Genomic DNA, 123,813 nt, shown 5'->3' with positions numbered 1-123,813 from the left:
GATTGGAATTGCCTACTCATTAAGGATTTGATAGAACTCATCTGTATAGCTCTCTGGGTCTGTATTTGTGAATGAGGTGGTAAGTTTTTTCAATATATGGTCAATTTATTTGAGGTCATTGGAGTCCATTTGGGTATTCTGTTTTTAGAGTCAGTCTTGGTAAGTTGTACTTTTGTGGAGTTTACTCATTTTGCTTGTTTTCAAATTTACTGATATACAATTATTCAGAATAACTGTCATAACTTTAAGAAAACCTCTGTCATTCTATGGTTATATATGGTTTCATTTCCAATATGACATACTTGCTTCTTTTCTTTTTATCCAGTTTGTTAGAGGGTTGGCTTTTGTTCAACTTTTCAACAAACCAGCTTTTGATTTCCTCAATCTTCTCTCTTGTTTGTTTCTATTTCATTAATTTCTGTTTGTCTTTATTTTTCTTTCATCAACTTTCTCCAGGTTTGATCTGCTGATGCTTTAAAGCTTTTGAGTTGGATGTTCAGCTTGTTGACATGTTGGCCACTTCAGCTATAGCTTGAGACTCCAGGCTCACACACTCAACCACCTACTCCAACACCTCTACTTTCACATTGTTAGAGTTGGGGCGCCTTAAGCCTAATATGACCCAAAGAGACTTCTGAACCTGTATTTTCTCCCATCTTGATGAAAGCTATTCACTCAGGTGCTCCAGACCAAAACTGAAGCATCATCCTTGTTTCTTCTCTTTCTCTATACTCTACATCCAGTCCTTTCTGCTCAATCTCAAAATATATCTTGAATCTCAAATCACTACTGCTACCTCTCTAGTTAAAGCCACCATCCTTTCTCTCTCCTAAACTGTTCCCAGGGTCTCCTGATGGGCATCTTGTATCTAGTTTTGTCCGGCCATGGCCAGTTCTCCACTCTCCAACTAAAACACAGATCTGATGATGTCAGCTTCTGACTCAATCAAATCAAGGGCTTCTCATCTCAGAATAAACTCCCAGTTCTCATGGCACTCTCCAACCAAATCAGTCCCCATATTCCCAATGTGCCAGGTTAGGCCTTTGAACTTGACTGGAATGTTCTTTCCCCAATATCCATTTGGGGTAATAAAATGAAGGCAAAAGCTAGTGGATATCCAAAAAGCACTCCTTTCACCCTCTATCAATCTCAAAGCCCTTATGTCTATGTAGAGTTATACCTTATTTTAATGCTTAGTATGAATTTTCCCCCCACAAAAATGTGTGACTTCGCTGTCTTGTTCAGTATCGTGCATTCAGAGTAGGGAACAGTGCCTGGCATAAAGAAGATATTAAATAGATAAATGGGGGGAAGGGGGCGGGGGGGGGCAAATCAGAATCCAAAGGTTCCTTGTTAAGAATAAAACTAGCACAAACATTGGATGAATTGGTTGATGATTGGTATCAGGGTAAGGTCGCCTTAACAAACACTCCTGCTCTAAATATCCCATTGGCTACAACTTTCCTCATACTTTAAAATATTTTTCTGAAATAGTTGCTGGATGTCAGCTCCAAGTCACTTCTTCGAAGAAGATGAACAGCTGGATCTCGCTCCCAAATTACGTTTTCCAGGCAGAGCTAAGCACTGTTTCCACTGCCCCCTCTACACACCTCCATCAAAACATCTGATCCAACAATGACAGGTCTCACGCGGGCTTGAAATGCACCCTCTTCCCACGCCAGAGTTCCGCGAAGGCTAGGACCGTGATTTGTTGTCAGTTTATTCCCGGCCCCTAAGAGAGTGTGGCACCTGGCAGGCTAAAGTGAAATAATGCAATGGTTAGGCCTCTTAAACCGTGTCCCTAGGCTTGGAACAACGCCGGGCTGTAGGGCAGGCAACTTTGCTGATTTACTGAAGATCATTTTAAGAAAATATCAGCGCACTAAAATACTTATTGCAACATACTCAGTGCGTTTTGTGGACAAAGTCAACCGCTCTGTACGGAAACGCAAACAGGCGTCCCGAGCCTAGGCCCTCCTTTGCCCCAGCATCCGCAAGGGCCCATTAATCCATAGCATTTAAATTCCGCCTACTAAACCAGCCCCTCCGCGCCCAAGCCGCCACTTTTCCCCAAATGACGGCTGAAGGCAACCAATCAGCATTTGGGCAGGGATCCGCCCACTTTTCCCTTGCCGAAACGGACAAGAATTCCCGCCAATTGAGGGTGTCGCCGCCGAGGCCCCGCCCCAGACTGGCCACCCCAACCAATACTGGGCAGGCTTGCGGCGGTGCCGGAGGCGGGGCGTGAGCACGCAGGTGCAGCAGCGCGCAGGCCGGCCGGGAGGGCGGGGCGCGACGTCGTCCGTGCGGGGTCCCGGCGTCGGCGGCGCGCGCGCTCCCTCCTCTCGGAGAGAGGGCTGTGGTAAAAGCCGTCCGGAAAATGGCCGCCGCCGCTGCCGCCGCGCCGAGCGGAGGAGGAGGAGGAGGCGAGGAGGAGAGACTGTGAGTGGGACCGCCGCGGCCGCGGGCGGGGACCCTTGCCGGGGGGCGGGGGGTAGGGGCGGGACGTGGCGCGGGAGGGGCCCGAGGGGTCGGGCGACACGGCTGGCGGATGGCGTCCCTCCTCTCTACCCTCCCCCTCCCGCTGCCGCCGGTGGCGGCTCTCTTCTCGGCCCATCACCCGTGCTCGCGGGTGACCGTCCTCGTCGCGGTCTCCCCGGAGCCACCTTCGCCTGGCGCCCCCCTTTCTCCGCCCTCTGCGTGCATCCCGGCCCCCGGCGCCGCGGGCGCCCCTGTCGCCCGGGCTTTGCCTGTCGGGGCTACGCGCGCTCTTGCCCTTCTTGGGGCTTCGGGCCACGGCGCCGTCGCGTGCCCGCGGCCCCGGCCTCTCCCTGGATCGCGCTCTCCCCTCTCCCTCCCTCGCGCGCCCCCTCTCCCGTTACTCGCCCCCCCCACCGGCGCGCGTGCGCAGTCCACCTCCCGTCGGGAGAGTGCGCCACAAGGGCTCCTGAGCTCTCACCCCCATCTCCAAGCTTTGCCTCCCCCTCCTTCTCGCCCATTCTATGACTTTCTGCCCCCACTGCGAGCGAATCGGTCCACCAGCTCCTTTCCCCATCTAACAGGAATAAGTAGGTGGGAGATTATTGTCCACCCACAAAAAGGACTAGACATTGTGTTCCTGGATCTCACAACTCATCATAAAGAGGTGGTTATAGTTCTCATCAAGAACCGTGGGTAGGGGACTGTGCGTCCGGCAGCATCTAAGGCTTTTTGGTGAGAGCGTGCCCCAGGGTACTCAGAGGTTCTTTTGGGGTGCTGTGGCTTCAGAATATGAACGCCCTCCCATCTCCCCCCCCCTTCGCCGGCGATCTTCCAGTTACATAAGTGGAGTGGGACATAGTATGCAACGGGTTCTGACGCCTTGGAGTGCTCAGGATCACCAGTACCAGATGGGGCAGGTTCATTGCATTGCTGTGACTCCTGTCGATTGTCTCTGAAAGTTTATTCTCTTTTTAATTTGGTTATGACTGAATCACCCAAACTGAAACTCGGTGACTTTGATGTGGCAGTGGCAATATTTTCTGTGGTTTTGTACTGAAGACTTAAGGTCGTTGTGAAGAGCCTAAAAAGAGTGCTGTCACAGGGCAGACCCTTTATGGCATTGCTAAATATGGACGGACCCCCAGGGGAAAGACTTGCTGGGAATATCTCTATAGCGGTTGCTTCTTTTGTGAATGTGTTCGCGTATGGGTTGGTCACAGCAGAAATGGGCTCCACCACAAAATTGATATTCCTGACTCATGGTCAGGCAGATGTGTGCTTCTGGTTGTTTTTCCAGGAACACGAATGGGCTCTGCCAAGCCATCCGCAGGTTGTCTCCAGTGTTGAGTATCACTACCCCAAACTGTGAGATGACAGGATCAAATTCAGAGGGCGGTTGGTGATCATGGAACCAAACCTACTGTTGTATGATGTTAAGTGGCTTAGATGTTGTACGACTCTCAAAAGTTTTAGGTGTTTTGTTTTACTATAAAAATGAAGCATTTTTCTAGCCTGCATAGTAAAATTGTACTAATAGGCAGTTATTACTCTAGGGGAGAATTTTGGGGTTTTGTGGCTGGAATTTTCATCTCAATCTCAGCAATTTCAGTTAATAACAAGATTAAGCTGACCTTTTGGGTCTTTTGAAATATGCTAGTCCCTATAAAAAGACAGTGTCTGGATTTTTTGGTTCTTTTGGGAATTTCCACCAGAGATTTAGGGAAATAGGCTTATATGTGGGCTATTCAGGGTTTCTACTGTAAATCCCAGTCAGAAAGCCTAGGAAACACTTGCTTTTATTTTCTTACCTCGATATGTCAACCTTAAAAAGCACAATCTAGTAGAAGTTCAGTTGATTATAATAAGTTGCTTTAGATCACCCATTCGTGGTATGTCAGCTAGGCAGCTGATTACTGGGGTGCATTCACTTCCACACAGACACACAATCCTCACTTGACAGTGACTCTGAGATTAGTAAACCTGAGTCTAGAACATGACAACTTAAAGTCTCTGATTTGTTTTCATAGTTGGCAATGTGTTTGCCTCCTCAGGTACCCCTCCAATTACCTGTTTGTTATAAACCTCTAGCCCTTTGAACAGTGCAGGCAGCTTCCAGAATTTAGTTTCTCTGTAAAGTGCCTGGTAGCATCTGAAGTCAGCCTATCTTACAGCTTGAAAAAGCCATGTACAACTTTCTTGCTAGTACTGGCCTATCACACCTTCTGTTTCTTCTTATTAAAATTTTGCCTTGAATGCTTTAAACCTAGAGTATCAGGTCTTACAAGAAAACATCATGCAGTTAGTTAGCTCTTTTTTGCTGTTTGAATCCTGAGGTAGGTGTAGGGCATGACACACAAAACAGTGTGTTTGGAGGGTTATGGTATAGTTTTGCATTCTGTGTTTACATGTTTGTAATCTCCAGCCAGAGTGGTTTTCCCTGCCTGCCCTACCTCTGTGAGACCTAATCTAGACAGGCTGGGAGGCAAACTGTGAAGTTTGAAAGAAAAACGGACTGAATGAGTCCAATACAACCTTGCCCACACTGAACACACCTTTCTCCACATGGAGATGGAACAAGAGTATCTTTAACCTAGAATAAAGAACAGCAGAGGTAAATTTGTTAGATTCTTGCTGGAGCCAGATTTCCTCCTCTCATGTACCTGCCAGGACTATTTGCAAGATAATTGATGTATTCTAGAACCCATAATCTTTTATAAAGGTGACTATCAGTGGAAATGTTTTAATTGACTAAGAACAGTTTGTCACCAGGCTTCCTGAGTTATCTCTGGGGAGGAAAGAATCATAGAAAATGTTTGATATTTGTAGTAACCAGTGTTTTAAGTACAGGATGGTGAAGTGCAGTCCTTGATTGGTGAGGTCCAGAGAGTGTGGCGGGACAGCTGCTTGTTTTCCCTGCCTTCTGTTGTGGTGACATTTGTGCAGAGCAGTCTCATGTGGCTGGCAGACACAGTCTTTTTTTGTTGGATAGAGAGCATTATTACCACTCCAGCGGGACAACTTTGTCTGCATTTCTTCCATACAAGTCTTTTTTAGTCACATTGCTGTTGTCTTACCAAACTGCTGTGCCTTTATATCATTTTGGATAGGACCAGTGTAAATGGGTTCCTCCTCCTTAGATGTGCTCTTCTGCTTTCCCTGGTTCTCTTTTGCCTTTCTCTTCCCAGGAACCTTTTCCTTTTGAAAGCTTGATTTGCACGTCATTGCTTAAATACTTGGTTCCACCACTTTGATGGTAGGTATATATTGTGTGGGGTAACTGAGTGGGAGCAGGAATTTGGGGGCAGGCAGTCTTACCCATTCCCATATCAAGTGGAGGAGGGTGGTATGCCCATTCCTTTAGAGAATAAAGCCTTGGCCTGTTTAACTTACTTAAGGCACACTCTGTTAGGTCTGCTGGTGTGTGGTGTGCTCACCACAGTGCATAGTTACTGCAGATGTCTGGACTCTACTGGTCCTGAAACTGACAGGACCAAGCCTGGGTGTACTTGTCTTCACTGCCAAAGAACTGGGGGTGGGGGGAGAGAGAGAAAGAGAAAGAGAGAGTGTGAGTGACTGTGTGTGTGTGTGTGTGTGTGTGTGTGTGTGCATGCGCGCGCTCACACACACTTGCTTTATTAGCTTTTCACCTAACTGGACTCATTTTCTGGCTTTTTAATTAAAGATCTCAAACTTTCAAAGCTGGAAGGAACCTTTGTCCAGCTCCCTCAGTTTACAAGTAAAACAACTTGTGGTCTAGAGAAGTTGTGACTTTTCCAGGGCCTCCTAACCAGGATACTGGTTTGATTTTTATTATACAGATAACTGAGAAATTTTGTTAACTTCTGGGATTTCAAAACATTCTAAGACTTGACTTTTTGTTTAAAGGAATTTTGTGAATTATGAAACTTTGTTGTACCTCAAAAGATAATTTTAGGTACCAGCCAAGTAGTTATTAACCAGCCAACCAGCCCAGCCATAAGACTTGGTTGGTGTTGCCCTTCTCTGGATTCAATTGCATGAGTGATTGTGCAAGTGGTTTCTAAATTGTATATGCTTACCTTTTGTTTTTAGTCTAAAGATAAAAGTGCTACTTTTGGGCCAGCAGGGTATCAGAGGTTAGCCTATATGGGGCAGTTTAGGTTTTAACAAGGAGATGATGATTGTCCTAAATAACAAAAGTCCTTATTGAACAAGTGTTCAAAAGCAGAAGAGAAACTATCAAACTACTAACTCAGTTTGTTGGACATCAGAGATTTACTGATCTGAGAGGCTTAAAAGTGATTGCTCTGAAATAGACTTGCATATTTTAGATGATGACTTTGGATCTCCTGGGGTGCTTGATTTCCCTTGGTACTTTTTTCCTCTCAGGGTTAAAGCCCCTTCATATGATGATACAGCAGCTCTTTGTAACTTAAGCTGCTTGGAAAAAAAGGGAAAACTTTGCTTCTGGATTTTGGGTGTTCTTTTTGGGATGATATTTTGGTGTTGCATGTTCTCTTGAACACATATTCTTTACCCCAAGTATTTCTGTGTAATGTGGTAGAAGAAATACTTGCCAGAAATCACCTCTCCTGATATTTTTAGTGTAAAAGTGTCCCCCAAGGTTTACAAGATCTGCAATATTGTTGATTCTAACAAGCATGGATCTTTCCTTCATTTTAGCACTGTGCATTATGTGCCAGTAATTTGCAGTTTATCCTTTGTTTCTAGCTAGGTGAGCCGGGAAATTTAGTACTTTGTCTATGTGTTTATCTTCAGAATGTCCCAAATAGCCCTGGGAAAAACGTCATGCAGCTCAATGGGGACTTTCAACTTACGATTTTCTTTGTTTTAGGCTCCATAAAAATACAGACTCACCAGTTCCTGCTTTGATGTGACATGTGACTCCCCAGAATACACCTTGCTTCTGTAGACCAGCTCCAACAGGATTCCATGGTAGCTGGGATGTTAGGGCTCAGGTAAGTAACCTTCCTTTTTTTTTTTTTAGTATATGTCCTGGTTTGGCCATCTGTTTTTAAAAAAAAAAAAGGAAAAAAAAGATATACAACTCTTGGATAGTATAAAAGTACCCCAAAGATTAAAGACATAACTGTGCCAAACTGTGCCATATAATAAAAAAAAGTCACTTCCCTGAGCCCTGAAAGGTCAGTTTGGGTAGAGTTACTTGGCAACTACAGCGTGATCTGGGGGCGGGAGTCAGATTAGAGCCGGAACTGGTGATCTGCAACTTCAGTTCACCTTGAAGCAGGTCATCTGAGCTGAGAGCACTTGTCCTGAGCTCTTCACCTGTGCTGCTGCTGTTGCCTAGCGGTCTTCAGCATGCTTCTCTGTTTGCTTTGGTTTTGGGTAAATGTCTTACTGGTCAATGTTAGTGAGTTGTGGTAATGCATTTTCAGACATGGGAACTGGTGTATGGTTCCATAGAAGGACGCCCTCCTAAAAGCTGTCACAGAACAGCAGAGCCCATGGCTAGTAGCATGTGCTTCCTGCACTTTTCCCTTGGAAACTAAGGAAAACACCCAGACACACATCTGGCTCTTGGGACTCTAGAGTAGGATGAGTGCTTTTTGAAAGAAAGGCTGGGACCAAGACACGTGTTTTATCAGCTGCACTTTGGACTACTTTGGTACCATTGTGTGGATTGTAGTTTTGTAGAAATTAGTTGTTCCTTAATTTCTCAACTATCGGACTCAACATCTCAAGCTTTTTCTTTTTTGATCAGTGGTCACTCCACATTTGATATTTTGACACCTGGATTTCAAAAATTCTATGTGGTAAAACAGAATGTTTCAATTGAATTTTTCCATTTCTTTGCCTACAAAAAATGAGTTTTCACATATGCTGCATTATGATTCCAGCTGAGACCCCAAGTAGCACTTTGTTGTGTTTCTCTAGTGATTTCTGACATGTTGGTATAAAAGCTGTTGTAGATATCCATTACAAATAGCCATTTAGGTATTATATGAGGGGTTTGGGTGGTGGAGAACAGTGGGTATGGAAGGAAGTAAAGAGCATCATTCTGCCTCCAAGTCCCAAATTTGGTTCCACTCCTGATCTATAATTCAAATTGTCATTCCCCTTTACTGCTGCAGGGTGTGTTTTGGACCTGGCTGACAGGATTTTCTTTGTAATCCACGTATTTATGCTGGTGGGAGTTGTATGGCTAGTACTTTGTGCATTGTCTAATAAATTGTGTGGACTAAATGTAAATATGGGCAGTGAATGGGCTTCTTCTGGTAGATGTTAGGCCTGGGGTGTGGTTTGTTTTTAACAGTCTTTTTCTCTGGTTTAAGAATGGATTTATAAAAGGCAGTGGTGACATATAAGTTTCTCCTAAGAAATGTAGAAAGGAAGAGATTTTTTAAAAAATATCTCTGATTCATTATGAATGAGAAAGACACGGCCATTTGAACTCAAAGGATAGAACTTGTCCTTGTTAGACAAAAAGTTTATATCTTATTATTTTCCTTTTTAAAGAAAGTATAAACTAATACATGCTATTATACAAAAAGCAAACCATCTAAAAGTTTATCAAGTAAAAAAAAAAAAAAAAGAAGTGCTCTCTTACTCGGCTCGTACTTCCCAGAGTAACCACTGTTAATAGCTTAATGTAGATCCTTCTTAATCTTCTAAGATTATACAAGTATGCATTTTTTGTATTTTTAGCAAATGGGATGGTATTATTACATACTTCACCTTATATATTTATCTCTGCCTCATTTCTTTTAAATATCAGTGTATTCTGGTGCCACCTTACAGTCATCCATTTCATTGTCCCTCTATTAGTTTTCCTAGCAGTTTGCTATTAAAAAATACTGTGATTGAACTTCCTCTTAAGTCACTCATTTTGAATAATGACTGCTAAGACTTGGAGTTGCTGGTGGGTACTGCCACATCACCTTCCCAATTGGCTATCTCAGCTCCCAAGGCAGTCTGAGAAAGTGCTATTTAAAAAATATTCTCCCAGAATTGGCTATCTATCTTTTAAATTAGTGCTCCTTGGATTATTACTGAGGCTGAACCTCAGTAATCATTGGCCATTCGTATCTGGTCTTTGTGAATTGCTTGTTCATATTCTGTTTTCATTATTCTATCAGGATATGTCTTTTTAAATTGATATGTAAGGATTTTTTATAGTCACTCTTAGGGTATTAATGATGTTAACTGTCAGCATGCAGATATTTTTCCTACTTTATCATGTGTCTTGATTCTGCTTTTCTTTCTGATGTACAAAATTTCTGTTTGATTTTTTTTTCTCTTATGCTCAGAAGTTCCTTTCCTACCCTAAGAACAGGTCAATATTAACTTGTATTTTCTTTCTTCCTAAAAAAAAAAAAGAAGAAGAAAAGAAAAGAAATAATGTTGTACTGGGCACAGTTCTGTCTATGATCCCAGTGGCTCAGGAGGCTGAAGCAGGAGGGTTGCAAGTTCAAAGCCAGCCTCAACAATTTAGCAAGGGCCTAAGCAATTTAGTGAGACTCTATCTCAAAATAAAAGGGCTGGGGATGTGACTCAGTAGGTAAGGCCCTCTACATTCAATCCCTGGTGCCAAAATGGTGATGATGATGATGATGATGATGATGGTGTAGTAGTACTGTATTCACACATACATATTTAATACATACAAAAGAATCATATAGGTATATTGTGCTGTGTTTGTCCCATTTTTTTAAAAAAATACATTTTTGTATTTAACTTTGGAATGAGATGTTGTCTAGAGCCTATTTAACCAGTTTTGTCTTAACCATTGGGTGTAACAGTCATTCACTCTTCACTTTTTTTAATCTTATTTTTTTGGTGGGGTTCTTTTTTTTTTTTTTTTTCTTTTTTGGAACTAGATATCAAACCCAGGACTTTGCAAATGCAAGGCAAGCACTTTGCTGCTGAACCCGACTTTGCTTTTTCAAATGTTGGCTTCTTTAGGTGAACAAAGTATCTCTTAAGCTTTGTTCTATTTTCTCTATATAATTGCTTTTTTTCTTTTTGAATTCCTTTCTTTGTGAGGCTTGAAGGCAGGCTTGTCAGGAGACAATGGGTCATTCGCCCACAAATTTTTGAGGTACCTGCTTCAAGCCAGGGGCATTACTAAACCTTGGATGTGGCACCTTCTTCTTGACTAGGGGCAGGTGTACACTGCTTGTTCCAAAGATTCAATATAATAGTAGATATTCACAAAAGTATATTTTCAATACACTGGGAAGAATCCACAGATGTGTGTGTGTGTGTGTGTGTGTGTGTGTGTGTGTGTGTGAAATTCTGACAAGTTAGAGCATAAAGGTAGGCTGTGACATAAGTGGTTTGTTTTCCAACTTGTGTAATTGCAGACTGATTTTTTGCTTAGAATGATGATGATGATGGTAACTTTTCTATTGGTAAAATATCTCCCTGCTACCCTGTTTCCAAACATTCATTCTCTTCATGGAGGCAGCCACCGTTACCATTTTCTTTAAAAATTGTGTGTGGGCTGGGGATATCTCAGTGGAAGAATATGTGCTTAGTATTTGTGAGGCCCTTCGTTCAATCCCCAGCACCAAAAACATGTGTGTATATGAATGTGTGTGTGTATGCACACATGTATTTAAATGTTTTGGTACTGGGGATTGAACTCGGGGGCACTCAACCACTGAGCCCCATCCCCAGCCATATTTTGTATTTTATTTAGAGATAGGGTCTCACTGAGTTGCTTAGCGCCTCACCATTGCTGAGGCTGGCTTTGAACCCGCAATCCTCCTGTCTCAGCCTCCCAAGCCACTGAGATTACAGGTGTGTGCCACTGCACCCAGCTGTATTTAATTTTTTAATATTTATTTTTTAATTGTATTGGACACAATACCTTTGTTTTATTTATTTTATTTTTATATGATGCTGAGGATCAAACCCAGGGCCTCACACATGCTAGACATGCGCTCTACCGCTGAGCCACAACCCCAGCCCTGTATTTAATTTTTATTGAGGTAATATATATGTATATAATTTCCATGTAATCATTTTAAGTGTTCATTTCAGCTGCATTAAGTGCATTCACATTGTTGTACAACCATCATCACTATCATCCCCAGAACTTTACTTTTCTTATAAAATTAAAATCCCATACCCATTAAATACTAACTCTTAATTTCTCCTCTCTTCCCCCAACCCTCTGGCAACTTCTTTTTTGTGTCTCTATAAATTTAATGATTCTAGGTAACTTACATTATTGTAAGTTTTTACATATGTGTTTGTTGATTATGTGCTTATGCACATAAACAAGGATGTGTGGGAATGCACTCTTATGCAAACTATAAAATATTGTATGTATTTGCAAATTTTGCTCTTTTTTGCTAGTGTATCTTGGAGATTGTTTGGAGTCAATTCATATAGAGCCATGTCATTCTTTTTAACTTTAGGGTTTGAATAGTTTATTATATGGGTTGTATTATAATTTATTTAACCAGTTTTCTATTGATGGGTATTTGTGTTTCTAAATTTTAAAATTTCATTAATGCTGTAGTGAACCATCTTACATATACCATTTTGCTCACAGGCAAGTGTATCTATAAGAGAACTTGCTAAAACTGTTAGGGAAAGTGGAACTTGCTGAGTCAAAGGGTATATGCATTTTAAACTTTAATAAATACTGCTAGGGCTGGGGATGTGGCTCAAGCAGTAGCGCGCTTGCCTGGCATGTTTGCGGCCCGGGTTCGATCCTCAGCACCACATACAAACAAAGATGTTGTGTCTGCCGAAAACTAGAAAATAAATATTAAAAAATTCTCTCTCTCTCTCTAACTCACTCTCTAAATAAATAAATAAATACTGTTAAACCAAGGGTAGCCTTTTAATTGCAGACTTTAAAAAAAATCTTAATTTTTTAGTTGTAGTTGGACACAATACCTTTATTTTACTTATTTATTTTTATGTGGTGCTGAGGATCAAACCCAGGGCCTCACATGTGCTAGGTGAGCGCTCTACTGCTGAGCCACAACCCCGGCCTTAATTGTAGACTTTTAATAAAAAACTGCTTATAAGAAGATAAACATACAAATTTATGACTATAGTGTTATTTGTAGAGATTAGAGAGCTGATAATTAGGCTTAGGAAGAAGTGGTTTTCAGTAGTTAGCACTAGAAAACCAAACTTTGGAAGTTTCTTTTTCATCAAATGTGACCTTGTATGAGCAGGGGATTTGAGGCAAGACTTTTTTTTTCACTTGACAAGAGAAATTTCAGCTAGATGTTTGTGAATCTTGAAGAAAATGGAGCATTTTTATGTTGGGGCCATTCTAAGTTGTAGCTCTGTGTGACTCCAGATTCCTTCAGCTGCTGGGCTTCTTCCTCCTTCCTATCACAGTTTGTATAAAGAGTATCCTAAAAGTATTCAGGGCCAGATCACTGTTGCTTCATTTCTCTATAACTGATGTCTTTTTCTTTTTGTGGTGCGGGGGGTTGAACCCAGGGTTGCATAACCACTGAGCCACATCCCCAGCCCTTTTTTATACTTTATATTTAGAGACAAGGTCTCACCAAGTTGCTTAGGGCCTCACTAAGTTGCTGATGCTGACTTTGAACTTGCAGTCTTCCTGCCTCAGCCTCCCAAGCTACTGGGATTACAGGCAAGCACCACCACACCCAGCAACTGTTGTACTCTTTATATTAGCAATCCTGTACTAGTTGTCAGCTACTGTGCTAGCTCCTGGGGACTATCTCTAACCCAGAAATCTGGCCTAATGGGAGGGAGGTACAGACAAGCAAATGGTCTGTACAGTGGGCCAACCTCTGTGATGAAGGCCAGTGCTACTGAGAAAGCACATTAACATTAGAAGGGATCTCACCTAGACTTGGGGAATGGGGCCAGGGAAGAGACTTCGTTGAAAAAATGAGACCTGAGACCAAACAATAAGAAACTGTCAGCTAGATCCAGGAGAAAGCATTAGTGGGGAGAGAAGTTTTGTAGAAAGATCAACTTATATAGAGGCTCACACAGGAGAGTATCTGTGGAGCTGGATTAAAGTAGTTCAGAATGTGGAGGTGAGGTAGGAGCAGCAAGCTGGGCCATGTAGAGAGGAGCATTTGTGTTTTTAGAGAGTAGTCCACAAATGTTCAGGCACTGATATACTAGGTATGCCAAGTAGGCTTCACTTTCCTTCCACACTAGATCACACTCTGAGACGTTCCCTTTGCCCCAGAAGGCAGTGACACACTCTGCCCAAATATCCTGTTCGCTTTCCATCCTGCACTCTTCTAGAAGCCATCTGCCCTTAGCAAACTTCTGTCACCTTCCCACCTTATCCATTGGACACCCATTGGACACTCCAGGTATCTTCACAGAACCTTCCATCCTTCCACTTCTGCTCCAGGAGGATGGGGCTTCCCCTTCTCCAACACAGTTTGTTCTCTAATGCTTGATAGTGTCAGGCTGTGAGGAGAATAGGAGTCATCTGTGGTACTAAATGCATTGCTTAGTTTCCCTGATTTTTTTTTTTTGGTAATATTGGAGATTGAACCCAGTGAGAGTGGGGCTCTACCATTGAGCCACATCCCTGGCCCTTTTTATTTTCCATTTTGAGACAGGGTTTCACCAAGTTGCCTAGGCTGACCTCAAACCGGTCATCCTCCTGCCTCAGCCTCCTGGCAGCTAACAAGCATACATCACCACACTGGCCTTTTTCCCCCCCTGTAGTGCTGGGGATTGGACCCAGGGCCTTGAATATTCTAGGCAAGTACTGTACTGTGAGGTATGCCCTGAGTCCTTCTCAATTTTATTGTTTTTAAAAAGATTTTCATGGTAAAGGAACTGTGTGTGAGCAAGCTTACTCCTGTCTTGTCATGGACCAGATCTACCCTGATGAACTACTGTGGACAGCACCTCTGGAGCCTTCTCCCTGTTCCTCTGTGCTGCCTGGTCTTCCACCCTCCCTAGATCATTCCAAGGTCCTCCCCAGCCTCTATGCTCTGCTCATGTAGCTATTGATCTTCTTTCCACCCAGACTTAGGAAATGTTAGCAGTTTGCTATATTCATGTCAGCTTTCTTTTATGGAATTCAAAAATGACAACTCCAGCTAAATTGCATCCCATGGTTGCACTCACTGCCCTGCCTCCCTAAGTAGCTCATCCCCTAAAGGTGATTGGGATACTCTCCATGCAAGGTTTGTGTTGTACATGACAATATAGACTATTATTATAGAGTATTTCTCAAATTTACAGGATGATATTCTGTATGAAACATTCTGCAACTCTTTTCTTCTGATATTTGGCTTTTGAGACTAGTTGTGTTGCCCTGCGCAGAATTTGTTCCTTCATCTAACATGTCTCCTTGTGCTATGGAAACATTTTTACAACAGAAGCCCCATCCAGAGCCCCAAGGGAGAAGGGAGAAGGGAATTGTAGAGAAACAAGGAATGGCATTGGTTTATGTTTATGTTTATATCCTTTGGTCCTGTTAACCAAGAAGAACATATTTTATTTCTATGTTTGTGAAAGATTTCCACACACACACACACAAAAGGTGTTTATTTCTAGACTGATAGGGCAGAGCAAAGGTTTTATTTTTAGTTTTGAATAAAAGCAAAGCATGCATCTGAGATATGTCCATTTCCCTTGTCTTTATCTCCTTTGCAACATTCTACATTGCTGCTAAAACATGAACACTTTCCAGCATGAGCTTACTTTCTACGTGTGAATTGTTTTTGGAAAACATTAAAACATTTTGGTTTCTCTGGGGCTTCTAGTGGTACATAACTTTTTTCCTTGAAATCAAATTTCATTTATTAAAAAGAAATACATACAAATATACTAATGTTCTTTATTTGCCTAGTCAGCAGAGGTTGCTCAGCTGTGTTCAATTCTTGATAATCCTAACTTCTCATTAATTTGTACTAACGAAGTAGATGTCTTTTATATATAAATAAATTTAACATACCAAACTACTAGGGGAAAAAATATGTTGCTTAAGGTATGTAAGTTTGATATTACTTTTATAAAGTGTATTTAAAATTTTTCTACATAATTAGTAACTTATTTGTAAAAAACAAATTTCTGTGTTTCTGGTATTCGTGTTTTTGTAAACAGCAGAAAGTATTAATCCATATTAAGTACTAATTTGCTCTAATATTTTCAGCTGTTTTTGAAATTAGACTTGGCAATAAAATAGACAAATGTCTGCAGTTGTGACAGTTTGTCTTTTTGTTCTGTTTAACTCCAGGATAAATAATTGCAGTGATTTTTTTTTCTAGGTTTGGAAGATCTTGGTAATGATTAAAATAACTATGGAAAGTTGAAAGTATTTTTTAAGGTGGTATTACTATTTTTAAAAATGTTAATGTAGCTTGTAAGCAACTGTGTAAAATTTCTTAGTCATTCTTCCAGGTTAAGACAAATAAACAGAAACAATATTTATTTATTTATGTACTGAGGAGTGAACCCAGGGATGCTCTACATCTGAGTTACATCCTAGTCTTTTTAATTTTATTTTTGAGACAGGGTCTCACTGAATTTCTGAGGGTCTTGCTAAGTTGCTGAGACTGACCTCAAACTTGTCATTCTCCTGCCTCTGCCTCCTGGGTCACTGGGATTACAGGTGTGCACCACCGTGCCCACAAGCTCTTTATTTTTATTATACAAGTGAAACATTATTGTAGGAAACAAAGTGCATGTAGGCACAAAAACAAAAAAAGATCATAATCATTGATGATTATGCCCTACAATGAAAACTCTTTAAAGTTTATGTCTTTTAGGGCTGGGGAAGTAACACAGTGGTAGAGGGCACACCTAGTATGTGGGAGGTCCTGGGTTTGATTGATTCCCAGCAATGCAAAAATAATTATTTCTAGACCAAGGGTTTTGATTCTGGGAGTTTCAAATTCAGGGTTTGTGACCTTTGTTGGAAAAAAGACTCCATTTTTATTTTCACTGACAGTTATAGGCAACAAACCATGGTAGCATTAGGACTACCTATGGGCTGGGGATGTAGCTCAGTGGTAGAACATATGCTTAGCATGTACAAGGCCCAGGGTTTAATCCCCAGCATCAAGAAGAAAAAAAAAAAGGACATGTGACTGTCACCAATAGAGATCAAAGGTGCTTTTATATTATAGTTGTTACAGATATTTTGAAATAGCATATGTTGTCATTACTATTTCAAACTTTAACCCTAATAGCTACCCTAGATCTGGTTATTTAATAGTTTACTAAAGAAGCATATATTCTACCATTAATTCTTTTTTTTTTTTTAAATTTGAGACCGGGTGTTGCTAAGTTGTCCAAACTGGCCTTCACGTACAATCTTACCTCAACCTCTGAGTAGCTTGGATTAACAGGCATGCGCCACCACACCCAGCTGTAGCATTCTTAATTAATCATTAATCAGTTTCTAATCATTTTATTTTATGCATTTTAAAACTTTTTCTGAGGCAGGATCCAAAAGGCAAAAGAGTTCATGACAGAAAAAGTTTAAGAACACTTGTTCTGTACATTGTACTGTGCAATTACGAAACATCACTCAACTAGTGAGTTGCATGGGGGAAAGCACAGTTACAATAAAAGGAGACAAAGTGGCATGTAAAGTTTAGTTCATCTTAATTATACCCAACATTTATGAACACATATAGTGTTTTGCAAAGTATAACACAACTAAAACTGTATAAAAGACTACTTACTAGCACATAAATTGCTTGATGATTAATAGCCCCAAATTTATCCTTGGTGTTGGTATTTTAAATATTCTTCTGGTTTTCCTTATCTACCTGTGTACATGCACTTACCATTTTAGGTGAGTGGGATCATATAATATGTTCTCTGTAACTTTAATTCTTTCCTCAAGATTATGTTGTAGATATTTCTGCATGCTAGTAAAAATGTATTTCTGTAATAATTTTATCCCTAAACTGAAGATAACTTAATTGCATGCATAACATGAATTTGGTAGTTAAGTTTTCCAGGAAATACAGAAAGAGGAAAAGTAAAAGTCAATAAATCTGCCATCTATAGATAGATAATGTCTGGATAAAGTTTTTACACCATCATTTTTAATCACCACATTGTATGATTGTGCCTAAAGGGCATTTCTATTGTTTCTGCAATCATTGCTGAATGATATATGTCTGTGAGCCTATGGTTCCAATTCTGTTTACACCCAGACCTCTCTCTTGAGCTCCACATTTGATGGCCCCTTCAGCATCCACTGGAGTTGCTCACAGCCATCTTAAATTTAGTAAGTCCCAGACAGAGTTCTTGATTTTCCCCCCTTCAAACTTATTCCTCCTCTCTTCTCCATTTTAGTAAATAGCATCAACATCCTCCCAGTTACTTGATCCAAAATTCTAAGAGTCATACTTAATTCTGCTCTTTTCCTTCCTCATCCTTTAATCCAGTAACAAGTCCTGTGAGACCATCCTCTTCTCACCTTTTCTATTGCCAGGACTTCATTCAGTCCAAGCCACAAGCCACAAGCCACAAGTCACCTCTCAGATACAGCAGGACTTTGGATGATTTTGAACAGCTTCCTCACTGACATCCTTATGAGACATTACATGTTTCATAAATCTGTTTGTTATACTAATTCTAAATGATGGACTTGTTACACATATAGTATCTTTTTCATATGGCCAATAGAATTCAATTAGGTGCTGCTGAGTTCCATGCTAGCTCCATTTTGAAGGATATGCAGTACATGAAACTATCATATATTCATTCATTTCACAAGGGATTGAGGTATCTATAGTTACCCCAGGCATTGTCTTAGGCAAGGGATGGGGTGATTTAGACAGATTTGGTACCTTTCCTCCTGGAACTTGAGTTTGGTAGCAGAGAAAAACTTTATATAATTACACAGTATTTAAGTGCTTGGAAGGATAAGTTTGTGGCCAGAGCTCACTGTGATCCTGTATAATGGGGAACAGCTCATCCTTAGGAGGATTGAGGAAATCTCTAAAGTGGCAATGCCAAAGCTGGGAACCAAGGGTTGAGCAGAAATGAGAAAGATGCAGAGTGGAGGATGGCTTTTCATGTGGAAAAGAACATGTTAATTACTTGAAGTTAAATAGGATGGTTTAATTTATAGTACCTTGCCACATTGACATCATATTCTCATTATTCTGTAACTTTGGGTGGTGTTTCTTGTTCTATCAGCTTTAGTTCATAGGTCAATACCTCTCAGTGTAAGGTGAGGATGTTAATGACCCAACTTTCCCTGTGACTTTCCTTCCCCAACTTCTACCTTCTAAAAGCTATACTGCACCATATCCATTTTAAAATTTTTAACATTTGTGTTTTGCTCTGCAGCCACAGCCAAAGTTAATTCTGAAGTTAAAAATAAGTCACCATCATTTACATTATCACAGGTATGTGAATATTGTTCATGACAAGGCCAAGTAATGAATGCTAGGATTGCCTTTCCTTCTTTATAGGTCTGGACCACTCAGAGGAGAACGACCAATCAAGGTCAAATGGATTCTCTTTTCTTAGACCCATCCTTGCCAGGATTTAATCTGCTTCATATTCGAACCTTGGCTTTCTTACATAGCTTTTTTGTTTTTCCCACCATTTCTTTTTTCTTTTTTTTTTTTAAGAGAGAGAGAATCTTTTAATTTTTTTTTTTTTTTTTTTTTTTTTTTTTTTTTTTAGTTCTCGGCAGACACAACATCTTTCTTTGTATGTGGTGCTGAGGATCGAACCCAGGCAGCACGCATGCCAGACAAGCGCGCTACCGCTTGAGCCACATCCCCAGCCCCTTCACACCATTTCTGATTGTTGTCTCCTTACTTTAATATTCTTTGATCTTGTTGTAAAATCCTCTTAGTCATGCTGTTTATTTCCTATGATTCTGCTCCCCACCAAAGGCATTCCTCTCAGAATTCTCTGTTCTCTTCCTACAGTCTGAAGTATTTGCTCTTTAGGGTTGCACACACCTGCCTCCTGGATCTTACCTTCATTGTACTCTCAGGTTGTAGCCCCTGTGTCCCAGAACCTATATCATTTTATTTGATTTACTCCCTTGTTTTCTGGCATACATTCTTAAATAACTTATTAAGATAGGATGCTTGAGGAGTAAACTGTAGTAGACACTTTTGTAATTTATCCCATATCCATTCCCTGTTTACCCATTCCTAATGGATCCCTGATATTATTCACCTTTGCCTTATTCCCAACTTCATAAAGCACTCCTGAAGTCATTATATTGAATTCCCTTGAGAGTAATTATTCATCAAGGCTGGACATATAATCTAAATTGGTCCATTCAGACTAAAGGGAAGAGCTTCAATGGAACATTTAGGAAGGACCTTTCTCATTTTCTCACTGGAACAAATAACATGCTGCTGGTAGTTAGTTCTTCATAACCTCAGACTGAGGGACCAACTTTGAAGAAAATGTTTACTTGCTAAGGATGGTGGAGCAGAGAGTCAACAGGAAGAACCTGAGTATTGCTCCCATTGTTTAGCTACTGATTGTGCTGAGGCTGGCCTATCTCTAAACTAGCAGTTTTGTGAGAGAGTAAAATTTCTTTTTTTTTTTTTTTTTTTTAAACATAAATGCTAGATCAAGGTACATTTTAAGGTTTTTTTTTTTTTTTTAAGAGAGAGTGAAAGAGGAGAGAGAGAGAGAGAATTTTTTAATATTTATTATTTTTTAGTTCTCGGCGGACACAACATCTTTGTTGGTATGTGGTGCTGAGGATCGAACCCGGGCCGCACGCATGCCAGGCGAGCGCGCTACCGCTTGAGCCACATCCCCAGCCCCCAAGAGAGTAAAATTTCTTATTGTATAAGCCAGTTTGAGTCAGCTTTTCTGTTACTTGCAGCCAAAAACCTCATAGTAGATAGGTCTTCTGAGTCATTTCATATCAAAAATACAATACGTTTATTTATTTATTTGTATGTGGGTGCTGAGAATTGAGCCCCTTACACTTGATGGGTTGAGTATAGAATTCCAAGACAAAAATCATCCCCTTCTATCTTTGGAAACATTTTCCCTTTTTTCTTTCTAGCATACACAGATATGAATAAAACAAATGCTTGATGCCACTCTGATTATGGTTCTTTTGTAGATGGGCCTTCATTTCCCTTTACTTCCCTAATTTTTTTTTTTTTTTTTTTTTTGGCAGTACTGGGGATTGAACCCAGGGGGATCTAACACTGAACTGCATCCCCAGTCCTTTTGTTATATTTTATTTTGAGGCAGGATCTCACTAAATTGCCCAGGCTGGCATTGAACTTGGAATCCTCCTGCCTGAACCTCCCAAGTTGCTGGGATTACAGGAGTACCCATCATATGCTGCTTCTCTTTTTCTTTGGTGCCCTGTAATTTCATGAGGGTATATCTAGAATTGTCTTTTTCATTCATCATTGTGGGGTCATTCAATGAGAACACTTTGTCTATTTTCAGCTTTTTTTAATATTTATTTTTTAGTTGTAGGTGGACACAATACGTTTATTTTATTTGTTTATATGTGGTGCTGAGAATTGAACCCAGGGCCTCACACGTGCACGGCGAGCGCTCTACCTCTGAGCCACAACCCCAGCCCTATTTTCAGCTTTTTTTTTTAAACTCCATTCTTTCATTTTAAATTTTGGACCATATATATTTATCTTCTGTCTCAATCATCATGTCATATTTTCCTTTGTTTCTTTGCTCAGAATTTTGGGTGATCTCTTTATCTTCTGTCCCTCTATAAAATTCTTTTTTTTTAAGAGAGAGTGAGAGAGGAGAGAGAGAGAGAGAGAGAGAGAGAGAGAGAGAATTTTTTTAATATATTTTTTTTAGTTCTTGGCGGACACAACATCTTTGTTGGTATGTGGTGCTGAGGATCGAACCCGGGCCGCACACATCCCAGGCGAGCGCGCTACTGCTTGAGCCACATTCTCAGCCCTATAAAATTCTTTATTTCAGACAAGCTAGTTTTCTAACTTACTCTGAAGTCTGTATGCCTGCTATGTAGATTTGACAGTTAACATTCGCATATTTGTCTGGTCTGTATAGATAGGTATGTTTTTATCAGACACCCACTCCAAATTCAAATTCCCCCCAAATGTCTCTCATAGCCATTTTTTGGGAGGTACTACTACAAAGCAATGTGGTTTATGTATTGCTTTGAGTATGCCTCCTTTGTGTCTTTTACCAAGAACAACCTTCCCACCTCACTTGTGGAATTGACTTTTTAAAAATTTATTCTTTATATATATATATATATATATATATATATATATGACAGTAGAGTGTATTTTGACATATCATGCATACATGGAGTATAACTTATTCTAATTTGGATCCCATTCTTTATATATATATATATATAGAGAGAGAGAGAGAGAGAGAGAGACAGTAGAGTGTATTTTGACATATCATGCATACACGGAGTATAACTTATTCTAATTTGGTTGTACATGATGTGGAGTTTCACTGTGATGTATTTATATATGAACATAGGGAAGTTATGTCCAATGCATTCTACTGTCTTTCCTACCCCCACTCCCCCTCCCTTCCCTTCATTCCTCTTTGTCTAATCCAATGAACTTTTATTCTTCACTCCCCGTTATTGTGTGTTAGCATCCACATATCAGAGAGAGCATTCAGCCTTTGGTTGTTTGGGACTGGTTTATTTCACTTAGCATGATAATCTCAAGTTCCACCCATTTACTGGCAAATGGCATAATTTCATTCTTCTTTATGGATGAGTAATATTACATTGTGTATATTCACCACATTTTATTTATCCATTTATCTGTTGAAGGGCACAGGTTGGTTTCACATCTTTGCTGTTGTGAATTGAGCTACTATAACATTGATATGGCTGTGTCACCTTATTATGCTGATTTTAAGTCCTTTTGGTATATACCAAGGAGTGGGATAACTGGGTCAAATGGTGGTTTCATTCCAAGTTTTCTGAGGAATCTCCATACTGCTTTCCAGAGTGGTTGCACCAATTTGAAATCCCACCAGCAGTGTATGAATGAACCCTTTTCCCTACATCTTCACCAATATTTATTGTTATTTGTGTTCTTTATAATTGCCATTCTGACTAGAGTGTGATGGAATCTCAGTGTAATTTTAATTTGCATTTCTCTAATTTCTAGAGATGTTCTTCTGTAAAGATGTTCAGTTCCTTTGCCTATTTATTGATTGGGTTATTTATTTTTGTGGTGCTAAGTTTTTTGAGTTCTTTGTATATCCTGGGGATTAATGCTCTATCGGAGATACAGGTAGCAAAGATTTTCTCCCATTCTGTAGGCTCTCTCTTTAGGCTCTTGATTGTTTGCTTTGAAGAAGCTTTTTAGTTTAACACCATCCCATTTATTGATTCTTGATTTTATTTCTTGCACTTCAGGAGTCTTGTTGAAGAAGTCAGTTCCTAAGCCTACATGATGGAGTGTTTGGCCTACATTTTGTTCTAATAAGCACAAGGTCTCTCTGGTCTAATGCCTAGGTCCTTGGTCCACTTTGAGTTGAGTTTTGTACAGGGTGAGAGAAAGGGGTCTAATTTCATTTTTCTGCATATGGATTTTTAGTTTTCTACCACCATTTGTTGAAGAGGCTATCTTTTCTCCAATGTATATTTACGGTGCCTTTGTCTAGTGTGAGATAACTGTATTTATGTAGGTTTGTCTCTATGTCTTCTATTCTATTGGTGTTCATTTCTGTTTTGGTGCCATATTTGTTACTATTGCTCTGTAGTATAATTTAAGGTCTGGTATAGTGATGCCACCTGCTTCACTCTTCCTCCTAAGGATTGCTTGAGCTATTCTGGGTCTTTTATTTTTCCAGATGAATTTCATGATTGCTTTTTCTATTTCTATGAGGAATGTCAATGGGATTTTGATTGGAATTGCATTAAATCTGTATAGTGCTTTTGGTAGTATGGCCATTTTGACTATTCTGCCTATTCAAGAGCAAGGTAGATCTTTCCATCTTCTAAGGTCTTCTTCGAATTCATTAGTGTTCTGTAGTTTGGAATTGACTTTTTTGAAACAGTTGGCCCAGTTGTCCTTTAGAAGGCCCATATTATAAATGGGGTTAGATGTCTCTCATGATGTAATTTAAATCATTTATTCCTTATGTTAATTGTGAATGAGAAGTCAGGCCCACAGGCTTGTTTAGGTTAAACATTTTGGCCCAGACCCAGAATATTGCACAGGCAGCACTGTTGTACTTCATCCTGTATCAGATCAGGAGGGACCTGATGGCTGGTTATCCTGTGGTTCATGATGCTGTGTTTTACCAGTTGGTTAAAAAGAAGGTGACTGCCAAATCTTTCCATTCTAAGTGTTGATTTTTCCTGTTGTAATTGGTAAATCTGTGATGTGATAGTTTGGCTGTCTACAAATATGCTATTGCCCAACAACTATTTCACTTAATGATTTTAGCATTCATTAATAATCCCTGCCTGAATCCATTATTTCATTAGAGGTTTTCTTTTCTCTTTTTTAATAAAGGGAAGTGTTTTATTTATTTATTTAGTAACTGGGGATTGAACCTTGGGGTGCTTTACCACTGAGCTCCATCCCTATCCCTTTTTATTTTTTTTAATTTTGAGACAGGGTGTCACTAAGTTGTTTAAATTGCCAAAACTGTCTTCAAATTTTCGATCACCCTATCTCAGCCTCCTGAGTCACTGGGATTATAGGTATGTAGCTTTTTCTAGTTCTGTCATTTCTCTATTGGCATTCTTATGTAAAGACTTTCCGCAGTTGGGCCTAATGGCACATGCCTATATTCCCAGCTACTTGAGAGACTAAGGCAGGATGGCAAGTTCAAGGCCAGCCTGTGCAATTTAGCAACACCCTGCATCAAAATGAAAAATTGAAAAAGAGCTGAGGATGTAGCTCAGTGGTAGATTACTTGCCTAGCATGTGCAACTACTCAGTTCAACCTCCAATAACACAAAAAGATAAAAATTAAAAATTTTATTATCAAGTAAGGAAGAACTGTATTTTTTCCCTACAAAGAGTATAGATGTTTAATCTTTGCCTTTAATTTCTAAGTTAATTACTAGATTTTAGAATGCATTAAGTGTAAAAATCACCTCAAAAGGTAACAGAATATTGTTCTTATGTTTTTTCTCTCAAGTTAGTGTTGACTTATGGAGTTTTGGTTATGAAATATTTTAGAATTCAGATACATTCATTCTTTTGTGATCAAGTTATTTCAAACTTGGTCAGTAAGAGTCCCTTCATGATGCTACTGGTGTTTTCTTAGCATATTCTCATTGAGCCTTCTTGGCACAAAATATTCTATCCCAATGTGTGTGCTTCCTTTGCCAGAACTGATTCCAAAGAACTCTGATTCCCTTTAGTGGGAAATAGTATTTATAACCCAAGATATGGATTCTTATGGGGTGGCATCACTTCTAGGACCTCTTAGTGGACAGAGCTAGAAAATATTTTAAACTTTTTAAGAGTCACAAATACATGGCGATATTTTCAAAGACAATTTAACATTACTGGGTTCTTTAACTTTTATCTTTACATTCTTGATTGGAGGGGTACTAGGGATTGAACTCGGGGGCACTCGACCACTGAGCCCCATCCCCAGCCCTATTTTGTATTTTATTTAGAGACAGGGTCTCACTGAGTAGCTTAGTGCCTTGCAGTTGTTGAGGCTGGCTTTGAATTTGCGATCCTCATGCCTCAGCCTCCCAAAGCCACTGGGATTACAGGGGTGCACCACTGTGCCCAAAACATATTTTTTTTTAAAAACATATCTTTTCTTACACTAAAAATGTTGATTCCTAATACTATTAACATGGTTACTTATTTGCTTTATTTTGTAATGATTATAAAATAAACCAAAATTATAACAATATTGAGAGTAAAAATGTTGAAGTTTAAGATTGCTGTCACTAGGGAATAGCTTATTAAGGATGTAAAATCAAGAGTACTAGGTCCAAAAGTCACTGGAAGATTTGCTTTTTTGGTAGTGATGAGGTAACTCATTTTGGATTATCCCTTTGACAGGCAGTTTAAAACTCTGGATAAAAATTTTAAAAAACCAGCAACTTAAAGGCATTAGAAAGTGATTAAAGGCACACAAAAAGTAGGATAAAGTTTATAGTTGGAAGAAGGGAACTGCATTGGGCAAATTTCCTTATTGTGATTTTTTTACCAGACACATGTCCAGTCAGTGCTGCAAGGAGGATAAGACTTAGAAATCTTCAGTTTTAGGGTTGAGAAATCAGAGAGTAGATTTCGGAACAACTACAGCAAGCTAGAAATTGAGGTGGGGTAGAATCCTGGAAAGCATTATCTGACACTGGCAAAGGGCCCAAGTTCTTCATATAGACTCTGTTGAATTCCAGCTAAGGCAAAAGAATTGAATAGAGATTTCAACTGCTGCCTACCATAAGGAAGACAGTTTGGAGTTTGAGTTCACCCAAATTAACTGGTAAGATAAAAAATCAGGATAGGCACAGTAGCATACACCTGTAATCCCTGCCACTTGGAAGGCTGAGACAGGAGGATCATGAATTCAAAGCCAACCTCAGCATAAGTGAGGCACTAAGCCACTCAGTGAGACCCTCTCTCTAAATAAAATACAAAATAGGGCTGGGGTTGAGGCTCACTGGTCAAGTGCCCCTGAGTTCAATCCCTGTACCCCGCCCCCCCAAAGAAAGATAAAAATTAATAAAACTTCATTGAATCCAAAGTCTGACATTGTAGTACTCACAATATCTAGCCATTCGAAGAAATAGGAAAATGTGACCAGAGCAGGGGTTAGCAATTTTTGTTTCATAACCAGTAACTATTTTAGGTTTTGTGGGCCATAATGGTCTCTGTTGCAACTACAAAACTCTGCTGTTGTAGTGCAAAAGCTACCATAGACAATATGTAAGGGAAATTATGGCTGTATTCAAAATTAAACTTTATTAACAAAACATGCAGATTTGCCCTGTGGGCCATACTTTGACCACCTCTGTTCAAAAGAAGAGATAATCAATGGGAGACCTACCCAAGGTGACCTGGATGTTTTAATCAACAGAGAAGGATTTTAAAGTAGCTGTTAGTAGGAAGTAAAAGAAAATGTGCTTTTAATGAAAGAAGAAATTATTAGTCCTAAATCTGTTCACATCAGTAATTACATTAAGCATAAACAGAATAAACATTTCAGTTAAGAGGCATAGATTGTAGACTAGAAAGCAAAACTGAGCTATGTGTTGTCTATAAGATAGGTGTTTTAATATTAACTGCATTACTATGTAGAAAAATAATAGGATGAGAAAAGATACACCATGTAAATAGCTAGCATGGGAAAGCTAGAGAGGCAATACTAATATGGGAAAAATGCAGACTTCATGACAAAGGATTTTGCCAGAGAAGAACACATTTTGTAACAATGAAATGGTAAGTTCTTTAGAAAGATTTAATAGTCAGAAATGTATATGTGCCTAATTATAAAGCTGGAAATACATGAAGAAAAAATGGGCAAAATTGAAGAGGGAAATAAATCCATAATCATATTTCTTAGCAATTGTAATACCCTTCTCAGTAATTGATAGAACTGGACCAATAAATCAATAAGGACATAAAAGATCAGAACATTACCAGACACCTTTGACATAGTATGCATATGTAGAATAATATACTCAGTATCTACAGAATACACATCCTTTCCAAGGGTAAGTGGTATTGTTCAACAATATATTATTTGCTAGACCATAAAAAAAGTCTTGGTAAATTTCAGAAGTTTGAAATTCTACAGATTATGTTCTCTGGTAAAAATGAAATAGAATTAGAAATCAGAACAATATGGACGAGCATGGTGGTCCACGCCTGTAATCCCAGTGGCTCGGGAGGCTAAGGCAGGAGGATTGGGTCCAAAGCCAGCTTCAGCAATTTAGCAAGACCCTAAGCAACTCAGTGAGACCCTGTCTCTAAATAAAAAATAAAAAGGGCTTGGGTGTGGCTCAATGGTTAAGCGCCCCTGGGTTCAATCTCCAGTACTAAAAAAAGAAATAACAATATGGTGTAGAAAAAGCCCCAAATATTTAAAAATTAGGGCTGGGGATGTAGCTAGGTGATAGAGTGCTTGCCTAGCAAGCACAAGGCCCTGGGTTCCATCCTGAGCACCACAAAAAACAGTGACTTGGTGAAACAAACAAATAAATAAATGTAAATTTTTAAATTAACACATTTCTAAATAACCTAGGAGTCAAAGAAGAAATTACAAGAAAAAATAGATGATTTTAAAAGGATTATTAATTATAATGAAAACTATAAGATTTGTAGGGTTACATCTAAAGTATTGCTTGGAGGGAAATCTGTAGCTTTAGGTGCATTTGTTAGAAAAGAATTATAAAATGATCTTAAGGTTCTGCCTTAACAAGCTAGGAAAAGAAGAATAAAGTAAACCCAAAGCAGGTAGAGGAAAGGAAGGAAGTGATAAAGGTAAGAGCAGAAATCAGTGAGTTAGAAAATTTTAAAAAGGCAAAAATTGATTGTTTGACTGTCTCCACAATTTCCTAGCTAACTAATTAAGGTAGAAAGAGAAGCACATAAGTTACCAATTTTAAGCATAAAAGAGGATATTACTAAAGACCTTAAGATGTTTTAAAACAATCATAAGGGAATATTATAAACAACTGAAGTTGACAACTTGTATGAAATGAACAAATTCCTTGAAAAATAGGTCTTACTAAGACTTGCTCAAACTTAACCTGAAAAATAAAAATATTAGCACTTTACCTAGTAGAGATTTAGTACATAATCTTCCCACAAAGAAAACTCAAAGAGGCCCAGATTATTTCACTGGTAAATTAACATCACTCACATAACATAAACTTTTAGAAAATAGAGGGTGACGGGCTGAGGTTGTAGCTCAGTAGTAGGGTAAAAAAAAAGGTTGCTAATAATATACAGCTTGTTTAAGATGGGAAGATTTCTTGAGCCCACACATTCAAGACCAGCCAGGACAGTATAGTGATATCCTGTCTCAAAAACAAAACACAAAAATCAACAACAACATCAAAAAAAAAAAAAAACCCTCTCAGGAATAAATGTGAATTTCTTCATCTTGTAAAATGCATGTATGAAAGATAAAGATAGATCATAGTTAATAGTGAAATACTGAGGCTATTACCCCTAAAATGAGGAAAAAGGCAAAGATGTCCACTTTACCCTTCTATTCAACATTGTAATGGAGTTTCTAACCAATATCATAAGGCAAGAAGAAGGTGTAAGAGGCATTAGTATTGAAAGGAGATTTTAAAAAGAAAGTAAATAAAGCTTTCTATTTGCAGGCAATATAGAGAATGAAAGTGACTCTATTAAGGGCTATTAAAAAAGAAAGAACCTATTAGAACTAAAAAAAAAGAATTCAGCCAGGTTTCAGGGTATAAGCTAGTATACAAAAACTAATTGGAAGTGAGGCTTGGTGGTACATGCCTGTAATCTCAGTGGCTCAAGAGACTGAGGCAGGAGGATCACAAGTTCAAAGCCAGCCTCAGCAACTTAGTGAGACCCTGTCTCAAAACAAAAAGGGCTGGGCATGTAGCTCAGTGGTAAAGCACCCCTGGGTTCAATCCCCAGTACCAAACAAACAAAAAACTCTGGAAAAAAAAACTTTTGCAAATGACTTAAAAAATTGGTAATGATAAGATGGATGATACCTGTGTACAGTGAAGCACACAAAAGTTTTTTGTTTTACTATTTTAATAAAACATAAACCAATGCATGAGTGCTGGTGCTAAAATTCTAAATCAGAGAACTGGAAAACTGCTGCTGTGTGCCTTAATTTTAATGATCAGGGTTTTTTCCCCCTTTTATCTTTCCTTTAGAAAACCTTAGCAAAGACTAACCTTAGAAACTTAGGTAAAACACAAGCCAAGGCAGTATGTACTGGAGAAGACATGCAATATTTTTAAATAAAAATTTTGTTGTGATGAGGACCAGAGAAATAGGGGTGGGGTGGAGAGAGAGATGGGATTGCAAAGGGTGTTTTCTCAAGTGGCTGTAAAAGCATGTTTGCATCCCTTTGGGAAAGGACCCCCAGAGAAGGCAGCACAAGGAGGAAGAAATGGGGAAGCAGAGAAGCAGAGGCCTGGCATGGAGAGGGGAGGTGGCATCCAGAGTGGCCTTAGAGGAGGGTGCTCTTGGGGTAGACACTTCTTTTTGTTAAAGACAGGTCTCAGGAGTCTACTGAGAATTAGAGCTTGAGTAGAAGTTGGTGAGATTGAGGGGCATCCAGAACAAAGAACCCCATACTGAGTGGTTTATCTCCAACAGCAGTGTATTCTCCCATAGTAGTGGGGGCCAGCAGTCTGAAATCAAGATGCTGCAGGGCCCACTCCCTCTTAAGGTGCTAGCAGGGGATCCTTTCTTGCCTCTTTCAGCTTCTGGTGGTTGCCTGATGACAGTCCTAGATTTTTGTTGGCTTATGGCCACATCACCAGGTCTGCTTTATCACGTTGCCTTCTCCTGCTGTCTTTGTCAACTTCTCTGGACATCTGTCACTGCATTAGGACCCACCCTAAATCCAAAATGATGTCATCTCAGCATACTTCAGTTAATTAGATCAGCAAAGACCTTTCTTCCAAGTAAGGTCCTGTTCACCATCTGGGGCTTAATATGTGAGCATACCTTTTGGGGGCCACCATTGAAGCCACTTCAAAGGCTGTCTGACTCTACAACAGAAGGGCCCAAGGACCAGAGGCTCCATAGGACCATTGTTTCACTGTACCCCAGGTTGTAAGCACATGAGACAGTGGCAGTCAGTCTGACTCCATATAGCATGGTAGACCTAATGAAATACTTGTCATAAATAGTCTTCACAGTAACACCCATTTAGCTTCTGGTTTTCAGTTGGTGATATTGGGCTCTTTTCTGGTTGCCATATTTCAACAACTGTAAAGAGGATAACTCTTGCTATTCACTGGAAAGTTTGTGTAGTTAAAAATCAGACATTACTATCATATGTACATACATGATTACATGACCAATGTAATTCTACATTGTGTACAACCAGAAGAATGAGAAATTATATTCTGTGTAAGTATAGTATGTTAAAATACATTCTACTATCATGTATAACTAATTAGAACAATTAAAAAATCAAGTATTCACTTCAGTCCACTCATACTTCTCTCTCTGTCCCTTGTTCTATGGCTAGACATGGAAACAAAACTTTAAAAAGTGAAAGTGCTTATAATTACACTTTTTTAGACCTTTATTTTATTTATTTTTATGTGGTGCTGAGGATCAATCCCAGTGCCTCACACTTGTGAAACAAGTGTCTACCACTGAGCCACAACCCCAACCCTTTATTTTTTATTTTGAGATAAGATCTTGCTAATGGGCCTCAGCCTCCTGAGCCACTGGGATTACAGGCGTGTGCCACCACGCCTGGCCAACAATTACACTCTTAAAGTCAACTTTTAAAGATGTATATGTTCTGAAGACTAGCCACTTCTCTCTTTTTTAAATTTTTTTTTTTAGTTGTAGATGGACTCAATACCTTTATTTTGTTTGTTTGTTTATTTATTTATTTATTTATTTATTTAAAGAGAGAGAGATAGAGGAGAGAGAAAGAGAGAAATTTTAATATTTATTTTTTATTTTTTTCGGCAGACACAACATCCTTGTCTGTATGTGGTGTTGAGGATCGAACCCGGGCCGCACGCATGCCAGGCGAGCGCGCTACCGCTTGAGCCACATCCCCAGCCCCTGTTTATTTATTTTTTATGTGTGGCCAGGATTGAACCCACTGCCTCATACATACTTGGCAAGCGCTCTACCACTGAGCCACAACCCCAACCCCTAGCCACTTATTTTTACTTTCTCAAAGTCAGAAAACATTCCCAGTGTCTAGTGCTGGTGCCAAAAATTTATCCTTAATAATTTCACCTATTTTGTCATCTGCAAAAGCCAAGATCCTCCTATATTTCTAGCTCACTACCTCTAGTACTCAGCTCAATATTCCTTCTCAAATGCACTTAGAATGCATTTTTTATTCCATTTTTTCCTCTGGTCTTTCCTTCCATATATCCTTACCCATCTCCTTCCCAGCCCCAACCCTGGTAAAATTCAGTCATCTAACAGCCCAGGTTTACTCCACACAAAACTGAATATGCACCCCCCCCCCCATTTTAATATAGTATAGATGAACCTCATGCTGCATGGTCTTTGCCTACCCCCATTCAGCTGTAACACCTCCTTGCAGCTGATAGCCAGGTTCTTAGTTCCCAGAGAGCAGGGAAGCAATTGGAATAGAATGTCAACAGACCAGCATCAGGCCCCCTCACTCTGCCTCCCTCCTGCCCTCAGGGATTCCCTTCACCTCCCTTCGGAGGCTTGTCTCCAGGCTTCTCCTATGTTCCTCTGAATCAGAGGTTCTCCTCCCAATTCCCTAGAAGCCTTCTCCTACTTCTCCAACCTTGACAAAAGCTGTTCCTGACCCCACCATCCTTCTAACTTCACTGTATTCCTTTACCAGCAAGACTCGTGTCTTCTCCATACACCTGTCCTAAACCCTTTGCTACCATGGCTCATCTAGGCTGCTCTGTGATGTCTCTAGTGATGACCTTTGTGTTGTTAAAACCAGTCAAGTTGTGGGGCCTACCCTGATAAACCTGTTCTTTCAAACCATAGTTTGTATTTTTTTTTTAACAATATGTGACTGAGTGTGCTTAGGTAAACACTCACCCTCACTGGACAGAAGCTCTATAGGGCAGGATTGTCCTCTTGATTCACTACATAGCACAACACCTAGAACAGAGCCTGGTGCCCTCCTCAGTCTTTCTCGTCTTCACACATGATGTTGGAGGACCTTGTGGTCACACCTCTCTTCATTTTCACTCTCCAAAGTGATGTTGTCCAGACTTGGTTCCCCTCCCATTTGTAAACCACTGGCTGATCAGATCACCTGAACTCCAACTCACCCCCACCCCCTGCCAGTAAAGGCAACTCCATTCTCTTGATCCTCAGGCTAGAAACCTTGTGCTAGTTATCCATCCAATTTATCCACAAATCCTCTTCATCCTACCTACAAGATACATACAGAATCTAATGAGTTCTCCCTACTTCCACTGCTCCATCCTGGTCCAAGCATCCTGCCTCCCTCATTCTGTACTTGCTCCCTGAGTCTTTGTTTAGTCCTGCAATATGTGGGCCAGACTGGGGGGTGCTCTTCTCTTTAGAGCCCTCCAATGGGTTCCCTCTCATTCACAGTCCCAGCCCAAGTCTTTGCAGTGATCTCCAAGACCCAATGTGATTGCCACTCCCCTGTCACTCATCCAGCTCCTGGGCCACACTGACTTCCTTGCTCCTTTTTGGCACACCCCTACCCCAGGTGTTAACTTCTCTGCATTCTGTCTCAGGTGTTGCTCAGCTCCCTTTGTGATCTCCTTCATGCCTACTCAAGTGTCATGTTCCCAGTGTGGCCATCCCTGGATACACCCTCTGTAAATTAAACAATATTGTTTTGTGTTAAAGGCTGTCAGATGCCTTTGCAGTCTGTGGCTTCATATTTATGTAACAACATTTGTGTTTTGCCAACAGATGTACTACTTAAAGTACCCATGAGAATGGCTTCTGTGGTTTTCCCTTTCACTGGATGGAACCTTAGGAACTGATTATTGAGCAGAGGCTGACACTACCCCCAGCTCTCCAGCCCTAGAGAGTTAGCCACTCCTACTCTGGGCCCTGTCCCACCCCTGCTAGCATCTGGTGCAGCCCCTTCTGGCACATAGCTCTTCCCTAGTGGGTTATGAACTTCTTGAGGACAGAAACATAGGTGACTCCCCTGGACCTTCCCTGTGTAGGATGTCACCTGGTTCATCAAGGTACCCAGTAGCTGATAATTGAGTCCCTCCTGAATCTCCAAGAGAATAGGAAGGAGCAGGGTTTTTGGCTCATTCTTATGGAACCTGGCTTTTGTATGTAAGTATGCCTGTCACCTGTGCCTGGTATCCAGGTTCATTCAGGAGGCTTCTTCTGCTCCTTTCACTGCTGGGTAGCTGTGTGTTTTTTTGTTTGTTTGTTTTGTTTTGTTTTGCTTTGTTTGGTACTGGGGATTGAACTCAGGGGCACTCGACCCCTGAGCCACATCCTCAGCCCTGTTTTGTATTTTATTTAGAGACAGGGTCTCCCTCAGTTGCTTAGCACCTCGATTTTGCTGAGGCTGGCTTTAAACTCAAGATCCTCCTGCCTCAGCCTCCCAAGCCACTGGGATTACAGGTGTGTGCCACTGTACGCAGTGTTGCTGTTGTTTGATAGAACATTTTCTGTGCTCTGGATAATTGAATTTTCTTGGCCTCAACAATTCCAACAATGTTTTGTTTTTGTTCTGGTCAGGTTGGGAAGGACGGGAGTCTAGTGTTGTAGTAGGTGGTATGTTGTGAGATTACTTTTTAAAGTTTTTTTTTATATTTTGCAATGAAGCAAGTTTTCTTTGAATAAATAGTGGGAGTTTATCACATAGGAGGAGTATGTGTTATACTAAGTACATTCTGAATTATCTGGGTTTATTTATGTCTCTGGAATTCACTTACAAATAATTCAAAGGCTTTTTTTTTTTTGCTAACAAAGAGAAAGAGTGAGCCTCAACTTATTTTGTCTCATTCAGTGGCTTGATTTATAATGATTTGTGATAACTTGGTGTAGTGAATAAACTTCACATGTCTACCATGCGGCCTGCGCAGTGGTTTCATTAGTGAGGTTCTAGGCATAAAGTTAGTTAGAAGAGATCGAAATAAAACACACAGACTCAGTTACCTTATTTCTATTGCTAGGTCCGAGACGGCTCCCCTCTCTGGTTCGCTCCTCTAGCCGCCCAGCAGGGCAGCAAGGATTACTCAGGGCTAGCAGGAGAGAGAGAGAGTGAACACGCCGGGGAGTAGCCTTTTATTGGGGAACAAGAGATTCAGGGGAGAATTCCATCCAATGAAGGTTGAGGGGGGGGGCTGCACTCCAAGGTCAGGGTCAGTGATTGGGCCCCCGGGGTCAGTGGTCAGGCACAGCCCCACACGGATGGGCTCTCTCATCAGGAAAGGGTCGGGAAAGCTTCGGCAGAGCCAAAGCGCCTCAGGCCCTTAACGGGAGTCACCCAATCACGTGTCAGAATGGCTCCCCACATATCGCCCCTTTTTTTTCTTAACAATGAGGCAGCGGTTCACTCTCTGGAGTTTCTGGATCCTTGATTGGAAGACTCGCCATCCTATGATTACAACACAAAAGAGAATTAACAGCAAGGAGAATAATCCAATAATGTACCAAGCGGAGTGTTTAAGAATATTTCCAGGGTTGAATCCATTTAACTCCTTCAATATTTGGTTAGCCAAAGAAGAAGGATCTGAAAAATCAGCTCTATTATTTTGAATGTCTTGGATATGGTGACGAAGTTCCAGAATATCCAAGCTATTATTACTATTTTGCCAAATACCTAATAAATGGTTTTTAACCTTCTCCCAATCCCAGAGAGAAGCATTGTACTTGGCAGCTGTAACACATACATACTTATAATTAACATGGCATTTAAGCCTTTCTTTAAATTTTAAGGCTGAAAGTTCATTACCTATGTCTATAACAGTTGCCTCTAAGGCGTTTAATTTAGTTTCAATCCTCTCATCAATATTTACTTGATTACGCAGAGCCTTGGAAGTATTTTGAGCTAAATTATTAAGAAATTTTGCATCCTGAATATTCTGAGACAACGTCAGAGACGCAGAGACAGTTGAGGCAATGAAAAAGACCAGCGCTAACACACCAACAATTATGACTCCAATAGCACGTTTAGGTCTTGTTAGCTGGGCATGAATTTGCTGCAAGACTTGTAAACCAGCATCAGCATACCATGGCTCTGAAATATTAGCAGGTAATAAAACGAAAGAGGGCTGATGAAGTATCAACACTCCTTTTCCTCCATTATACCTAGTAATACAATTGGTTAGGTTACATTTGTTACATGTGACAATATATCTGTCATCTATCCATTTAACTTTTACATTTCCAATAATTAAAACATAAGGAGATTGGACACAAGCTCTTAAGCCATAGCAAGATCCCTCTTTACAGTTCTTGCCAACAAATTTTGGTAAAGGTTTATCTGTAAAATGTAAATATTCTGAGGCAGCAATTAAATGCCAAATATCTTTTTGAACACCTCCTTCACTATAAGTCAAAATATTACTAACAAATCCTGCAGGTGTCATAGCAGAATTTCTTCGTAATTGTCTCTTATCAATTTTTGGAGACCAGTCTAAAATATACCCACTAGCTTTAGACACCTTATGTTGTACAGGAAAGGCATTTACACAATCCATCCATTTAGGAAAGGTGCCGATTTCAATTATAGAACTATTTGGACAGTGGGGTATCGGTGGAGGTTTTGCAGAAATGACTGGCTTGTTATGGGAAAGTCCCATCTTAATTACTGATCTAGTATTAGGTTGTAAGTCCCCATAAATAGAATTATTTGTCAGTCTAGGTCTACCAATCGCTGTCTTTTCTTCGAATGATACTTTCAGACAGCCAGCATGTTTATCATGTGACCAACACAAAGGTAATTGGGCACTGTAGCCAGAATAATTAAATCTAGTCACATGATTGGGAGTAATATGAGTATCTGTAAATCCTCCCATCATGAATGAGTCATTAGTAAATACTGGAATAGATTCTCCAGTCCACACAGCTGGGTGTACCAGGGGTGGATCTGGGAAATATGTCCAATAAGTGTCTACTTGATTCCCTTTTACCTGACAGCCCAGTAGGGCAATTACTGTTGCTACCATCAAGACTGGGGTCCTGTTCTTTCCTAGGCGTCGAAGTATTTGGGAAGCCTGGGTTGTCAATTTCTTTACATCTTTCCATGAAATCAGCTTCTCGGCTGGTTCAATCTGGTTTTTCTTCATCCTTTTCCGATATCTCCTCCTTCTGGGTAGTGGCTCCTCCGGGTCGATCCTCAGTCGCTTGAGTCTGGGTTCTATCTCTTCCATGTCTGATAGCACGTTCAGGCACCCAAATAGGACGGAAAGAGCCTTCTGGGAAGATGCAAGCATGGCCTTTTCCCCACATTATTACCGGGTCCGGACCCTTCCACTGACCAGTCTGTAAATCTTTCCACAGAACTCTGCCTAAGGGGCCTGTTACTGAGGGAGACATTTGCCTCTCAGCAGCAGTGTGACCTTCTGTGTCACAGTTTAAAAAAATTTAAAACAAACAAGGCATGATTAAGGCTATTTTGGGAAGTCACTATCCTATTCCCCCCTTTTAATTTTTGTAATTGAAGCTTAATAGATAAATGAGCTCGTTCCACAATGGCTTGACCTTGGGGGTTATAAGGAATTCCTGTTTTATGATTAATTTTAAACTCTTGGCAAAATTGTTGAAAAGCAGAGCTTACATAAGCTGGAGCATTATCTGTTTTAATCTGCATAGGACACCCTAAAACGGAAAAAGCTGCTAAGCAATGAGAAATTACATGTTGAGTATTTTCCTTAGTACGTGCTGTGGCAAAAATAAATCTAGAATAAGTGTCCACTATGACATGCACATAACATTGCTTACCAAATTGAGGAATATGAGTTACATCCATTTGCCATATTTGATTTGGTTTTCATCCACGGGGATTTACCCCTGATGGCAGAGATGGAGTGTGAATAACACACTTAGGGCATTGGCTTACAATCTGACGAGCTTGTTCTCTAGTAATATTAAATTTTTTACGTAAGCTAGAAGCATTTTGATGATGCAAGGAATGAGAAGCTAGTGCACAGTCATACAAAGACATCTGTTGACAAAAAGCTACTAACTTATCAATTTTGTCATTACCTGAAACTAGAGGTCCAGGAAGATTAGTATGGACACGTATGTGTCCTATGAAACATGGGTACTTTCGCATTAGCACTGTCTTTTGTAAATTATGAAATAATTCAAATAACTCCTGGGATGAAGTATACCCAATAACTGAGGTTTCAATATTTTTGGTAACTCCGACTGCATGTAAGCTGTCAGAATAGATATTAATAGGCTCATTTGAAAAGTAATCTAAGGCACAAATCAGAGCTTGAAGCTCTGCTCTTTGGGCAGAAGTATAAGAAGTTTGTATTACCTCTGTGTGAACACGGCTGAAAAAACCTGCCTTACTGGAGTTGGAACCATCCGTGAACACCGATAAAGCTTCCTCTATTGGATAAGCTCGTACAATTTTTGGAAAAATAAGTGACGTTAATGATGCAAATTGTACAGTCTTATCACGAGGATAATGGCTATCTATCTGTCCGGGAAAATCAGCAAAAGCTCTCTGCCATGAGCTAGAAGTTTGAAAAAGCCAATTAGTCTGTTGAACAGAAAATGGAATAATTATGATATCAGGCTCAGATCCAATTAATTGTAAAATCCTAGTTCTACCTTTAATTACTAATTGAGCTATAGAATCATGAAAAGGAATTAATGTTTTTTTTTGAGGAGAGTGGGATAAATAAATCCACTCAATAATTCCTAATCTTTGCCATATGGCTCCTGTTGGGGTATGCTCAGTTGGAAATATTAATAAATACATTATTTCTTTAGGATCTATTCTAGTAAGCTGTGCATTTTTAATTGCAATTTCAACTTTTCTTAAGGCTGTTTTAGCTTCCAAGGTTAGCTGACGTGGAGAGGTTGGAGAAGGATTTCCTTGTAATATCTGAAATAAAGGACTTAACTCAGAAGTAGTTAGTTTTAAGGATGGCCTCAGCCAATTAATATCTCCTAATAGTTTTTGAAAATCATTAAGGGTATGTAACTCCTTGACTCTTATCTGAAGATTTTGAGGACGGATTGTACGTCCTTGAATTATCTGAACTAGATATTGAAAAGGAGATACCTTTTGAATTTTTTGAGGAGCTATACATAAACCCATTGTTGTAAGTGAAGTCTCTAACTGAGTAAAAATTTCTGAAAGTACCTCTGGATTAGCATGAACCAATAATATATCATCCATAAAATGAATAATATATGCATCAGGAAAGCTATTTCTTATGGGATCTATCGCCTGATCAACGTATTTTTGGCACAGTGTAGGACTATTACGCATTCCCTGGGGAGTACCTTCCAGCAATATCTTTTAACAGGTTCCTTAAAATTAATTGCTGGGACAGTGAAAGCAAATCTTTCACAATCTTCAGGATGTAACCTTATAGAGAAAAAACAGTCTTTTAAATCTATTGCCATCAAGCTATAATCTAAAGGAATGGCTGTGGGGGAGGGAAGTCCTGGCTGTAATGATCCCATAGGCTGAATTGCATGATTTATTGCCCTTAAATCCTGTAGTAATCTCCAATTTCCTGACTTTTTTTTTAATAACAAAAATAGGTGTGTTCCAAGGACTAAGCGTTGGTTCAATATGACCAGCCTGAAGTTGTTCCTCAACTAATCTATGAATTATTTTAAGCTTTTCCCCTGAGATGGGCCACTGAGAAATCCATATGGGCTCCCCTGTGAGCCACGTGATTTTTTTAGCTGTCTTAGGGATCGGGGAAGTACTCAGGGCCCCTAGTAAAAATTTTGGCTTGGAGCATTTACTAATCTTTGACGTGGAGACTGGCTTGTAAACAGATACTCTTCCGGAAGGGTCTCCTTATCATCTCCAGGAAAATACCTCTGATTAACTTCCTCAACTGACCTTATAGAGTTTGGGGTAACTAATAACAATCCCATTTTGGCTAAAATATCTCTTCCCCTTAGGTTAGCTGGTAAAGACTCTAATACATAAGGCTTAAATACTCCACTGTTCCCATCGGAATCTTCCCAACGGAGATAGTTGGCACTTTGAGCAGGCTGTGAAACCTGTCCTATTCCCTCTAGGTTAGCTGGTGCTACATGCAAAGGCCAGTTCCTAGGCCAAAATCTACTGGACAATACCGAGATATCAGCCCCTGTGTCTATTATTCCTAGGAAATTTTTATTATTAATTCTAAGTTTTAATAAAGGGCGTTCTTGCTGTACTAACTGTGACCAGTATACTCTGTCCGGCGGTTTAGAAACTGAATCTACTGGCAGGTGCCTTTCTGAGACACAAGGCAATAATATTAATTGAGCAAAAGTATCCTTTGGGGTGAGCTTTAGGGCATAATTGGATTTTACAGTAACATATAACTGTCCTTTAAATTTTGAATCTATCACACCAGGTATTACCTCAATGGCTCCCTTTAAATTATTACGTCCCAAAATTAAACCTACAGTATTATCAGGAAGCAGCCCGAAAATCCCAGTAGGAATTTGTTCTGGCCCCGTTTCAGGATTTAATTCAACTGTCTTTGAAGGTCCTAAGAAAACTGTCTGTGATCTCTGTCCCTGTCCCGGTAAAAATCACGGACTGTCCTCGTCAGCGCCAGTGACGTCACACTCTGCGACCTCCCTTGAAATTCCCCATATTGTTGCTCGGCTCCCGCTAGGAGGAAATGATGGCGGCGAGAAGGTGGGCTGATCCGCGCCATCTGAATCCTCCGCATGGGGCTGCGAGTTTAAGTTCACATTTCTAACCTTTGGCTTGGCCCCTAGTGCCTTTGTTTTTAAATGGCTTAAGGGAAAGGGAATTAACTTAGCCTCAGGCTGATTTTCCATTTGAATAGACTTAACAGCTCTTTGAATGCCTTTTAAAAGGTCTTCAGGGGGCCTCGAACTGTGGCCCATATATTCAAAAAGACAAACTTCTAGAGCCGTCCAAGTTTTCTGAATATTTTCTATGCCTCCAGGTAGTTCATTAGAAAGACAGACTCTCTGTAACTTTCTTCCTAATTTCTCCCAAGTAAGTAAATTTGGAGACTCTTGGTTGCAAAACCAAGGACAATATTCACCTACAATCTTTAAAAATTGTAATAACTGAGTTTTCTTTATCTGTTTTCCTTTCTGATTAATTATACTGTCTAAAATAGTCAGATACATTTCCTTATCCGTAGAAGTTGAATTTCCCATTTTAAGTAATTTAACGTCTCTTTCCTTCAATATCTCCAGGTACTTTTGTGACTCAAATTGTCACCTCTTCCTTTATCTTTATTTTTTCCTTATCTTTATTTTTTTTCCTTATCTTTATAGCACGCTCCCACTCAATCTAACTAATCTAGAATGCCCCCCTCATGGGCGCCAATTATACCACGCGGCCTGCACAATGGTTTCATTAATGAGGTTTTAGGCATAAAGTTAGTTAGAAGAGATTGAAATAAAACACACAGACTCAGTTACCTTATTTCTATTGCTAGGTCCGAGACGGCTCCCCTCTCTGGTTCGCTCTTCTAGCCGCCCAGCGGGCAGCAAGGATTACTCAGGGCTAGCAGGAGAGAGAGAGTGAACACGCCGGGGAGTAGCTTTTTATTGGGGAACAAGAGATTCAGGGGAGAATTCCATCCAATGAAGGTTGAGGGGGGGCTGAACTCCAAGGTCAGGGTCAGTGATTGGGTCCCCGGGGTCAGTGGTCAGGCACAGCCCCACACAGATGGGCTCTCTCATCAGGAAAGCAGGAAAGGGTCGGGAAAGCTTCGACAGAGCCAGAGCGCCTCAGGCCCTTAACGGGAGTCACCCAATTACGTGTCAGAATGGCTTCCCACACACATGTAGTAGGTATATCAGGTACATTTAGTTGTTGTTGGCTTCTGACCATTTTAACTGTTATGTGTTCAAAGAATCCTACACTTTGCTTATCCTGAGTAAAAGACAGGTGGACCCTAGCTTCTGCTTAGCCTAACATCAAGGTCAGGAGCTTGGGTTGTACTTTTCGCTCATGTGCCTTGAGATCTGGAGGTAGGCTGTTGATGGTCCCTCAGTGTATGACTTCTGTCCTCAAGGTTCCAACCTCATGGTTGCAAAGATGCAATTGCAGCTGTAGTAATCTTATCCACCTTCCTGGGTAGGAAGAAGGAAAACAGGAGGTGCAAAAATGCACATGATGGCTCAACCTGGATACCCACTTAGTAAATTACATTACCATTTTACATCCATCATCTTGGCTAAGGAACAAACAGCCCCAGCCGCTCAGTGACTACAACAGCAATATTTTTCTCATTTATGGACATTGGTCAGCTGCATGATAGGGCACAAATCTGTCCTCCCAGCCTATCATTCTAGGATCTAGGAGAGAAAAGCAGCTGCCAGGGACAGTCTCTTCATAGGCAGAGGTCAGGTGTCCAAGAGAAGTGAACAGATACACAGAGCCTTTTCTTTCCTGTCAATGAAAGGCAGACACGTGAACAAGCCCAGAGCCAGTGGGTGGGAGGTGTGGTCTGCCCACAGTCAGCAGGCATGAAAAAAAATGATGAGCAGGCATTGTAGTCTGTTGCCATGTCATTGGCCAGACTGTAGTTCCATGGTCTGCTGGGAAGCTGGTACATATCTTGCCTTAGTTGAGTACAGGGTCCTGTTAATAAGAAAGACGGAGAAAATAGATGTATGTAGGGGTATGGGTGCTGGCATTACCTGCCATTGTTGGTGGGTATTTCCCTCTCTTACACCCTGAAACCTGGGAAGTGGCAGTACCATGGAGGCTTGGCTTAGCCCAATCTGCCTTTGGGGAATTTGACTCTTAAGGAGCAGTAAGCAGTTAATTGTGGTAGTGGCCCCTGAATCAGGAAGCCAGCACTAGTGGCTAATGTCTAGTGGTGATGTGGCAGTGGTGTCCAAGATAGGTGTCCCAACCAGATGGTCCTTTTAAAATAATCTTGGTGGTGTTTTCAGTTGTGCAGTCTCTCTGTTCCTCCCACTTTTCTGAGCCTTCTTCCCTAATCTTCTCTCCATTACCAGATCTGCTACCCAAGATCTCCTTTGTAATTAAGTTGGCCAGAGTTCGTTCTGTTGCTTGCAACCCAGTATGCAGGGTACAAACATACCTTGATGAATTTACTTCTAGTGTAGTAAATGACCTGAAGCTTTTTAGTTCTTGTAGCCTTGGAATTAAATCCCATGTCTGTCACCTGACTGGTGACTTAAACAGTCAAGTCATATTCCCTCCTTGAGCCTCAGGGTTACTCTCAATTAAATGCTGCTTTTCCATGTTGCTGAGACTTCAGTGAGATTGTATGTGAAGTGATGGTTGTCAAAGTATTAGGAAATAGCTTGGGAAATTTTTTTTGATTGACTGTCATTTAGATAATGGGGTAGTGATTTAGGAGTACTGATGGGCATGTCAAGGAGCCCTTCTGGAAAGGGAATGAGGAAGAGCAGGGGTAAGTCTGAAATATTTGGATTGGAAACAAAAGTTTGGTTGCAGATTGCCATCCTGTGAATCATCCTGGGTTTAATATCTCTGGGCAGTGGGCATGATTATATTGGGCTATTCAGCGTCATTTATTGCTAGTACATGTAGACAAATTTTAAATTTCCTCTTCAATCTAGAGTTGAGTGCAACCATTCTCACTACCAACTTACCAATAGTAACTACTGAAAACTGAAACAAATGATATGAATAGGATATTCATAAAAGAAGAAAAACAGGTGGCCCACAGAGATAGGAAAAGAATTCTGCCTCAATCAACTGAAAACAAAAGGGTGTCTTTTTTTCACTTACCAAATTTGTTGAAGATTAAAAAGAAAAGATCCAGTATCCGCAGATGATAGGTCTGTTCCTGCTCCATAGCTCAGAAGCATTTTGCCTGCCTGGTGCTGCATTAGACCAGCCCTCCAGGGTGCGCCAGGTAAGGACTTTCCCTGGATAGGGGCACATTCAGATTCACTGTGGTGGTTGTACATGGATCACAGTTCAGTAAAAACAGATTCAAGAGTGATGCTTTATCTGAGTGTCCCTGCTGCCTTATTTTCCCAGCTACCCAGGCCCCTCTATAGGGAACAGCTGCTTTTGTTGTCTTTTCTGTGTTTTTTGAAGTACTGGCACATCAAACTGTATTTTTATATTCTCTGCACCTGCCTGGGTCAGTGTGGTGGGAAGTTTTTTTTTCCTAGGAATTTGCCCTTTTTGTCTGAGACACTAAATTGACTAGCATAAAAGTTACTCATGTTGTCTTTTATTAAGCCTTTGCAATATCTGTATTTATATCTCTTTTTTCACCCCTACTGCATTTACTTATACCTTTACCTTTTTTGTGTGTCTTCGTAGAAATATGCCAATTTTATTAGTCTTTAAAAAGTGAACTTGTAGACATTATTGTCCTATATTACTATGTTTTAGTTCATTAAGTTCTTTTATTTTTTTTCTACCTTCTTGGAGTACAGTCTCTCTTTTTCTGACTTCTTAGGTTGTAAATTTAGCTAACTGATTTTCAATCTTGTTTTCAAATATAAGCATTTAGGCTGACCCTCTGGACCTATCTCAGTTGCACCTAGCAAGTTCTGAGGTGTAATATTGTCACCTCAAAAAATTTTAAAATTGCTTTTATGATTATCTGTCCCATAAATTATTTAGAAGTGTTTCTTAGATTTCCAAGTGCATGGCTTTAGGGTTCTTTTTCCTAGTTAAATTGTTTTTAAAAAATCAAGTTGTGGATAAAGAGTGCTGTGTTCAGAGAACTTGGCGTGTGTGAGACCACTCTTTGCATTTGGTTGAGAAGTGCTTTGTGACCTTCTGCACTACCAGTGGACAGAATGTGCCACCACCAGACATGGATGCAGGATTCTACATGTGTTCATTACCTCAGTATTGGTCACTGTGTTGTAGAAGTATTTTCTTACTGTCATTTTGTCTACTTGATTTATCACTTGCTGGGAATGTTAAAATCTACTGTGGTGGTGGCACATAAGTTTCTTCACAGATCTTTGTGAATTTTTGTTTTATTATTTATTTTGAAGCCACTTTTTCAATTTTAAAAAGTTTTATCTTCCCGGTGAATTGAACCCTTTCGCATTATAAAGTGACTCTCTTTATAGTTAATGATACTTTTGCCTTGAATTTTACTTAGTCTGATAGAAATGGCGCTATATCACCTGTGTAGCATAGCGTTTCTTTTGCTCCTTTCTGTGTCTTTGTCTTGAAAATGGCAAATAGACAATTTTCTTTTTAAAATCTGTTTTGTTTTGTCCTTTAGCATCTATTTGATTACCGATACATTTAGGTTAATTTATATCATTTTGTGCATTCTATTTTTGGATGTTTTCATGTTTTTTCTGTCCTTGCCACATTTGAACTTTTAAAAAATATGGAAAAATACATATCACCTAAAATTTACCATCTTACCCATTTTTAAGTGTGCAGTTCAGTAACATTGAATACATTCAGATTGTTGTATTGTCATCTATTGGACTGATTGGTATGACAGTCCTACACTCTGCTCTTTATTTTTTCTTTCAGCATTAAAACATAAACATCACCATTTTGTGGAGTGAATATTTGGGGTGGTATTGAGGACTAAGCCTTTATCACTGAGCTATACCTCTAACCCTTCTTAGTTTTTGAGACAGGGTCTCACTAAGTTGTTGAGGCTGGCTTCAAACTTATGATCCTCCTACTTCAGCCTCCCTAAGTTGCTGGGATTATAGGTGTGCGCCACTACATCTGGTGCTGGAATGAATATTTGTGTCCCTGAAAATTCATATGTTGAAGTTCTAACTCCCCATATGATATATTTGGAGATGGGGCATTTGGGAGGTGAATTGGTTATATGAGGCCTGAGGGTGGAAACTTCATGATGGCATTAATATTCTTATAAAAAGGCACCAGAGGGCTGGGGTTGTGGATCCTTGGTAGAATGCTTGCCTAGCACGTGTGAGGCACTGGGTTTGATCTTCTGCACCACATAAAAATAAATAAATAAAACAAAGTTATTCTGTCCATCTACAAATTAAAAAAATAAAATAAAAACACACCAGAGAACTTGCTCTCATTCTCTCTCTCCTGCTATTTGAGGACTCAGTGAGAAGCCACCATTTGTAAGCAGGGAAGAGAGCCCTCATCAGGAATTGAACGTGCCAGCACCTTGATCTTGGATTTCTAACCTCCAGAATTGTGATAAAAAAATTTCTACTGATTAAGCCACCCAGTCTGTGCTGTTTTGTTATGGCAGCCTGAGAAGAGCAAGACTCCCATGTTTATGAAAAACTGGAAACATCCTTTTAAAGTCTACCTAATGTTCCATCATATCCTGTAGTATGCTTCTCATTGTGGTCTTCTAATGGGTCCTTTTTCCCTATCTCTGAATACAACCACATCTTATTTGAGCTGAGCTTTCCGAAAAAGTGGCTTCTTTTCTTTATTTGTTCTTTTTGATTATATATGACAGCACAATTCATTTTATACAAGTATAGAGTATAGTGGATATATCTACTTCTAATTAGAGTTCCATTCTTATGGATATGCATGGTGGTGGGATTCACTATGTTGTTTTCATATATGTACATAAATAATTATGTCCAATTCATAATTATGTCCACTGTCTTTCCTTTACTTATTCCCCCTTCCTTCTTCCATTCCCCATTGTCTAATCCAATGAACTTATATTCTTCCCCTCAACATCCCCCCCCTTTATTGTAGGTTAGCTTTCACATATTAGAACATTCAGCCTTTGGGTTTTGGGGGGGATAGGCTTATTTCACTTAACATGATAGTCTCCAGATCTATCCATTTACTGAAAAATATTGTAATTTCATTCTTCTTTATGGCTGCGTAGTATTACATTGTATATATAGTACCACATTTTATTTATCCATCTATTGAAGGCACAGGTTGGTTTCATATCTTTGCTGTTGTGAATTGAGCTGCTATAAACATTGATGTGGCTGTGTCACCTTATTCTGATTTTTTTATACCTTTATTTTTATGTGGTGCTGAGGATCAAACCCAGTGCCTCGCATGTGCTAGGGATCAAACCCAGTGCCTCGCACGTGCTAGACAAGCACTCTGCCTCTGTGTCACAACCCAAGCCCCTTATTATGCTGATTTTTAAGTCCTTTTGGTATATACCAAGGAGTGGGATAGCTAGGTCAAATGGTGGTTTCTTTTCTTTTCTTTCTTTTTTTTTTTTTTTAACAGATTGCAGGATCACATTGGTTATACAGCCACGTATATACATACAACAATACTAGTATCTGTTCTATTCTGCTGCCCTTCCTATCCCCTCTCCCCTCCCCTCCCATCACCTCTCTCTACCCAATCTACTGTGACACATTTCTCTCTCTCTCTTTTTTCTTCCCCCTCCCACCATCATATATGTATTTTGTATATCGATGAGGGTCTCCTTCCATCTTCCGTGCAATTCCCCTTCTCCCTCCCATTCCCTCCCACCTCTCTTCTCTGTTTAGTGGTAATCTTCTTCTCATGCTCTTCTTCCCTACTCTGTTTTGAGTCACCCCCCTTATATCAGAGAAGACATTCGGCATTTGTTTTTTAGGGATTGGCTAACTTCACTTAGCATAATCTGCTCTAATGCCATCCATTTCCCTGCAAATGCCATGATCTTGTTATTTTTTAGTGCTGAGTAATATTCCATTGTGTATAAATGCCACATTTTTTTACCCATTCATCTATTGAAGGGCATCTAGGTTGGTTCCACAGTCTAGCTATTGTGAATTGTGCTGTTATGAACATTGATGTAGCTGTGTCCCTGTAGAATGCTCTTTTTAGGTCTTTTGGGTATAGTCCGAGAAGGGGAATAGCTGGGTCAAATGGTGGTTCCATTCCCAGCTTTCCAAGGAATCTCCATACTGCTTTCCAGAGTGGTTGCACCAGTTTGCAATCCTACCAGCAATGTATGAGTGAACTTCCCCCCCCAACATCTTCACCAACACTTATTGTTACTGTATTCTTGATAATTGCCATTCTGACTTGAGTGATGGAATCTCAGTGTAATTTTAATTTGCATTTCTCTAATTTTTAGAGATGTTCTTCTGTGAAGTACCTGTTCAGTTCCTTTGTCCATTTATTGATATGGGTTATTTATTTTTCTGGTGTTAAGTTTTTTGAGTTCTTTGTATATCCTGGAGATTAATGCTCTATCAGAGGTAAAGGTGGCAAAGATTTTTCTCCCATTCTGTAGGCTCTCTCTTTAGGCTCTTGATTGTTTCCTTTGCTGTGAAGAAGGTTTTTAGTTAGATGCCATCCCATTTATTATTTTACCCCTTGCACTTTAGGAGTCATGTTAAGAAAGACAATTTCTTTTTTAAAAATATTTTTAAATTATAGATGGACAAAATACCTTTATTTATTTATTTATGTGGTGCTGAGTTTTAAACCTAGTGCCCCACACGTGCTAGGCAAGTGCTCTACCACTGAGCCACAACCCCAGCCCCAGAATTTCCTTTTCTAAGCTAATATGTTGGAATGTTGGGCTTACCTTTTCTTCTAGTAGATGCAGGATTTCTGGTCTAATTCCTAGGTCCTTGATCCACTTTGAGTTGAGTTTTCTGCAAGGTAAGAGATAGAGGTTCAATTTCATTCTATTACATTTGGATTTCCAGTTTTCCCAGCACCATTTGTTGAAGATGCTATGTTTTCTCCAACATGTGTTATTGGCAGCCTTTCTCTAGTATGAGGTAACTGTATTTCTGTGGGTTTGTCTTTCCTGCCCAGTCTCCATTTCCCATCTTAGCCAAACTCTTCCAGAGTTCTCTGTTCTCTACCCCTTTCCTCCCCTCCCTAGTCCACTCCATGGAAGCTTTCTCTGTTCCATTGGTCTTCTTGCCTTTTTTGGTGCCAATACCATGCTGGTTTTCTTACAATAGCTCTATAGAATAATTTTATGTCTGATAGCATGATGCCTTCTGGAACTTCACTTTTCTCGCAAAGGATTGCTTCGACTATTCTGGGCCTATTGTTTTTCCAATGAATTTCATGAGTGCCTTTTCTGTTTCCATGACATACTTACCAACACTCTTCACATGTGAACATACCAGATTTAAACATTTATCTTAGTAGCCTCTTATGCATGAAAATGCTAGTGTCCTTCTTGTAGCTCCTCACTAGCAAAAACACTTCACTGGAATTTAAACCAGGTTGTACTCTTTGGCCCTTATCCTTATTGTCCCCTCTTCTGGACAGTGGGCTCTGATCTTCCCTCCAAAGAGTTCCAGGCAACATTGAAGTTTCCTATTGCAGCATTTCCCTTCCCTTGTCACCTATGGTTTGGTGATTGCTATATTTCTTGCTGGGTGGATGAGATTTGTGGGCCTATCAGGGTCGTGGAAGGAAGGTGTTAGCAACAAGGGTTGTGGCTCTTTACTTTGCCCAAGAGCCCAAACTTTTCAGTGGGACATTTTTTTTTTGCATTCCCAAATGCAAGAAAAAAAGTACACGTAAATTTAGAGGGAGTGCATTAAACACTAGAACCGAAAACTGAATTCAACTAGGTTCAGCCATAGAATTTTTGTGTTACCAAACAGTCTCAAACATGTCCACACATAGGTTCCTGTATGTAGTGTGTCTCAATTTTATTCCTTTTCTTGGGAGCAAAGAAGTCAAAGTAGATAGATACCTGCTGAAAATGATCTTATATGAAAGTAGGTATTATTAAAGAATGATTGTCTTGTTTTTAGCTCCAAGGAATTTCTGGTCTTTTAGAAAGTGGTCCCAATGAAGCAGCCAGGCTTCTTTTGGTCCCCTGCCTGGGGAGTGGGCCAGGCTCCTGCCTTAAGTCTCTTTTGGTAGTCCACAGGCAAGTTGGGTTTCACCTGACATCTCATTAGGTGGCGACAGAGAGCACTAAAAGGAAATGCGGAGAAAATAAACTTTGTTTTGCTTTATGGTAGAAAAAGGCTCATGGGGTTTATGTGCATCTTGTTCAGATTTTACTGTGCAAGGCATTTGAAAGGTTTTTGTCTTCTTTTCTCCTTCCCATTCTTCTCAACCCACTGCCTGCCCCTACTACTGCCACACCACCTCCAAAATAAGCTGGTTAGATCACAAGACCAAATAGCCAAATGTCATATGCTCTGGTCTTTATTATAGTCACCTAAGACAGACACTTGAGAGTCCCCTGCACTGCCCACATCCAGAGAGCTGCCAACCTGCACCCACTGCTCCCTACTCTCTCACTGCTCCCTTATTCACCCCTTCTACCACTTTCCTGAACTAAGCGTTCATTTCTTTCTAGGACTCCTACAACTTCACAAGCTTCCCTAATAATCGCTAGAGTAAAATACTATCCTCTTGTTTAAACCCAAATGGTAACCCTGCCTTCAAGTGACATCAAGGCCCTTAATGTGACCCTGGGTTTTCTTTCCAGCCTCTTGACCACTCCCTATCTGGATTAGGTCTCCACCTCTCAGTGCCCACACCCCATACCAAATCCTCCACAGCTCTTCTGAGAACAGCTCATTGATTTGTCTCATGTCCCATGTCCCTCACTGGCAGGAGAATGAACTGTGACTCTCAGCTGTCCAAGTCCATGGACTCTCTGTTAAGAGTTCAACCTATTGACATTGTTGCACAGAAGATGGGAGGAGAACCTCATTGTTATATAGAATACATATGATGTTGTAATGAGTAAAAGTAATGTCACATTAGATTGGATAGAGAGAAAGGGTGGGAGAGGAGGGGAGGAGTAGGGAGGATAGGAAGGGCAGCAGAATAGAATAGACAATATGATTGGTGTATGTACATTCCATGTATGTATTATATATCAAAATGCATTCTACTGTCATGTATGACTAAAAATAAATAAATAAATAAAAATTTTAAAAAAGAGTTCAACCTATTGAGGATTTGGAGCCAGACCCACAACCTTTGTTCCTCTGCCCCAGTCCCTTCTATCCTATGGGTAACTGTAGTGTGCCATTAGCCCTCCTAGTGTCTAGTTCCCCATCTCCTTCACCACCTCCACTCCAGTGACCTCAGCCACCCACTTTCATAGTCATCATTGGAAATCTGCCACCCCTAGAGCCAAGCTCAGACAGCTCTGCCTGTGACAAGGACTTCCCTTCTTGCCAGCTTGTGGTGTTGACCACCATTCCGTGTTCCCTGGGACTTCGTCAGTCTTCTCTCTCATGAATCATGTCACCATATGAACGTGTTTTAGAATTTCCTTTTTGAACTAAGCACTCCCTGATTCAGCTCACACCCTCCCCAGCTCCTGCCCAGTCTCCATTTCCCATTTTAGCAAAACTCTGGAGTTCTCTGTTCTTTTTCCCCTCCCCAGCCCACTCCATGAAAGCTTTCTCCCCTGTGTCCCATGAAATGGGATCACCATTTCCCGGTGAACCTCCATGTTACTGTGACCAGTGGCATGTCCTCTTCTTTCTTGCCATCGTTTTCACTCCTTCTCAAAATCCTTTTCTCATGTCTCTTCTAGGATCTCGCCCTCCTCAGATGTTGTGTACACTAGCTATCTCACTTTGCACCTTTGGCACCTTTTCTTGTTTGGGAGGATTCTCACAGCTTATGAATTTGATGGAAATCCAAATGACCTCTGAATGTAATTTCTGAAAATACCAGGTGCTTGTTTACCTACTCTTCCTTTTCATTCACAGCAGCAGTTGATAAACTACATCCTAAATACATCCCTTGGGCCAACTCCAGCCCACTGCTTGTTTTGCAAATTAAGTTGATTGAAACCCAGCCCCACCCTTTCCTTCCTGCATTGCCTGTGGCTGTCTCCTGCTATATTTCCTGTACTCCACCAGTCACCCTCACCTTCTGAAAGAAGCAGGAGAGTAGGAGACCTCTCAGCCCTGAGGCTGCACAAAAGGATGAGCTCCTAGGCCTGCAGTACCCACAATGCTATTGGCCAATGCTGTCCCCATGCAGGATGGTAGAGACAGTACTGGCTGTCCCAGTCCTGCTTGGCAGCAGGATTTGGAGTAATGTTCCTAGCCAACTAAACTTGAATGTATTCCTCAAACCCTCTAGTGATCCTCTGACTGCTCAGTAGTCTTTTTTAACCCTAATATTTTTGTTGTGATAAAATACATGTAAGATAAAATTTAATGCATTTAGCAGGCATCCTCCAGCCGCCTGTCCCTTAGGGCTGACCTCAACTGCAGGAGCCGCCTCCTCACCCAAGGCCACCCTTTTTCCAGGACAGTGCCCTGGAGACAGTAAGGTGGGAGCTCCCGTGGAACATTATTACACTTTTGACTTCTTCCCATCTCCTTTTATGAGTGTCAGTCCCTGATAAACATCTTGAATCCCAAACTGTGATACACTGTTGGTTTCTGCAGACCCACCTTGTAGCATCCTTGCATCCTCCTGCCCACACCCCACTCTATATCTTCCCATTGTTAGAATAGGCTTTTGGAAAATGTTTGTCTAATTGGGTCACACCCTGAGAAAGACCCTCTTAGAATAAAACCCAAGCCTTTTGTTTGGAAACAGGCTGATTTCATGGTTTAACGCCTCACTGTCACCAGCTCAAAATTCTCAAAGTTTTGAATGAAAGACCCCATGTTTTCATTTTGCACCAGGCCCCCCAAATGATGTGCCTGGGCCTGTTTCTGTTACCGCTGTTGACCGGTGACGAGTCCTTGCTTCCCCGATGTTGAAGAATAACACCAAAGAAGCACGCCGAGGCAAGGTCAGAGTAGAAATTAGAAGTTTATTAAAGGACAGCAGAAAAGACTTCTCCCGGAGGAAGAAGGGGACCCAAGAGGTGGAATCCGTGGAAGTGCGGTTGTTTCCCCTTCTTATAGTTTTGGGGATGGAATGTAGGTGGGAAGGGTTAGGACACTGGTGGGCAGGAAGGACTTTTGGATGGGCTTATCACTTCTCTGGGATGGGCTATCTCCAAATCTGTTGGGGGCTGTTTCTTTGAGGTGGACTTTGGCCTAGGGCCTTTTTAGGACTTCATTAACATTCCATGAGTTGTCCTGTGTTTTCCCTGAGTCATTCCCAGCATGGCCTCCATTTTAGATTTTACTCGGTATTAGACCCGATTTACCTAACTACACTGACTACCTAACTTTAAATCTGGCTTCATTTCAACAGCCAAATATAACCTGGTCCTGACCTGCCTCTGCAAACTCCAGCCTGCTACTCTGGCTTCTCCTGGAACATGCCAAATTACTCTTGGACAGGGCCTTGGCTCTGGCACCTACCTGTCTCTGACCTGACCTCTGACCACTCCTCATCCCACCATCCCTGCTCTGAGCTGCCTTGGAACTTTAGACATCATTCTTGGCCCTCTGGTGTTTCCTCGTTGGAACATACTTGCTTATTCCTGCCAGGGTGCCTGGAGAATTCTGTTTATCCTTGAAATTGTGTTGTGAGACTGAAGTCTGTCTTGCTGTGGAGCATTCTTTGTCTGATTTCCCTGGGCACCAGATGTGTTCCTTCAAAATGAAGATGCTTCATCTTTGTGTCAGATCAATTCTTTTACAGTACATCCTTCATGGCACCTTCTGCCCCATTACTTGAGTTCTCTACTTTAGGGACGCAAATTATCCTTATGTTGGATTGTATTGGTCTCTTCCAGTGTTGTATTAGCTTAGCACTAATTGCATAGCTTTTGTCTTTTCATCTGCATGCACTGTTTGTCTGATTTGATTTTAGGCTATATGTATTTCATTTCTAGCTGGTTTTCATTGTATTCACCATAAAGTTTTGGTCGGCAGTTTATTTTTCTAGGTTGGGGATGTCTTTTATTCTGTCTTATCATTTCATCTGTGAACTCTTACTGAGAACATGTTGTGTTACAAACTTGTGAGGAATTTCCTCCCTTTCTTGCAGTATATTCTGTTCTTGGTAGGACACTGGGCCTGTCTCGCACTCTTGTGCTCTCTCTCTCCTTTTTTTGGCCATAATGTGAGCAGAGTTACTGTGTCACTTATTTCATCTTGGCTCCAGCTTGGTTGCTTCTGTGCAGTCATTCTGTTTACTTTGAGGTGGGGGAATTCTTGGTCCTCTCTTCCTAATCATTTGGCACCCTCTTTATTTCTCCCTCTGAGCTATCTTGTGCAGGCTTGTTATCTTGTATTCCACAAGAATTTACATGCTGTGGGGAGCTGCCAGCTGCAGCTGGATAGATAGTTTTCAGCCATAGCTAAAGAACTTTGTCAGGTCCTTTATACTTACTCACTCTAGTTGCATAAGCGATGTGTATACCTTTCTCTTAGGGAAAGGGACACCTCAGGCTCCAGGTGGTTCCCTAAACCTGGATGTACCTCAGAACAGTCATTTCTCACGGAGTTGACCTGGCTTGCTGACTGCTTAGATGTTTCTCCTGTGTCTCCCAGCAGGAGTTTCTATAGTTCCTGACCCTAAAAGGAGAAAGGGAAGAAGTCCCATTCATTTGCTTCCTACACCTCACTGGCTGAGAATTCTCAGGATGTTGTCCATTCTGCAGCATGGTTTCTAGGAATAGAGGCAGCAGGCAGGAGTTCTATGCTGCTCCTGCTTTGTCCTCTGAAGTCTTTCCCTAGGCTGCATTCAGTCATGTCCCTTTCCTTTGATGAATTCTTCCCTTCACACTTGCATTCCCTGCCTTTATTTATTTCTCATTATACTAGAGACTGGGAGACAGCAATTGTGTAAGGAAGTTTGAATCCAACTGTCAGATCTAGGAGGGATTCCCCTCTGTTTTGTTCATGTATGTGCACAACCTCTCTGCGCCCCTGTCCCTGGTTAGCCTGTCACTAGCCTTTCCACCTAGGGCACATTAGGCTCTCTTAGGTCCTTCCATTTCCCACCAGCAAACTGCACTTCAGCCAGGCTGACTCACAAGTCTGGTTTTTCTGATGTTGAAGATTTTCTAGGACTCTCTTGGGGAGTTCTACCCACATACATCCCAGTGGGTTCCTGCTTTGTGTGTATGCTTAATTGTGTGTGGTAAAATTGGGTGATCACTGCTCGTCTCACATTGATCCCAGCTGCACCACATCCTGCAGTAATTTCTCAAAGGTTCTCAGACCCTAGCAGTCCTCATCTTCTTGCCAGCACTCATAAATACTCTCCATCCATTCCATTTCCTTGGTCATTTTAAGTACTGTTAAACTGCAGTAAACATGAGGTCTCAGATGTCATTTTCAGGAGAAGACAAAATAGTCAGACATGCAGACGTGGAGTAACCTACATTAGTGAGAAGACATATAAGGAAAATAATAGTATTACTCCAGAGTAGTTACAGGATGTATAGACCAAGTGAGCTGGCCTTATGCAGATTTTTCTCTTAAGCTTTATTTTCAATTGACACATATAATTAGAACGTGGAGGCAAAGGACCAATAAAAAGTAATAGAGAAGTTGTTAGAGAATGGAACGTTAATCTTAAAAGAGAAGAGGGGCTGGGGTTGTGGCTCAGTGGTAGAGCACTTGCCTAGTATGTGTGAGGCACTGGGTTCAATCCTCAGCACCACAAACAATAAATAAAGGTTTTATGTTAATGTATAACTAAAAATATATATATATTTTTTTTTAAAGAGAGAGTGAGAGAGGAGACAGAGGGGAGAGAGAGAGAGAGAGAGAGAATTTTTTTTTTAATATTTATTTTTTAGTTCTCGGCGGACACAACATCTTTGTTGGTATGTGGTGCTGAGGATCGAACCCGGGCCGCACGCATGCCAGGCGGGCGCGCCACCGCCTGAGCCACATCCCCAGCCCTAAAAATATATTTTTTAAAAAAAGAGAACAGGCTTTCCATAGGAAGAAATGAACAACAAAAACCTCCACATTAAGTGATGGGTCTTACTTTTCCTCCCTTCTTTTTCTCATTTGATCACTTTCATGTGGACAGTTGGTGATGAAACCACCCTACCTAGGTTGCAGTTGTGGCTCCACAATTTTACCAGGTTTACAACCTAGACCCCATCCTTCCTCCACTCCCAACAGGTCACATCATAGCCATTGTGTCCCTGTTCTGGAGTGCTTCCCTGGCTTAAGGAATCTCCCCTAGCTCACAGTATCTCTCCTTTTACAACATTCATCAAGGTTGCTATTATTTCATTAGTGACTGCCTCAGTACACCAGAAAAAAGAGCAGAACAGATGCTTCATCCAGGTTGAGAGAGTCTTGAGGCTGTGTCATCCCTGACCTGAGCAGGGCGCAGGTACAGTATATAGAAGGCACTTGAGGAATGTTGGCTAATGAGTGAGCTCAGTGAAATGAAACAACCCTGACCTACTCCCAGCATTCTTGCTTTGATGGCTTATTTAAAGCTTGCTGCTAAGCATTCCAAAATGGAAGTAGTTTCTGCTATCAAACTTTACTCCTGTGTAGTTCCAGACATTTCTATCTTCCCCAAAGGAAACCCCATGGAAAACAGTCCACAGATCCTCAAAGGTTAAATATGGAGTTGCCATATGATCCAGCAATTTCACTTCCAGGTTTATAGACACAAGAGTGCCACAGTCTGGCTGGGCACGATTCAGGAGCCACTTGTCAAAAGAAACGAACTTTATTTTTTAGAACCACACACACCAAACAAAACAGCTCCTCAGGAAAAACCCTCAGAGCCCAACTGCCACCACCGGCTTCCCACAAGCCTCTCTCTCAAACACAAGCCTCTCCACCTCCCACAATCCTCCTGCTCTTGAGGCCGATTGGCTGGGTCGCATGGGCGGAGCCAAAGAAGTCCCCCAATGAGCAGCTCCGTGGTCTCAAAGGGCAGGGAAACAGCCCAATGAGCATCACCGCAGAGGAGCCAATCAGCTAGATGTTGCTGGGGCCTCTTCGGCTGTGGCTCTCAACACAAGATGATTAACAACATAGATTCACACAAAAACATGTAGTCATTGGTATGATTATTCATAATAACCAAAGTGTGTAAAGATCTTAGCTGTCCATCAATGGATGAATAGGTAAGTGAAGTGTAGTATTTCTCTAAAATGGAATATTATTGAGGCATAAAAAAGAATGAAGTTCTGATCCATGATGAACCTTGAAGACATGATAAGTGAAAGAAGCCAGTCACAAAAGGCCACAAACTGTATGATTCCACTGATGAAATGTCCATAATGGGCAGATTCACAGAAACAGATTACTCGTTGTCAGAGGCTCAGAGGAATGAGAATGGGAAGTAAGTGCTTACTTGGGTACAGGTTTTCCTTTGAGAGTTATAACTGTTCTGGAACTAGATGGTGGTAATGGTTACTAAATGCCACTAATGATAAATTTCATGTTATGTTCATTTTACTACAGTTAAAATAGATGATCACATGCCCTCAGAATATTTAGCCAATGATATCAGTCTGACTAAATGCCTAGTCATTAAACTTTTTCTTGGGGTTAGGGGAGTACCAGGAATTGAACTCAGGGGCCCTTGACCACTGAGCCACATCCCCGGCCCTATTTTGTATTTTATTTAGAGACAGGGTCTCACTGAGTTGCTTAGGGCCTCGCTTTTTGCTGAGGCTGGCTTTGAACTCATGATCTTCCTGCCTCAGCCTCCCAAGCAGCTGGGATGATAGGCATGTGCCACCGCACCTGGCCTAGTCATTAAATTTATTGAACTAAATTCCTTTCTGACTGTCAAGGTTACTATGTCCTGGGCTTCAGAGTTTGATATTTGCATTGGCTTGATCCCATCTAACATGTATCACCATAGGTCCCCACGCTGGCAACTTTCTCTGAGATGGCAATTCTGCCTGTTGGGGTTCTGTGCTACAGCTGACAGACTAAATGGGAGACAACTGTAGGCTGTGAGCACTGCCTAGATATTATAAAATCTGCCTTTATGATTTAGAGTAATTGGTGACATTACCTGTTTTAGTAGGGTCTTTAAAAGTCGACATGTAATTCATATACCATGAAGTTCACTCATTTAAAGTATACAGTTTAGCTGGACTCAGTAGTACGTGCCTATCATCCCAGCTACTCTGGAGGCTGAGGCAGGAGGATCACAAGTTCAAAGCTAGCCTCAGAAACTTAGTGAATTCAAAAAAAAGTAGGGGATGGCTGGGGGTGTAGCACAGTGATAGAGTGCTTGCCTGGCATGTTCAAGGCCTTAGTGCCACATTCGGTAGCATTTAGCACTTTCACAGTGTAGCCAATCACCTCTGTAATTCCAAAACATTTTCATTACACCCCCCCCCCCCGAAAAAAACCCTAGACCCATTTGCAGTCATTCCTTATTACCCAAAGCTCCTGGCAGTAACTAATAGTATTCCAGTGTATTAATAGACTACATTTTGCTTATCCATTCATTCATTCATCAATGAACACACAGATTGCTTTCACCACTTTGTTGCAGGAGACAGACTAAGCAGGACACTGGATATGAAACAGGAAGCAGGTTTATTTGGCTATAGCCAGGATCCGAGGGCAAAGTTTTCGCTGTAATCAATCCCCCTGAACCCCTAGTTCAGGCAGTTTCAGAACTTTATACCCAGCATATAAGGAGAGGGGTCAGAAGTTTACAGTCTGCAGAAGTTCACATAAAAGCAGCTTTTTTCTTTCTGGGCAAGTTAACCCTTCAAGGAAACTACCTTAGAAGGGGAGAGCTTCTCTCCCTTTTCTTCCTTCCCCCTGCCAACTGTTACCTTGGAGCCCAATTATCAACATCATCTCTTTGAAATGTAAATATCTCTGTGAAACTCAAGCTCAAGGCTGGAGGCCTCATTAAAAGATCTGTCTTTTTTATCACACTTTGCATTTGCAAACAGACTTCTACAAAGTACTATACTGGATAGATAGTCCATAAATGTTTGTGAAAAACTAATAAGGGGTGTTCTGCATGTGGAGTCTGATCTCTTCCAGGTTGGTGGTCTAAGTAAGATAGAGCAATAGGAAATAGGAAGTTTAACTACATTGAACTCTTGTAGAGACTCTTTTGCTGATAGTCCTAAGGTTAATTATAGTAAAGATTTCTGGAAAAGCTTAATTAAGATTTTCTGTGGAGGAAAGAATGCCACTACAACTTGACTGATGTGAATCATGTTGGTGTACAAGTATTTGTTTGAGTGCCTGTTTGGGGTCTATACCTAGGAATGGAATTGCTGGTTCATATGGGAACTCCATATTTAACATTTTTCTGAAACTGATAGACATTTCCGTATTAGGAATGAGGTTTGTGTGGTGAACTTGTGTTTAAGCTTTCATTTTATACACCTCTAAAGATGAGATTTACTATATTGTATTGGTTGCCTGTATTTGGGGAGGGATCGGTTTTTGTTTGACAGGAACTGTGTTTTTATTTAGCTTTTCAAAATATAGATGGTTTCTTGCATCTTCTCAAAGGGGGGACATTAAAAAATGTACCATGAGTTCAGAGTGGAGCAGCTGAACCTCAGGCTTTACCATTGTCGCCTTCTAGCTGAATCCCATCCTCCTCTATCCCCCATACTCCCCAGAGACCATGGAGACACTCTTCTACTTCTGGTGCTAGTTTGATTTCACAGATGTTTAAAGGGCTAAAACTGGTGTCTCAAAATGCTGCTCCCTTTATATTAATTCATAAAGAGAAGGCCTCCTTGATTCAGAGATTCTGCAGGTTTTTATGAAAGTAGAAAGCGTGGGGCTGGGGATGTGGCTCAAGCGGTAGCGCGCTCGCCTGGCATGCGTGCGGCCCGGGTTCGATCCTCAGCACCACATACCAACAAAGATGTTGTGTCTGCCGAGAACTAAAAAATAAATATTAAAAATTCTCTCTCTCTCTCTCTCTCTCTAAAAAAAAAAAGAAAGAAAGAAAGTAGAAAGCGTTTCAGGCACTGAGTGAATGACACTATAGGATGGAAGCAGCCCCAGTGCAAGGAGATAATGTCCTCTGGATCTAGACTGTTCACCTGGAGAAGTAGCTACCATCCTGCCCTAGGTTTGCAGCCTCGTGTGGTACTTTGGCTCTTTCTGCTGCTCCACACGATAACTGGAAATGAAAGCTGCTAAGAAATGCATCTCCTGAAATTGGCCTAATATACACATGAGTGAAATTAGGAAAGGTCAGAATATTGCTGGAGTTCTGGAAGTTTCCTTGGAGCTCATTCAGGAAAGGATAGGGAGGGGGCTGGATTCCAACTCAAGTGAAAAACAATTTTCAGCAGCTGCTTTCTCATTCCTTTTTCTTTTTTCTCTCTTTTTTTTTTTCAGTGCTGGAATTGGAACACAGGGCCTTGCACATGCTAGACAAGTGCTTTAAAACTGAGCTACATCACCAGCCCTTTAAAAAATTTCTTATTTTTGAGACAGTGTCCCGCCAGGTTGCCAAGGTTGGCCTGGAACTTAGAATTCTCCTGCCTCAGCCTCCCAGGGATTATAGACATGAGCCACCATGTCTCCACATATACCTTTTTTTAACCTGAAAACTGTAGGGATTGAATAGTTCTTTCTCAACTGCAATTGCCTGACTGGCTGAACCTGCCCCTGTTGCCTGTGTTGTGCCAAATAGTGCACCATAGGTGGCCTGCTGGAACCACCTTCAGGGCCTCTTTTTTTTAATATTTATGTTTTAGCTGGACACAATAGTTTTATTTTGTTTATTTTTATGTGGTGCTGAAGATCAAACCCAGGTCCTCTAATGTGCTAGGTGAGAGCTCTACCGCTGAACCACAAACCCAACCCCATAGGGCCTCTTGTATACATGATTACTATAAGTAATTTTCCTTATAAAAATCCAGTCAGTTCTTACCATCAGAACCCTTAGGATATGGTGATTTGGCCTGAAACCAAGATTCCTGCAACTCTTAATTTTCCTTTGCTATATCAAATGAAGGATTTGATCTAATGATGGCATTCTACTAACAGAATCTGTGAATGATGCTTTATCACACAGGAGTGTTACCTCATGATTTGTGTAGATATTTAAGATTTGTGAAGGCCTTTTTGCTCCAATATGATATATGCATTCCTGAAAAAAAGTCTGTGTTCCACAAATCATACAATAAAAATATGAATTCTAAAATAAAATAAATTGATTAACAGCAAAAAAAATACAAGTTCTCAACTGAGTGCAGTGGTGCATGCCTATAATCCAGCAACTTGGGAAGGCAAGGCAGGAGAATTGCAAGTTCAGTTCAAGGCTAGCCTGGGCAACTTAGAGAGACCCTGTTACCAAACAAACAGAAATAAATGAAAAGAGATAGGGATGTAGCTCAATAGTAGAGTATCCCTGGGTTTAATCACCAGTACCCCCCAAAAATTTTTTTTGGTATATATTTTTAGTTGTAGATGAACACAATACCTTTATTTATTTTTATTTTTGTGTGGTACTGAAGATCTCACACATACTAGGCAAGTGCTCTACCACTGAGCCACAACCCCAGCCCTACGAAAAACTTTTAAAAATGAATTCATGTAGAGGATTGGGGTTGTAGCTCAGTGGTAGAGTGCTTGCCTAGCACTTGTGAGGCATTGGTTCAATCTTCAGCAACACATATAAATAAATAAAATAAAGGTGTCCACCTACAACTAAAAAAATTTTTTTAAGTTCATATAGAAAAAAAAATGGGGTGGTTTGGTAGACCACTTCAAACCTGTGTGGTTTAGTAATCACAGCTTATTAATGAAACCATTAATTCTTGTTCCAAGTACACCATGCACACTGCAGTCTCCATTAGCACATGCCCCCAACAGCATCATCATCCCTTTTTTTAAAATATTTTTTAGTTGTAGTTGGACACAATACCTTTAGTTCACTTATTTATTTTTATGTGGTGCTGAGGATCGAACCCAGGGTCTCACATGTGCAAAGCGAACGCTCTACTGCTGAACCACAACCCCAGCCCTCATCATCCCTTTTCATCATAACTATACCTTAATTGCTTCCTCATGCTGCTGCAAGGTCCTTCTTCGGTGGTACTTTTTTCTTAAACAAGGGAGAAATGTTTCTATGTCTTCATTCCCACTCAGCGCTTCACCATATAGCAGATAACATTGTGGAAAGCATCGTGATTCTTTCACCACTAAAAGAAGACTCTTACTTGATGTTTCCAACTGTTTGTTGTAATGTCTTTGTGTAACATGAAAGTGTTATCTTTGTTAAGAAGCTTCTCTGTTACTACCTCAGAATATTACAGTTAGGGCTAAAGATTTGGCTCTGTGGCAGAGCACTTGCCTAGCATGTAAGAGGCCCTGAGTTCCATCACCAGCACAGCTTCTAAACGTTGCTGTCATTTCCCGCTTTTTAAGCATGTTACCATATTGGCACTGCATACATTTGAGTTAATTGTAGTCATCATGGCACTTCACTCCTCAACACTTAAGCCTGGTTTTCCTAAGAGCAGACAGTACAGTTACAACACTCAGGAAGTCCATCAGTGAGCTAACTAGAACCTTATTCATGTTTCCCCAGATGCCCCATAAATGCTGTGTGCACACACACACACACGCACAATGGATCAAACCCAGCAATGCTCTATTTTTTTGTGTTTTATTTTGAGACAGGGTGTTACCAAGTTATCCAGGCTGGCCTTGAATTTCAGTTCTGCCTCAGCCTCCCAAATCTCTGGAATTATACCACCATACCCAGCCCATTAATCCCTTGTTAGTATCTTTCAACCCAAAATCCAGTCCAGGGCCACATGTTGCAGTCACTTGTTGCTTTGCTTCAGTCTCCTAACTCTTTTTTTTTTTTTTTGCCGTTTTTAAAATATAACATTTATTGCTTAGATGGTTTGATACAGAACAGCTTTCTTTTCATTCTGAATTTGGAAGTTCTATACAACTGAGTACAAAGAGGAACAAAAAGTACCAAAACCAAACTTGTGATTCTCTGTTCATGTGGCATAAACCAGTTTTGTACATAACATGTAGCAGCAGTTTTTTAAGTTCCCTTTAGAAAAATATGAAATCTACACATTTATTATTGTTTCCTGTTTAATGCATGGGCTGAAATCACTAGGATCAACTTCCTTCTTGAAGAAAGAGAGGAGAGGAAAGAGATAAACGTATGATGAATCTGTCTGAAACTGGCATCCGGCTGCCACGTAGCTTCCCCAGAGCCACGTGGAAGACAGCCCTGGGGTCTTTGTTTCTTTTGTTCACGCAGCCAGGTGTTTCATGTAGTGATTGAATCTCAGCATTGTGTCCATTAATCACAGAGAAAGAAAAAAAAAACTTGCACCTCAAAAAACTTTTCAGAAGATAGATATATATATATATATATATATATATATATATATATATATATATATATATATATACACACACACATGCAAAAGCCCTGAGAGAAGGAGAAAGAGAATCAAACAAAATGTATAGGAACAAAGTCTCCTAACTCTTTACCCTGTGTATTCCTTACTTACCAGTGTGTAGGTACATTTAAAACATTTTTATAATGTCTTCTCTAGTGTTTTTTTAAATATATTTGGTCCAGCATTTTTAGTTGTTTCAGCAGAAGGACTGTGTGCTACATTGCTGGAAGCTCATCCATCTTCATGGTGTAACCATCCTTCATACCACTGTTCTCGTGATGCTGATGTCCAAGAGAGTACTGGTAGTTCCTAAACTCATAATTTTATTCACTTGTTCAGAGCCAGCCTGATTTTACTGCTAAGCTAGCCCTCGCCTACTAGAAGAGAGGGGTACAGCCATCCAAAGATGCAGATGTAAACTGGGCACATACCTGTAATCCCAGATACTCAGGAGGCTGAGGCAGAAGGATCACAAGTTGGAGGCCAGCCTGGGCAACTTAGCAAGACCCTGTCTCAAAATAAAAATTAAAAAGGCTGGGGATATAGCTCCGTGGTAGGGCACCTCTGGGTTCAATTCTCAATACCACACACACACACACACACACACACACACACACACATTCACACACACAAAGCAGATACAAGTGTTGCTCCTGTGCCTACACTGTACACGAATAAAGAAGTGGAGGATTGGTACACTCTTGTGTATTTTTTTAAAGAGAGAGAGAATTTTAATATTTATTTTTTTAGTTTTCGGCAGACACAACATCTTTGTTGGTATGTGGTGCTGAGGATCGAACCCGGGCCGCACGCATGCCAGGCGAGCGCGCTACCGCTTGAGCCACATCCCCAGCCCCCACTCTTGTATATTTTAAGTACAATGTGGTTCATGGGGAAGCCTGGCTTACAGAATTGGGAGAGGAGAGGCAGAAGCTGGGAGGCCTGTCCAAAGTGCCTTTTTAACTGAATCTGCAAGACAAAGATTTCTAAATGGAGACATATGTGGGAAGGAGCAGGCTGAGAGCCTCTGGTGACACAGGAAAGGCATCATTGGTCACTTTTCCTTCTAGGGAAAGGCACCACAATGGTGATAGGATAGGCACAATAACAAAGGCTATCAAAGAGCACATGTGCACATGTGTATTACAGCAAAGCCAGGCATCAGGAGGTATTTTTTCTTGGTTGTAGACTCAGTAGTAACCTCAGACATGTTTCTTTGTGTAGTTGAACTTCCTTTTTTTCATTCATAACACACAAGTGTTGAATAGGTAGTTTTTCTAAGGATTCATCTAACTCTCAACTATATGAAAGTGTAAACTAGGTGCTTAGTTCTCTTCATAATTCATCGCAAGATTGTGTGTCTACTTATGGTCTGATTACAGGAAGGGTGAAGATGTGTGTTTGGTATCTTCAAAAAAATATATTTTAGTAAACCCCTGGAGAGCAGCCTTGGGAAGCTGCCTAGCACCCTGGAAATGGGGATGTACAAGTGCCCCATTCACCCTAGGACTGAGCAGACCCATAGGCCAGGGTAAACTCATTTGGAGAGCCTATTTTATATAAATTTTAACTCTATTCTATGCCAAACAGAATCCAGGTTTCTTTGTGGGATTTTCTTATTTCTTTTTAAATATGAATTAACAGTGAGAAAATACAATAACAAACACCTGTGCCTTTCAGTGCACAAAATGGAAAATCATCATATGGTTATTATTTACTTCAAATAATTTCACCTGCAGAACTAGAATACTAGAATTAGAGGCCCTTTATTCCCCATCTTCAGTAATATTAAAAGTTCACTTATTGGACTCTTAGAAAGGATTAAAAACGAGTTGTTTAGAGATTCTAGCATGGGAATGTACCTACTTATATACCCTTGACCAAAGAACAGTCCTCCTCTATCTGGGGTGGTTGTCCTCCTCAACTGAGCACATAGCTTCAGCAGTGATGCACATGGAGCAGTAAGAGAGAAAGAGAACACTTGCTTAGCTAGCCAGATCAGCTGAATCAAAAAATCTGGGCACAGTGGCACACACCTGTAATCCTAGCAGCTTGGAAGACTGAGGCAGGAGGGTTGCAAGTTCAAAACCAGCCTCAGCAACTTAGTGAGATCTTGTTTCAAGTGGGCTAGGGATGTGGCTCAGTGGTTAAGCACCCCTGGGCTCCATCCCTAGTATAAAAAGAGGAAAAAAAATGGTTTAATATTTTTTTTTAGTTATAGGTGGACACAATATCTTTGTTTATTTTTATGTGATGCTGAGTATCGAACCCAGTGCTTCACGCATACTAGGCGAGTGCTCTACCTCTGAGCCACAACCTCAGCCCAAGGAAAACTTTATATATTATGTTTTTACTATAATTTATACTAGAACCTAAAAAAAAGAAAGTTGACTTAGGCCCAAGTCCAAGTCCAAGCACATCTTTCCCCTTTTATATGTTGTAGCTAAAAAGCCTTTGAGGGCCTCTCCTCATCGATCTTTCCCTTCTCAATCAGTGGCACACTGTCCCCCCACACTTTAACTTGGTCCTTAATTCACCCCTGCCCCACATCAGTCCACCAGTGACTCTCTCTCTACCCTCAGGCTGGTACTATATCCTCCATTTACTCCACCCTGAGCTCCACCCAGGGCACTACTAAAGCTTTCTCACCTTGTTCCTGCTACCTCCAGGCCAACTAATGGCTTCTGTCCTTCCTCAGTTTCTCTTTCCTGCACCACAGGTAGTTTGATAAACACTTCTGCATTTTACTTTTTCACTTAACAATGGATCCTGGAACTCACTTTGCAGCAGGTCATCCTTATGAAGCTAAGTCCAGCATGTGGCTGCACCATAGTTTATTCACCAGGCCCTGATGACAGGGATCTGAAGGGTCTACAGTCTTTGGCTAGTCAAAATAATGCTGTAGTGAATATCATCATGCTTTTCTTCTCAGAAGATTTCTGGAAGGCATTTCTTTGGTCATATAGTTGGTACTTGACCTTGTGGTAGTTAAGATATTTGAGAATACAAATGAGATTTCTGAAGAAGCCAACATTTCCCATTAGTCCAGTGTTTTTCTCAGACTCCAGCACTGTGTAGTTTCCAGGGAGCAGCCCTGGCATTAGGCAGGACCCTGGGGATTTATGTAGAATGCCTGTCTGCTGCCTTGGCCTTTCTCTTGCCTGCTCTGTTAGTGAGCTCCCCTTCTCTCCTCTCCATGGAGAGTTGCTGCCTAGTGGTCCAGCCCCAATGGCTGAATAATCAAGCCACAGGCCACACCTACATTCCCAGGGCTTTTCCTCATTTACCATTGAGAATCCTAAGAGTGACAGACATGAAAAGTGAGGGGGGGGGGCAGGGTTGTGGCTAGGTGGTAGAGCATTTGCCTGGCATGCATAAGGCACTGGGTTTTGATCCCCATCCCCCGCACCACATAAAATAAATAAATAAAGGTATTGTGTTCATCTACAACTAAAAAAAAGATTTTTTTTAAAGTGAGGGCTGGGATTATGGCTCGGTGGCAGAGTACTTGCCTTGCACATATGAGGCAATGAGTTTGATCCTCAGCACCACATAAAACTAAATAAAATAAAGGTATTGTGTCCATCTACAACTTAAAAAAAATTTTTTAAAGTGAGCCCTGTGCTGAAACACATTAGGGACACATACTTTTCAGTGAGAAAAGGCCCCCCACATGGGCTGTTAGATGCATCTATATGTGGCATGGCTCTAGGTGAAACTAGCAGCCTTACTATGGACCCTAAACTGCTACAGGAAGATTCAGGATAAGCAGAAATTCAGGAATAAGCCACAGTGGAGCTGGGGTGCTCCCTCACTAGGATCTTCTCACTCAGTGGGAGCCACTGCTGCCTCCCCACACCTGACCTGATCATTCTGGAAAGTTTTGTCCATGTAGCTTTTGAGTCCTGAAGCTAACTAACCAGCCTTTAGTGACTTACCACATTGTTTGAGATCCAGTTTCCTGATGGTGCATGTTGGTGCACACCACAGTGCCTTTATTGTAGTTACCACAATGAGGGCAAGAGCGGAAGTTGCTTGGGGTACACCAGTCATGTGGCAGTGACCAGCAATAACATGAACCAAGTAGGACAGGGAACTCTAGAGCTGAGAACACAAAGGAATGGTCATGTTCTTTTCCAGAATAAACTGCTAACCAAGGAACTGGGGAGTAGCTGCTGTTTCTTTATAAGCTTCCCTTGACCTGGCCTGCAGCTCAGAGGTACAGGCCACAGCATTGCCAGGTTCTAAAGTCCTGGAGTCTCTTGTTTCCCTCAGATGGTCACTAGAGCATTACAGCCAAACTGATCCCTAAAATACATGAAGAAGGGACCCTACCAGGCTGAACTGATGTGTAGGGAGGGAGCTGCTTTTGTATTCATAAAATAATGGGCAGGCATCCTGCTGAGGAATGGGGAGAGTGCTTTTGGGTGCTCATCTGTGCCCGCAGGAAGGGGACACACTGAACTAAACCTTTGTCCTTTTCCCTCCACATCTGCTGGGACCAAGGCCATTCCTTATAAGGGAGTGTCTTGCAGTAAAGGCCTATGTGAGGGCTGGAAATATAGCTCAGTTGGTAGAGTGCTTGCCTTGGGTGCACAAGGCACTGGTTCAATCCCAAGGAACACACACACACACCAAAAAAAAAACAAAAAACAAAAAAAACATGACCTAGAATCTCTTCTCACACCAGAACCCTGAGCAGCAGTTGGCAATAGCTGGCATTTATATAGTACCTTCAGGAATTTTATTCCATGATAGTCACAGTAAGGAGTCCTCATTGTTGAGATGAGGAAACTGAAGCAAGAAGTACTGAAGTCACTTGCCTGGTTCTGTGTTTGGAAAGTGGCAAAGCCAGAATTTGAACACAGGTTGGCTGGCTATAAACCTTGTATAAGGTGTTTTCATGACACTGCTGTATACCATCTCCCTGGGGGTTGTGCTAGGCCATGTTCCTATCATCAAGTTGTATTGTGCCTCACACGCTGATTTTTATTGAGCACAGATTTGATAGGTGTGTTAACACACTTGAGAAAACCAAAAACTCACCCAAACCTGGGCCTTCCTGGAGGAAACTCCCACCCCCATTGGGGTGAGCAACTCCTTTCCGGTGGAGGGCCTCTTGTCAGTCGGCAAGCCCAGGAGCCCTCAGGTATGACTCGTAAATTGGCCTCTGCCAAAGTGATTTGCTAAGAAGCTCCAAGTGCTTGTACTCAAAAGAAAGATACCCGTACAGGTTGCTCACTCCCTTGAGATGCTCTGACTGGGACTTGGGGTGGCCACATTATGGGTCAGATGCACTTGGTCAACACCACTAGCAGCCCAGAGTCCCTGCATTGGGCCCCAGGCTAGCCCAGGAATACACTGGGGAAGTCACCAGGATCTGGGTATGCAGTAGCCTCACATGTGCTCCAAATTCGCCCTTGCTTGCTTTTCTGCAGACCAGTGTGTTCTCTGTGATACTTACATACTTGTTTAACACTTCAGGGAAGAAAAGTCAGAAGACCAGGATCTCCAGGGCCTCAAGGACAAACCCTTGAAGTTTAAAAAGGTGAAGAAAGATAAGAAAGAAGACAAAGAAGGCAAACATGAGCCTCTGCAGCCATCAGCCCACCATTCTGCCGAGCCAGCAGAGGCAGGCAAAGCAGAGACATCAGAAGGATCGGGCTCTGCCCCAGCTGTGCCAGAAGCTTCTGCTTCCCCCAAACAGCGCCGCTCCATCATTCGTGACCGGGGACCCATGTATGATGACCCCACCCTGCCTGAAGGTTGGACACGAAAGCTTAAACAAAGGAAGTCTGGCCGCTCCGCTGGGAAGTATGATGTCTATTTGATCAAGTAAGTAAGAACTGGTCTTGTTTCTCCAGGGTGGGGAGGTCAGGGACAGGGATCCATTGGAAATATAGCTCTTTGCTGCTCATTGATCAGAAAAATGTGTGTGGATAACCCCACCTGGGGAGCGAAAAAAATAATGAACATAAGGACCAGGTATACTTAAAAATGACTTTGTACAGAGGTCTCTATCCTGCCTGGAAGTGCTAGGGGTAGCAGGCCCATTTTACCCTTACCATACCTCAAGTCCTTGTCTGGAGATGAAATAGCAGAAGTATCTAGTCTGATTTTATTTTCCTCTGCAAATCAGTATTGGGTAAGGTGTGCTAAAAGGGCTTCTGGGAAAAGAGGCAGACAGGCTCTATGTGCATTTCCAGCTGTATCCTTTGCATTTGTCTAGCATTAGAGTGACAGCTGGGTGTTCTTGGTTGAAGCAGAGTTAACTTCCAGGGTCAAAGGTTTAGAGGAGCAGTTAAGAAGTACATCCCAGTTCTGCACCTTAAATGATCCCAGAAAGGCTAGCGGTTTTCAAAGTATGATTGTGAACAGTCTCATTTAATTCCACAATTCTAAGAAGGATGAGCAAAGCATTATCCCACTGAAATGGATTCCCAGAGCAACTGAGCACCATGCCCAAATTCAGACACAGGAATGTTCTGATGGTGGATCAGGCCTGGGCAACAACCAGCAGAATGAGCCCCAGCCTGATGGCCCCCACTTTACTAAACCTGACCCCTTTGGTTGCTAGATTGTACAGAAGGTCAGAGGAGTGGCCTGGGTTATAGTCGGGTCCACCTGGGTTATAGTTATAGCCGTGAAGGAGTCTTCCATCTGCTCCATGCAGGAGACCGTGCTCCCCATCAGGGCTTCCAGCCAACATCTGGTGAGCAGCCAGCACTGAGTTGTTCTGGCACCAGAGCAGGCCATACAGGTGCTCACTCCCTGGTGACCTGATTCCTGCCCATACATCTGACCTGGTTGTGCCCCTTTAGCTCATCCTGAGTTTTTTTCAGTGTGACTCTTGATCGAGTATAACATCTATCAGAGAGCTCACAAGCACCATCTGCTCTGCCTCATCTCTTATATTGCTATGGAAAGCCTCTGATTTTTCTTTGTGTCTCTTCGTTTGTCCCACAGTCCCCAAGGAAAAGCCTTTCGCTCTAAAGTGGAGTTGATTGCGTACTTCGAAAAGGTAGGCGACACCTCCCTGGACCCTAATGATTTTGACTTCACGGTAACTGGGAGAGGGAGCCCCTCCCGGCGAGAGCAGAAACCACCTAAGAAGCCCAAATCTCCCAAAGCTCCAGGAACTGGCAGAGGTCGGGGACGCCCCAAAGGGAGCGGCACCACGAGACCCAAGGCAGCAGCATCCGAAGGTGTTCAGGTGAAAAGGGTCCTGGAGAAAAGTCCTGGGAAGCTCCTGGTCAAAATGCCTTTTCAAGCATCACCTGGGGGCAAGGCCGAGGGGGGTGGGGCCACCACATCTGCCCAGGTCATGGTGATCAAACGCCCTGGCAGGAAGCGAAAAGCTGAGGCCGATCCCCAGGCTATTCCCAAGAAACGGGGCAGAAAGCCAGGGAGTGTGGTGGCAGCTGCTGCTGCTGAGGCCAAGAAAAAAGCCGTGAAGGAGTCTTCCATCCGGTCCGTGCAGGAGACCGTGCTCCCCATCAAGAAGCGCAAGACCCGTGAGACAGTCAGCATTGAGGTCAAGGAAGTAGTGAAGCCCCTGTTGGTGTCCACCCTCGGTGAGAAGAGTGGGAAGGGACTGAAGACCTGCAAGAGCCCCGGGCGGAAAAGCAAGGAGAGCAGCCCTAAGGGGCGCAGCAGCAGCGCCTCTTCACCCCCCAAGAAGGAGCACCACCATCACCACCACCACTCAGAGTCCCCAAAGGCCCCTGTGCCGCTGCTCCCGCCCCCACCCCCGCCCCCACCTGAGCCTGAGAGCTCCGAGGACCCCACCAGCCCCCCTGAGCCCCAGGACTTGAGCAGCAGTGTCTGCAAAGAGGAGAAGATGCCCCGAGGAGGCTCGCTGGAGAGTGACGGCTGTCCCAAGGAGCCAGCTAAGACTCAGCCCGCCGTTGCTACTGCCGCCACAGCCGCAGAAAAGTACAAACACCGAGGGGAGGGAGAGCGCAAAGACATTGTGTCATCCTCCATGCCAAGGCCAAACAGAGAGGAGCCTGTGGACAGCCGGACGCCCGTGACCGAGAGAGTTAGCTGACTTTACACAGAGCGGATTGCAAAGCAAACCAACAAGAATAAAGGCAGCTGTTGTCTCTTCTCCTTATGGGTAGGGCTCTGACAAAGCTTCCCGATTAACTGAAATAAAAAATATTTTTTTTTCTTTCAGTAAACTTAGAGTTTCGTGGCTTCAGGGTGGGAGTAGTTGGAGCATTGGGGATGTTTTTCTTACCGACAAGCACAGTCAGGTTGAAGACCTAACCAGGGCCAGAAGTAGCTTTGCACTTTTCTAAACTAGGCTCCTTCAACAAGGCTTGCTGCAGATACTACTGACCAGACAAGCTGTTGACCAGGCACCTCCCTTCCCACCCAAATCTTTTCCTCATGTGGTCATTAAGGACAGAGAACAGTTGAGAGGACACTCCAGTTTTTTGGTGCCATTGGTACCCCACCCACAGCTACTCTATCTCCCTCACCTCTCCCACTCCCAACCATGGTGGGACAATGAGGTATGAGGCAGGAGAGACCGTTGGATTCTTTAGAGAAGACGACGGAGATGGCCAGTGGCTATGGCCCATGTGATCTCACCCGTGGTGGCACAAGTCTAGCCCCACGTCAGCCCCAATCCAAAACTGATGACATTTCACAGGACAGGAAGGTGGCACCTGGTCTGCTCCAACTCTGGCATGGCTAAGAGGGAGTCCTGAACTGCTGAGTGTAGACTGGCCTGAGCCACAGGAGAGGGCCCAGGGTGAGGTGGCATCAACCATTCTCGAGGCACTTCATCCAGTGGGTGGCGCTAAAGAGAGAAGCTATGGAAGCAGCAGGAGGAGGCACAGGCAGGCTGGCCCAGGATCAGGCCAGGCCTAGTGCAGCAGGGCAAGAGAGATTCCTAGTGGCTCAGAGCAGTCTGTGACTGGTAATTAGGGACTTATTGATGGGACAAAGGGCAAGGAGGGAAGAGAGGGAAAATGTTCTTCCAATTACTTTCCAGTTCTCCTTTAGGGACAGTTTAGATTATTTGCACTATTGAGTCTTCATGTTCCCACTTCAAAACAAACAGATGCTCTGAGAGCAAGCTGGCTTGAATTGGTGACACTTTGTCCCTCAAGCCACCAGACATGATGGTGTTCAGAACTACCTGGATCTGTATATACCTGCGCTTGTTTTAAAGTGGTCTCAGCACATAGGGTTCCCACGAAGCTCCGAAACTCTAAGTGTTTGCTGCAATTTTATAAGGACTTCCTGATTGGTTTCTCTTCTTTCCTTCCATTTCTGCCTGCCTTTCATTTCATTCTTTCATTTCTTCCCCTTCCTCCTACCTCCCAGTTCATCCCCTCTGTTCCAGGCAGCCGCAATGCCCAACCATACACTGAGCTGACACAGTTGGCTCCACCCCCTAGAACTCTCCTTCCCCTTTGCCTCCCTGTTACCAGCACCAGCCCCATCATTTCTGATCCCTGAGGAAGTCCTGGGCTCTGCTGAATTTGCCCTGGCATCTGTGAAGAGCAGTGAGTTTTTGCTCTCCTAGGTAGGCCCTCTTCCCTGGTAAGAAAAAGGCAAAAGACTTCAGACCCTAAACAACATGCCTTTCCACCCTTCTGCTTTAAAGAAGTGGGCCAGAGAAGCTAGGCCACATGTGGTATCTGAGGAAGGCACAGAGGTCCCCTGTGGCCTGCCATTCATTGAGTGGCCTAGCAGGGGCTCCAGGCCCATCACCCTCCGCCCCCCTCAGAAGTCTGATGTCTAGCAGAGTGTGGCAGGGCAGATGGCAGGACAAGTGCAAACCCTCCCAAGACCTGAGCTGGCACCCGCACCTAAGTCCCCAGTCCCTCCTCTGCCCTCCCTTCCCTACCCAGTCCTCCTCCAGTGGAACTGTTTTACTTTTGCTTGCTAGAGACTGGGCGGGGCCGACATACCACACATTTCAATCTCTGGTCTGTGAGTGTGGTGTTGGGGTTTAGAAGCTTGGGCTTGCTGTGGGTTTTTAATTGATCACTCTTCATTTGGGATCCCAAAGTTTTCACCTCTGTTCAGGAAGTCCTTATCTAGCTGCATATCTTCATCATATTGGTATATCCTTTTCTGTGTTTACAGAGATGTCTCTTATATCTAAATCTGTCCAACTGAGAAGTACTTTATCAAAGTAGCAAATGAGACAGCAGTCTTATGCTTCCAGAAACACCCACAGGCACGTCCCATGTGAGCTGCTGCCATGAACTGTCAAGTGCGTGTTGTCTTGTGTATTTCAGTTATTGTCCCCTGGCTTCTTTCTTAATACGGTGTAATCATGAAGGAGTGAAACATCATAGAAACTGTCTAGCACTTCCTTGCCAGTCTTTAGTGATCAGGAACCATAGTTGACAGTTCCTATCAATAGTTTAAGATAAAACCGTGTTTGTCTCTTCTGGAATGGTTAGAAGCGAGGGAATTTGCCCCGTTCTGTTTGTAGAGTCATAGTTGGACTTTCTAGCATATTTGTATCCATTTCCTTATGCTGTAAAAGCAAGTCCTGCAACCAGACTCCCATCAGCCGATCCAATCCCTTATGCCCGCTCTGCTGTTGATCCTCCCAGCCTCACTTCTGACTCCTCCCCAGGAAGGGAAGGGGGGTCAGAGGAGGGGACGAGTACTTTGGAACTCCTCTTCCTCCAAGGACAAAAGGCCCCTGACCCTGCAGTGGCCTCGCACCCACAAAGGACACCTACCTATCCACGCAAGCACGACACCCAGCCAGGTTGTCACCAAGAAGAATGTTGTGGTTTTTGCACATTATACTTAGTCCAGCTAAATGTGGCTCCTGGGCTGGGTGCCACCTGGTCTTGGGAAGAGGAGTGTAGGGGCCACCAGGCCCCCCGTCACCTGGGTTGATTGGGCATTCATGGTTGGGAACACAGCATTTCAAGTGTTGTTTTCTTTCAGTTGGGCCCCACCTGCAGTTTCCTTACTCCCCAGATGCTTTCCCTTAGAGTTGGTTTCCAAACTGCAGGTGGTGTCTACAGCTCCTTAGGGTTTAATCCATTTCCCCCTTTTTTCCCCATTCCTTGTTCCCCAAATAAGGGCATCATGAGTCAGCCGCGTCTAAATAGGCAGCTTTGGCAGTTTATCACCCTGGCAGGCATGGGCCCTGCAGCTCCCAGGCCACCCCTGCCTTGGGGTCAAGTTGTAGGAGGTTGGAGGGAAAGCCTTAAGCCATGGGATTCTCACCAGCTGTGTCCGGCCCAGTTTTGGGGTGTGACCTCAATTTTGTCTGTACTTGAACACTATGAAGATTGGGGGGGCATCTTTCAGTGAATATGTGAATATAGGAATTGACCGACAGCTTTCAGATACCATTGGGCTAAGTCACTAAGGTCACATCCACAGTCTCCCCTACCCTGTCCTAGTTGTTAGTTACTACCTCCTCTCCTGACAGAATGCTGTATATCCTTCAGCTTCTCGCAGGTATACCCAGCCTGGCCCTGCCCTACCCATTGGTGGGTCTATCATAACCAGTGGAATTGCTGGCCTTGACAGTGCAGTGAGCTGAGGATGCTCAGCACAGCCAGGCTCTAGTACAGCTCCCTTCTGCTGGCACTGCATGTCCATATCAAAAGGCAGAAGGGACATCTAGAAAAACCACATCCCCCAGTCTATCAATACCAGACTAGCCAAGAGCCCCAGCTTCTCAGCTCACCGGATGGTGAAAGCTGCCACCCTAGTGTGGGTGCAGAGAACAGTATATTCATCAGTAGCATCATACCAGACTAGCAACCACACACATTGGAAATGGGAACCAGAGCAGCCCTAAGATGTCACCTGCTTCTCTGCCGAGCATGTTACTGCTGTGACAGTGATCATGAAGGACAGTAATAACCAGAAACAAACTGCCAAGTTAGGTGGGGAAAGGAGTTTCCTTAGCCAATAGGATCTCTGATAAGTGGCTCAAGCCCAGGAGAGAGCAAAAGGGTATGTATTGAATCCACCAGGTGGGACCAATCAGATTTCGTTTAGCACAAGTGGAGCCTAGCAGCCAGAGCCCTGTGTGCCCATCCAGCCACAGCCCCTTTCACAGAGCATGCCAGCCAGGGTCTGGGCTGACAACGGTGGGGAGATCACTGGTGCCGGTTCTTTGAGAAGACCTTTGCGCATCAGTTCATAGCCCGTGTCCTTGCCCATTATGGTCTCCAGATTCAGGTTCACACCTGCAAACTCTAGGACCAATGGCCTAGACTTCGGGAAGTATGCAGTTTCTAGAGCCCCTTGTGGACAATGGCATAGCAAAGCCCCAAGTTGCTGCCGAAGGGGACCTGAGAAACCTGCCACAGGAGTGGGGCAGGGGCAAATGCAGTAGTGCCCCATGCCTGGGCCAAACCCTCTGCTCCCTCCACATCCTCTTCCCACTCTTCATCCCTGCTCTCTGCATCAGTGAACCAGCTCCACTCTGAAGGAATTTGTTGATTCTCTCCATTTTGATGTCTTTCTCTTTTAGATACTATATCAATCTTTAGAAAAAGGCTTAGTCTAATTGTTATAAATCGCTAGGATACTGCCTCCTCCAGGGCCTAAAATTACATATATAGGGGAAAATTTGAACACTGAAACCAGTTCTCAACAATTTAGAAGGAAAACCTAGAAAACATTTGGCAGAAAATTACATTTTGATGTTTCTGATGAATAAGAGCAAGCTTTTGCAAAAATGCTGATCTAAAAATACTTACTGCTTGGCCTAAGATGTCTGTTGAACATTATAGGCAAAGGAAACTCCAATCTGAAGCCTCCTGCGACAGGAGATAGAACCAGGGGCCTCTTGAGATTCTGGGCCTTTTGTCAGTGGAGAACCATGTTAGGTTGTTGTCCCTGAGGACATGGCTTCTGACTCTATCTTTTGTGGGTGGTGTGAAGGTTAACAGCCTGCTTGGTCCCAAAGCTGCAAGAGGCCAGCTTTTGGTGTGGGAAGCAGAACATTTACCAGTGGCCCAGAAGTCCCAGCACCACCCAATTTTCCACTCTTATCTTGACAGCCTGTCCGAGTACTGTTTTGTCAGGAAAACAGTTCTATGGAGGGAACTGGGAAGGTCCTCTGCCGGGGTGGGGGGCCTTCCCTCTGCATTTCTGCTCTGCTCCCTTCTTGTCGGGGAGAGGTTGAGTGCAAATGAAGTGGCTGAGTGGCAAGCACCCTAGCACTCCCTGTTGAACTCACCCCAGAGCCTCTCTGCCTCCCCCAGATCACCCTGCCTGCCCTTTGAAGAGGCACAGAGCCCCTGGGGCAGAGGGAGAGAGGGCAGTGAAGGAGGAGGACAGGGCCCCTGTCTGCAGAGGGAGGGACCAGACCTTTATGGAACAAAGTCTGGCCTTTGAATTCAAGAACTTTTGGGCATTTGGCAAATGGCCTTTGCTCCCTAGTTCCCCCCTGTTTACCTTGCCTTTTATCAGGTCCTGCTCAGCAGTGAGAGCAGATGCAGTGAAAAGGCCAAGAGGTTTGGCTCCTGCCCACTGGCGGCCCCTCTGCTCGTAGTGTCTGTGTGTCAAGTGGTATAGCTGTTCTTCCTGGTGACCCTGATTATATCCAGTAACTTATAGACTATACACATAGGCCTGCTTTGTTTCCTCTGTCCTGGGCTTTTGTTTTGCATTTTAGTTTTGCTTTTAGTTTTCCTGTCCCTTTTATTTTATGCACCAACTAGACACACAAAGCAGTTGGATTTATATATATATATATATATATATCTGTATATTGCACAATTATAAACTCATTTTGCTTGTGGCTCTACACACACACACAAAAAAAAGACCTGTTAAAATTATACCTGTTGCTTAATTACAATATTTCTGATTACCATAGCATAGGACAAGGGAAAATAAAAAGAAAAAAGAAAAAAATGACAAATCTGTCTGCTGGTCACTTCTTTGGTCCAAGCAGATCTGTGGTCTCTCCTCACTTCTTCCAAGGGCTTCCCTATGCCAAGCAAAGGAAGCTCTAGGCAGCACCCAGGTTTTGCACTGTTTTCTCTTGTGCTTATGAAAGGGATCCTAAGATTCTGGGTGCAGGAGTATTCCCTCAACCTGCCGAAGTCCAGAATGTAGTCATTGGCACAGCCTGGTCTTTTCCACCTCAAGGGGTGGTGGAGAACTGGATGCACAGGGGGGGCCCAGCTTCCCCATCCTAGTGACCTGGCTGGGGGAGCCCATGGTAGGCCTCCCCACCAGCAAGGCTCAAAGCATTTCACCCTCCCTACTTTACTGGGTCTGATGGCTGGAGGGGAGATGAGACCTATCCTGTCTCTGAACCCATGAGCTACACCAGGTAGAATGTCAGGGACCCCAGAACCACATGGGGCGGTCCACTGGGTCCACTCCAGGAAGTAGTGGAGATGCCAGAAGTGTCCCTTTCTCTTCTCTCCCACGAGTAATTGCATTTGCTTTTGTATTTCTTAATGAGCAATACCGCTAGAGAGTTTAGCTGTAACAGTTCTCTTTGATCATTTTTTAAGTAATTAAAAACACCAAAAAACAAAATCCAGAAACTTGTTCTTCCAAAGCAGAGAGCATTATAATCACTAGGGCCAAAATCTACCCCCCCCCCATATCATTGCTTCTCTGAGGCCAGAATCCAACAGAGAGACGGTCGTAGGCCCTTTGAGTGGCCGGTCTACCTTCAGGCCCCTTGGAGGACTGGAGCTGGGCAGCCTCTGGGCCCATGTCCCAGGGCCTGTTTCAGTATGCGTTCAGTATTAGCAGTGGGTCGCGACGTTCTTTCCTAGCCAGCCTGGGATGGGGGCAGAGGAGATGAGAGGCCATTGTTGCTGATTGGCCACTGACAGGTGGGTGTCCACGTGTGTGCTTTGTGACTGATGTGAAATCAGCGCCTGAGTTAGCCTCACCCGGTGACCTCTAGCCCTGCCCGGATGGAGCAGGGCCCACCCAGTTCAGTGTTTCTGGGGAGCTGGACAGTGGAGTGCAAAAGGCTTACAGAACTTGAAGCCTGCTCCTTCCCTTGCTACCACGGCCTCCTTTTCCATTTGATTTGTCACTGCTTCAATCAATAACAGCCGCTCCAGAGTCAGTAGTTGATGAATATATGACCAAATATCACCAGGACTGTTACTCAATGTGTGCCGAGCCCTTTCCTCGTGCTGGGCTCCCGTGTACCTGGACACTGTAATGTGTGCTGTGTTTGCTCTCCTTCCCTTTCCTTCTTCACCCTTTCCTTGTCTTTCTGGGGTTTTTCTGTTTGGGTTTGGTTTGTTTTTCTTTTCCCTCCTTTTGTGTTCCAAACTTGAGGTTCTTTCTACTGGTCCTCTTAACTGTGGTGTTGAGGCTTATATTTGTGTAATTTTTGGTGGGTGAAAGGAACTTTGCTAAGTAAATCTCTTCTGTGTTTGAACTGAAGTCTGTATTGTAACCATGTTTAAAGTAATTGTTCCAGAGACAAATGCTTCTAGATACCTTTTTAAAAAAAAAAAAAAAAAAAAAAAAGCATTCGGAAGGAGGGGAATGGTGACTGAGACAAGAGGGGCAATCTGAAGAAATGACCCCTGCCCAGATCATCCAGAAACCACTCAAAGAGGTTGAGCCCTGGAGTCCCATTCCAAGCCAACAGACCGAATAAGCTGATGTGTTGCCATTTTCAAAGTCAGAGCAAAATCAGTTTTTATTCCATCCAGTGAATTCTTTTGGCTCCCCATCCCCAAGATTATTACCATCATTGTTATTTTTAGGAAAGACAAGATTGTTGTTCCTTCAAGGAGAGCCAGGAGGGGATATGAGAGCAGAGCTGACCCTGCTAAAGAGGAAGGAGGAAGGGTCTTGTGCCTGAGTATGCAGCTGGTTCCCCATGCCCCTATGTCCCACTGTGGACACAGGTTAGGGGTGGGTTGGCAGATGGATTGGCCACTCCCCACCTGACTGCTGCTGTTTCTGGATAAGGCCAGGTGGAGGGGCAAGGGGCATTCTTGGCTCCAAGATATGCCCCAGGGGCATTACCAGTCAGAACACTTCTTTCCTGCCCTATCCTGCCTCCAAGGGATACAGCACTAATATGATATCTCTATTCCCTACCATCCTGGAGGTTATGACAGTGGAGGTACTGGCTGTCTCTCTCTGCTTTCATCTGATCCCCAGCAAAATTTGGATGTGACACACCCCCTTCCCTTTCCATAGCAAACAGATCCTTCTCAGAAGCCATTACCCTTGGTTGAGATTGTTCTGGGCTCTCAGAACAGGGACAGACTGGTGCTCCCTTAATGCCTTCAGGCAAGGACAGTGATGCCTTGAGTTGACCATTTGCACATGGAGTTTAGTAGCTGGAAAAACAAGGCAGGATGTTGGCCCCCTCCCAAATGGATCTGTGAGACAGTGCTGCTAGTGACAGGCCACCCTGTACTAAAGGGAGCTGGCTCCAGCTGGAAAGCCTGCCTGAAGTTGGGGGATGCATGGGGTACTGGGAGAGGCCCAGGACAGACTTAGCTGGAGGGGGTCTCTAAAAGCCCTCTGTCGCATTCACCTTCAGTTTTTGTGTTTTGGGACAATTACTTTAGAAAATAAGTAGGTCGTTTTAAAAACAAAAATATTGATTGCTTTTTTGTAGTGTTCAAAAAAGGTTCTTTGTGTATAGCCAAATGACTGAAAGCACTGATATATTTAAAAACAAAAGGCAATTTATTAAGGAAATTTGTACCATTTCAGTAAACCTGTCTGAATGTACCTGTATACGTTTCAAAAACACCCCCCACTGAATCCCTGTAACCTATTTATTATATAAAGAGTTTGCCTTATAAATTTACATAAAAATGTCCGTTTGTGTCTTTTGTTGTAAAATCAAGTGGTTTTTTCATAAGGTTCTTTTACTATTTGAAAAGATGGGCAGCACGCAGTTTTATTTTATTTTTGTAAGTTTTTTAATACATGTGAAAGCAAAGAATACTCAGCATGCCTTTCTAAGTGACGCGTTTGCACATTTTGTTGGGAAGTACTGTATCCTGTGCTGTTAGCATTCTCGATAAATCTCTCTGTGAAAGTGACTCAAGGTCTGGGCTTTCATTGTAAGTCAGCAGTCCCCTCCAGCTCACCTGACAGCATGGTGGTATGTTGCACATTTGATCCAGCTGTCCCTGAACACCAATAGCCACTCTCAGGACTGCTCTGTCATGGGAGGGAAAGGAAGCCTGCTTCATATGCTGGCCTTCCTGGCATCCTCCTTATCCTGCTCCAAGTCAGTACTTTCCAGGCCTACTGCTCCACTGTATGATAGGAAGGGTGTGGCCTAAGTCTGCCTGCTGCACAACTTACTGTTCCTTATCAATATGGCAGGGCACCTCCTAAGTTCCAATGTGCTGTGATGCTATCGGATACCCTCCGCCCAACTGTGACTCCTGTGGTCCATTGTAGCTGAGACCCTTGCATGGCCTCTGCTGACAGCTAATGTGGCTCCCTGACCTGGAAAGGGCATGTGCAAAGGAGGCCCTGTTGTCACTGGCTTCCTATAAGGGTACCCACTCAGGCTACAGCTGTGCTCATGCTGGTGCTAGGCTGAAGGAGAGGACAATGGCATGGAGCAGTGGGACTGTGGAGTCACCCAGAGTCCAGATTCACCTGCATATGTGGGCACAGCTACTAAAAAGTCCCCTCTAAGTCCTGGCCTTGAATGTTAAATGAGAGAATTGAAAATGCAACCTATATACATTGAACATCTTTTGTGTGCTAGACCTGTTCCTGGAGCTCATTTCCCTCCGTGCCCAAGGAGGACCAAGTCTTTGCACCATAGAGCTCAGCACATATGTGCATAATAATTTGGGATACTGGAGTTGGTATGTATCACAGTGAAGATTGTTCCATGAGAAGCCATTGGGGCCCAGGGCCCGATCGCCCTCATCTTCAAGACTGGCTACAGTGGCTGTAGCTTCAGGGAAGAGGCTCTAGTGGGGACCATTCATGGGTCTTGGGAAGACCTTGTTTCTGGAAAAAGTTCTAAATTCCTGAGAGGATAAGCTAGTGGATAGGGGAACCTCCTTGCAGTTGAGATTAAGGCAAGAGGGACTGTCGGAATATTGCCTTACAAGGATGCATCCAGCTGGAGAAAAGAGGCTCCATTGCTACCTTTGGGTCTCCTGTGCAGTGGGAAGGTCAGATAAGCACAGAGGTGTGGAGCTTCAGGGAGTTTAGGAAGATGTGCACAAGAGGACAGGTATAGTGGAGAGGCTTGGGAATTTTCACCACAGCTGTTTGAGCTCAACCTTCTGGTAAAGGGTATGCCAGTAGCATTTGCATTCTCATAGCTTTGAGGGACAGCATGCTAGATATATTTCAGGACACCTAAGGGGTTCTGAATGGCTTAAGACCACTGATGTGTGCAGAGGTCTATACTCTTGGGTGGGCAGGGGATACACTGATCAGCCCTGTAGGCCACCATAAAGAGGTGGGACTCCATGGGCTTTGGGAATCTTGGGAAAGTCTTATGCAATAAAATGCTGTGGTGTGATTGTACCCCAGGAAGATCAACAGAGCAGTGAGCCCCTTCAGAAAGGTAGCACATTCATGCAGGTAAGAGGTAATGATTAATGGCAAGGTCAGTGGGCCTCTAGGGAAGGGGTGGGGCTCAGAATTCAGTGAGACCTTAGGAAAGTAGTGGCTGCTGAGATGTGGCCAGAGAAATCCATGGGTGAAGAACACAAGGGGTGGAAGGGCTGGTGTTAGAAGTCTGAGGCAGGAGGATGGCAAGTTTGAGGCCAGCTTCAGCAAATTACCAAGACCTTATCTCAAAAGTAAAAATGAAAAGGGCTGGGGATGTAGCTCTGTGGTAGAGTGCCCCTGGGTTCAATATCCAATAAAAAAAAAAAATGAGGAAATAAGCAAAAGAGACTTATGTGGCTGAGGTCATAGGTTGTGACCTCAGCCACATAGGTCTTGGTGACTGACTGATGTAAGCTTTAGAAAAGAGGGTAGGAGAAGTTTCTGGACTCTGCCTTCCCCACAGGGAGAGGTACAAACTGACCAGAAGTGTGACAGAAAAGAGGAGGGACAGCAGAAGCTGGGAGTGGAGCAAAAGCCTGTTGTGAAGAAACATTAAATGTGTTCACGTGCTAGTGAGGAGCCAGCAAAGAAGGAAATGTGGCAGATATTTCCAAGACCTAACAATTGCTGGTGCAGGTTCGTGAAGGAGTGGGAAAGATGAGATCCAGGGCACAGGAGGTAGCCTGGTGTACAATTCTCTCTGCATCCAGCCTGTCACCAGCTGAGCAGTCAACCTGGGGGCCTTTCTGTGGCGCACATCTGACCCCTTCCTGCCTAGAATTCTACTGATGTCCTCTGCCTCCCAAATAAAGCCAAAACTTCTTAACTGGGCCTACCAGTGACGTTCACCAGGCTTGGCAGAAGCCGCCTTTCTGGAACATCCTGTACCTCTGCCATAACCTTCGTCCCCAGAAATGGGAGTCGTTCATCCTTCAGAGCCCCATTCAGAGGGCCTCTACTCCTGAAAGTCCACCCTTCCCACCACACCGTGGTGAAGGTCTGTGGTCGTGGGCCTCCAATTCACTTGCCACCCCGGGGTGGGGGGAACCGCTTCCTACCAGGGCCCCTTCCCTCTGGCGCGGCGAGGCGCCCCCGTGTGGCCAAGGGCAGCGGCGGCAGCGGCGGGGCGCAAGATGGCGGCGGACCCGAGCGCCGCCTCTTCCGCCCCGCCGGGCGTTGCACGAGGCCGGCTTGAAGGGGAAGTGAGTCAGTGTCCGCGAACCCGGCCGGCCCAGGCCTAGGCCTGCGCCCGCCGTGGCCCCAAGAGGCCCCGGGCCGGCGGCGGCAGTGGCAATGGCTGGGGGGCCAGGCCCGGGGGAGCCCGCGGTTCCCGGCGCCCAGCACTTCTTGTATGAGGTTCCGCCCTGGGTCATGTGCCGATTCTACAAAGTGATGGACGCCCTGGAACCCGCTGACTGGTGCCAGTTCGGTGGGTGGTGGCGGCCGGCGGGGGGCGGAGCGGGGGGCCCGGGCTCTGGCGTCGATGCCTGACGCCCCCCGCCCCGCAGCGGCCCTGATCGTACGCGACCAGACAGAGCTGCGGCTGTGCGAGCGCTCCGAGCAGCGCACCGCCAGCGTCCTGTGGCCCTGGATCAACCGCAACGCGCGCGTGGCCGACCTCGTGCACATCCTCACGCACCTGCAGCTGCTGCGCGCGCGGGATATCATCACGTCTTGTGAGCGCGCGCAGCCCCCCAGGGACCCTGGGGATGGGGGACCCATGGGAGGACACAGGCACGGAGCCCAACGAGGGGGCGGGACCACAAGAAGAACTCCCACCTGGGCCTCAACCTTCCTTTTCCTCCTCGGCATCCCAGGGCACCCTTCCACCCCTCTTCCACCCCCCAGCACCACTGTCCCGATGCCCAGCAAGAACTCTGAACCCTTTAAGGCCGAGGCCTGGAGCCCCCGGAAGTTGCATTCCTCAGCCTCCACCCTCCCCTCCCCAGGTAAGAGGACCTAGGTTTGGGGCTTGATGGACCTGAGGAAAGGGCCACCTAGACCGTGATCCTGGCTGTAGACCTTGCTGCTGGTCTCTGGGTCTCTGCCTGCCTCTCACTGGTGTCTTTATGAAGCTTTTCCAGGCTCCCAGATTCATTCAGGTCCTGAGCTCTTCCCTGTTCCAAGCCCTTCTACTGTCCAGCCACCACTGCTGTCTCCAGTCCCTTCCTCTACCAAGGTAGGTGTCCCCTGCCCACCCCCAGGAAAGAATTCTACACAAGGAGGAAGGAACTCAGTCTTTGATGCACCTCAAAGCCCCAGTTGGCCAAGTCCGGTCAACTGGAAGGCAGCCGGGGTTCGGGCAGCTTGCAGCCTGGGCAGAGGGGAAGACACAGTGACTTCACTTGACCCAGGGTCTCTTCCAACAGCTAATTCCAAAGAGCACAGTGTCCCTACTGCAGGGGGCCCACTCCTCCCCATTCTGCTGGCCCCTCTGTGAGATTTCCCAGGGAACCCGCAACTTCTCTGAGGAGCTCAGGATTGGGGAGGGCGGCTTTGGGTGTGTGTACCAGGCAGTGATGAGGAATACGACTTATGCCGTGAAGAGACTGAAAGAGGTAGGTATAGCATCCTGGTGAAATCTCTGGAAGGTCCTCTGGCCCTTGCTTCTCCAGCCCCTCCCCTCTACTACTCCTCACTGCTCTAGTCCCTCCCCACTCTAAAGCTTCCCCCAAGCAATTCTCTTAGTGTTGATTCTAGTTCAAGGGGCATACACACCCTTCCCCCTCCCTTGTTGTCCTGGGCCTGGGTTAGCTAGCATTGGAAGTGACTGACAAGCTGTTGCTCATACTGTCTACTTTCCCTGCCCCTTCTCCCACTATGCCTGGGGCTGCAGGAGTCTGACCTAGAGTGGACTGTGGTGAAGCAGAGCTTCCTGACTGAGGTGAAACAGCTATCAAGGTGAGCCTCAGGGGTCCCTCTGGCTCAAGGCAGAGGGAGAGAGCTGTACATGGCCCCATCAGGCACCAGGACTGCATACCATAGGACATGGCTACCTTAGCTACTGAGGCCTGCCAGGGCCAGCCAAAGTGAGGGTACAACAAGGGCTGCCCACCCAGTCTGGCCAGATGGGAAGTGGTGGAGCCTGGAAAACCAGAGGGCTCAGGCTTTACCTTTTCAAACAGGTTTCGTCACCCAAATATTGTGGACTTTGCTGGCTACTGTGCTGAGAGTGGCTTCTACTGCCTTGTCTACGGGTTCCTACCCAATGGCTCCCTAGAAGACCGTCTCCACTTCCAGGTAGGCTCACCTCACCTACCGCATTTGCTGGGACTCACAACATTCTTGCACCCTGGACAGGACCAGCACAGGGCCTGGGCTATCAGCGCCCCCATGGCACCTAGCTCAAGGTTTGGCCCAAGGTGGATCACTGCTTTCTGCAGAACTCTTTCCTGTGCCCTCTTCCTGGCTACTATTCTAAAAGGGGGATTATTGGCTCAAGCTTCTGCTCCTTGCAAGCACAGCAGCTGGAAGATTTTATCAGCATAGCCTTTGAGGAAAGGGGATCCATGGGCACAGGCTGCCCAGAGGCTTGGCCCTGCCTGAGTGACATGCTCATGAGGCACTAGAGCCAAGCGTACACAAGGCAAGAGGTTCCTGGCCTTCTCACTCAGGCTGTGTTGGGGGTGGGTGGGGAGAATGTCCTTGACACCTTCCTGATCACCCAAGGACAAAGGAATAAACTTCAGAAATCTATGCCCCACACATTGTGTTGTGAATCCTAGAAACATCCCCACTGTCCCAGCTCACAGTGCCTTGCAGAGTCTTAGAGGAGCTGCTTCTCCTCCCATTCGTGAACTAAATCATGGATGTTTTGCTCCTTATTTTCCAGAAGGGGAAACTGAGACTCAGATAATGGAATGGCTGGCTTCTTCCAGGCCACACAGTGACAAGTGGGTAGAGGGTTGGGGTCAAGGAACAACTGCCCCCAGCCTCCCTCAAGACCCCATCTTTGCTCCTTTTGTCACCCCAGGCTGAAGCCTGCCCTCCTCTCTCCTGGACTCAGCGACTAGACATCCTTCTGGGCACGGCCCGGGCCATTCAGTTTTTACATCAGGACAGCCCCAGCCTAATCCACGGAGACATCAAGAGGTGAGGAGGGGGCTGGGGTGTGGCACAGCGGTAGAGCACTTTCCTGGTATGTGTGAGGCACTGGGTTCAATTCTCAGCACCACATATAAATAAGTAAATAAGCAAACAAATAAATAAAATAAAGGTCCATCGACAACTAAAAAAATATTTAAAAATATGAGGTGAGGAGGGCCCTGGGAGAGCTGCAGAGACTGAACCTTTGGTCAGGGAAGCAGTATCCCCTGCTTGTTGTGGAGCCCTGCCCAGTGTCCCAGGGAGAGGCAGCTTGCCTAGTTCTGCTGATATAGGGATGGGCTCAGCCTGGGACCTCACAGCTGGGGGTTCCAGGGCATTGAGGATCCCTGCATGGCACAGGTTTGGAAATGAGGACACCAATGGGCCCCACTGATGAGCAGAAGCCAAGTTGTTATAAGGACACCCTGGGACTCAGCAGCAACTGGGACACACAAGGCAATGCTCGCCACCATACATGGGCAAGGCAGCAGACTGACAGCCTCCAGTCCAGTTTCATCAGGGCCACTTGGGTGTGGAGGACAGAGTAGGCCAGGGCCAAGCCTGGGCTGATGCCTCTCTTTCCTCCTCAAGTTCTAATGTCCTTCTGGATGAGAGACTGATGCCCAAGCTGGGAGACTTTGGCCTGGCCCGTTTCAGCCGCTTTGCAGGGACCAACCCTGGCCAGAGCAGTGCTGTGGCCCGGACACACACTGTGCGGGGCACCCTGGCTTACCTGCCTGAGGAGTACATCAAGACGGGCCGGCTGGCCGTGGACACTGACACCTTCAGCTTTGGGGTGGTGAGCTGCTAGCTTGTGTACTGGTCTGGGGAGGGGGGGGAGGAAAAGCCACCAGTAGCTAAAGGTAGGAAGGCCTGGAGTATTGTGTGTGAAGGCCAAAGGTCATCCAGGTAAGGAGCAAAGAAAGCCTCAGCTCCAGAGCACTCCTTGCCTTGCAGTCTCCTTCCTTCCCCTGTACCTGATTTCGTGTTTGTAATTTTGTATTCTTTGTGGGTTTTTTTTTTTTTTTTTTTTTTTCTGGTACTGAGGATTAGACCCAGGGCCTGCTGCATGCTAGGCACGCCCTCTACTGCTGAGCTATGCCCCAGCCCTTTGCATTTTATTTTGAGACAGGGTCTAAGTTGCTGAGTCTGGCCTCAAATTGGCAATCCTCCTTCCTCAGCCTCCCAAGTAGCTGGGATACAGGTGTGCACCACCACGCCTGGCTTAATTTTGCATCCTTTTACCTCAGGCAGGCCCTCCAAATTGCTTACACTGTGGTACCATAACACCTGGCTCCGTCCCTGCCGGGAGCCAGTCCTCCTCTGCCTACCCCAGGGCCACACCCCTGTCAACCCTGATCCATGCCCACCCCAGAGGCCTCCTCTGCACACAGCACCTCCCTGCCACGGTATGGGGCAACACTCTCCACCCTGCCCTCTAGGTAGTGCTGGAGACCCTGGCTGGCCAGAGGGCTGTGAGGACACATGGAGCCAGGACCAAGTATCTGGTGAGCCTCCTGAGGGAAGGCAGAAAGGGAGGGAGGTACTGCTCCTGGCAATCAACAGGTGCAGCCCCAGAGGGTGAATGATCCAGAACACAGTGTCCAACAGAAGGCTGCCACTGCTGCTGCTGCTGACTCATCTTTAAAAGTGGGCAGGGCCCTGAACAGCTTCCTTTACTTTGCAAGGAGAAACCTGTCTCTTCTGTAGATTCTGTGGGCCCTGACAGACCCCAACTGGGCTGGGGACAGGAATGAGGACAGTCTTGGTGCTGTAGGACCAGAGCTGTAGTGGAACTCAGAGAAGGCAGGGGCCTGGAAAATGCAGTGGTAGAGAATTGGGCAGACTAGGAAGCCTTTCCCTAGGCCCTACCCGACAAGTTGCAGGTCAGTGCTCCACCCGCACTCCTGCATTCTTGACTGTCCCACTGTGTACTGTGTCGGGGCTGAGAGACATGAGACCCGGGCCTTGAAGCAAATTCCTGCTCCTTGCTGAGCCTCAGTTTCCCCGTGTGCAAAGAAGACTTAACATACAGGCAGCATTCAGACAATTCCTGGACCCAGAACTTGCTTGGCCACTGTTTGCTCTTTTCCTTTTACAAACTTCTCCTGTGTAGGGGCTTTCTATCCATTGTGGCTCTCAACAGGGACTCAGCCCAGCCAAGCTGTGAACCAGATTGGACCTCTCCTTCCTTTACCTCTTGCTCAGGCCTCATGGGCTTTGCTAACAAGCCAGTAGGTTTGTTGGTGTCTGTCTTCCCCTGCCAAGAAATTGGCTCAGTGTAGTAGGGCCCAGGGTGTTCTGTTTGTCATTGTATCCCTAGAGCCTGGGGCAGCACTGGACACACAGTGCATGTTCAATAAATCTGGAGAAAGAAGACCACACTATTGAGTGCACGAGTGTGGGGAATCCAGCTGAAGTTCTGGCCACCCAGAAGCCATGCTCACTGTACCTGTCCCACAGAAAGACCTGATTGAAGACGAGGCTGAGGAGGCCGGAGTGGCCCTGAAAAGCACCCAGACCACTCTCCAAGGAGGTGCAGCCACAGATGCCTGGGCTGCTCCCATCGCTGCCCAGATTTATAAGAAGCACCTGGACCCCAGGCCTGGGCCGTGCCTGCCCCAGCTGGGCCTGGTCCTGGGTCAGGTAGCTTGCTGCTGCCTGCACCGGCGGGCCAAGAAGAGACCCCCCATGACCCAGGTAGCCCTGGGAAATCCAGCTGCCTGTGGGGAGGGTGGCCAGCCCTACTGGGTAGCAAGCTAAACACAGTGCCTGCTGGGTCTGTTTCTACAGACACGTCTCCCAACGTCCCTTGCTTGCCCTTTGGTTCTACTTGGAGCAGTGATCCACTGAACCAAAGAACTCTGCAGACCTGCTTTGCTGGATGGGGCTTTGATTCCTTGTCTGTGATAAAAGGAAAGGACTCTTACCATGTCCCGTACTGGGGACACTGTGCTACTGCATCTGCCTTTTTTTCTTCCCTCCTTGGTCCTCCCTCCTCTTCCCTCTGGTGACAGTTGAAAATAGAGTTCTTGGGAGGCAGAGGCAGAAGGATCCCAAGTTTGAGGCTGACCTCAGCAACTTGGTGAGATCCCATCTCAAAATAAAACAGGCTGAGGGTGTAGCTTAGGGATACTGCAAAAGAGAAAAATAAGAGTCCTTGGCCTTGGTGGCCATGACTCTCAGCACTCCTTGTGACAGGAACAAAGGAGCAAGGGGCAGAGCTTTTCCAGCTGTCGGATGTGCTGGGTTGGTGGTTCCTGCAGCTCCCAGAGCAGCTGTATGTGGCCTGCCACAGCAATCTAAGCCCCAGAGTAGGTGCTAGATGACCTAGGGCAGGCCTGTGCTTTGACAAGGAGGTTGGCTCTGCATGTCTTAAGAGTCTTTCTCTCCACATAGGTGTACAAGAGGCTGGAGAAGCTGCAGGAAGCAGTGGCAGGGCCTACTTGGGAACCAGAAGCTGCCAACCCTAGCCCTCCTTCCCCACAGGAGAACTCCTATGTGTCTACCACTGGCAGTGTCCAGAGTCGGGGTGTCCCATGGCAGCCCCTGGCAATGCCCTCACAAGCCCCAGCCCAGGCTGCCCAGCAGCTCCTGAAAAGCCCCAACCAGCCTGTGGAGAGCGACGAGAGTGTATCCGGCCTCTCTGCTGCCCTGCACTCCTGGCACTTGTCCCCAAGCTGCCCCTCAGGCCCAGCACCCCTCAAAGAGGCTGGCTGTACTCAGGGGGACACCGCTGGAGAGTCAAGCTGGGGGAGTGGCCCAGGCCTTCGGCCCACATGCATGGAAGGTAGCTGGGGTGTTCAGAAGAGGGACCAGATGCCTGCTTTGGCAATATCTCCCATATTCCCCACCCAGGCCATCAGAAGAGGAAAGAATTGGGGCCAAGTAGTTCAGTTCACTATGTCCTTAGCAAGCTCAAGGCCACAGGGGCAGAATGGTTTGGTGCTGTCATGCTTTCCCTCCCCTGGTCATGCCCTGTGGATGAGAGAAAGCCAACAGTCCCTTTCTGCCCCACTCCTGCAAGCCAAAAACAAAGAAGGCTGTGTTTGGGCTCCTTGCCTATCCTGAGAGCTGGGTCCATGGCACAGTCCCCTCAGCCCTGGCCTCAGAGTTTGCTAAGGAATTCTGTCCTGAGGCTGGCGAGGCAGGGTGCTAGACTTGGTGCTGGGAAGACTTGTGAGGCTAGAGTGTCACCAAGAGTTGCTAAGGACAGCTAAGAGGGTGCTATCTCTGCCCCAGGATCACCCCTGGGCAACTCTGCCTTATCCTCGTCATCGTCAGAGCCACCGCAGATCATCATCAACCCAGCCCGACAGAAAATGGTGCAGAAGCTGGCCCTGTATGAGGATGGGGTCCTGGACAGCCTGCAGCTGCTGTCATCAAGCTCTGTCCCAGGTACCTGGGGACACTTCCAACTCAGCTTCCCAGGGATCCAGCCCCAGGGGAGTCCCCTCCCAACCCTACCCACATGTTGCAGCTGGATGACCAACCTCCAGGGTACACAGAAGCACTTCCCCATGCCAACTCCAAACAGCAGAGCATTTGTTCTGACTGCACGGACAAGGCCTCCACTCACCAAGGGTGTGGGCTGGCCAGGCAGGCCACTCCTAATGGTGGCTAGCAGCCTAGCCTGTCCCCCATGTCTCCCATAGGAAGTTGGTGGCCCAGGTCCCCCACCACCTGAGGGCAGACGATACCTTCCCTTAACCTGAGGATGCCAGTTCCCCTTGCTCCCAGAAAATATGAAGCCCCAGCAGGAATTTTCCACTCCAGGGACTATTTGAAGAGCTGCTTAGAAATAAAAGCCCTCAATTGATTCCAGAGAGTTCCCCGGGAGCTGAGAAAGAAGCGTGGCCCAGCCTTCAAGCCAGGGCTTCAAGCAGACAGGGAGCCTGCCCCTGTTTGCTAAGTGGTTTTTCCTCTTCCTAGGCTTGGACCTGGAACATGAAAACAGACAGGGACCTGAAGAGAGTGACGAATTTCAGAGCTGATTTATCCACCTGGGCAGATCCCCCAGACCCAGAAGTCAAAGTTCTCATGGTTGGAAGTTCTCATTGCACATGACCCACTCAGCCTACAGGCAGCAGGGGTGGGGACCTGTCGTGGCAGGGAAGAGTGGGTGGTGGCCCCTGCAGCTCAGGGGGTGTGGGCAGAGGCAGAGCCAGGAGGGCTGCTGGAAGCCACTGATAGGACAAAACATCTCAGAAGCCTTCCTTTAGTCCATCACTTGGGGGTGAGGCAAGCAGATATCATCTAAGGGGTGGGCTGGTGCATATTTAAAGGCTGCTAGCTGAACAGGCTAGTGGCCAGAGTCAAGTGGGACTGCTGGTGCAGTGGGAGCTGGCTCCCTTGAGCTAGGCAGGACATCTGCAGCAGCCCTTAACCCATCTCTGGACTTTCCTAAAACTGAGGAAAAGCAGCCATTCTACACAACAGAGCCGGTGAGGCCTGGGGCCCTCCCAGTCACTTGTAATTTGGAAAAGAAAGTATGGCTTTCTTGTGCTTCAGTCCACTAGTAGAGGCAAGACAGTTCTAAAATCCTAGAGAATCCAGCAGTGCCCCCTGCCTTGGGCTTGTGTCTGCAGGCTGCCCTGGAGAGCCATGAGCTAGCCTAATGTGACCACCCGCTAGCCAGACCACCCCTAGGCACCGCAGATGGGCTCCAAGCCCAGTCAGACTCCAAGACCAAAGTGTCAGACTCAGGCCCAGGCATTGGTGGTGGCAGAGAGGCTGCTACCCAAGTTCTGGCAAGGCTAAGCCCTGTGTCAACCAGACAGAGGCCCCAAGTAAGCAGGAAGTTGGGGATGAGGCAGAAAGGGAAGAGCAATATTTTGGGGAAAAAGAAAATGTGACTCACATTTTTAAGAACAAGTCAGGTTTTGTGCAACTAAATGTCCTCTTCAAAAGTAGCCCAGGGCTGTAGCACAGGCTTACAGTGATTTTGTGTTCACAATCATGAGTCACACTACATGCCCCCATGAAGCTAGGCATTGGTGAAGTCCAAGTTGTCCTTGCATAATAAAAACTTACCTTTCAATATCTGGCTATATTTGTACAATTTCTTGCTCTGAAAGCCTAGAGCTTTCTAGCACGTCACGTCTCAGGGTTCTTGAGTTTCCAGCCCAAACTCCAGGCTGCTCATCCTGTGGGGGCTCTTGTTTCTACTCCCAGGTAGCCAGGCTCAGACTGGGAATAGGTCCACAGTGCTGCAGCTTCATACTTTAACATCATTAAGTTTTTCCTCACATAGTTCATGGTTTTTCTGAGTGGGTACTGGGGATTGAACTCAAGGACACTGAGCCACATCCCCAGCCCTATTTTGTATTTTATTTAGAGACAGGGTCTCACTGAGTTGTTTAGCACCTTGCTTTTGCTGAGGTTGACTTTGAACTCGTGATCCCCCTGCCTCAGCCTCCCAAGCCGCAGGAATTGCAGGTGTGCACCACTGTGCCTGGCTAGTTCATGGTTTTTTATTTCATCGTAAGTAGCACCTTCATTTCATTTACTAGTTGTTCATTGATTATATATATATAAATACAGTTGAGTTTTATATATGGGCCATATATTCTGACTCTAGTTAAATTCACTTACCAGTTCTAGTACTTTGGGGATAAATACCTTGGGAGAATCTATATGTACAACCATTTCATCAGCAAGTAAAGACAGTTTTACTTCTTCCTTTACAATCTATATATCTCAGTTCTTTTTCTTGACTTAGTACACTGGCTAGGGTCTCTAGTCAAATGTTGAATACAAAGTGTAAAAGTGAACATCCTTGTCTTGTTCTCAGTCTTAGATGAAGTGTTGTTTTTCACCACTAATTATGATGGTAGCCATAGGACTGGCATAGATGAATTTTATCATTTTATCCTAGATGTTTCAGAATTTTCTTACTATAAATGGTTGTTGAACTGGAGGAAGAATTACTGAATGTTTCAAATGATATTTTAGCAGCTATTGCGATGATTATGTGATTTTTCTCCTTTATTCTATTCATGTATGTGATAAATCACATTGAATTTCAAATGTTATACCAGACCTAAAAATAGTACTATATTTGGTTATGGTATGTTATCGTTTTATATATATATATATATATATATATATATATATATATATATATATATATTTTAAAGAGAGAGTGAGAGAGGAGAGAGAGGGGAGAGAGAGAGAATTTTTAATATTTATTTTTTAGTTCTCGGCGGACATATCTTTGTTGGTATGTGGTGCTGAGGATCGAACCCGGGCCGCACGCATGCCAGGCGAGCATGCTACCGCTTGAGCCACATCCCCAGCCCCAATCGTTTTATATATTGCTGAATTCATTAGCTAATATCTTGAGAACTTCTGTATCTATGTTCATAAAGGCTATTGGTCTTCATGTCTAGTAATATCTTTTTTTCTGATTTTCCTCTCAGGGCCTCAGAATAAACTGGAAATCATTCTCTCCTATTTTGTTTTGTGTGCTGGGGATAGAACCCAGGCCTTGTGCATGCTAGGCAAGTACTTTACCACTGAGCTACACCCCCAGCTTTTATTTTTTGAGACAGGGTCTCACCAAGTAGCCCAGGCTGGCCTTGAACTTGCAATGCTCCTGCCTCAGCCTCTAGAGTAGCTGAGATAATTCTCTTGTGTTCTTATACATATTTAATGTTATTTATTTTTTAAATGTTTGATAGATTCATAAGTGAAGCCAGTTGCACCTGAAGTTGTTGTTGTGGAAATGTTTTTTTTGTTTTGTTTTGTTTTGTTTTGAGCTTTTTGTTGCTGTCATTTTGGCTGTTTTAGTTTCTTTCTAGTGCTGGGGATTGAACCCAGGGCCTTGTGCATGCAAGGCAAGCACTCTACCAACTGAGCTATAATCCCAGCCCATGATTTTCACTCTTGAGCAGTTCCTTTCTTTTGCTTATTTTAGATATAATTTGCTCATCTTTTTCCAGCTTCCTAAAGTATTGCATTTAAGTCACTGATTTTAAGTCTCTTCCTTCTTCCTTCCTCTTTTGTGTTGAGGGGGTTCTTAGTATATTGCCCAAGCTGGGCTCAAACTCCTGGGCTCAAGTGATCCTCCTGCCTCAGCTCCCAAGTAACTGGGACACAGGCATGCACCACCATATCTGCTTTCTTGTATACGGCGGTGGCGGTGGGGGTGCTGAGGATTGGACCTGGGAGCAATTTACCACTAAGCCACATCCTCAGCCCTTTTTATTTATTATTTTAAGTCACAGTCTCACTAAGTTGTTTAGGGCCTCACTAAATTGCCAAGGCGGGCTCAGACTTGTGATCTTACTGCCTCTGCCTCCCAAGCCTCTGGGACTTCAGGTGTGCACCACCATGCCTGTCTTATATGTTTCCATTTTAGCACAGCTTTAGCTACATTCAATACATTTGGATGTCATATTTTTGTAAGCATTCAGTTCATACTGTTTTCTAATTTCTCCTTTACTCAGTGACTTACTTAGAAATGTGTTAATTTTCAAATACAGTTGTCCCTTGGTATCTGCAGGGAGTTGTTTCCAAGATCCTTGTTTCCAAGTCCCTTGCATAAAGTGGCACAATATTTGCATGGAATCCATATACATCCTTGAAATCATCTCTAAATTACTTATAATAACTTATCAATGTAAATGCTATGTAAATAGTTATACCTTATTGTTTATGGAATAATGACAAAAATTCTGCATTCTGTACAGATGCAATTATTTGAATATTTTCCATCCATGGTTGGTTGAATCCATGGATCTGGACCCATGGATACAGAGGGCCAACTATATTTGGAGATCTTTCAGATTATCATTTTGCTGTTTGTTGCTAATTTAATCCATTGAGGCAGAGAATTTATTCTATTTTATTGAGACTTGTTTTGTGGCCTAGCATGTGGTTCAATTGGGTGAATATTCCATGTATACTTTTTAAAAGTATATATTCTATAGTCAGGTACAATGTTCTATATATGTGTATTCATCTTTCTTCCTTCAGTTCTACCAGATTTTGCTTCATGTATTTTGAAATTCTTTTATTGAGTGTGTAAGCATTTGTAATTGTCACATGTTTTTGATGAATTGACCCTTTTATTATTATGAAATGCTCTCTTGATTTCTGGTAATATGCCTTCTGAAGTCTGCTTTCTTCAGTATAAACATATAAAGAAAGGTAGTTCAGCTTTCTCTTTTTAAATGTTTTTTTAGTTGTAGAAAAACACAATCACCTTTATTTTATTTATTTTATGTGGTGCGGAGGATCAAACCCAGGGCCTCACACATGCTAGGGAAGTACTCTACCGCTGAGCCACAATCCCAGCCCCATAGTTCAGCTTTCTTATGCTTAGTTTTTTTCATGGTATAAACTTTTTCCATTTTCTTTTTTTGTTTATTTGTGTTTGGCTTTTTTTTTTGGGGGGGGTTGTTTGTTTGGTTTTTGGTCCTGGGGATTGAATGCAGGGGTGTTTAACCACTGAGCCACATCCCCAGCCCTTTTTTTATTTTTTTTCTTTAAGATTTTTTTTAAATGCCAATGGATGTTTATTTTATTTATTTTATGTGGTGCTGAGAATGAAACCCAGTGCCTCACACATGCTAGGCAACTGCTCTGCCACTGAGCCACAACCCCAGCCCTTATATTTTTTATTTTGAGACAAGTTCTTGCTAAGTTGCTTAGGGCCTTGATAAATTGCTGAGGCTGGCCTTGAATTGCGATCCTTCTACCTCAGCCTCCTGATCTTCTGGGATTATAGGTGTGCACTACTGAGCCTGGCTCAGTCTTACTTCTTAAAAAAGTCTGATAATGTCTGCCTTTTCATTGGTGTGTTTAATCCATTTACATTTAAAAGTTGGGCTTAAAATGTTCCAACTTATTATTTTGTGTTTGTCCCATCCATTCCTTGTTACTTCTTTCCTCTGTTCCTTACTTAGCAGTTTATCAAGTGTTTCTGGTTTTCTCCTTTCTACACTACTGGCTTGTTAGTGTTAATGAATCAGTAAGACTCCCTGTTCTGCCAGGAACCCCCTTCCTGTACTGGGGTCTGGAAAGTGTCTCTAGCTAGAAACCCAGTTTCCTTCTTATCATAGTCCTGTGCTGTCTGTTGTCTGATATCTGAAAATTGTTGTTTAAAATATTATGCCCAGCTTTTTTTTTACTTGTTTACAACTGGTATCAATTATTTTGTCATGACCAGAATAGTAAGTTCCTCCTCTTTCCTGAGAATTTATTGACTCCTAAGGTCACTGCATCTTTCTCCTACATGATCTGTTTCTGCCTCATTCCTGAACCTATTTTCATCTAACATGTATGATAGCTTCCATTCCTGGAGAAGAAAGAAAAACTCCTTTGACCAAACACCCTCCTCCAACCACAACCCCAATTCTCTGTTCCTCTTTATAGCCAAACTTCTGAAAATAATTTTGTTTTCTCACTTCTTCCCATTCCCTCTTACTCCTTCTAATATAGCTCCTACCCTCACCACTCTACCAAATTCATGTTTGACCATGATACCAGTGATCTTCATGTTGCCAGATGCAGTTTGTCCTTTTCCTGTCTTCATGTATGTATGTATTTTGTAGTGCTGGAGATTGAACCCAGGGGCACTCTACCACTGAGCTATATCCCCAGCAGTTTTTACTTTTAATTTTAAGACAGGGTCTCGCTGAGTTGCCCAGGCTGGCCTCAAACATGAGAACCTCCTAGTTCAGCCTCCCGAGTAGCTGGGATCACAGGTGTACACCACTGTGCCCAGCTTGACTATCTTATCTCAGCAACATTCAACGTGAGTGTTCATCTCCTCTCTGCTCTCTTCTTGTGATATGTCTGACATTGAACTCTTCTGTTCTTTCTCAGTGTGCTTTGGTGGCTCTCCTCTACCCAACCTCTATAAAGTACCAGTCCCTCCAGGTGCTTGGGCTATATTTGCTACCTATGCTAATTCCTATGGTAATCTCACTCATTCTCAAACCTCTAAAGACCATTTCTATATTGATCATTCCCAAATTAAATCCCCAGTGGTTAATTCTCTGGCCTTTTGGCCCATGTTTCCAGACATGCTGGACATAATCCTCTTTGATGTCTCACTGCCACTATAAACTTGAATGACAGAATGTAACTTTAGCCAGGCACTGTGGTGGTGCATGCCTGTGATCACAGCAACTCAGGAGGCAGACGCAGGAAAATGACAAGTTCAAGGCCAGCCAGGGCAACAGTGAGATTCTGCATCGAAATACAAAGAGCTGGGGGTGCTGAGGTTGTGGTTCAACAGTAAAGTGCTCGCCTAGCATGTGCGAGGCCCTGGGTTCGATCCTCAGCACCACATAAAAATAAATGAATGGAATAAAGATATTGTGTCCAACTAAAACTAAGAAATAAATATTTTTTAAAAAATACAAAGAACTGGGGATGGAGCTCAATGGCAGGGTTCTTATCTGGCACATGTAAGGACCTGGGTTTGATCCCCAACCCCAGCTCCAAAAAAAAAAAAAAAGTATTTAAAGGGATTAGTTCCATTCTTTTTTTTTTTTTTTTTTAAAGAGAGAGGTGTGAGAGAGGGAGAGAGAGAGAGAATTTTAATATTTATTTTTTAGTTTTCAGCAGACACAACATCTTTGTTTGTATGTGGTGCTGAGGATCGAACCCAGGCCGCACGCATGCCAGGCGAGCGCGCTACCACTTGAGCCACATCCCCAGCCCCATTAATTCCATTCTTGAGGGAATGAGTTAGTTCTCATGAGAAGAGCCTAGTTATTATGAGAATAAGTTATGAAATCAAATTTGGCTTCCTTGGCTCTCTTTTGCTTCCTCTTTCATTCACCATGTGACCCTTTTGTTTTTCCACCATGAGATAAAACAGCTTGAGTTCCTTGCCTGATACTGGCACCATACTTGTGGACTTCCAGCCTTCAGAACTGTGAGCCAAAATAAACTTCTTTTCTTTATAAATCATCCATTCTCAAGTATTCTGTTATAGCAACAGAAAACAGACTAAAATAATCCCTCATGTGAGATAACCATTATCTTTGCTGCAAGCACATAGATTAGCCTGACACTGTGGGGCACACCTGTAATCCCAGCTACTTTGGATGCTGAGGCAGAAGGACTGCAAGTTTAGGGATAGCCTCCAACTTTGTAAGACCTTGTCTTGGCCCTTGGTCCTTGCTGGGAAGATTGATGTTTTGAGAGCTTCTACAGAATACATTTTTTCTCAAACTAGAAATAAAGTTCATATAATCCAGAGTAATGTGAGGGAGGGTGATATGTTTCACAACACTGAATTGGAATTGATCAAAGTAACAGGGCTTCCTGATATTTTGTGATAAACAATGTAGCAGAGTACTTAATTTCTTCCACTGAAAGACTCTCTTCCAGTGTTTGGAAGACCATAAGTGACAGTTTTTAATGGTACAGGCTATGTGACTCTAGAACTTAGAAAGCAGCTTATTATAGCACAGAAAGGAGCAGCATTTCCTGCCATTACAACAGCTGATGCCGAGACTGGATCAGATTTTGAAGTACCAAGTGCTTCTTCCACAGCAGGTGTGTAAGCCCTAGTCCCTTGCAGCTGACTGGGTAAATATGGAATATGAGTCAATGTAATTCAGCCTGAACATACCAAAACCAAAGATTGAAAGAAATCGATTTGTTTATGCCATCTTGGAAAAACTCCTTGCTTCAGCTCAAAAGAGTTTAAGGGATGTTAAGTCATGGCCTTTTTGGTTGTTGTTAAAATTCATCTCTATATTGTGAGAGGACATTCTCAAATAGTTACAAATGATTTAATGTACCATTTTAAGTAAAAAGATATTTTGGGGAAACACTTTTTTAATATTTATTTTATTTTTATGTTGTGCTGGGGTTTGAACCCAGTGCCTCATGCATGCTAGGCCAGTGCTCTACCACTGAGCCACAACCCCAGCCCTGGGAAACTCCTTTGACAAAGAAATATTGCTTTACGTTCCCCTGATAGAAATGGTTTCTAGAAGTAATAATTAAGGCTTGAACTACTCTCCCCAAAAAACTGAAGTTGAGACAGAATTCCAGAAAATATTCTCTGATTTTAAGGTTTATAAAAATGAGCCATGGGGGCTGGGGATGTGGCTCAAGCCGTAATGCGCTCACCTGGCATGTGCCAGGCGCTGGGTTCGATCCTCAGCACCACATAAAAATAAAGATGTTGTGTCCACCGAAAACTGAAAAATACATATTAAAAAAATTCCCTCCCTCCCTCTCTCTCTCTCTCTCTCTCTCTCTCTCTCTCTCTCTCTCTCTCTCTCTTTAAAAAAAATGAGCCATGGCCCAGTATGGTACCACATGCCTATAATCCCAGCAGCTTGGGAGCCTGAGGCAGGAGGATTGCAAGTTTAAGACCAGCCTCGGCAACTTAGCAAGAACTTGTCTCAAAAAATTTAAAAAAAATTAAAAAAATAAAATAAAAAGCTCTGGGGATGTGGCTCAGTGAGTAAGCGCCCCTGGTTTCAATCTTTGGTACCCCCAAAATATGAGCTGCCATTCAAGTTTTTTTCTTTTTGGTTTTTGTTTTTGGGTACTAGGGACTGAACTGAGGGGCACCTGATCACTGAGCCACATCCCCAACCCTGTTTTGCATTTTATTTAGAGACAGGGTCTCACTGAGTTGCTTAGCGCCTCGCCATTGCTGAGGCTGGCTTTGAACTCAAGATCCTCCTGCCTCAGCCTCCTCAGCTACTGAGTTTATAGGCATGTGCCACTATACCCAGCTGCCATTCAGTTTTAGTAAAATAAGCTCTCTCAATTAATTCATTTTTAAAATTTTTTTAGTTGTAGATGGACACAATATCTTTATTTTTATTTGTTTATTTCTATGTGGTGCTGAGTATCAAACCCAGGGCCTGACACATGCACACGCAAGGCAAGCACTCTGCCACTGAGCTACAACCGCAGCCCTCAATTAATTTAAATGTGAACAAAGACCTTCAGATGGAAATTTCTGAATTGCTGCAATGTGTTGTTGAGAACTAAATGGAATTTCTAGAATGCTACAATTTTTCAAATATATCTGTGCAGTTGTTTTCTTAATGTTAAAAATATTGTGCAGGGGCTGAAGTTATGGCTCAGTGGTAGAACACTTGTTTAGCATTGGGTTCGATCTTCAGTACCACATATAAATAAATGAATAAAATAAAGGTCCATCAATATCTAAAAAATATTTTTAAAAAACACTCATAAAAATATTGTGCAAAGATTTTATACTATCCATATGTACTTATAGTTGTGAATAGCTGTTTTCTAAATTAAACTAAATAAAACTCCCCTCTAAAGTATTTAATGCCGAGCCAAGGTAAAATATACAACTAGACAGAGCCATCTTGGTATGGAAGAAAAGGAGTAATTTTCCATTTCTTTTTTTTTATTATTATTAGTTGTCCAAAACATTACAAATCTCTTGACATATCATATTTCATACATTTGATTCAAGCAGATTATGAACTCCCATTTTTACCCTGTATACATATTGCAGATTCACATTGGTTACACATCCACTGTTTTACATATTGCCATACTAGTGTCTGTTGTATTCTGCTGCCCTTCTATCCTCTACTGTCCCCCCTCCCCTCCCCTCCCCTCCCCTCCCCTCCCCTCTCCTCTTCTCTCTCTACCCCATCTACTGTACTTCATTTCTCTCTCTTGTTTTTTTCCCCTTTCCCCTCACTTCCTCTTGTATGTAATTTTGTATAACCATGAGGGTCTCCTTCCATTTCCATGCAATTTCCCTTCTCTCTCTCTTTCCCTCCCCCCTCTCGTCCCTGTTTATTGGTGATCTTCTTCTCATGCTCTTCCTCCCTATTCTGTTCTTAGTTGCTCTCCTTATATCAAAGATGACATTTGGCATTTGTTTTTTAGGGATTGGCTAGCTTCTCATAGCATAATCTGCTCTAGTGCCATCCATTTCCCTGCAAATGCCATGATTTTGTCATTTTTTAGTGCAGAGTAATACTCCATTGTGTATAAATGCCACATTTTTTTTATCCATTCATCTATTGAAGGGCATCTAGGTTGGTTCCACAGTCTAGCTATTGTGAATTGTGCTGCTATGAACATCGATGTAGCAGTGTCCCTGTAGTACGGTCTTTTAAGGTCTTAAGGGAATAGTCCGAGAAGGGCAATAGCTGGGTCAAATGGTGGTTCCATTCCCAGCTTTCCCAGGAATCTCCATGCTGCTTTCCAAATTGGCCACACCGATTTGCAGTCTCACCAGTAATGTACAAGTGTACCCTTTTCCCCACATCCTCGCCAGCACTTGTTGTTTGACTTCATAATGGTTGCCAATCTGTAATTTTCCATTTCTAAATCAAATAAGCAGTGAAGTAGGAAAAAGAAAATAACAATTTATGTTTCAATATGTATAATGTGTGAGTTATAGTTTCCATTATATGTTTTAATTATTGTGTATTTGAGCCATAATTTAGTACAAATAAAAATCATTATTTTTTTAAAGCGTTGAGGGTTATAGCTCAGTACTATAGCACCTGCCTCGCATGTGTGAGGCCCTGGGTCCAATGCCCGATAATCCCCCTCAAAAAAATAAAAATATCAGTTTCACGTTTGTTTGTTTGTTTGTTTTTGCAGTGCTGGGGATGGAACCCAGGATCTCACACATGCTAGGCAGGCACTGTAGCAGTGAGCCTCATTTCCAGCTCTTAGTTTCACATTTTCTTGAATTCCATATAAATGGGATCATGCATTTTGGACTCCCGCGTCTGGCTTCTTTCATCACGTACTGTTTTGAACCCAGCCTTGATGTTGCAAGTAGTTCATGGTTTTTCATTCCTGGGTAGCATTCCAGTGAATGAATGTTTGAGGCTCGTATAAATAAAGCTGCTGTGAGCATTTCTGTGCATGTCTTGATGCACACATTCATTATTTCTCTTTGTTGGTGTAGCAGTTCGAGACATCTGATGCACACGATCCAGTGAGAGCTGGGGGAGCTGCAGGTGGCCCTCCACCAGCCTTGACAGCATAAAATGTTACCTGTGGGCAACCCTAACCAGGAGCCACATGGGGAAGGGAATTCTGGAAAATGGAATTTCAGCTTGGCTAGATTGACTTGATGTGGCACAGCAGCACATACACAAAACTGGGCGTAGTGTTGTAGCTCAATGGTGAGTACTTGTCTAGGGTTCCATCTCCAATACTGTAAAAAAATTAAATAAAAATAGAAAGCACATAGGCATATATCCCTGGGAGTAGATTTGCTGGGCCAACTTTGGTATATCCTGCCCAACATTTTCCAGAGCTGCTGTACCAATTTACACATCTCCAGCAGCACATGACGGTTCCAGTTGCTCCACATCTTCATAAACCCTTGGTATGGTTAGTTTTAATTTGACTCACTGTGGTTTCAATTTGCATTTCCCCAATGACTAATGATGTTGAGTGTCAACTTGTTTGCTTTTTTGGCTTTTCTGTTAAAATATATAAATATTTTGCTTGTTGTTTAATTAGGGTCTCTTTTCCTTACAGTCATCAATGAGTTTTGATGAACACTTCTTAATTTTAATGAAGTTCAATTTGTCCTCTTTTCTGTTCATGCTTTCGTTGTTCTGTTGACTAGTAAGTCGTGATTTCTGTTAATGATGAGGCCTCTGATTTGTTCTTCAAGGTTGTCTTAGGCTCTTTGTATTTTCATAGAAATTGGAGAGCATTTGGAACCCTCTTATGCTGTTGGGGAAATGTAAAATGATGCAATGTGCAGTGTCTTAAAATATTAGACACATACGGTATGCAACAATTCCACTCCTAGATATTCACCCAAGAGAACTGCATCTACATACTGGCTTATACCTGAATGATCATAGCAGCTTTATTCACAATGGCCAGACAGTGGAAACAACCCACATGACCAAGTAAATAGATAAACAAATTGAATATACAACAAAAAGGGATGATATTTTTCCCTTTGGAACCAGGGATTTGAACCAAGAGGCACTTAACCACTGAGCCACATCTCTAGCCCTTTTTATTTTTTTAATTTTGAGGCAATGTCTCGCTAAGTTGCTAAGGCTGGCCTCCAATTTGCCATCCTCTTGCCACAGCTTCCAGAGTTGCTGGGAGTCCAGGCATGTGCTTCCATAACTAGCAGAGATGAACTGGTTTTTTAAAAATATTTTTAGTTGTTGAAAGATCCTTAAAATGTTACCTGTAAGATGAGGCTATAGCTTAGTGGTAAAGGACATGCTTAGCATGTGTGAGGTCTTGGGTTCCAGTCCAGCACATATAAATAAATTTTATTTATTTATTTTTGTAGTGGTACTGAGGATTGAACCAGTGCCTCACACATGCTAGGCAAGTGCTCTACCACTGAGTTACAACCCCAGCCAAGGGATGAACTATTGAACTCAGATAACTGCTGCATGAAATAAGGCAGACAAGTGTGTGATTCCATATCTATAAGGAGTGCCACCTTATCTTAGTGACAGAAAGCTGATTAGTGGGTACCTGGAAGTAGATAGGTGGGAGGGGATGGGACAAAGAAGGGTGATGGAGGCATGAGGTGAACATGTGCAATCCCTTGATTACTGTGATGGTGTGTCAGGTAAAATTTTCAAGCTGTACACTTGAATACATGCAGTTGATTTTATGCCAGTTATACCTCAATAAAGCTGTTTCTTTAAATAAAATGTGTCTCTTTGTAGCAGCATATTGTTTTGTTTTGATTTGGTTTCCCCCTGCAATCCAGCCTGACCATGTTTGTGAGTATATCCACTTACATCTTATTGTATTTACCAATATGGTTGTGTGTATGATTTTTGTATTCTGGTAAAATATTCATAACATAATAGCCATCTGTGTGTGTATATCTGTGCCACTGGAGATTGCACCCAGGGCCTCACTGCTGTTCCACCACTAAGCCATACCCCTAACCACACCCTTTTTAAAATTTTGAGACAGGGCCTCACTAAATTGCCCAGGCTGGCCTTGTACTTGTGATCCTCATATTTCAGGCTCCTGAATAGCCAGGATTACAGTTGTGTGCCACCACATCAGCTTGTTTGTATATTTTGGTAGTGCTGGACTGGAACCCAAGACCTCACACATGCTAAGCATGTGCTTTACCACTAAGCTATAGCCTCATCTCACAGGTAACATTTTGAGGATCTTTCAAACTGTCTCCCAAGTGGCAACATTTTCCATTTCCACAAGCAGTGAGTGTGTTCTGATTTTCCATGTCCCCGCCAGCAGTTATTATCCATCTTTTTTATTATACCCATCCCAGTAGGTGTGGGGTTATTGTAGGGGGGGTGTTATTTGGTTTGTTGGCTTGTTATTGTTTTTTGAGATGGGGTCTCATTGTGTTGCCCAGGCTGGTCTCCAATTCCTGGGCTCAAGTAATCCTCCCAGCATTGAGCTTCTTTTGAGCTTCATACTAAATGATATATAGTATCGTTTTCTTTTGGTTTGAAGAACTACCTGTTATATATCTTATTGTACAGAAAAGCTAGCATTATATCAGACAGACCTATTGCCTCAACCATTATCCAAAAATATATTCATTTTGCCTTCATTTTTAAAGAAAATTTTGCTAGATATAGAATTCTAGATTGGCAGTTTTGCAGCACATAGTTATCATTCAGTCACCATCCATTACTTCTATTCAAAAGTTAGTCTTTTTTTCCCTCTGTCTGCTTCCTACCACCTCACACTAGGGGTTGAACCTAGGGCACTCTACCACTGAACATCCACAATTTTTTTTTTAGTTGCCAATGGACCTTTATTTTATTTATTGATATGTGGTGCTGAGGATCGAACTCAGTGCCTCACACATGCTAGGCAAGCGCTCTGCCACCAAGCCACCACCCCAGTCCCACAATTCTTTTTTTTAAGTTATTTTAGAGACAGGGTCTCACTGAGTTGCTTAGGACCTTGCTAAATTGCTGATACTGGCTTTGAACTCGCAATCCTCCTGCCTTAGCCTCTCTGAGCTGCTGGGGTTACAGGTGTGTGACACTGCAGCTTTTAATAATAATCTTTGTCTTTGATTTTGAGCAGTTTAATTTTAATGCGACTAAGTGTGGCTTTCTTTGTATTTATCCAGCTTCATGGTTGTAAACCTTGAATCTGGTTTGCTATGGTGTTTTGTCTTGTTTTTGTCAGGTTCAAAATTGTCAGCCAATAATTTTGCAAAAATATTTGTAGGAAAAAAGAAGCTATTCACTCTGTCTTTGGGGAAATAAGCATGCCTATGTTGGCTGCTCTCTAGTGCCTGATCCAAACATTTGTATATAAAATTTTTGGCCAGCTCTTTTGAATGACTTAGTCTGACATAAACTAGTCTATCATGACTGGAATTACAAGTCTCCAAACTGGGGTATAGCCCAGTGATAGAGCATGTGCTTAGCATGTGCAAGGTCCTGAGTTTGATCCTCAGCAACAAAAAAGAAAATAAAAAACAAGTCTATAGAAGTTATGATTCTTCCCATTTCCTTGGGGGAAATGGAATAAATACCAAATGACCAATACTCTTGTCTTTGTCCATTTTTTTGGGGGGTAGGGGTACTGGGAATTGAAAGCAGGGGCATTTTATCATTGCCACATCCCCAACCCTTTTTATTTTTTATTTTGACACAGGGTCTCACAAAGTTGCTGAGATTGGTCTCAAACTTGTGATCCTCCTGAGTGTAGTAGTACACACCTGTAATCCCAGTGGTTCAGGAGTCTATGCCAGGAGGATCTCAATTTTAAATCCAGACTCAGCAAGTTAGTGAGTCTCTAAGCAACTCAGTGAGACCCTGTCTCTAAATAAAATATTAAAAAGGGCTGGGGATGTGGCTCAGTGGTTAAGGGACCCTGGGTTCAATCCTGGGTACCAAAAAAAAAAAAAAAAAAAAACGGAAGAAAGAAAGAAAAAATGGCTGGAGATATAGTTCAGTGATAAAGTGTCCCTGGGTTCAATCCCTTGTACCCACCCCCTCAAACTTGAGATCCTCCTGCCTCAGCCTCCTGAGTCAGTGGGATGACAGGCAAGCAACAGTGTGCCTGGCTTCTTCCAAATTTTATGTTTCCCATTAACCTCTCTCTCCACATTGCCAGTGCCCTGGGCACTAGTCTCTCTGGTGGAAGGCAGTGGTGGCATGTGTTCGACTCCTATGTGGGTTGACATGAACATGGAGCAAGGATCACTTCATGAAAATATTTTGTTTTGTCTTTCTCATCTCAGATGTTGAATTTTCCCTTTGGCTTAGCCTCCGAGACAGATCTGGCCACAGCATGCAAGAATGAAATCAAATCAAACTTGTGTTCCCTCACTTTTCTCTCAATTGAATTTGTGAATCCTACTCAGCTACAACTCTAGTGATATTTGGTTTGGTTTCTAAAAGTTTGCAAGAGCCATGCTCATGGTCTATAGGCTACAAGTTGCTGTAGCAACATTGAGCAAATCCTCATGAAAGGAAGCTTGTTTTACCCTGTCAACAGGCAGGTCTAGAATAAAGCTGCGTAAGTGGAGGCTGCATATTAAGCAGAGCCAAAGGACAATCAATCGGGCAGAGGGAAAGGGACCCATGATCTCACTGGTGACAAACTGGAAGACAAGGTGACTTCTTTATTTTTTTTTTTAAAGAGAGAGGAGAGGGGGGGAGAGAGAGAGAGAGAGAGAATTTTTAATATTTATTTTTTAGTTTTCAGCAGACACAACATCTTTGTTTGTATGTGGTGCTGAGGATCGAACCCGGGCTGCATGCATGCCAGGCGAGCGTGCTACTGCTTGAGCCACATCCCCAGCCCCATGGTGACTTCTTTATACCACCTTCATTTTTTATCCTCTCATCAAGATTGCAAATATCAGATTGGAAATGTGGTCTTGCTGTTGTCTTTCTAGGAGAGAATGAAAGTCAGCAAGCGAAACAGTGAATGGAGGCCTCCCTCTTGAGTTGGGTTTTCTGCTGAGTCACTGCCTTAATGGCTGCCCAGAATAACTGACTCCCCCTCTCTGAGCCTGTTTCTAAGGCAACCATTGAGCAAGGCAGCCAGCAAGCCAGCAGAGAAGCCAGCCTCATATCAGAAGAGACTCCCATCCCAGTCATTGTGTTGAATTCTTTTTTATGCAATCCGGAATATTTTTAGAGCCTATTAAAAAAAATCACACACACACACACACACACACACACACACACACACACACACACACACCTTTCCTTTTGAAAATACATACTCATTTAAGAGAAAAAGTTAAACAATACAGAAGTGTTCAATGTAAGGAGAACTCTTCTTCTCATCTTCCAATTCCTGGTTTAACATCTCGTGATTCTCCACCTTACCAGATTTGTCTACTGACACAAATCAAGACTGTTCTTTATTATTTCACTTATCCTCCAGAGGATCAGTTCAGATGGCTCCAATTTCTTTATTAGTGATTTTTTTTTTTATCACAAACCCATGTCCTTGCATGGTTTTTGTTTGGGGGGTGGGGAACTGGGGGGATGGAAACCCAGTCCTTTTTATATTTTATTTAGAGACAGGATCTCACTAAGTTACTTAGAATCTTCTAACTTGCTGAGGATGGCCTTGAACTTGACATCCTCCTGCCTCAACTTCCCAAGTCACTGGGATTACATACACTACCACACCCAGCTTTCAAGATAATTTAAAAATCCATTCACATTTTTCTTCTAGTATGAGTTCATCTTTCACTGTTTAAATATTTTCTACTGTGCTACAGCTTAATAGTAGAGCATGTGTTTAGCATGCACTGCAGCACCAAAAATATAAATATTTTCTGCAAAAGAACATCAATGCATGCCTGTAATCCCAGGTACTTAGAAAGCTGATACAGGAAGGTCACTTGGGCACAGGGGTTTGAAGCTAGCCAAGAAAAGCCAGGCATGGTGGCACACACCTATAATCCCAGCAGTTTGGGAGGCTAAGGCAGGAAGATTGTGAGTTCAAAGCCAGCCTCAGCAACTTAGTGAAGCGCTAAACAACTCAGTGAGACCCTGTCTCTAGGTACCCTACCCCCCAAAAAGGAGAAGGGAGTCCCATTTTCCAAATTGTGATTGTTGACTGTAGATTTCCCAAAATGACCACCAGAAAAATCTACCGATGCCCAGCATGGAGACACATGCCTGCAATCCCAGGGGCTCAGGAGGCTGAGACAGGAGGATCTCGAGTTCAAAGCCAGCCTCAGTAACCAGAGAGCGCTAAGCAACTCAGTGAGACACTCTTTTTTTTTTTTAACTTCTCGGCGGACACAACATCTTTGTTTGTATGTGGTGCTGAGGATCGAACCCGGGCCGCACGCATGCAAGGCGAGCACGCTACCGCCTGAGCCACATCCCCAGCCCGACACTTTCTCTAAATAAAATACAAAATAAGGCTGGGGATGTGGCTCAGTGGTCAAGTGCCCCTGGGTTCAATCCCTGATACCAAAAAAAAAAAAAAAAAAAAAATCTACCGAGGAGGCAAAGCTGAGTTTATTAGACTCCCTGCACTGTTGCCAGTGAAGAACCTAGGCAAAGAAATGCCCAAAGCCTTAGGGATGATGGGGTGGGGTTCTAGGTGGGAGGGAGCATGTGGTCAGGCGGAGTTTATGACACAATTGCTCTAGATTGGCAGACACTGTGGCTAGACTGCAAAGCAAGATCTGTTTATGGTTGGTCACAGTTTTATCTTCCAGGAGCAAGGATTTCCTGGCGCCACAAGTGAATTCACCTTTGTTAGTTCCCAGTATTGTTTGACATAGGAAGGGGAAAGTGTCCCCGGTTCCAGAATTGTTTATCATGGGGACAGGAAAGCATGTTAGATCCCAGCATTGTTGAACTAGGAAATGATACTGGATTCCTATTTCACAACTAAGATCCCTAGAGGAGAACAATAGAATACCTTTGACTCCCACCAAGGTCACCTATTGGTCTAGCAAAGTCAAGGTCTTGGTCACCTGCAGTCAGGGAGACCTTTACCTGGCAAGAGCCTTAGAAGCTTCTGAGAGGGTGAGGTTAAGAGTGCATGATTTGAATAAGGTTTTAGGGTCTTTCAGTGAGGGAATCTGAATGGGATTAAGGGAAACTTCCCAAAGAAAAATGGATACAGCATAGTGAGGACTTTGCAGGTAAACTTTTTTTTCTTTTTTTTTTTTTAGAGGGGGGAGAGAGAGAGAGAGAGAGAGAGAGAGAGAGAGAGAGAGAGAGAGAGAGAGAGAGAATGGATACAGCATAGTGAGGACTTTGCAGGTAAACTTTTTTTTTCTTTTTTTTTAGAGGGGAGAGAGAGAGAGAGAGAGAGAGAGAGAGAAAGAGAAATAATTTTTTTTAATATTTGTTTTTCAGTTTTTGGTGGACACAGCATCTTTTTTTTTTTAAATATTTATTTTTTAGTTCTCGGCGGACACAACATCTTTGTTGGTACGTGGTGCTGAGGATCGAACCCGGGCCGCACACATGCCAGGCGAGCGCGCTACCGCTTGAGCCACATCCCCAGCCCCGACACAGCATCTTTATTTTATTTTTATGTGATGCTGAGGATTGAACCCAGCGCCCTGCACATGCCAGGCAAGCGCCTTACCGCTTGAGCCACATCCCCAGCCCCTTTGCAGGTAAACTTGAAAGGCCCAGCTGAGCAATCTGTTGTTTGGAGCAGGAAGCTGTTACCCTGATGAAGGCTAGTGGAATAATGCTTAGATGAATAGATTGTCAAGGAGTTTCCAAAATAAACAATAGTTATTTGCAACTTCCTCTTCCTAGACAAGAATTTCCTGGAATAGTAGTCATGTTAATACAATGAGTTGAGTAGTAAAAGTCAGTTCTGAGTCCAGTAGCTCACATTCTAAGTCAAAAACTTCCCTGTTTTGGGCTGGGATGTGGCTCAGACGAAGAGCACTTTCCTAGCATGCACGAGGCCTTGGGAATGCCCAATAATGAAAGAAAAAAACTCTTTGGGGGACAGCTACCTCTCTTTGGGAACTGCTCAGAGGTGCGATCAAGCAGACCTGACTGTACCAACAGCACCAGCTCCCATGCTGCTGCCCAGGCGACAAGCTGGAATCTTCTGTTCCTGCCTCATCTGAAAGCTGCTGAGCTTTGGGTGTTTCTGTCTACTGTTTGTCCTTAAAGTGGCTGAGCTTCAGAGGTTTTGCTGAGAGTCGTAGATCTCTGCCTAAGATGCCCAGGTAACAGGAGCTGGGGTGGAGTGCGGGGCCAGGGAGAAGTGGAGCCCGAGGAAGGTGGACTTCCAGGCAGGAGTGCTTTGCATAAGACACCAGGTAAACATATGAAAACATATGCCATCGGGTTTAGAAACCAGCAAGAGACTGAGTAAATACAGGTGACCTGAAATGTGATGGAGTTGGGCTCGATGATATAGGGGGATTGAGTCTCAATCCCAGGTACGCAGGAGGCTGAGGCAGAAGGATGGCAAGTTTGAGACCAGCCTGGGCGACTTAATGAGACCTTGTCTCAAAATTAAAAAAAAAATAAATAAATAAATAAAATGCAAAATATGGCTGGGGATGAGGCTTAGTGGTTGAGTGACCCTGAGTTCAATCCCTGGTACCCATCCCCATGAAAAAAGAATTGAAGTTTAGCCAGGGATGGTGGTGCATGCCTGTAATCCCGGTGGCTCAGGAGGCTGAGGCGAGAGGATCCTAAGTTCAAAGCCAGCCTCAGCAACTTACTGAGGCCCCGTGTCTAAATAAAAACTATAAAGAAGGGCTGGGGATGTAGCTCAGTTGGGAGAGTGCTTGTCTCACATGCACAAAGCCCTGGGTTCAATCCCCAGCACAAAAAAAAAAAAAAAAAAAGAATTCTTTTGAGGGCTGGGGTTGTAGCTCAGTGGCAGAGCACTTGCCTAGCATGCATGAGGTACTGGGTTCAATCCTTAGCACCACATATAAGTGAACAAGTAAAATAAAGGTATTCTGTCCATCTGCAACTACAAAAAAAAAATTTTTTTAACTATAAAGAAGGGCTGGGAGACTGGGGTTGTGGCTCAATGGTAGAGTGCTTGCCTACCATGTGCAATGCCCTGGGTTCGAACCTCAGCACCACATAAAAATAAATAAATAAAATAAAGATACTGTGTCCAACTACAACTAAAAAATGAACATTGAAAAAAAAGAAAGGCTGGGGATGTGGCTCAGTGTCTAAGTGTCCCTGGGTTCAATCCCCAGTACCAGAGAGAGAGAGAGAGAGAGAGAGAGAATTAAAATTTATCAAACACCTTTTTTCTTCTTTATCTTATTTTTTGTGCTAAAATATACATGTAAAATTTACCATTTTACACACTTAGCTTCTGTACAACAAGGGGAAGAATACTCTGAGATAGAATTCCATTCCCAGCCATTTTTATTTATTTGTTTGTTTGTTTATTTTTTGGTACTGGGGAGTGAACTCATGAGCACTCGACCACTGAGCCACATCCCCAGCCCTATTTTGTATTTTATTTGTAGACAGAGTCTCACTGAGTTCCTTAGGGCCTCACTGTTGCTGAGGCTGGCTTTGATCCTCCTGCCTTAGCCTCTTGAGCCACTGGGATTACCGGTTTGTGCCACTATACTCAGCTCTTTTTTGTTGTTGTTGTTGTTTAATATTTATTTTTTAGTTGTAGTTGGGCACAATACCTTTATTTACTTATTTTTATGTTGTGGTGAACATCGAACCCAGAGCCACCCACATGCTACGTGAGCACTCTACCACTGAGCCACAACCCCAGCCCCCCATTTTTATTTTTATTTTTATTTTTGAGATAGGGCCTCACTAAGTTGGTGAGAGTGACCTTAGAACTTACCATCCTCCTGTCTCAGCCTCCCGAATGATTGGGATCACTGGCATGGGCCACCTTGCCCAGCTTGAAATACTTTTTGATATCTACTAATGTTATATTTTCCTCCTTTGAGACATTACTATTGTGATTTTCTAATGGCAACATATCTGCATTCTTTTTTTTTTTTTTTTTGGTACCAGGGATTGAACTCAGGGGCACTCCATCACTGAGCCACATCCCCAGCCTGCGGAAAGCCAGCTGTGAATTACATGAGGAGCTTCTGTCAGTATGGAAGCCAGGGAGATTTAGGTTTGGCATTGTCAACTATCTGTGGCTCTCATGCGGCAACATATTGCCCAGTGCACATGACCCTTATCTCTGCTCTGCTAGGAAGATCCCTCATAGTAGCTCTGGAGATGGGTGTAACCCATTAGGAACTGGACAGCTCACGTTTAACCTTTCTTGGTGAAGAACATTCTATGGAAAGCCTTTCATGTTCCCCAATATAAATAAAGCAAGAGCAGGCTCCATTTTGCCAGTCTAGAAGCTCTATCCATCTGATTGGCTTGCCCACCCACCCCTGCTTGTGAGATTACTTTCTGTGTCCTGTGGATTTTTTGTCATTCTATTTTTCCTAGAATTTATTTCTCAGCCAACTCATTCCACCTAGGGGAACCCCATTTCCATTGTTCACATGAAACCAGCTCAACATTATTTTGTATTTTTTTTAGAGATAGGGTCTTACTGAGTTGCTTAGCATTTTGCTTTTGCCAATACTGGCTTTGAACTCACGATCCTCCTGCCCTCAGTCTCCTGAGCTGCTGGGATTACAGGTGTGTACCACCACACCCGGGTAACATATCTACATTCTTGAACTGTCCTCCATCATGGCAGTATATTCAATTCTTAATCCCCTTTAGATTACATTAGCTGACGTTTTGATTTCAAAAGTGTGCACCAGTGTGTATAAGTGATACTGGTCCTCCATAGCTTTTTGTTTTTGAGCATGTTTGTATTATGCTTGTTGAGTTTGGAAAGCAGATTTATTCATTCATCCTATAAGTTACCTAAGATTGCTGACTGTGTGCCAGACACAGTTCTGGACTCCTGGAGCAAGACTGTCTTGCGGCTAGGGGTTTGGCACATCAGGAGTGCACTTTGCTTGGCAAGTGTGAGGCCCTGGGTTCTGCCCTCAACACGGTATAAAGGAGACTGTCTTTGTGGCTTTAACATTCTTTTGGGGAAAGGTCATTCCAGCTTCATAAAACACATCTGGAAAGTTTTCTTTACTCTCTTTAAAACACTAGAGTTACCTGTATCATGTACTTATTTTGATTATTAATGTACTATTAATGTATCAATGTACTTCTGAGTCTTTTTAAATTCTCAATATGTTTTCATTTTCATTCACAGCACTTGGAGAGTGTGCTGACTTGCTTTGTGCTCTGTCTGCTATATCGTCTGTCTCACCTTACTGCTCAGATTTTGGTTATGGATGTGGAGGGATGTGTTTTGTACCCAAGCAGGGAGTGTGCCTTTAGTTATGTGGTGCTCACATTTTCTGTTTCTTCATGGAGCAGTTACCTTGGAGGGAACCCTGTAGACAGAAACCTCCCTCTACGGTGCTAGATTTTTCTGTTTCTCCCTAAAGGTCTGTCAACTTTTGCTTGAACTATTTGGGATCTATTTTAACATTATTCCTAAAATGATTTGTTTCATACCATACTCTGTTCTAACTGGTGTCAATATAGCTGTGCTAGCCTTCTATGGTAACTAGGTGACTATTGGATCTTTTTTCTCATTTTTTCTCATGGAATCTTTCCAAGGGCATATGTCTTAGGTGTGTCTCTATTCCACAGCATTTGCTTGAAGATTGTTGCTTTTGATCCAATGTGACAACCTCTAATCTCTGACAGTTCCCCATCAGACCTCCTCAAGGAGCTACTGTTGTTATTTGTTGTATCTGTCCTGGCAGAAGCCCCCCAGTGGAGCCAGCTCAGGATCCCCACATGTTCCTGTTCATTAGGAGTGCCACAGAATCAGCTCCTCTAACTGGAACAATCTGGAAAGAAGCCCATCTGAATTTCCAAGGTGAAGAGTTTCAATTGGCAAATATTTTTTCCGCACAGCATGCCAGTCAAGGGTAGGGAATTCCCTGATAAAGCTGAAATGCAGGGATACTGAGTCTTCCCTGTGTCCCTACTCTTAGACATTTTTTATATTTGTTTATTTATTGGTGCTGGGGATGGTACCCAGGACCTCACACATGCTGGGCAGACACGCTATTGCTAAGTCATGTCCACAGGTCCCTGGGACATGACTCGACCTGTGATACATCTTAAAGTAATTTAGGGGCTGGAGGGAGTGGGAACTGAGAAGTTAAGGTTTAATGTGGATGCAGTTTCAGTTTTACAAGAAGAAAGGAGTTCTGGTGATAAGAGTGAGGAAGATCAGACATTGTGAATGTATTGATTGTTTGTTTGTTTGTTTGTTTATTGTGATGATAGAGCCAGACATGGTCATGCACACCTGGAATCCCAGCTACTCAGGAAGCTGAAGCAGGATGATCCCAAGTTGTAGGCCAGCCTGGGCAACTTAACAAAACCCTCTCTCAAAATAAAATAAGGACTGAGGATGTGGTTCAGCAGGAGAATACCCCTGGGTTCAATCCCATTAAAACACACACACACACACACACATTTTCAAAATGAAATTTGGATCCAAAGTTCTCACAGTGAGGGCTCCCTGGAATACAGTTACAGACAAGAGTGAACAGAAGGAAATCCCAAGCTCCATTTTGGCCACTTCCTATGTCCATGAACTTGAAGGTTATTCAGCTTCTCTAAACTCATTTTCCTCTATAGTAAGCCTTCAGTAACTGTCAGCTAATGTCAGTGAGACTCATGTCCCCTTATCTGTAATACAGCTGTGAGACTGCAATGGCTCTTCTTTGCAGGGTGAATCTGTGGCAAACTTAGTGTTGCCCAGCCTCAGCCTCTTACCCAGGCCTCACTACCAGCCTACACCTTATGAGAGAGGAAATACAGACACCCAAGACCTCACAGTTAGTGAACAGCTGGGACCAACCTCAATTTTTTAAAAAAAATCTTGTGGTTAATGGGGCTGGGGGTGTAGTTCAGAGGTAGAACATGTGCTTATTATGCACAAGATCCTGACTTCCATCCACAGCACTACCAAATATTGTGCTTACATACACATAACAGAAAATTCACCATCTTAATCTATTGATTAATCAGTTGCAATGGTGGAGATTGAACCCAAGGGTACTCAACCACTGAGCCATATCCCAGCCTTTTCAATGTTTTATTTTGAGACAGAATCTTGCTAAATTGCTGAGGGCTTCACTAAGTAACTGAGGCCAGCCTCAAATTTGCAATAGGCATCCCTCAACCTCCCAAGTGGGTGGAATTTTAGGCATGTGTCTTTTTTTTTTTTTTAATGGCTACCTGGGATTCAACCCAGGCATCTTTAACCACTGAGCCAGATCCCTAACCCTTTTTAATATTTTATTTAGAGACACAGTCTCACCGACTTGCTTAGGACCTCACTAAGTTGTTGAGGCTGGCTTTGAACTCATGATCCTCCTGCCTCAGCCTCCTGAGCTGCTGGGATTATACGTGTGCACCACAGTTCTTGGCTGGCACAAGTCATGTTAACCTTTTTTTTTTCTTTTCTTTTTTTGGTACTGGGGATTGAATTCAGGGGCACTCAACCACTGAGCTACATCCCCAGCCCTATTTTGTATTTTATTTAGAGACAGGATCTCACTGAGTTGCTTAGCGCCTCGTGGTCACTGAAGCTGGCTTTGAATTTGTAATCCTTGTGCCTCAGACTCCCAAACTGCTGGGATTACAGGTGTGTGCCACTGTAGCTGGCCATCTTAACCATTTTTTTGTGTGTGTGAGGTGCTGGGGATTGAATCCAGGACCTTATGCATGCGAGGCAAGCTCTACTGATTGAGCTCTATCCCCAGCCCCATCTTAATCATTTTTAAGTGTACAGTTCAGCGGCATTATGTACAGTGTTGTGCAACTGTCACCACCATCCATCTGTAGAAGCTTTTTATCTTGCAAATCTGAATGAAACTTTGTGCCCATTAAATGCTAAGTCCTTGCTTTTCTCCTTCTAGCCCCTGTCACCCAGCATTCTAGTCTCTGTCTCTATGGATGTGATTACTCTAGGAACCTCCTATGAGTGGAACCATGCAGTAATTGTCCTTTGGTGCCTGGCTTCTTTCTCTAAACATCATGTCCTCAAGGCTCATCCATGTTGTGTGTCAGAATTTCCTGTGTGTGTGTGTGTGTGTGTGTGTGCGCGCGCATTGCTAGGGATGGAACCCAGGATTCTGTACATGCTAAGACAAGCACTTTACCACTGACCTACATTCGGAGCCCAGAATTTTCTTCCTTTTTAAGGCTGAATAACATTCCATCATGTGGCTAGGCTGCATTTTGTGTAGTTACTCATCTATTGATAGACATTGAGCCGTGACTATCTCTTCACTATAGTGAATGATGCTGCTGTGGTGGTAGCTGCTCCCAAGTCTTTTGTGGATGTACCCAGAAGTAGGATTATTGGATCAAATGGTAAGTCTAATTTTAATTTAAAAATAATTTTTTATGTGTAGTACTGAGCATTGAACCCAGGTTCACTTTATCACTTTCCCAGCTCTTTTTATTTTCTATTTTGAGACAGGGACTCACTAAGTTGCCCAGTCTAACCTTGAACTTTCAATCCTCCTGCCTCAGCCTCCAGAGTCATTGGAATTACAGGCATGACCAATGCATCTGAGTATTTTTAGTTTTCTGAGGCAACCTCAATTTTAAGTTGGGAAAGGCAAACAAGAACAAAAGGGAGGGGCTGGGGTTGTGGCTCAGCGGTAAAGCGCTTGCCTCGCATGTGCGAGACCCTGGGTTCGATCCTCAGCACCACATAAAAATACATAAGTGAAATAAAGGTATAGTTTCCAACTATAACTAAAAAATATTTTAAAAAAAAGAACAAAAGGGAAATGTAGGTTATCCTGAGCAGATCAGCACATAGTAAATAAACCCTGTGACCACACCAAGGCTGGTGAGGCTATGGTGCAGCAGGAACTCAGGGGCACTAATTTCAGCACATTGGGAAGCATGTAAGTACCAAGAGGCATGCATGGGAATGTGCCCAAGCGGAGCTGTTGTGAGCAATAGCAGATGGGAAACTACCCCACAGCCCTGGGACACTGGGAAAATCTGCCATTGATCCAGTCCTTTAATGGGTTTGACAAGGCTCTGGACAGTGTGTTGCATGTAGAGAAGGTGGCAACACTACTTGTGCATATACCACAGGAAGGAAAGGAGCCACACATGCTGGATGGTGGTTTGCCTCTGGGGCAGGAGGGCAGGGTTGGACCCCAGCTGAATCTGTTAAGTTTCCTGTCTTTCAAGGAAAGAGACCTGAGCTGGCTGCCATAGTAGCAGTGCAGACACCCTGGCTGAGGCCCCAGTCAGTAGAAGTCAGACGAGGCAGAGAAAAAAGAGGCAGAAGTAAATCTGCCAGAAATCAGTGAGCAAGTGTTCTGAAGAGAAGCAGAGCAAAGATCAAAGTGAAAGGTGGCAACGGAAGAATGACCAGAAAAACATGAGAAAGGTTAAAAGGACCTGGTCTGCCACCAGTGTCAAAGAAACCCAGCTCTGGGGAAAAGATGGCCACACACTGGACAAAGGTACTCGCTGGCCACCTGGTCAGTTAGCAAAGGACAGCATTCTCTCAGCACCAAAATAAAACAAGGCTGACAACACCTAGGACCCAAAACTTCCATTCTGAAAGTGTCGATGTGCTCCTCACGCCTTCAAGGGGGGAAAGAAATGTTTACCTGTTGGATATGCCTCTTTCTGTGTGTGTTTTATGGTCATGGGGATTGAACCCAGGGTTGCTATACCACTGAGCTTCATCCCCAGTTTTTTACTTTTTATTTTGAGATAGGGTTCACTCAGTTGCTGAGGCTAGCCTACAACCTGCAGTCCTCCTGTCTCAGCCTCCTGAGTTGCTGAGATTGAAGGTGTGTGCCATCCTGCTTGCCTGCAGTTGCCTCATTTTAAAAGCCAAGACAACCTCTCCTTTGTTCTCCCAGGCTACATTGAAATATCTCATACACAGTGCTGGCATTTCCTTTCCTCCATGAAACATGATCATGAGATGAGAGTGGCACTTGCCTTTTTTAGAAATACAAATTTGACCTTTGATAATAATTTTGGAATAATTATTATTTTAGATTACTTTTTTGGTGGTAGTCAGCATCAAACCCAGGGCCTTGTGCACACTAAGCACATGCTGTACCACTGAGTTACTCTCATGGCCCTTAGAATAATTTCATAATGAAAATTTTGTAGTGAAAAAACTGAAGCAGCTATGGGATAGGTTGATTTAACAAAGCCAGCTCATGTGTACACAGGTATCATCTAGCCACCCAGAAAACTGTTTTCAAGAAAGACCAGAAGTCCAAAACCTGTAAAGAAAAAGACAAACATATATGAATATATAAATGTTCAGCCATTTTGTTCTCAGATGCCCATAAAGTCAAATGACAAACAATACATTAAGAAAATACGTTTGTCATCCATATGACAGATGATGACTTAATACCTATAATATAAAAGAAGCTCCTGCAAATTGATGAGAAAGACAGCCCCCAAATGGGAAAAGGATATAAACAAGCAATTTACAGAACAAACTCAAACTTGCAACAGACACATGCACATTAGTCATGTGTATGTGTGAGAGTGAGAAGAGAGAAAGGTGCTGAATTAAAGTCACAATGAGATTTCCCCATGCCACATTGGCACAGCATGAAAATGAGTGCCAACCTTTTGCTTTGGGGAAGATTCTGAAGTTGCTGGTAGAAATGTGAATCATGACTGTCACTGGGAAAAGCAATCCATGGATTAAAAATACAAACTCCTTTGTTTTTTTTTTTCTTTGGTATTGAGGATGGAACCCAGGTCCTTGTACATTGTAGGCAAGTGCACTACCACTGAGCTGTATTACCAGCTCTTATCACTTATTATTATTATTATTATTATTATTATTATTTTGGTACTGGGGACTGAACTCAGGGTGCTTAACCACAGGACATTGCTAAGTTGCTCAGGCTGTTCTCCAACTTTCAATCCTCCTGCCTCAGCCTCCTAAGCTGCTGGGATAACAGGTGTGCACCACTGTACACAGCTAACTACAAGTGCTCTTCAGCTTTGCAATCCCTCCTCCCCAAACTGCCAAACTGAATGGAGGAAGCTGTGCTTCAGGACACAGAGGCAGAAGCATGCAGCCTCCAGCATTAAGCAAGGACCACAGCCTGTCATTAAGGCAAAGCAGGGCCTGCGAGCAACTGCATGGGTGTCTGTGGGTTTTATGGGTTGGTGATAATTGACCTCTGTATGTTCCATATGAACTGAAGGGCATGAGGGTACACGTAAGACCCAGGTTGGGGAGGAGGGAAGGTGACAACAGTAAATGTGGCTAGATCCAGCAGTATACGTGTGTACTACTGAACCCACTGTGGCTGCGTGTGAAGAGATACTTGTGAAGCCAGGGCCACCACAATCCTGACAGACTTCTTAGATTGTTGTGGGTGACGTTTACATTCTTCTGTATGTTGTTTATTTCTTTCCCTTCCAATGAGCTTTTATTATCAACACAATTACAGCGAAAACAAACATTTTTTTTCTGTGGAGAAAATGCCCAGTCATGGTACCAGAAAGCACTTCTTCAAGGAGAGAGCTTTGACCCTAGAGGCAGGCTGCCTGGGCTTCTGATCCTCAGGGTTGTGACTTTCAGCCAAGTGGAACCTCTCTGGTTTCAGTTTCTTATTCTGTGAAGTGAGGGGCCCCACACAGATGGTTTCTGAGATCCCTCCTGCCTTAGGAAGCTCTAAACCGTTAGGTTAAAGGTTGGGGGAGGCCCCATCTGGCAACCATTGGCTCCCCAGCTGTGCAGGGGTCTCATGGAGCACCAAGACCAAGATGAAGAACAGAGCAAAGGGAAAACTGGGATGCAGAAAGCTATAGAAGTATACATGGGCTATGCATGCTGGTACACTCCTGTAATCGCAGCAGCCCAGGAGACTGAGGCAGAAGGACCACGAGTTCAAAGCCAGCCTCAGAATGGTGAGGTGCTAAGCAACTCAGCAAGATCCTGTCTCTAAATAAAATATAAAAAAGGGCTGGGAATGTGGCTCAGTGGTTGAGTGCTCCTGAGTTCAATCCCTGGTACCTTCCCCCTCAAAAAAGGAGAAGGGAGCCCCATGTTCTAAATTGGGGTTGTTGACTATATATTCCCCCAAAATGACCACCAGAAAAATCTACCAATGCTGGGTGCAGTGGTACACACCTGTAATCCCAGTGGCTTGGGAGGCTGAGACAGGAGGATCCTGAGTTCAAAGCCAGCCTTGGCAACAGTGAGGCCCTAAGCAACTCAGTGAGACCCTGTCTCTAAATAAAATACAAAATAGGGCTGGGGATGAGGCTCAGTGGTCAAGAGCCCCTGAGTTCAATCCTAGGTATCTCCCCCCAAACAAAACAAAACAAAACAGTAAAGACAACAGATCTAGCAACAAGACTGAACCCCCATGGAGGTGCTGCATACCACAGGACAGCAGAGCAGAGGCTGAGGAAATCCAGCCAGGAGTCCCCTTCCTCTAGCATCTCAGGGGTAATGAGCATCTGATAGCTGCAGTCCAGGAATGAGGCACTGAGGTCTCAGGCCCAGAAGTGGGGTTTATCTGGGCAGGAAGGGACACAAGAAACTGCATGACTAAACCTGCCCCCACTTTGAGAAACACTGATCAGAAAATGGGGTGGAAAGAGAAGGTTCCAGGCCTTCTTCACCCTTTGCTCAACCTTACAGAGGTCCTGGGGCAACATTTGGGATGCATTTGTGCTAAAACATTATTCATGGAGCCTGGGTGTAACCTGACAACCCTGAATGGGAGACTCAACAGGAGGAGAAGAGTCAGCTTCCCATTGCCCATCCCTACTTTGTATGGAGTCCACTGCCCTAGGGTTCCAGAGGAATAAAGGCCCCCTGGGATTCCCCCCTCGAAGTATTTCTCCATGAAACCACTGTGAATCACCCAAATCTTGAGTGTGACATCTGTTTCCTGTGGGGACTGTGCCTGACACAGGAGCAAAATGAAAACCAGAAGTCTCTCAGGGTTATTACATAGGTATTGGTAAAAAGAAAAACTAAAATAGTTACTGGTGCTTTTAGCTCAAAGTTATGGAATGAATACCTTAATGGTATTCATGAACCATTGACAAAGAAACAACAAAAGGAAGGGGTGGATGGGGGGTGTCTGGGATCCCTGATTAAGAGCTAGGTTCTCACTTCTCACCTGTCCTACCAGTTGCTGAGGTAAGGGCAGCTCTCTGGGGATAACCCGGACTTCTTCCTCTTCCAGGGCAGATGGAGCTTTTGAGACCTAACTTCAAACAGAACAAAGCTGTTTCCCAAGCAGATACTACCCCTGGTATCCACTACTGGTGTATCTTGCCTCTGGGCCACAACCCCTGGGCCAGGGCCCACCACCTGCCCTAGACATTGAGAGAGGGACAAAGGTTGCCTGAGGCACTGGAATTTCCATAGGGTTTTGCAAGGTTTAATTGACACTCATCAGCCTGCCACCTACTTGAGAGGTTTCAAAAGTATCTCAGTAATCAAAGCAGGAAAATATGCATACAAGGCTCTGGTGAGAGGGCCTTGAGGGTACTGAAAGGTACAGGGGCAGCCTGTCCTCAGAGGTCACTGGATGAGAACAAGGTGTCATCTCTCCTTTGGTCTTGCCTTTGTAGCTGACCACTTATCTATTTAATTTGTGGATGGCCACTCAGATGAGCCTACATTATTGTCTACCTGTGAACAAGAAAATCTTAAACTACAAGATTTAGGCCTATAAACCAGAGGATCTGATTCCTTGGCTTTGGGTTCAAAAACTGTTATCATCAGCACACTCTGAGTCTCCCCAATGATGACAGACCCATGAATCTTTGGTAACCCTACTCTCTAAGGACAACTAAGACACACAAACCTCTCTATGGAGAATTCAACTTTTGACACTTCTGTTTCTTCACCTAGGCATGCACTGCCTTATTCCACAAAGGATCTGAGGTGACATGGCTTTCACATGACCTGCCAACAACTAACATGAACATCAAGTCAGGCATTTTTTTTCATACCAGTGTTTGAACCAAGGGGGCACTTATCCACTGAGCTATATTCCCAGCCCTTTTATTCTTTCAATTTAATATAATTTTCGGGGGGGGGGGTACTGGGGATTGAACTCAGGAGCAGTCGTGCACTAAGTCACATCCCCAGCCCAGTTTTGTATTTTATTTAGAGACAAGGCCTCACTGAGTTGCTTAGCACCTCACTAAGTTGTTGAGGCTGGCTTTAAATGCCCGATCCTCCTACCTCAGCCTCCTGAGCTGCTGGGGTTACAGGCGTGACCACCATACCCAGTTATTCTTTTCATTTTATTTAGAAACAGGGCCTCACTAAATTGCGGAGGCTGGCTTTGAATTTATTATTATTTTTTTAATATTTATTTTTTTTTTAGTTTTCGGCAGATACAACATCTTTGTATGTGGTGTTGAGGATCGAACCCAGGCCGCACGCATGCCAGGCAAGCGCACTACCGCTTGAGCCACATCCCTAGCCCTGGCTTTGAATTTATAATCCTTCTGCCTCAGCCTCTTGAGCCACCGGGATTACAAGTGTGTGCCACAGCACCTGGCCCAAGTCAAGAATCTTGGGGAATTACGTGATTTCTCATGAATCTGTTGGGTATGTGTAGGGTATGTGTAAGCCAGCCGAGTCATGTGTAGAGACACTTGCTGGTTGCCCTACTCATTGGCTGGCCCAGCTGTTGCCAGCCTGTATCTATAGCCAACACCCCAAAGATGCTGCAGACAACCATTCTCTCCAAACTCCAACATCGTGGAACTCTTGGGTCATTTCCTCCCTGACATTTTATTATGAAATATTCCAAACTACAAAAAAGTTACAAGAACAGTCTGATGAATCCCCACATTTCATGCACATAGAACTCCACTTTCTCTTTAAATTGCAGAAAGCATAACATGCTACTCCTAAATTGTTTGTTTGTTCAGTTGGTTCTAGGAATTGAACTCATGACACTTTACCACTGAGCTAGGTCCCCAGTCATTGTTTTTTTTTTCAACTTTTTATTTTGAGACAGGGTCTCACTAAGTTTCCCACGCTGGCCTCAAATTTGCCGTACTCCTCCCTCAGCCTCCTGAATTGCTGGGATTACAGATGGAACTAGCAGGCCTAGCTTCACTCCTAATTATTGAAGCCCAAAGCTTCAGGGAAGGATAGTCTTCTATGAAACCTTCACATGTTGCCACACCCAGGATATTTCACACTGATAAGAGAATGTCATCAAATAGTCTATTTCAGTGCTGGGAGCTCATTGTTTTTAGTCAGCTTTTCCTCAGGGCACTCCCTTGCGCCAGAGTTTAAACTTGTCAGAAACAAAATACGAAGTGGAACTGGAGCACATCATGGACCTTGGATTATCACACACCTTGAGCCAGGTGTGGTGGCACAAGCCTGTAATCCCAGTGGCTTGGGAGGCTGAGGCAGGAGGATCATGAGTTCAAAGCCAGCCTCAGCAAAAGCGAGGCCCTAAGCAACTCAGTGAGACCCTGTCTCTAAATAAAATACAAAATAGGGCTGGGGATGTGTTTCAGGGGTTAAGCACCCCTGGATTCACCCCCCAGTACACACAAAAAATGTGGCCTATGAGCTTGGAAGGGATGCCAACTATACAAACTGATGGTCACACAGCTTGAGGACCATAAAGCCCTGACAGGTGGCTGAGGAAGCACTACCATAACACCTGTGGGCGTGCAGGGCCTGACCCACTGCAGCCACCATGTGAGCATGCAGTGCCACCTCAAGCCCCAATAGGCACAGTAGGGCAAGGCCATAACTGAACAGAGCAATAACCAGTTTCTAGGCCCTATCTAGGAAAAGGCCCCAAGCCCCCATGCATGCAAAAATGGGCGAAGGGAGCCACTGTTCAAGACTGTGATGGGATGTGTCTGCATCCAGAGCTGCAGCCACTGAACAGAGCTGTAGACCAGAGCCAAGCTGGCAAAGACAACTAAGTGCTCCCGGTGCTGCTTTAGCATAGTGTTTGTAGCCCACCAGCATGAAGAGACACCTATGAAACACCTGCAGGTGGGTGGCCATGCACAGGTGGCTGGCCACAGCCTCATGGAACAGGGCCTGCCCCAACTCTGGCTTCCTCTAGAACTTTCAACGTGATCTACACTGCAGTTTTCACCTTCATTTCAAAATCTAAGTAAATGGCCTTGTTTACTACTTGGCTTCCCAGCTGAGCCAGCAGGAAAAAGTCCCCCTGATTTCTGATGTTGATGTTGCTACCTTGCCCCAGAGTGGCAGCAGCAGGCTAGAGGAGGGCAGGAGTCCTGCTGATTGGTTGGCACAAAGCAGAGGACTGTTCTGCCTTTTTTCCTTTGTGGTTACAAAAAGAGTGTGGGTAGAAAAAAATTCCAAAAAAAAGAGCCTCCGTCTTCCCAATTCTCAGCCTCGGGAGCCACCAATGGTTTTCATCAGAAATAAATAAGTAAAAGTGAAACAGTACTCATACTATATTCACCTTGCCCTCAGCCTCTAGAAGCCTCTATTGCCCAGGGCTTTGTGCCTCTCTTTCCTGGTTCCTATGCTGCTCTTCTTTCATCTGCATACTATAAAAATCCCCGCTCATGTCCTAGTTCCCTTAAAGCCACCCCATTTGGAGACTTCCTTTCCTATATGTGTTGTTACAACTCAGGACAGGCTTTCCCCGCTCAGTAGGGTTATAAATGTGGAAGTTTCCAGGTCAGCCCAAAAGCCTTGTTAACCAAACACCTAGATGAATTAGAGACCATCAGATGCTGTCCAAGTTCTAGACTCTAGGGCACAGAGCTAGAGGAAGACGAGGGGTTTCCCTCCTGCCCCTCCTGAAATGCTACACTGCAAATCACCTTGTTTCCTTCAACTATGACAAAATCTTCCAATTCCTTGCAGTGATGGAGCCAGAAAAACTTAACTGTCACTGTCTGGCAAGTGCTTTGGAGCAGCTGTAGTGTGAGTTAGCCTAGTCAAAAGAAATGGACTAATATTGTAGGGAGAAGAGGTTCAATGCTCTGAGCATG

The 123,813-nt window shown here is 43.4% G+C and overlaps 2 protein-coding genes across 5 annotated transcripts; both read left to right on the top strand.

Moving 5' to 3' along the window:
- The first annotated feature begins 2,288 nt into the window (after positions 1 to 2,288).
- MECP2 (methyl-CpG binding protein 2) lies at positions 2,289 to 79,049 on the top strand. Of its 2 annotated transcripts, XM_081277890.1 has the most exons (4): positions 2,305 to 2,442; positions 7,316 to 7,439; positions 67,760 to 68,110; positions 69,242 to 79,049. In XM_081277890.1, the coding sequence occupies exons 2-4, from the start codon at positions 7,414 to 7,416 to the stop codon at positions 70,323 to 70,325; spliced, it is 1,461 nt and encodes a 486-aa protein (XP_081134016.1). In that variant the 5' UTR covers positions 2,305 to 2,442; positions 7,316 to 7,413; the 3' UTR covers positions 70,326 to 79,049. The 2 variants fall into 2 exon arrangements, with proteins under 2 accessions (XP_081134015.1, XP_081134016.1); XM_081277889.1 differs by lacking the exon at positions 7,316 to 7,439 and having other exon boundaries at positions 2,289 to 2,442.
- Positions 79,050 to 81,893: 2,844 nt separating this feature from the next.
- Positions 81,894 to 90,906, top strand: IRAK1 (interleukin 1 receptor associated kinase 1). Of its 3 annotated transcripts, XM_081276624.1 has the most exons (14): positions 81,896 to 82,205; positions 82,285 to 82,452; positions 82,594 to 82,725; positions 82,852 to 82,955; positions 83,146 to 83,334; positions 83,613 to 83,677; positions 83,902 to 84,016; positions 84,750 to 84,868; positions 85,454 to 85,661; positions 86,305 to 86,370; positions 87,326 to 87,562; positions 88,262 to 88,652; positions 89,105 to 89,260; positions 89,795 to 90,906. In XM_081276624.1, the coding sequence occupies exons 1-14, from the start codon at positions 82,070 to 82,072 to the stop codon at positions 89,854 to 89,856; spliced, it is 2,148 nt and encodes a 715-aa protein (XP_081132750.1). In that variant the 5' UTR covers positions 81,896 to 82,069; the 3' UTR covers positions 89,857 to 90,906. The 3 variants fall into 3 exon arrangements, with proteins under 3 accessions (XP_081132752.1, XP_081132751.1, XP_081132750.1); XM_081276625.1 differs by lacking the exon at positions 86,305 to 86,370 and having other exon boundaries at positions 81,895 to 82,205; XM_081276626.1 differs by lacking the exons at positions 86,305 to 86,370; positions 87,326 to 87,562 and having other exon boundaries at positions 81,894 to 82,205.
- The last annotated feature ends 32,907 nt before the right edge of the window (positions 90,907 to 123,813 follow it).

This window comes from Spermophilus citellus (assembly GCF_964194105.1).
Source record: "Spermophilus citellus genome assembly, chromosome: X".
Classification (NCBI taxonomy): domain Eukaryota; kingdom Metazoa; phylum Chordata; class Mammalia; order Rodentia; family Sciuridae; genus Spermophilus; species Spermophilus citellus.
Note: the sequence above shows the minus strand (reverse complement) of the source record. Positions and strands in the feature narration are given on the sequence as shown.

Bases quoted from the DNA above. Each gene is read 5' to 3' on its own strand.
- MECP2 (XM_081277889.1), top strand. From the start codon at position 2,381: ATGGCCGCCGCCGCTGCCGCCGCGCCGAGCGGAGGAGGAGGAGGAGGC. The intron at 2,443-67,759 runs GTGAGTGGGACC...TTAACACTTCAG, and splicing joins GGAGGCGAGGAGGAGAGACT to GGAAGAAAAGTCAGAAGACC. The intron at 68,111-69,241 runs GTAAGTAAGAAC...TTTGTCCCACAG, and splicing joins TATGATGTCTATTTGATCAA to TCCCCAAGGAAAAGCCTTTC.
- IRAK1 (XM_081276624.1), top strand. From the start codon at position 82,070: ATGGCTGGGGGGCCAGGCCCGGGGGAGCCCGCGGTTCCCGGCGCCCAG. The intron at 82,956-83,145 runs GTAGGTGTCCCC...CTCTTCCAACAG, and splicing joins CAGTCCCTTCCTCTACCAAG to CTAATTCCAAAGAGCACAGT. The intron at 86,371-87,325 runs GTGAGCCTCCTG...CCTGTCCCACAG, and splicing joins GAGCCAGGACCAAGTATCTG to AAAGACCTGATTGAAGACGA.